Here is a 103,154-nt window from a genome sequence, read left to right as displayed (position 1 = left end):
GCCCAAAGTGCATCAATGTACACAGTTACCATTCAATAAAAAAAAAAAAAAAAAAAAAAAAAGGCAGGTAGAAAAAAAAAATAAAAAGAAAAATAAACTTGAAAATGTTTATTCATTTTGATACATTTCCTTGCTTCCTCGAACCTTAAAAATAAACTTATTATTATCATATAGTTCTATAAAATTTTATCATATACAATAGATGAATGTAGTAATCACCATAATCAAGATGCAGAACTATTTCTCTACTGCAGAGAAACTCCCTTATGCTACTTCTTCATAGTCACACCTTCCCTCCACTTTAATCCCTGGTACCACCCAACTGTTCTCCATCACTATAATTTTTACATTTTAAGAATGTTATATGATAAGAAACATACAATACACAATATTTTGAGATTTTCTTCATTTAAATTCTTTCAGTGACTGGGAAGGTACTAATTTTTGGCCTTGTTCTTTTCTGGATGTGTTTCCTAACATTGAGCTGTAATGGCCTATAGACAAGTGAACAAGTCTCTAAGTGTTTAAACATTGAGTTGAAATGGCTTATGCTGGTTCCTGCCAATGGGTCTGAGGCCCTCAGTAGAAGTGTCATCCTTTATCCATGTGGCAGAATGTCAAGATACTTGAAGATAGTCATCATGATCTCACACATCTATTCCAGCATAAACATTCACACTTTCCTTCAATTCTTCCTAAGATGAGCTGCTTCATCATCTTATTTGCTTTTTTTGTAAAATAGTCTCTGATTTCTTATGGTGCAAAATGTTGAACAAAATATGTCTAGTGATACAGTTGGAGTCTATACATTTTCCAATTATACATATCCATTGTAGGAAATAATGAAATATCTTTATCTTTCATTTAGTATGAGCATTTCCTTAGATCATTAAACCATATTTGTAAGTGTATTTTTTAAATTTTAAGCTGAATGCTTCACTTTAAAATTGTTTTTATTTTTTGAATGTGTTATATGAATATGGTATAAAATTCAAAGTGTTGAAGAGGTTTTAAAGTAAAAAATCATGATCCCCAGACTTTTAGTTGAATACAATATGCTATGATATATTTCAGAAAGCCCTTTTTTAGAAATATAATTCTTTATGATGGATGTTCTATTATATGGCTATATCATCTTTTTAACCATTCATCTTAACACTCTTTTGCTCTTATAATTTCATTATAAACTTCTTTACAACTTTATGAATATACAGGGTATCCATAAAGTTCATGTGCAATTTAAAATAGCCAAGTATTACTTTAAGATTATTTCTTAAATTCCTAGAAGGAAATTGCTGCATCAAATAGTACAGCAATTTGGCTTATACATAATAACTTTCCACAAAATTACTATTTTATAAAGTACCAGCAGTATTTAGGTGTTCATTTGTGGTAAATTTTTTCTAGCTTATTAAATGTCTAAAGATGTTTCACACATGCTGGTTTCCGTCCATCTCACACAATTAAATGTACTTGTTTTTTAATTTTTACTAAATATAATACCTTATGATTAACATTTATGCTATAGTTTGTTTTATCTCTTTACATGTCTGTTTTACTCATCAGATTTTAAACTCCTGCAGTCTAAGGAAAATACCTTATTCATTATTCTGGAGCCTAACATGAACATTTACAAGAGCAGATATTCCATATTTTTGTGACATCTAAGTGCGTGAATAAGTTAAAAAATCCCTACTAGTTTGTTGAACTCTATCCATAGACTCATAATTTTATCTATTCTAATTATCTAGAATTTAGCCCAGAGTCAACATCAAGCTGTTTTAAACTTTGGAAAACACCCTATCCTTGTCAACTTTAAATCAGGTGAAGATCTGGGTTCTATATCTTCATTCAAATCAATGAAATACAATGTTGACCCAATAGGGACTGTGGATCTATCCAAAAACCTTTAGACAGGCTGACTGACATCCACAAGTCAGTACCCTTTGGGTGCTAAATCATTCTTTGAAGGTACTATCATCCAGCCTCCCCCCACAACTTGTAAGTATACAATAAAAATTATCAGTAATACCTCATGCGCTCAGAGAAATACTATCGACTGCATTTTATTGGAAGACTAGCATAGTGACCTTGTTAGGAAGAAAATTAGACTGAAATAAACTATTGTCGGTAACCCCATACTGTATTGCATTGATTATAGATACTCTCAGAGCACACTTTAATAGTCCTTTTTAGATTCTTGCCAAGAATCCACCTGGTCTTGACTGGGAATTATAGGTATTGGAGAATCTCAGTTGAATTGATTTCCATCTTGTATCACTGGAAGGGACCCCTTTAGTTGTCCATGATCTTTTTCTGGATTTCTGAGGATGTGTGACTACTTGGGACTACTGAAAAGTCCTTTTTTCTCTTCTCTCTTTTAAGGCAACTTAAAAAAAAAAGAAAGAAAGAAATAAAAAAGTCCCTTTAGCTCTGAGTAGTTTGGATAGATTTGAGTAAAGTACTCACATATAGCTGTTACTTCTGCTACAGATCAAGGAGGTGAGGAGTGGGAAGCATTGATCAATCAACCAGAAGTGTTCTCTCTGAGCATATGAAACTCTTCAGGGGAACTTTGGATAGTGGTTTGGCTGCCACATGGTTTCATGGTTGTGGTAATACTTGATAACCCTACCAGGCTCTTTCAAACCTGGGCAATCTGTCAGAGCAGAGACTGACTTGTAATTCACTACCTGCACTCTGTTTCACATAGTCCCTCCAAGAAGTCCCTTCAACCTTCTCCACCCTCCCACTACCTGTTTCATTATCTTTTATTCACTCCAACCCAGGAAAACCTAATTGTGATAGTTAGTTTTACATGTAAACTTGTTTGGGTTAAGGGATATCCAGATAGCTGGTAAAACATTACTTCTGGGAACCTTGTGAGGGTATTTCTAGAAAAAATTAGCATTTGAATGAGTAGACTGAGTAAAAAGTTCTACTCTCACCACTATGCATGGGCACCATCCAAACCATCCTATTTGGGGGTTCACCTAAGTAGGACAAAAAAGGCAGAGGAGGGGTGAATTTGCTCTCTTCTTGAGCTGGGACACCCACCTTCTGTCTGTGGACACCTGAGTCTTAGGCCTTTGAACTAGGATGGAATTATACCACTGGCTTTCCTGACTCCAGCTTGAAACTAGCAGATCTTGGATCTCCATGATTGCATTAGCTAATTTCCATAATAAAATTACTATATCTATCTTTCTATCTGATCTATCTAAAAAAGATAAACTGAGGCACATAAAGTTTTAATGAGTTTATTTAAGTAGCAATTCATGAATTGGGCAACTCCAGACCAAAAGTGGTTTGAGAGCTCCACTGAAGGAACACAGGCAGAGGCTTTTATAGAAAGTACATGAAAGTAGAGCAAAAAAAAAAAAAAAAGAATTTTTTTTTTATTACAGTTATACAGTTGCCCGATTTGATCTATCCCTTTGGACAGTATTACAAGATTTTTGGCTGTTTCTGATTGGTTGAGCTTAAGTCCTGTTTTTTAAAAAATATCTTCGTTTGTAAGAGATAGCTCAGGTTAAGTTTCCCTTGTGTCTACAACTCAAGTAAGGTTAACTTATGAGGTCTAAATGGCTTTGTCTGTCCAGGGATTCTTCAGGTCCAGTCTCCATTTTAATTTGCTTTAACAATATGCATCTCCTACTGGTTTTGTTTCTTGGGAGAACTCTGGCTAATACATAAGTCTATTAGAGATATTACTGGATTCTCTTTAAACTCTGCATTAACTTTGCTGCTGTACAAAATTACCACAAACTTGTGGCTTAAAATAACAGAAATTTATTCTCTGACAGTTCTGAGGCCAGAAGTCTGAAATCAAGGTGGAAACAATGCTGTCTTTCCCTTGGAGGACCTAAGGGAGAATCCATTCTTGGCCTCCTCCAGCTTCTGGTGGCTGTCAGCATTCTTTGATTTTGCCCACATTACTCCAATTTCTGCCTCCTTGGTCACATTCCCTCTCCTCTTCTCTGGCTCGGCACCTATAGCCCAGTGAGTAGGGTGCCAGCCACATACACTTAGGCTGGTGGGTTCAAGCCCGGCCTGGGCCTGCTAAATAAAAATGACAACTACAACCAAAAAATAACCAGGCATTGTGGCAGGCACCTGTAGTCCCAGATACTTGGGAGGCTGAGGCAAGAGAATCACTTAAATTCAAGAGCTGGAGGTTCCTGTGAGCTGTGATACCACGGTACTCTACCCAGGGCGATAGTGAGCCTCTGTCCCCCCTCCCCCCAAATAAATGAAAAAATAAATAACTGTGCTTCATCCAAAAAAAAAAAAAAGAGAGAAGTGTATGTCAGTGAATTTATAACCCAGAAGATAATCCAGGATGATTTCCTCATCTCAAGATTCTTAATTACATTTAAAAAGTTTTTTTTTCTAAGATGATGTTCACAGGTTCCAGAGTTAGGACCTTATTTATCTTTTGAGGGACCACCATTCAACCTAGTACATCTTGTTTAAAATAGAATTTTCCTTTTTTTAAAGCTCTGCCTCTTGACCTTTGAGGAAATTCAAAGAGTTTTTTTTTTTTCCATTACTTTAGCTTTCAAGACTTGTGTCTCTGTTGTAAATATTTCTTTGGCAAGTGCCATCAATTCTTTCATTTTAATCACTTGTTTTGTAATTTCTCCTTCTTTGGGTCAAATGAATATGGCACCAATAGGAAGAGAAGTCACTAGTCAAAGAGCTAATAATTCAGGATTCAAGATTTCTGTTTTTCATCCTGCAGCCATTTTCCCACATTTAGCATTGTAGGGCTTATTCTATTTTCTGTATTCCTCAAAGATGGGGACCATCTTTCTCAGATCTCATTTGTACTCCCTCCATCCTCCAAAGCCTCTAAAATGTAAACCATGATATAATCTAAAAAATATAGGTACTTTCTTACAATTTCTTCTCCTATATGAGAACAGTATTGTATCCTGTCAACATTTTTACTATTCTTTTGAGTAATATTAATAAGTAACCACTGTGAACCTGGATCATTGTTTTTAATGTGTTATTTTCATTTTTTGGAATAATTCTATGAGAAGGATATGGTTTTTCCATTTTATAGATGGAGAAAAGGAGACTCAAAGTAATGTACCTACTAATGTTGCCAAAAGAAGACATTTCAATCCATAGAGAACTCAAACGTATTAGCAAGAAAAGAACAAGTGATCCCATCTCAGGGTGGGCAAAGGACTTGAAGAGAAACTTCTCTGAAGAAGACAGGCACACGGCCTATAGACACATGAAAAAATGCTCATCATCCTTAATCATAAGAGAAATGCAAATCAATACTACTTTGAGATATCATCTAACTCCAGTAAGATTAGCCCACATCACAAAATCCCAAAACCAGAGATTCTGGCATGGATGTGGAGAAAGGGAACACTTCTACACTGCTGGTGGGAAGGCAAACTAATACGTTCCTTTTGGAAAGATGTTTGGAGAACATTTAGGGATCTAAAAATAGATCTGGCATTTGATCCTACAATTCCTCTACTAGGTACATATCCAAAAGACCAAAAATGACATTATAACAAAGATATCTGTACCAGAATGTTTATTGCAGCCCAATTCATAATTGCTAAGTCATAGAAGAAGCCCAAGTGCCCATCAACACATGAATGGATCAATAAATTGTGGTATATGTACACCATGGAATATTATGCAGCCTTAAAGAAACATGGAGACTTTACCTCTTACATGTTTACATGGGTGGAGCTGGAACATATTCTTCTTAGCAAAGTATCTCAAGAATGGAAGAAAAAGTATCCAATGTACTCAGTCTTACTATGAAACAAATTTATAGCTTTCTTATGAAAGCTATAACCCAATTATAGTCCTCGAGGGGGAAGGGGGATGGGGAGGGGAGGGGAGGGGGGAGGATGGGTGGAGAGAGTAATTGGTGGGACCACACCTACGGTGCATCTTACAAGGGTACATGTGATCTTTAGGTGTAGAATATAAATGTCTTAATGCAATAACTAAGAAAATGCTGTGAAGGCTATGTTGACCAATTTGATGAAAATAGTTCAAATTGTATATAAAACCAGCACATTGTCCCCCATGATTGCATTAATGTACACAGCTATGATTTAATAATAATGGAAAAGAAGACATTTCAACAAATTTAGTTTCAAGATCTAATTGGCTTTTATTAATGATTCTGGAATCAGGCAGCATCTCATTTTATAAAATAGACTAGGTGCTCTGATAAGCTAAGCAGAGGAAGTGGTCTTTCTAGGCAGAAAAAGGATAATGAAGGCAGAAATGAGGAGCAAAAAGTGGACTGTCATTTTAAAGTTACTTTGCTTACAGGGTTAATAATGAGGGGACTTTCTTCTTGTATCAGCTAAAACTGGCTTGTTGGAAGATTTGGTTCATCTCTAAACTGATTTCTTGGAAGGTCAGATAAAACTCAGTTTGGGTTTGGACTTGAAATTTTAGCAGGAGTGTTTCAATTTTGGTTGGGTCTGATAGGGCCTAGCGCATGAGCCGAGTGTAAAATGGCCTCCTATACGTTTTAACAGTGTTAAAATAGTTAAAACTAGGTTTTTCTAACCCCACAGACATATGTTTTTTCTACTATGTCATCTCACTTTGCAAGTTTACTTTGTAGAAAATGAAGCAAATAGTAGGGAAATCTGTTTTCTCTGTCAGTTCTAACTTTACACAGAAGCTGCAAGTGGGTTTTTCCATTCCTTGATCATCTTCTGGTTCTGAGCTGATTTTTAAAAGGCCTATTCTTTGTCCTCTTTTAGCATTTTTTGCAAGTCTCTCCTCATTTGTTGGCTTCAGGTTTCTTGACACTATCCTTTTGGGCCCATATTACCTTCTTATAATTATCCTTGGTATGTGGTTGCTTTCTCCCAAGGTTTCTGTCACTTCCAATTAGCCAAGCAATTCCTCCTTGTTGGTCAGAATTAGGTTCCCCAGTTGCTCTGCTGGGACATTAAATCATGAGAAAGGCATGTCAAAAACGTGTCAGGTGTTTTGATTTTAGCCCAATAAAACTTTTAAAAGGTGTCCAGCTGTTTGAATTTTCATTTTTGATTGTTGCACTGCTATGGGTATTGACAAATAGTATACTGCAGGGCATTGTGGTATCAATAATGAATCCTTTATGAAGGATTGCATGTGTCAGTACATGTTTGGAACCAATTTAAAATCTCTTGCATAACACTCTGTAAAGCAGTTCCAAGCTTCCCATTGTCTATATGTACATGTGGTTATTGTAGCACATTTCCATTTTTCATCCTTACTCAAGTTCACTGCATTGTAAAACATTTTCTTTTTCTAATAAACTAATTTATTTTTGTGTATAATCCCAAAGCAGAAAATGGGAAGTGGGGTAGGGAATATGACCTCTCTGAGGTAGAACGTATGTCAGAAAAATCTATGAATTAAGAACATAGACAGATGGTTATGCATTTGGGTGGGAAAATATTATGGCCTTAAGTTTTGCTAACTTGTAAGTGAAATTTAGCATTTACTTCACTTTTGAGTATAAACAATAAACCACAGGATTATTAGAAGTACCGGAGACTTTTCACCTATGAAAATCATAAATATTTTCCTATAACGTCACTAGTTATAAATACAATTAGAGCTCATTACTTCAAAATTATAGATGTCATCAGATGCTCCCCTAAATTTTGTTATTTAATACATTAATTAAAAAGCACATGTATACATCTGTTAAATACTTTGATTACTGTATTTTAGTATAATTGGTTTTATTTATAATTCTATGTATTATATTTTATGCATTTAAAAAAAATTACTGAGAAAAAAGCTTTATAGGCTTCACCAGATTACCAAAGAGCTCTATGGCACAAAATTAGTGAAGAATGTTTAATGTAGGTGGACATGTTGGCTCACACCTGTGCTTTGGGAAGCTGAGGTGGGACAAGCACTTGAGAGGCCAGCAGTGCCAGACCAGCCTTCAGTGTGCTAGTGCATGCCTGTGATACTAGCTACTTGGAAAGCTGTGGCAGGACGATTGCTTGAGCTCAAGAGTTCAAGGCTACAGTGAACCATGATTGCACCACAGCACCCCAACCTGGCACCCCAATCCTGTCTGGAAAAGAAAAAAAAAGACATCTGTTATGGACTCTGGCATGGTGGTCAACAGCATATAGTCTGGTGTCACATTGATTGGGTTCAAATTCTCTCCCACTTAATGACTTTTGCTAAGTTTTGTGTAACTTTTATGCCTCAGAGTCTTCATGTGTAAAATGTATATAATGATACTTATCTATCTACAAGTCTTGCTATGAGGATGTAGTATCAATGAGTTTCACACAATGCCAGGCACACTGATACTTATTTTTACCTCCACATCCTATAAAAATGAGTTTCTCTATAAAAAGTTTCATTTGGATGCTAAAAATTGATTAGTTCTAAATGAATATTTATATAAATTACATGTGTGATATAAAGAAAAGTGATACAATGGAGACTTACGTACTATCTATCCATCCAGTTTGAGAAAAAAAATTACTTTAAAAAGTAGGAACACAAAATTTATTATCTAAACTGTGGCAATTTGGGGAGTGAAAGAGAATGCTAGTTATTTTCCTAGTTATCATATTAGGAAAATCAGCAAACTAGGACTTTGCCAAGCAAATCAGACTGTCTGGTCAAACCAACATATGTTGATTACCACATGCACAAGTTCCTGTGTGCCCTTTCCTTATTTCATTCTCTACCCTCTGTAGCTAGAGAAAATCACTATCTTGAATTTTGTGGTTGTCATTCTATTGCTTTTATGTATATATTTACTTATGTTTGTACCTTTAAGACAGTGGTTCTCAACCTTCCTAATACTGCGACCCTTTAATACAGTTCCTCATGTTGTGGCGACCCCCAACCATAAAATCATTTTTGTTCCTACTTCACAACTATAATTTTGCTGCTGTTATGAATTGTAATATAAGTATCTGATATTCAGGAGACCCCCAAAGGGGTCATGACCTACAGGTTGAGAACTGCTGCTTTCAAGTCTTCTTTTATTGGTTAATTTATATATGAGGAATTATACTGTATGAGGAATTATACTGTAATATTACTTTGTGAATTTTTTGCTCAACATTTTGTTAATGAGATTCATCCACATCCATGGATTTGTAATTCATCTTTTCTACTCCTGTATTCTATGGTATGAGTACACACAATGTATTTAACCATTCTACTGTTGGAGGACAGTGGAGGTTTTCCCCAGTTTTTACTGTTAAGAATTTTCTTGCTTATGTCTCCTGGTACATATTTTTCATGGGTCACAGAAGTTGTGTATCTTGTGTATCTTCAGGTATACTGGAGAACACCAAATTGTTTCTCCAAATTGATTATATCAATTTATACTCTAAGCAGAAATGTATAAATGTTATGGTGATATTGTTAGACCTTTTAAATTTTTCCTCATCTAGTGGGTATGAAATGATATTTTCTTATTGGGTATCTCTTTAGATTTTCTCCTCTATCAAGTACCTGTTTGGGGTAGGAGTGGGGTGGAATGCTTATCTATCTCCTTTTTTAATGAATTATAGTAGCTCTTTACACAATCTGAATTCTAACCTTTTTGCCAGTAATACACGTTGCAAAGATCTCCCAGTTGTGACTTGTCTTTCATTATCTTTATGGTGTCTTTTTTCCTTTTTAACTATTTATTACAACAAATGTTAAACATACACTAGCCCCCTATATTGGCTATTTTGCTTTCCAGGGTTTTAGTGACCTGTGCTTAACCCCAATACAAAAATATTAAATAATCATCCAAATATATAATTCATTTTAAATTGAACATAGTTCTGAGTAGTGTGATGAAATCTCCTGCCATTCTGATCCGTCTCTTTGTCCAGTATATCCCTGCCGTCTACACTATCTTCCTGTTAGTCACCTCGTAGCTTTTGTGGTTATCAGATTGAGTGTAGCAGCATGGCAGTGGAGTAATCCTTATTTTACTTATGGCTCTGAACTGCAAGAGTATGACAGTAACAATTTGGACATGCCAAAGGGAAGCTGTAAAGTGATTTAAGTGGAAACATAAAAATTTCCATATAAAAGTCAGCTCACATCACAAAGTCCCCAAACACCAGATGTTGGTGAAGATGTGAAAAAGAAGGGAATACTTCTACATTGCTGGTCGGACTACAAACTTACAGCCTTTTCAGAGAGAAGTATGGAGAAACCTCAAAGATCTAATATATATAAACATATACATTATATAGTGGAATATTATTCATCTCTATATAGTGGAATATTATTCAGCCATTAAAAAGATGGAGACTTCACATCTTTTATATTTACCTGGATGGAATTGAAATACATTCTTCTTAGTAAAGTACTGCAAGAACAGAAAAATAAATATCCAGCGTACTCCACACTAATATAAAATCAATACATAAACAATTACATGTCCATAAGAACAATAAAACACTATTATAGTCCAGTTCAGGGGAGGGGGAAGACGTGTGGCAGAGGAGGGAGGGCATGAGGTGGGATCTCACCTAATGTGCATATGGTGAGGGGCTCTTCTACAAATGGAGCTTTACCTTGGAAGTGAGAACAACGTAACCTAAAAATTGTACCCTCATATTAATTTGAATAAAGTTTAAAAAAAATAAAATTCTTGACTTATGGGGAAAAACTGTATACACAGGGAGGACATAAGCTTGTGTGCCATTTAAAACAGTACAACAGAGTAAATTGCACACAAACTTCATGGACAGCCTGTATAGGATTTGGTGCCATCCCTGATTTCAGGCACCCACCGAGTCTTGGAATGTATCACCTGCAGATATGGGAAAACTACTGTATGAAAAAGTATGCAAAAAAATAATTTTATCTGTTACCCATCTTCAACAATTATCAATGCATAACCAATCTTACTTCATTTCTACTACTACCAACTTTTCCCTATCTCTTATTATTTTGAAGAATTTTCAGACATATCATTAGCTCTCTAATATTTATGTCCCTAAAAGAAAAAAGCTTTTAAAAATTACTATAATCACGGAAAATAGTTTATAGTAATTCCCCTAGTATCATCAAATATTCAATTAGTATTCAAATTTCTAACTATCACAAATATTTGAATCCTGACTCCAATTAAAGTCCTGTGGTAGCCGACCTCCAAAATGGCACCCAATCAGTCCTGTCGCTTGGTATTCACATTATGGTGTAATATCCTACACGGTATGGGGATTGTTATCTGTGATGCTGGTCACACATCTGTGTGATGATGTCACTTTTGAGGTATTAACAGACATTAAAAACTTGGTGGCTTCTGCCTCTTTCTTTCTCTGGACCCCCTGCGTTAGGACAAGTCAGAGAGCTCAGTAGAGAAGCACATGGTGAGGATGTGGGGGATTCTGCCAAATAGTCAGTGAAGAGTTAAAGTATCTGGCCAGCAGCCACGTGAGCAGGCCTTCCAGGGAGGATCCTCTTGTACTAGTGAAGCCATCAGATGATCGCAGCCTTAGCTGATAGCAGGACTGCTACTTCACAAGAGACCCTGAAACACAGACACACTCAGCTTAGCTGCTCCTAGATTTCTGACCTCCAAAGAATGTTTGGTTCTTTAAATGTGTTTTGAAGTAGTTCGTTATGCAGTGAAAGAATAGTATAAACTTTAATACCCAGAAGCAGGAGGTGGACATAACAAAAACCTGAAATGTCAGAGTGGCTTTGGAAATGGTAGTGGGCACACAGTAGAAGGACTTGGAGAAGAATGTTAGTCAACATTTGAAGAACCCTGAAGAAATTATAGCTACAGGACAGATAACCTGTGATGTAGCAGGTGACATCTTAACAGATTAGAAAAGACCAACTGGAAACTAGAGGAAAAGAAATGCCTGTTACATAGCGGCAGAAAGTTAGTAATCTTGTCACTTCAGTTACATGCAAAGTAGAAAATATACTAATAAACTGAGTGACTGAGCAAACAGGATTTGCCAGGCAAATGTCACCTGGTTTCTTCCTTTTGCTCATAGTAAAATGTATAAAAAGAACAATAAACCAAAGGAAGAACTGTTATACTAAGAGAGCCAGAACTTGATAGGTTTGAAGATACCCAACCCCTTCCAATGACAAATGATGCTATAATTAGGAGATAGCTCTGAACAAAAAGCATTGCCAGGGAAACATGAAGTCGAGGGTGTAGCTGTCAAGTCCTTTCAGACTTCAGAAAGATCTCACGTGTGCCAAAAGGTATTTTTATTCAGACATAAAGGATGTGCTTACAGAAAATGTCTGAATCAAATCACAGGTTTTTAAAAAAGTTTAAGGGTGTTTGCATTAGCAAAAGCCTAAGGTAAAGAAGAATTTATATGGAAAAGATTTGTGGGTGCTGCTTTTATCTAATGAAGTGACTCAAATAAAATTCATAGAAGATCCACGAAGTTTTTAAGAGAATTATATTAGCACAACACAGTCAGCCTATATTAAAAGGGAGAGTAAGAAGTGAAAAAGGACTCCTCGACACTCAAGCTTCTACAGGCGGAGAACAGGCAAATAAAAACAAAGAATTAGTAAGTAGATCCAAGATTCTAGAAGGTAAAACTGAGAGAATTATTTCTAGGCCTTAAATCCCAACCTAGGACCTGCCAATCTGTGCCCAGGTGGATTTCAGAACTTTTGTGAACCTGTAAACCCTGTAAAATGCGTTGCCCCCTTTTAAATACATATGTCCACAACAATTACCTTATTTATTTTCCATTAGTTGTATGTGAGCAGATTACTTTGGGTGTAGGTTATAGGTCTTCAGATCAAAAAGAACTATACTTGAGGAGCTGCACTTGAAGAAGCACAACTAGAGTATGATCCACACCTAGATCTGATTTCAGTTTTGAGACTTTGAGCTAAAGTTGTACTACAATGAGTGTTTTGCTGAGATGGATGTATTTTACATACCAAGAAACGTGACTCGTTGGGGTCAAATGGTAGTAGGCAGCCTCCTAGTACTCATGTTCTTGTGTAGTCCTCTTCCACAATGTATCAGGGAATGTCTAATTTTATACAATAGAAGTAACAGTATATCACTTTGAGTGATAGTAGTTTGTCTGTATCAGATCACTGGATCTGGGGAAAGCCAGCTACTCTGTTGCCAGTGAGCCATCTTATAAATAGAGCCTCATCACTAGTTAAGCCTTCAGAAGACTGCAGCCTAACAGCTTAACTGCAAACTTATGAGACCCTTAGAATACCTAGCAAAGCAATCCCTAGATCCCTGACCCTAAGAAAATGTATTATAACTATTTTTTTTTTTTTTTGAGACAGAACCTCAAGCTATTCTCCTGGGTAGAGTGCTGTCGCATCACAGCTCACAGCAACCTCCAACTCCTGGGCTAAAGTGAGTCTCCTGACTCTGCCTCCCAAGTAGCTGGGACCACAGGCACCCGCCACAACACCCAGCTATTTTTTGGTTGCAGCCGTCATTGTTGTTTAGTGGGCCTGGGCTAGATTCGAGCCTGCCACCTTAGGTGTATGTGCGAGCCATGATAACTATTTTTTAAGTTAGGATAATTTGTTTTACAGCAATAGATAACAAATACAAGGGCACGCATTGTTTCATATATCAATTCCTCTCTCACTGAGGTTTTTTTTTTTTTTCCTTTCTTAGTGACAGAGTTTCACTTTGTCACACAGGCCAAAAGGCAGTGGCACAATCATATCTCACTGTAGCCTTGAGGTTCTAGGCTCAACTGATCTTCTCACCTTAGATTCCCAAGTAGCTGGGACTACAGGCATGAGCCACCATGCACAGCTACGTCAATTCCTTTTAATCTATGCTTCTACTATTTTCTCCTCCTTCTCTCTCTCCCTCTCTCCTGTAACATGTAATACTTGTTGAGGTTATTTTTCCCCAAGATTTAACATTCCTGACTGCACAGTCATGGTGTGATAGATGGATCTAAGATACTGATCAGGTTCAGTATTTTTTGCAAGACTTTAAAATTGGTAGTACTTAGTAGAAAAACAGTAGCTGTTCATGTACAATGAATAAATGTTTTTATTCAGAATTTCAAAATGGCAATTTTCTATCATTCTATCTTCATTTATCAGCTGGAATACACATATGAAGTTTCCCCTCATCTATTGTGTTTTGGTTACCTACAGTTCATATAGAAAAGGAAGAATAAATGCCTAATTATGTGGGGTTTTTTAGACTGATTTTCAAAATACTGTATTGATTCGACAACATCTTTCAGTGTTGGCCAACTAGATGCTTTCTGTTTTACTATCATTATGAATTTAGAGACACTTGACATGTCCAATCCATTGCATTTACTGTCCTTATTCATACTCAAAGTGTCTCATCTTTGGCCAGTGGGATGCTTTTCAGTTGTCTTCTGAGTCCTTTTGACATGATCCCAGTAATTGCTGAGGTGTTATCTTGCACAACAAAATATTATAGGCTCATCTTATATATATCCTGTACATGACTAAAGTCAACTCTATTTCAAGGGTTTATGATATTTTTAAATAGCAGTTTAAATTTTAATGTATTTGATTTTTCTGAATGGTATTAAGTAGTCCAATTTCACTTTTTTTTACAGAGACATTAAGCACCATTTATTACAATGGTGTTGCTTTCCTCGCTGGTCTATAATGCCACCTCTGCCTTAAATCAAGATCCCTTCAAGAATGCATCTATTTCTAACTTGTAATCAAGCATAAGTCCATTTTTACATTTCTAAGCCAATATTATATCATAATTATTATAGTTTTAACAGCTTTATTAAAAGGTAATTCACATAAAACTCACAATTGAATGGTTCTTCATATATTTACAGATATGTGAAATCATTACCAATTTTAGAACATTATTATCACCTCAAAAAGAAACCTTGTACCCTTAAAGTACCACTCTCCTAGGCCCCCATCCCCTCAAAACTTGACAGCCCTAAGCAACCACTAATGTATTATCTCAATAAGTTTCCTAATCTGGAAATTTCATGTAAATAGAATTGTATGATATGTGACCTTTTGTGACTGGTTTCTTTCCTTCAGGGCAATATTTTCAAGGTTCATCTCTGTTACAACATGTATCACTACTTCATTTCTTTTCATGGCCAATATAAATTCCATTGTATGAACATTCCTTTAAAAATATTTTTTCATCAATTGATAAATATTACAGTTAATTTTACCTTCTTGATATAAATAATATAAGAGACAGGGTCTTGTAATGTTGCCTGGGCTACAGTGCAGTGGTGTCATCACAGCTCACTACAAACTCAAATTCCGGAGGTCAAGCAAGCCTTTTGCCTCAGCCTCCTGAGTAGCTGGGATTACAGGGTGTGCCACCATGCCTGGCTAATTTTTCTATTTTTTTGTAGAGACAGGGTCTGGGTCTTGCTCAAGCTGGTCTCAAACTCCTGGCCCCAAACAGTCATCCCACCTCAGCCTCCCAGAATGCTAGGATTATAGGCATGAAGCACTATGCCTGGCCCAAAGAACTAATATGTTTCTATAATAATTCTTGATTATCTTAAGTCTGCTTCTGGAGCATTTTCAATTTTTCCAACTCTGCTTTTTCATATAGATTTTTGATGTTTTTCAAGTTCCTTGAAATACTTTTTTGGGATTTCAGTTGCAATTACATTCATTCTTTAGGGGAGAATTGTCATCGTAACCCTGGAGTCTTTTAATATTTGAATGTGGTATATCTTTCTTAAAATGAGATTCTTTAATGTCTTTCAATAAAGTTGTGATTTTTTTTCCATAAAAGTGTTCTTAGTTACAAGTAGGTAACTTAGAAGTTTATTTATATTTTTAAAATATAAATATATTCATATTTTTAAAAGAAATTAAAATGGTATCTAAACAATCATTTTCTAATTCATTTCTGCCTGAGAGAACTGTAACTCACTGTTTTATATTAATATTATATCCAGTATCCTTCTGAAGCTCTTATTTTAATAATTTATCTGTAGATTTGTTGTCTTCATTTGTAATTTTTATATATTTTGTTTTTCTTATTTTACTATGCTGGCGAGGATCTCCATCATAGTACTTGCTACTGATTCTAAGGGATTGCCTTCAAATACTTCACCTAAAATGATGTTTGTTGTAGGTTTTATTGTCTTAAGAAAGTTCTACATAATTCTAAATCAAATTTGCCCAGGGAGTATCCTTATTTGAATCTGATCCATACATAGAAGTATGTTTCTTATTTTCCAAATATATCATGTTTTCTAGACTTTTGTTGTTATTGATTTCTAGCTTAATTATCCTGTGATTAGAAAATGTGACCTAAATAGCAATTTTTTTGAAAAATTTAAAGACTTTTATGGCTCAGTATACTTATAGTATTTTTTATTTCTACTTTTAGTAATGATGGGCTAGATAATTTAGGCCAGTCTTTCTTCTGAAAGCAACTAGAAAAGCAGGACAAAATATGAAACAAACATCTGAAGACATTAGAGACAGTGAAAAATCCAGAAGAAAAAAACAGAGGTTTTTTTCCTTTTTTATCAGCATTTATGATTATCTTTTCCTCTGGTGTATGTGCTGACTCCTGGGATGACGGCTGAGAAGCTAAAGAGATCTTCCAACTCACGGAGTTAAAAAGACAAAAACTGGAGTTTAGGGCCTGCTTTGGTAAACTCCACAGGCTCTGAGCCAGGATATCAAAGATCTACGTCCTTAGAGATCTTTACCTTCTTCAATAAAGAAACAAGAGAAGCACCAGATAATGGCAGACACCATACTTATTAAACACAGAGTTTAAAATAACTATGATTGATATGTTTGAGAAAATAAAAGATCAGATTGAGATATGGGTAAAAAACTAGAAATAATAAAACAGAACCAAACAGAAATACTCGGACTGACAACAACCAAAAAGGTAAATAAATGCTTCAATGGAGTAAAAACTATTAAAAAGAAAATAGTGAATAGAAAGAGTAAGAACTATCCAGAATGAAACACAGAAAAAAATATGAATGGAAAACATAAAAAATAAAGTGAAATAGTCTAATATACATTTAAGTGGAGTACCTGAAAAAGAAGGGAAAGGAGAGAGAGCAAGCAGAAGCAGAATCTGATGAGATAAAGCTGAGAATTTTCTAAAAATCGTCTAAGGACATTATATCCAGATTCAAGAAACATTATAAATGTCAAAAAGAAAGTATAAACAAAACATGAAAAAAACAATACATAGGCACATTAAACTTGACAGTCTCTTAAAAGCAGCCAGAAAGAAAAAAAGATTAATTTTGAAGAAGCAAAAATCACATAACCTAGTCATATTTTTATTTCCTACCTAGTACTTACTAGTCTCTTATATGTGTTCATTTACATATTGCTTATTATTACTAAATTGTAAATTTCCTGATAGTAGGGACCCTGTCTACTTTATGATACCACTGTTTCCTCAGAGTATAGAACAATGACTAACTGGCACACAGTCAATACTCAATAAATATTTAATGAATGAATAAAGCTAATTTAGATTTTGATCAGATAGCTTATTTCATATAGTTTTGCTTTTTATTACTCTTTATGGTGGTGGTTGAAGATTTTCCTGATTCCAAAAGGCATCAAACAAATGGTATCAAGATCCTATTATGTTCCTTGAATATATGCATTGTACAATTTCTATAAAATCTAAAGAAGTTATTCCATCAATTACTCAGATATGTAATATAATCCTAGGTACAAGTATGGTAAGTAACATGGGAAAAAAGATTCAGAGGAAGTCTACTGAATTGTTAAAGGGTAGCAATATACAGTAGAACCTCCAGAGTTGACCATCTCCCTACACTGACCACTTAAGTTAACATAATTTTCATAGAATGGACATGCACTACATGTATGTATCAGTACAGTAGGCCTAATTCCTGATGTTGACCACCTCTGTATGTTTGACCATACACTTTGTTACAGTCCCTTGGGTGGACAACTTACAGAAGATTCCACCCTATATCAGAATAAAATTTTTTTCCAAACTAGAAAGATGACATAGGCAAATGTGAAAAAAGCATAATTTTGAATACAAAAACTGTCATATGTTATTTAAGTAAAATAAAGTACTTAAATTTATAAAACGCAGATATAGAAAGGTTGTAGAGTGTTAATGCCAGGAGTGGTGACTGATATTTTGGTTACCTTTTACTGTTACTTTTTTTCATGTCAAAGCAAATGTACTGTGTACAATTTTGCATCTTGCTCTGCCTGCGTTTGGGGTGCTATAATAAAACTACCATAAATAGATTTCTTAAATAACAGAAACTTTCTTTTCACAGTTCTGGAAGCTGAGAAGTTAGAGATGAGGGTGCCATTATAATTAAGATCTGGATTAGGCCCTCTTCCGGGTTTGTAGTTGGCTGCCTTCTTGCCTTGTCCACACATGGTAGAGAGCAGAGAAAGGGGGTAAACAAGCTCTGTGGTATCTCTTTTTTAAAGGTACTAATTCTCTTATAGTCCCAGCTATTTGGGAGGCTTAGGCAGGAAGATGACTTGAGCCCAAGAGTTTGAGGTTGCTGTGAGCTAGGCTGACACCAGGACACTACAGTCTGGGAGAACAGAGTAAGACTCAGTCTCAAAAAAGAAAAAAAAAAGGCACTAATCCCATCAAGAGGGGTCCACCCTGATGACTTAATCACCTGTTCCCAAAGGCTTTCCAAGCCATTGAGGATTAAGGTTCTAATATATGAATTTTGGGGGATATAGAAATGCAGTCCATAAAATGTTGCTTTAACTTGAAAAGTAACAGAATTGACCAATCTTATTGTTGTACATAAGAATGTTCCTAACTTTTCACCATTATAAGTATATAAGAATTGCTACAATTAACATTTTTGTCAATAAAGATTTTTTTTTTTTTGAGAATGGATCTCATCTGTCACCCAGGCTGGAATACAGTGGTTTCACCATAACTCAATATCTCAAAACTCCTAGGCTTGTGATCTTCCTATTTCAGCCTTCCAAGTAACTGGGACTACAGTTTCCCACTATCATGCCCAGCTAACTTTTTTTTTTATCTTTGGGAGAAATGGCATCTCATTATATTGTTTACGCTAATCTCCCAACTGCTGGCCTCAAATGATCCTTCCACTTTGGACTTCCAAAGTGCTGGGATTATAGGCATGAGCCACCATGCCTGATCCATAAAGCATTTTAAGAGTAATTTATTGGAATATTTTTATCTACCATATTCATTTAAGGGAAGGGTAGGGAAAGAAAAACAAAAGCAAGATCCCAGCTCTTGAGCCATTAATAATCTAATTAGGAAAACAAATATACATTAGGGAAAAATTACAAAGAAAGCAAATAATATTCATACTTATTAAGAAAAATAGCAGAAATTGAGGAGGAGTTTGAGGTTGCTATTAAGAGAAATAGCAGAAATTACTTATTAATTATTAAGAAGGAAAAATAGCTTATTAAGAAAAATAGCATAAATTTCTTGGAGGAAAAACTAATCAGAACACCTTGCAAAAATGACTTAATGGCTCAAAAAGTTCCAAGTCAGTGTGTTGATCGTCAGGAGGTAACTCTGTGCTGGTGTATTTTGAGAACAGCTGTCAGTCAGGACATTTCAACCCATGACAGCCCTATGGTGAGCGACTAAGACTTTTCCCAAAGAGTACATTCCTAACTTCCTTGCCCAAACTACCAAATTTCTTTTTAATCTCTATCACCTATACCTTTTGTTCCCTTTCATGATTTCTCTCCTTTCTTTGTATCTCTGTCAAAGATGCCTACCTATTTTAAGTAATAGAAACAGGCAAATTCCTCTACTTCAAGGTAGGTAACATTATTCTATAGGATAAAAAAGTCTGGGCAAAAGCTGCATTTTAATCATTAAAAACCATTACTTGAGTAACAGATTTTTCACACTGTAACAGAGATAACGGTGTGAAACATGAATATTAAAGGGTATTAACCAAGAGTTATTTATCAACTTGCCACACACCAATAAGGAACACAGAACCTATGCTCTATTAAAAATGATAAGCAGATAACAAAAACTGACTGTGATTTCTTTTCATGGTTTTACTGTGGCAGGAATGGATTCTATCCTGATATTAATTCCAGTTTTACTGTCACATAGAAGGAGATGCTTTGTGAACCTCAATGAGGCTGCCAGTTTTAGGACAGATATAAAAACTACAGTGTCAGAAATGAAAGAGTAAGACTTCATAAGATGTGTTGTCTCTGACAGGCTGATAGCCACTTTCCTTCTCCACCCTTTCTTCCTCAAGGATAGCAGCTACTTTCCAGGTACAGCACCAGACAACTCCAATCCTTCTCTACAGCACTAACCATTTCCTGATGCCCTGGGGCTAGTCTATTTACAACCTTGTCCCCTAGACAGCAGAAGTGGAACCCTCAGGGAAGTTGTGGATTCATCCCTAGCAGGATCTGTTACACAAACCTATTACCCAATCCCACCCCACCTCCAGCTGTTTCTGTCAATACGTAGGATTCATATATCTCATTTGTCATGTTATTAGACAAAATAAAATTTAAAGTAAAAGACAACATATACTCAAGTCATATACTCAGCTTCTGTCCCCTTTTCTGATAGAAAGTAACTGCCCTAGGCATGCTTCTTTGGTATTACTCAGAATCCTGATTACAGGTCTTTGGGCCATTTATAGCTTGGGCACCATTCCCTCCAGGTACTTTGATAAAGAGGGTGAAACTTAACATCCATAGCTACTCCTGCCGGCTCATTCTTGACTTCTTCCGAAGCTTTAGTTTCAACCTCCCCAAATCCCACTTCATTACAAAACTTGACACTGGGGCAAAAAACAAACAAACAAACAAACAAAAACCCTCATGGATGAAATAGCCACGACTTAGGTAAGAATCCTTAAATTGCGAGAGACATTTCTGGGTTGAATATGCTATGTATGTTCATTTCAAGCCTGCCTCCACTATCATGTCTCATTATAATCAAATTAAAAGTTAGAAAAAGTTGACTGGTACAGGTTCAGGAAAAAACACAAAATTAAGAGGTATGTGGTTTTCACTTCTTTCCACTTGACTTTTTTTTTTTTTTTTTTTTTACTAAAAGAAGACCGTCCATATTAAACAGGTAGAATTTTCTTCCTACTTTCTCTGTTCTTGGTAGATGTCCTTCGGACTTTGGCTGGTATCTGTGAATAGTGAAGAAACTTCCCACCACCAGATTCCACGGCCCAGAGGGAGGGTGAGGTGGAGAACGCATTAAGACCGGGAAGAGAAGCGACAGAGGGACAGACAGGTCTATGGAGCTGAGGAAAGACTCTCCAAGAAGGGCCGAGTAAGAAAAATGAAAGGGTAAAAGTAGAAAGGGCGCTGGCTAAGCTGAGACAATTACAATGTAGTCTCAGCACGGCCCAACTGTGGTCTTCCCCCTCACTAAATCCACTGGGTACGGGGTCGACTCTCGGCCCAGCCATCCATTTGTGTCTCCAGCATCTTCTGGATTGGGGACGCGCTGCAGTCGAAATCACCCGACCTACCTCAGGACCCTCGCAGGCGCGGCATCGCCGCTCCGCCCGCACAGCCACCTGGACTGCGCTGCGCCTGCGCCTCCCCGGCGCGCTCTCAAGGTCAGTACCGCCCCCAGCCCCTACCCCAGCACCCACGGAAGTTGCCTTAGAGGACGTCCTGCGTAGCCTCATCTCTGCGTGGCGTGAGGTCGAGGGCGTTCAGGAGAGGGGCGGGACTTCCTGTCCCGCGCGGGGAGAACTTCCGGCAGAGCCGGAAGCTCTTCTCCCTTTGCGGTTTCCAGAGGCTCCCGGCTGCGGGACGCTGAGGTGAGGTCTGAGACGGTTCCGCTGGCTCCAGCGTGTCTGATCTACGACCCAGCCTCGGCGCCATGGTGAGTCCTTCAGTGAGGGAAGAGTGACACAAGTGGGGAGAAAAGGGCCAGGAGATTGTTCCTTTGAAAAGAGCCGGTCGGGGGTTCTTCTCGAATGGGGCGGACTGGAGAGCGGGAGTGAGCAGCTTGGGCACGACCCACCACCTGCCCCGGAGTGCCTGAGCCCTTGCTTGAGGAAGCAGCCTCTGTCCTGCCCGGCCGCGAGACTAGCGGGGAGGAGGTGGGGACGAATCTGTCGGGGAGTGTGGAGTAGGGAACCTGCCTGTTCGTGGCCCATTCACTATATGGCCTCTGGCGCCAGGTGGTCCCCGTGTTGACCTTGCTCGCCCCCTTTCTCAGCCGTGGCGCAGCGGCCGAGAAATTCAGATTTTAGGAATGTTTTTAGCCTTTCCAAGTGGATGCTGCGGGTACTCTTCTTGGAGAGGATCAACACCTGTCACTTAAAGAGCAAAGTAAGCTTAGCTTTCAAACTCAGCCACTTAAGATTTGAAAGGGTGTCAAGTAAAAATTATCCGGATTTAGTAAGGACATACTTTATTCAAAAGAAAATTGCAAGGCTGTGGAGGAAGTAAGTGTTTCAGTAGGGAGAATGCCCTGACCATAAGCTCTGCAAGCATCTCAAAGGTTAGGTAAAAAAGATTTTTCTTTTATGGAGAAAGGTAATTAAGGCTAGAGAAAACCAGATGTGGCGAAGTAGGATGAAAGTGTGGTTTGATTAGACAGTAACCAGAGAATATTTTACCCTGAGACCAGCCTGTTATGAGAAAGAGCTGTTAAGGAGGGTTTGTATCTATGGAAGGTTTGTATGTGCTATTACAGGCTGAGGATAGAATGAAGTCCAGGTACCCGGGGGGAAGAAAGTCTTAAAGTTTGTTTAATAGCATTTTGTTCCTATTGCTCTGTGGGGACTAATAGTTTAGCAAGTCATTTACGAAGGAGAGAATGGGAATTTGGAGGGTCTAGGTCTGGCCTTGTCATAGATAAACAAAGGGTTGTGGTAGGATTTTATTCTAAACTAAGTGACATTATTCTAAATTCTATCGGAAGCAGTGATTATTTGTAGTAAGCCCAGAACATAAAAGAGCAAGCAGGAGAGTTCTTAACCTTTGCTGTTTTTCAAGATTACAGGACTCTGGTAAAGTTTAATATTGTCAGCTTCTTGACAATATAAACGATATCAAACTCACATCTGGAGGGGCTTCTGTCTTGGAACTTAGCTTCAGTTTGCAATACGTTTTCAGGGCCAGGTATTGCAGCCAACATTCAGTTATTGTGTATGATGGTTGCTTTTTTTAAATGACTTTTAGTAACATAACTGAATATAAAACAAAGACCTTCAAAATAATGTAGTTCCTGATGTACCCTATGAGATAGCCTATCTCTTTGAGAACTGTTGTTCTTCCCTTCAAACCTTGGTGAATTATACGGTTTGTATTCATGGAGAGAGTTTTGTTTAGTTTTATTTATATTACTGAGTGTAGAGAAAGATGAGGAACAGTAGAACAGGAAGGAACCAAAGCCCAATTACCCTTCTGCCTACCCCTACCAAGGACTCCTCGTTTTACAGAAGGAAGAATCTGAAGTCTGGAAATAGGCAATAATTTACCCAAATCGTAGTTTAGCACAGGCTGGACTAAAACTCATTTTCTGAATTTCTTAAATTTAAGCTCAGTTTCTGACTTCTTAGAATCTCTAAAATCACTATAGTCATAGAGAAGCTGAGTATGAACTTGTTCCCAGTATTGTAGAATACTAAAAGTAGAATCTAAATCTCTCTCCCCCTGCCAGCTCAAAAGTGATAGTTATATTTGAAATTCTTGTAATCTCATGCTGTTTCTCCAAGTATCACTTTAGAATGAACTATCAGGGGCCAGATAGTTGGCTTTCTGCATTCTGGCATTGCTTTTATTTCTGAGTTAATTACAGGACTAAATATTATCTTTGCCCATGAAGTTGGTAATGTCTATATATGCAAGTGTGGTCAATGCATGGAATATTCCAGAAAAGAAAAGATTTAACCATTAAATGAAGAGAACATGGGCCGAATTTATTTAAGATTTAGTTTAATTGAAATCAGAACTTCTGCATTGCTTGAGCCTAATGATACAATGGAAAAAACCTTACTTAGACTTGAACTCAGAAGACCCAGATTCTGTCCATTATTATAATAGTGATATGAATTCAGAAGAATCACTTAGTTTTGATATGAGTTCTAAATTCCTCCTAGATAGCAGAAGGAAGACTTAATGAGGGTTAAAGTACCGGTTTACTCTTACATTTATGGTCCTATGACTTCTCTCAGAACTTTTCAGAATAGGTACGTGTTTCTGATTCAGTTTAATCTGATTTCCACTAAGATTTTTTTCCTTGCCATTTTGGTTTCTTAAGTTAGATTTCTTTCATCATTCCTCTTTTCGTTTTTTTCATACATGTAGGTAATAATTGAAGTCTTTTGTCCATATGTTTGGCCATGTATTTCACTACTATCTTAAATGCTCCATAATGGAAAACATCTGTGTTTTCCAAAATGAAACATTTTGATTTTATTTTGGTTTTAATCAGTTAAAAACTCATTCTGCTCTCTCATTCTCTGATATATTATGTAGACCAAACCTTAGAAGACTGTACAGAAGCTTGTCATATTGTGAGCTAATAATAATAGGGTTGTGATACAGACTAAAAATACTGAGCTCACTCTTAATTTGTATGTTTCTAACTGAAATAAGCTATAGAAACTTTACTAATGTAATAAAACCACTTGTTTTATTGTACTTTCCTTTTTGAAAGTTAGAGACCAACTTAAATCAATTAGGAGTCTTTCAACTATCAAACTAATTTGGGGGACTTGGTAAAATAGAGCTCTTGGAATGGTAGATATCTATGTTTTGTTTCGTATGTGTAGCTTCCTGTAATTTACTGCTGGGATAGAGCTATGATCTGCTGAGGGGGAAAAAGATCATATGCCTCTGCCGTAGTCCATTGGAGTTAATGAAACGATTTATTGTGTTGGGAGGAGATGATGTGGTAAATGTAATATAGCACATAATATACTCAATGAGCACAGAAGAAAAGATGTTAATTCTAACTTGGGGGGTTGGTCATGTAGTGGGTTTTGAAAAATGGGTTAAGATACTAATTCTCAAATGTGAGTGTGCTTAGGAATCACCTATGATGCTTGATAAAAATGTTTATCAGGTCCCTCTTACTGGGCAGATGAAATTTCAGAATCTTATTTTTAATGAATTCTGCAGTTAAGTCTTTTTTTTTGTTCTTACCCTAGCTTTGGATGCAGTTAAATGGTAAACTAGTGGCCCTTAAACCAACATAAGAGGAAAATGCAGACATGGGAGACTTTGATGGAAGTACTGGAAATCCCTTCACTAGCTGAGTGAACATCAGACGTTTGCAGTTTGAAGGATGGATTCTAGTCAGGTTTTAACAGTTAACCACGTACTGGCAGATATTTGGGTTTCTTACAGTTTCTCTGACTTGCTTTTGACTTTTCTCCTTGACTACTTTTCTAAAGAGGAGTCATTGAAATAATATTGTAGAGTAGACTATTCTCTTAACTAGTAATTTGGTTGATTCAGGGCTCTCATTCTTAAGACTGGCTTATACCTTGGACTTTGAACTTTTAAAAAATTTAGTTCTTTTGTTTGTGCCGGAACAAATGCTTAAAGTGAATTAAGTTGATTTCGGAAAAATCAAAAGTTTTTCTAAAGTGTTCAGTTCTAAGAGAGAACTTATTATTTTCTTTCTTTTGTAATGTGGTTTTGGCTATGTTACTAAGTAAAAAATGAACACAGCTTGTGCCAAAGGAACTTTGCAAAAATAAATTTTTGTATATTGCCTTCCTATTCTTTCTATACCACCTGCCCTTGAGTTTTAGGGAAAAAAAATTAAAGTCCTAGTGAAAAGCATATTCTTGTGGTTTTGATTTAACTGATTGTGCCTTTTGTTTCACCACTGAACATTTAAAAAATTGTGCTATTATTTCAAAGGCAGTTGTTCAATCACTAATTTACTTATTTACCATCTAGGTACTCTTCTTGGCAACAGGGATATAACTGTTCATAAAACAGACAATTCCCTGCTGTTATGGAGCTTATGTTTTATTGGGAGAGGCTGATGATACTCTTATGGTGAAATAGATACGTAAAGCAGAGTAAGGGGAATAGAAAATGCCTATTTTAGATAGGGCATTCAGGAAAGCCTCAGTGAGGAGATGATGTTGGAACAAGTTTGAATTCACATATGTATTCAGCCTATGGGCCTGGTACCTGTGTGTATAAATTTAATTGCACTCTAAAACATAATTGTAGTACATTGTATCTAAAAGGCAAGCACAATGCTCATACTGTTTTTAGTTGTATAAGTCTTTTAGTAAACTTATTGTCACCTTTCTAAATGGTGAACAGAGAAATAATAGAAATGTGTTTTTTTAAACAAAATCTATAATAGTAGTTGATGTAAAATTTTATTTAATAGATTTTATTTTTGTGCCACATTAAAAACACTTTTTTTAAGAACTTTTTTTTGGAAGAGGTTGAGGTTCACAGCAAAATTAAGAGGAAGGTACGGAGATTGCACACATGCTCTCTGCCCTGAAATATACATTGCCTCCCCCATAATCAAGGTCCTTCGCCAGAGTGGTACGTTTCTCACAATTGTGAACTTAACCTGACACATCCTAATCACTCAAAGTCCATAGTTTACATTGGGATTCATCTTAGTGTTATACATTCCATGGGTTTGGACAAATGTATAATGACATTATCTATCAAAATAGTGCCATAGAAAGCATTTTTACTGTCCTGAAAGTCTTGTATGTTCTGCCTGTTCATCCCTTGTCATCCCCAACCTTTTATTACTTTCTTCAAGGTTTTGCCTTTTCTATAGTGTCACGGTTGGAATTAGACAGTCTGGGGCCCTTTTTAGATTGGCTTCTTTTGCTTAGGAATATGCATGTAAGAGTCTTCAATGTCTTTTCATGGCTTGATAGTTCATTTCTTCATGTGGCTGAATAATAATATTTCATTGTCCAAATGTACCAGTTTATACATTCTCCTATTGTGATTGCTTCCAAGTTTTGGTGATTATGAATGAAACTGCTGTAATCATCCATGTGCAGGTTTTGTATAGATAGTTTTCTACTCTGGGTAAATACCAGGAAGTACAATTGCTGGATCATACCCTACGACTGTATGTAATTGTATGAGTAATCACCTTCCAGGGTGGCTGTCCCATTTTGTTTTCCAACTAGCAATGAATGAGAGTTCTCTTGCTCCACATTCTTGACAGTCTTTGTTGTTAGAGTTCTGGAGTGTTGTCATTCTAATAGGTGTGTAATGGTATCTCATTGTTTTAATTTGTGTTTCTCTAATGACATGTGATGTAGAGCATCTTTTCACATGATTTCCCATCTGTATAATTTCGGTGAAGGTCTTTGGCCCATTTTTAAATCAGGTTTTTATATTGTTGAATTTTAAGAGTTCTTTGTGTATTTTGTATAACATTCCTTATCAGATGATTTCTTTTGTACATATTCTCCTAGTCTGGGTCATCTTCTCCTTTTCTTTATACTTTCATAGTAGATTTTAATTTTGATGAAATCCAGCTTATCAGCGATTTTGTAATCTTGCATTGGGTATTGTATCTAAAAAGTCATCACCTTATCCAAGGTCATCTAGGTTTTCTACTGTGTTATCTTCTTTTGTAATTTTGTATTTTACATTTAGGGATATGGTCTATCTGAGTTAATTTTTGTGAAGGGTGAAAGTCTGTATCTAGATTAAACTTTTTTGCATGTGAATGTCCAGGTACTTGTTCCAGCTCCATTTGTTGAAAAGACTTATCTTTTCTTCATCAAATTACTTGGTTATAGTAAAGTGGGCCTATTTCTGGCCTCTCTCTTCTGTTCCATTGATCTGTTTTCTCTTTTGCCAATAACACACTGTTTGATTAACTTTATAGTAGATATTGAAATTGGTAAATGTCAGTCTTCCAGCTTTGTTTTTCTCCTTTGATAGTGTGTTGGCAATTCTGGGTTTTTTGCTTTTCCAAATAAACTATAGAATTAGTTTTTGATAACCACAAAATGGCTTGCTGAGACTTTGATTGGGATTGGATGGATTTGTAGATCAAGTTGAGAAGAAGTGACAATCTTGACAATTTTGAATCTTCATGACATATCTTGTACCATTTATTTTGTCCTTTGATTTTTTCCATCAGAGTTTTATAGTTTTCCTCTGTAGGTCTTGTACATGTTTTGTTAGATTTATACTTAAGTATTTGGAGGATTTTGGATGCTAATGTAAAAGGTATTGTATTTTTAATTTCAAATTACACTTGTTCCTTGTTGCTGCTGTAGGAAGGTGATTGACTTGTACTTTTGTATATTAACCTCGTATCCTGCAGCCTTGCTATAATCTCTTATTAGTTCCAGGATGTGCCGCATGTTTTTACTGTCTTATTACAGCTCTTACAGAATATAACTTACCCCAAATATCCCGATTTTACATTCACATCTTTTATTTATATAAAACAAATGTAGTAGTTCTGTTATTAAAATAGTTTAAATACCTTTTGTATTTTGGCCGTAAATTATATATAAGGTATAAAAAAAATTAATATAAAAATAATTTCAACTTTTACTACTTTGGTACAGAGACTTAGCATCTTAAAATCTGTTTATAGTTTTTTAAGATAAAATCTTTGATGAAAGTATTATGAAAATCAGTACAGAGGTATTTATAAAAATGACTCTTTGAAATGTAAAAAAAAATTCTTGGTATTGAATTCTAATTCCACTTGAATTAGAACTTGACCTCTGTAGTTTGAGTTAAGATTGTATGATTCTAAATATGTGAATTTGTGAATGTCATTGATATACATTTAGTTGAATGTACATTGGGGCAGAAAGGGAGTAATATTCAATTTATAGGTATTCAAGAAAGGTTTCATATAGAAAAGTTGGTTGGACTAGATCTTGATGGGCAAGTGGAAGCATGTCAGGTGGATAAAAAATTGAATTTTAATAACATTCTATAATATTAACTATTTAGCAATTAATATTTGTCAGGTATTATTCTAAGCTCTACTAATATTCATTTAAATTCTTATGAAGTAGTTTAAATCCTGTTTTTTTTTTTAACCTCTCATTTTGCAGATGTAGAAATGATGGCATAGCAGGATTTTTGTCCAGAATCACACAGCTAGTGCTGATGAATTTGACTTTTAACCAGATTTCTTGGCTACTGTGCTGTTGTTCCACCGTGATCATAGTTTATGCTAGATAAATTTCAACTTAGGACAGGATAGGATTTTAAAAGCTAAATCCGGTGTTTAAGGATGGTAAATCTGAAGATTCCCTTATATTCCTTCTGCTACTGGTGCGGTAAATCTCAAGGTTTCTTTATATTCCTTCTACCTTAACTGCGTCCAGTTAAGGCACTCCTTAACACCAAAGCATTAGTTTATCTTAGGCTTGAAGATGGACTTCTACTGCTAACACTGATGAGGTAAAAAGCAGTTAGCGAAATTAGGGATGAGGAGTTGGGGTGAATGTCAGCTTTTTATCAGTGTAAATATTTAGGGTGTCCCACTTGTTTCAAGCTTATCTGAGTTAGTTTTTGAGCACTACAGTTCCCCACACCTGGGTCTAGTCTGCCCTCTTAGGAGCTAGGCTGCACAGCAGGAAGTGAGCAAGAGAAGCTTCCTCTCTGTTTACAGCCACTCCCCATCACTTGACTCATCACCTGAGCTCCACCTCTTTTCAGATCAGCAGTGGCATGAGATTCTCATAGGAGCGTGAATCTTACTGTAAACTGCATGTGCAAGGGCTCCAGCTTGCATGTTCATTATGAGAATCTAATCCCATACTCACCCCACTCCCAATCCGTGGAAAAATTGTCTTCCATGAAACCAGTCTTTCTGGTACCAAAAAGGTCAGAACTGCTGCTAAGGATTGGCTTTGCCTCTTCATTCCCCTTGGACTACCTGTTTCTTGCAACTAGAACTTTGTTTATGGTCAAGTTGCAAAGAAGAATGTAATCTTGTAGAGTGCCTTGCCTTCCCTCCCATATGTTTAGTAGACAGTTTTTTTGAAGGTTTTTTCTGATAAAAGAACTTTCAAAGGTCATTTTCTTATGGAACTTCTTCACAGCCATCGACTGTATATTCTTTGTTTATTTATCACAGTGATCCTTTAGAGGAAAAATAGGTGATAATGATAGGGTCCTCCTGGTAAGTTTTTATAAGTAGAGAGGTTTGGATTGTAAGGCACTGGAATTAGGCTTTTCCCCCACTCTGTTAAAAGTGGCTTATGAAGAAGGAATTTCAATGACTTGTGCCCCATTTTATAAAAATATGATTATGGACTACCAACAATTAATGCTGTGAACACTCCCCACTATAAGACTATAGCCTATTAAAATAAGGTTAATACTTTTATCTTTGATTAGTAATTAGAAGCCCTTTGAAATATTAATCTGAATTGCTATTTCTTTATATAACTATCTTATGCTCTTTACTTAGTGCTTAGCTGATTTTTGTTATTTTTTACCTGGTGATTGCCACTGTTTGCCCCATTGTGCTGATCCACTTAGAAAAAACAATATCATAGTTTCCTTTTTTTTTCCTAAAAGAAAAAGTTATACCAGAAGATTCTCTTCCACCAAAGCCAAAACTTCATTAACTTTGGATGTTTGTTAAGCATGCTTATCATTCAGAACATTTTGGCCATTTTTATAGTGGATATAAGTGATTAATTACAAAATAGTTCAAATTCTTATGGTTTGTGGGGATGTGAATTTAAGTAATAGTGTTCTGTTACTAGAACCATTTGTTTTCTGTATTCATTCTTGCTTAATAAAGAAACCATGATATTTTTCCACAAAAGTTTTAGCAAGAGGGAAGGGAGAGGAGTGGAGGGCAAAATTGGTGGGAGGAGGGAGGGTTTTGGACAGATCTCACCTAATGTGAACAATGCAAGGCTATGCTTCAGAAGTACTAAGAGGAAATTATAAATGTCTTACCACAAAAAATAAGTAAGGTGATGATTATATTAATCAGTTTGATTTAAGCATTCCACATTGCATAGCAAATCATCACATTGTACCCCATAAATGTATACACTTATGATTTAATGAAAAATTAAAGAAAATCCATATTACATTCACACTGTCCTAAAGCTGAAAAATTGTAAGTCAAACCATTGTAGGTTAGAGATCATTTGTGTATTTTCCCCAAGAATTTATCATTAAATATTATTTTTATACAGCTAGAAAAAGTTTACTTTTACAAGTAGTTAAACTCAGTAGAATTTTATTTCTATTTAAATTTATGCTTACTGACTTCCTCTTCTCTTATTAGATTAGTTAATATTAGAACAATGAAGTCTCATTGTATCTTTTTTACCAGGTTACTTGAGTAAGAAGTTTTGTATTGAATGTACCAGTCTTTTTTTATTACAATCTTTAAGACAAGAAAAAGAGAAAAGAGTCTGGATAACTGGAAATAGAAGCAATTGCCAATGAAATCTATTTTCTAGTTCAGGGGTCCTCAAACTATGGCCCGCAGGCCACATACAGCCCACCAAGGACATTTATCTGGCCTGCCGGGTGTTTTTGCTACCGCTGCCTGTCCTGCTTAGCAGCCAACTTGTCCCAGGGCCCACAGTCTGGCCCTCCAATGGTCTGAGGGACAGTGAAGTGGCCCCCTGTTTAAAAAGTTTGAGGACCCCTGTTAGGGACAGGTAATAAAGCTTTGGAAACATTCATTGTAGTATAGGTCATAACTTTCATTGAGATATATTGTTCTTTATTATTAAGCCTTGGTAATTTGATTTCATCTAACATTTATTTTTTTGAGAGAGTCTCATTCTGTCACCCTGGGTAGAATGTTGTGGTGTCATCATAGTTCATAGCAATGTCACACTCTTGGACTCAAGTGATCTGCCTGCCTCAGCCTCCTGAGTTGTTGCTAGGACTACATGTACTTGCCAGGATGCCCGGCTGGTTTTGCTTTTGTTTCTGTGTTCACCCTCTCCCTTTTGGTAGGGACCATCTCTTGCTCAATCTGGTCTTGACCTCTTGAACTGAAGTAGTCCACCTGCCTTGGCCTCTGAGAATGCTAGGATTACAGGCATGAGCTTCTGTGCCCTTATTCTTGATTCTTACAGAGAGCTTCCCAATCAATGAAGTGTTTAAAGTCATCATAGTTCTTTCTCTTGATAGCCACTAAAAAGAAAATTTTCAAATTATTAAAAAAATGAGTCCTTTAAAAGGAGAATTGGCCAACTATCTGCGATAGATTTAAATATATAATATATATTGATACAGAATTACTGTCATTCACAAGTCTTTCCTCACAGAAATTCCTACAAATCACTAATTGAGGTGAGTGGTCCTTTATCTTATTTCGTGTGGATCTCTGATCCTGCAAGTCTGGTAAATATTAACTCATTTAATCCTTCTGAGAAAGGATTGTTACTTGTTGATATTAGCAGTAGCTACACATCGCAGGCTTTGATGGTGGTTTAGAAATGTTAAATCTGTGAATGCCAATGTGGACTTAGACATAAGATCTGCTTGAGATTTTGGAGATCATTTGCCAACTTTTGTCATTTTGTAAGTAAGGAATGAATCCCAAAGAGATATCTAATTGTTATGTAGCTAGTGACAGAACTACTTTGATCTTAGTGTGTTTAATTATTTACTGCATTAAAACATTCTTAATGAATGCATTTACCTAACAGTTAACACTAAGGGTATACATTAAATTTTCTTGGCATTTATATATGGCTTAAAATTTAAAATTAAGCTGAAATTTTTATTTTGTTTGTTTAATAAAGTTTTATTAGTGTACTTACCAAAGTAGTAACTTTTCGTTAGCTTAAAAGAATTTCTAACAAAAAGCTATTGCATTAATTGAGAAGATTATCTTGTAAGAACAGATATATTATACTTTCTACATATCTTAAGTATATTATTTTTTGCTCTTAAAGCAAGTAATCTTTCATATGCTAAAGTTTAGCACATGACACACTATAGGAATCTGAATGTGGTGATGAACAGTGGGCAAATTTATGTTTTATTCTTTTTTTTTTTTTTTTTTGGTCAAAAGCTAAATATTTTTCAACCTATGTTGAAAACCTGCCATGCTAGGCACTGTCCTGGAAGTGGAAGTGGGGCTGAAGAAATGAGATGAATACAAGCATAGTGGGGTAGAGACCCTTAGATTAGTGGTCACAGTTGAGGGTGTTAAAGGTTTTTTTGGAGTTATATATGTGGTTTTTAATAGAAGCTGGAAAGTCAAACATTTTATAGAGGAAGTAGATGGTGAAGCCTAGAAATTGGTCTGAACAAGATGATTTGAATGTCTCATATATCTTTTATTTCATTGGTTTTGACTGGTAGCTTCTTTGAGAATAGACCTGTAGGTGGTGCTGATGGCTCAAGGAGTAGGGCGCTGGCCCCATATACCAGGGGTGGTGGGTTCAAACCCAGCCCCGGTCAAAACTGCAAAATAAAAAAAAAAAAAAGAATAGACCTGTAGGGATATTTTCTACATTGATCAGAAAACACTCTTATGGTTAATAAAGAGTGGCAGAATTTAGAATGTCTTCTTCTATTGAAGCTTTTATTTGTTGCTTATTACTATAATGAAACATGTATGCATGTGCTAGTTAGAGATGATGTGGCTTGTTAACATCTATAAAAATATTATTTGTCACATTTTAGTACTTGGTATTGCTTAATATGAGGTAATTGTATTATTTATTCAACCTCCTGTGGCTGTGGAAAAGTTATTTAAAATAAACAACTGTTCATTTTAACAATATGTTAAAATGGCTTATGAATTATATTTAATTAAAATCCCCTCTGTTCTTGTGAAAGGGTATCTGTATCCTTGCTTTCTGTTTATTGTTGGTCTTACATTGGCCTCATCAATGTATATTGAGGAATGTCTTCTTTCTAAAATTAAATCACATTCCAATAAATGACTTTATATCATCATCTTTGCCAGAAAGTCTGGAGCTACTGTATTTTGATTACAGTTAAATCAGATTCATGCATTCTACTCTTGTAATTCTAATCCTTAAGAAATTTAGAATATGTGTAGGCATTTTATTGGAGATTTATTCCTTTTGACCTTAGTTTAAGTAGTTTAAAATAAATTTCTTATTTTTTCTGAATTAGAAAATAGCAAAAAGTTTAAGCTTGTATTTTTTACTTAAAAAATTACAAACATTTTGTGCTGTGCAACTTTGGTGCTGACAAACCAGATTCATTCGTTCAAACAATTTGAAAACCCATTGTTTTGAGTCCAAATTAAAGTTGTTGATATGTTTTAGGCATAATTATAATTTATAGGATTAAGTTGAGCTATATGAAATTGTCATTTTTTTAGGTCAAGGAAGTTAAATATCAGCAATTTTATATGATTGAACTAATAAATCTGTATTAGATATCACTAGAAATCTTACTTAACTACTTTCCTACTAAATCCTTCTATTATTTTCATTTCATATTTAACATAGAAGTAAGCCCCTTTTTCTTTCAGTTTAGTTTTTTTTCTATGTCTGTAAGGGCTGCAGCTATATTATAACACCATATAGAAGCCAGTGTAGCCCATATCATCAACCCCGACTTAGTAGAGATGGTCTGTAGGATGAAATTCTCTTTGTTTATGATTGTTTTATGATACTTTTACCAGCTTTGGCAGTATATGGACAATTCTCAATGCTATTTAAGAACCTATTGAAAAAAAAACCTATTGAAATAACCATCTTTCAAAATCCAGTTCTGTCAGTCATCCACGTCTATAGTTTCAACTATAATTTCATCAGCCCTTTCTTCTCAAGTTTCTAAACCTCCTCTCAATCACATTGCCAGAGTGGTAATCGTGGTTTTTCTCTCATGACTGTTTTTTCCACCTTTGAAGGTCCTGATCTTATTGTGATTACTTTTCAAGGACTCCTCAAAAATTTTATCCACTTTGGTGCTCTCTTTAGCTCTTTTGATTAACCACATAATTATTGTAGGTTTTTCTATTCTTGTAACCTTTCTAAGATCTTCTGTCTAGATAGGTCGTTTCTCTGATGTTGTACCTAAGTGGCAAAATCATGCAGACCTGCAGTTGCGTGGCAATCATTCATTCAGTTCCTATGTTCATTTTTGGTTAGAATTCTCATAACTTTCAGCTGCCCCTTCTCCCTCCCTTTTCTTTTACCACTTAATTCCTCATACCATTCTATCTAGTTTTTAGGCGATGCTATGAGAACGCTGAAATAACCTATGATGAGTTTTCCAAAATAAATATACTTACTAGAAAAGGACATCCAGAATCTTAATCTAGTTTTTCCATTACCCCAGCCAAGTTCATGTAATCTTTGAAGACCTCAATTTCCAAATTTAAAACATGTCTATACCTATTTGTGCTTCCATTCAATAGGATGGATGGAATGATGTCTCATAAAGTTGATACCATTTCTTTTTCTTTTTTTTGTTTGTTTTGCCAGATCAATACCTGGATAATGACTTTGTTCTTACAATTCAGTGATTAAATTCCATACTTAACTATTCAGCACCTCCCTAGCATCAGTTCCTTCCCTTTTGCCTTAAGGACGTACATTTCACCTTTATAAATGTATATTTACATATACATATTCTAGTTGATCCAAGGAATAATTATGCCCATTATTTCCATTTTATCTTTATATAATCACCTGAGTGATTGCCTTACTTATGAAGACTTAACCTTGCAGAGATAATTCTAATCTAAAGCCTAATTCCTTTCTTTTCTACAAAATCCTTCTTAATTCTTTTTAATTTTGCTCCTGTTCTTGAAGCTGTTTAAGTTCAAGCTTTTATGGTATTGCTTGGACTGTTTCAATGGATTTCTAATTTAGTTCTTCCCAATTGCTTTCACCCCTCCACTTTTTTCTCCATCATATTGGCAAAATTATTTTTCTAAAATATATTATTTGATATGGTTATTTCTAGGCTTAAAGTCCTGAAGTTATTTCTAAGTATCTGCAGAAAAGTCCATTATGTGTCACCCAAAGCAAAGTCTCACCATGTGGAACTTGTCATTATTTCTGGATCATACCATTTGCTCTCTTTGTATAATCACATAATCTGGCTACACATCTCCTCCTTTCCTGTTCTGAACAGTGGGACACTTTTTAAACCTTGTCTCATGTCACCTCTGTGAACCAGTCTCTCCCAGACTTTTGTAGACTTAATTATTCTCTTATTTCAAATGTTTCCATAACACCAACCTCTACCATACCACTATCTATCACATCTTATTTGTAAGTGGCAGTAAGGAATGGTTAACACTCTTGAGAGTTTGATAAAATCAGCATGTGATGGAAAAATGAGTTAAGTCCTCTCACCTTGAACTTAGATCTGAATTTGTTCCAGTACCTGTGGAAGACTAGTTGATAGTTAAATCAATGGTATGTACATATCAAAAGATAGAGTAATTTTTAAATAGGTTTTATCTAAAGAAAGTGTATCAGTTGTGAAAAAGTTTTATCAGTTGAAAGGCTATAACAACAATTTAGCTGGAATTGAATGTATTTACAATTTTGTCTCACCTTGATCCTTCAAGTTGAAGGTGCAGTCACAGGTCTGTCCTTGGGAGGCCTGTCTGAGGCTTGTTGGCTCATTTCCTTGCGTTTCTTTCAGTCTGTAACTTCCCTGTCAGTGGTTTCAGTTTTCTACCATTCACTGAAACTAAAACATCTTGAAATAACCTTTGAGATGTTCCTCAGTTGTATTCTACAGGTGTTATACTTCATGTTTAGTCACATGCAAGGTTTGATTGTCTTTCTTTGGAAATACTTTTCATCTTTTTTTCTCCTACTTCCAACCATTTCTCTTACTCTTAGGTTTTTCTTGTTAATTGTTCTCCATATTGCTATATCTAATTTTCATTGTATATTACTGACATTATTGCATCCCTTTACCCTTGCCTGTTCTGAAATCTTCCAAGGTGATCTTTTTATTAAACATTTCAGCTCAATATTTTCTCTTGATATTAAAGACTCTTAATGATGTAACATTGGGTTTTCATCCTATTTATCACAGTTCCTTTCCATTCACTATGTCTACTTTGGTTGAGCCAGACTTTTGCTGTTGTGTATGCTCTCTAGATTCACTTAACCTGGAATTAACTTCCTTTACTCTTCCATTTATGTGAGTTCAGTTTCCATCTTATGTTTCATCTACCCTATGAAACTTTCATATTCCTTTTTAAAAATTCCTATAATCCTTATTGATAGTACTATCTAATTTTGTGCTCAAATACTATCTTGCTGTATATATTTATTGTTACTATGTTAATCTCAGATTTTAAGCTCTGGTAAGATTCTTTTACAGTAATGCCATTCATTCATTCAACAAATATCAAGCGCCCTACTATGTGCCCTGAACTATTATAAATGACATTGTTTTAAGTGATTGGAGTTTAATAGTGAAACATAAAAATCCTTGGACCAAGTTCCTGATAATAACCATCAACAGCATACTTGGATGCATAGCAGATAGACAGATGGTTCTTTCTAATTGAATTTTCACTTGCTTTTTCTATTTATAGGTATAATTTCTGTGGTGGTACAACTCGGATTTAAAGTGATTTTTAACATTGTTTGACCTAGATCCCAAATGATTTGTCACATTATATGTATTGATACCCAGTTCTGGTTACCAAGGTAAGAGAGGCAGCAGCCCTATTTCCTTACCGCTTACTTCAGGTCCTCCTCTCACCTTGAGCAGGTGTTTGAGTGCTTCTGGGCTGTTCTTTATCCAGAGCATTTTTCCTTAACTACTGATCTGATCATATTGCTTTTCTTGAGTTTCCTATTGCCTTCAGGTTAAGGGATGCAGGTATCACTGATGATTCACTAAACTTGAGGCTACCATGTCATGTTAAAATCTTCCCAAAATACTCTTTCACAGCATTTTGTTCTCAATAATTTCTCTTTCCTTTTGCTCTGTTCTCATACACAGAGAACCCTTTCCTGTCCTCTTATCATTTTGTATGGTTATGGCCTATTTACTCTCCTGGTAGAATGGTGCTCATTGATGGCAATAGACTCCCTATTGCTAGTGGTCTAATACCCCACACGTGTAGTTTTTATTCAACAAGTGTTCGTTGAATGCACCAAATAGATTTTAGTGGAAAAAGCATTAAATTGGAAATTGTATAGTTTCTGGATGAGTCTATAAGTGTGTAGTTCTGTGATCTTGGTTGTTTGGACCCTGCTTTCCTCATTTGTAAATTGTTCAGAGATGGTTTGTATACATGTTTAAAATGTGAATTCTAGCATTTATGTGAACCGGGTTGAAATGACAAAGTTCACGTATTCTTTTGGAATATAAATTGAGTATCCTTAAGAAGTCTGTTTCAACATATTTAGCTGTCACTAAAACATGTGAATAGCTGAGAAACAAAAAGTAAGGTGGTTCCTGGGTAATACTACATATCATTTTTTCTTTTCAGCCTTCTAACTTATTCAAGGACATACAATTGAAACCATTTGGGCGGGGAGTCTAATTCCCAAGCAGACATTGCTGGTAGCCCTTCGAATGGTAAACACTATGCTTTGTTTCAGTTTGTCAACAGGAGAACTAGTTTAATGAAACCTAAAATGTCAACTCCACTGAGTTTGAATTTTTAAATTGTAGCATGCTTGTATTTAAGTTTTGAGTATTGACAAGGAAGATAAGGTATTGTTATTTGGTATATTTTATTTCCTGGAGGATAATTTTCTTTGGTAAGAATTTTTGTAACTTGTCAAACTGTTATGACACAAATTGAAATGATCATTCTCTTAGGGCAATGTTTTTCAACCTTTTTTCTCACAGCACACTTGAACCTATAGTTTAACTTCTGTGGCACATTTAAATTATGTTGATCCAAAAAAAAAAAGTGAAAAAAATAATGTGCTTTGAACTTCTTTCAAAAATCATTTAATTAATGATTTTTAATAATTTTCATGGCACACCTAAGACCCTCTCACTGTACACTAGTTGAAAATCTCTGTTCTAGAGAGTAAAGGCAAGTATCTTTTTCTTACTCTTCATGACCTCAGGTTAATAGATGTGGATAGGTTGAAACCTAAGTGACCATAATGTTTGGCCCTTCTTGGGTGCTTATGAGCTATTTCCTAAATGATTTTTCCCAGTTCCAGTTATCAAGATAATCAGGGCCTACAGGCATTGAATCCAGTCAGAAATTGTCTCCTTGGTCAAGTTATTGTTTTGTAGCTTTAATAAAACCATTAAGGGTACTTGAGTTAATGACCCATATGGTTGTGTGTTTGAGACTTCAGTAATGATGGACTTGTGGTGTCACTTCATCTCTGCCTAGTTGAATAGTTTACTATTGTGAAATTTAAGTTTATGGTTAAATTTACTTAAGCATTCTCCTTTAGTTAAAAATAATAAAAAATATTTAGGAAATTTGATTTTTAAACATTCAGAAATTCTGCTTTTATATAAACTTATACATAGATGCTAAGTTAGGCAAAGAAGACAAGTTATTAGAATGGTTTTATTTTGAATTTTAAATGGTTGTGGTTCTTAGTTAATGAATTGGATATTTTATTATTTAATATGTAAATCCCTGGCATGTAATTCTCAATTGCATAGAAATATCTTAAAAGTTGACCTAAATTCAGGGCTAATAATCATGAAATTGATAATATGTATAATTTTCTAAAATCCTTGCTATTTTGAAAGTATATTACAGGGAATCTTTTTAAAAAATATGTGAAAAGGAATAAGTGTGGTGAACTATTTTCCATATAATTTTAAAATCATCTTTCCTGAAGATTATATAAATTCCACAGAGCCACCTACCAACTGATGTGTCTAGGATAGATCTGGGAACTTCAGTTAGAAAGTTAGAAGGATACGGCCAAGTGTAGTAATTCCAAGACTCTTGGAGGCCTGGGTGGGAGAATCCCATGAGGCCAATAGTTTGAGCTGCTCAGTTTGAGCAACGTAGTGAGACCTTGTCTCTCCAAAGTAATTTTTTAAAGTTAAAAGAATATTATAATAAATATATTCATTTAACATTAGTATATAATTGAATTTGAATTATTTTCAGCCTCATTTGAAAAGATGGAAATGGCATAGTAAATTGAAGAAACAGAGTGAGGTTACATTTTAAAGTCAAACGCTAACTACAACACTGAGAATGTGCCGCTATACTATGGGGTTCTTAGGGTTTCTTAGCGTTAGTACCTTTAATTCCTCTGCTTTCATATTTCCTCAGTCTCTTGAGTTTCTTAACGATATCTCTAAAATGCATTTCTTTTCCAGGTAACAAAGATACTACTGTAACTTAAGGTTTTATTGTTTCTGGTCTGGATTATTGCGGAAAACCTAGTTGATATCCCTAAATCTAATCAGTCCAGCTCAAAAATCAGTTGTCTTTTCATCTTTAGTAGTGAGTTCATCAGCAGTATCTCATTATGTTAAGTGATTTGGAGAAAGGGGGAAAGGGTTGGTCACGGTGTTGTCATTTTCCATCATATATATCTTTCAAATTAGTCTTTCTAGAATACCATTTAATAGCTATGGCTATTAGATATGACTTAAGATATGATTTCTGCTATTAAAGAGCAAAAATCATGTACAGACTGTAATAAATTACTATATAACATACATGAGAGAATGTACTAAATGGCCTTGAAGTTTTTGTGACACCGTCACTTTTTTCAAGGCTAGGTTGAAGCTTACTTTTTCCCCCACAACTTACCCTGACTAAAAATTGATCCTTTTAAGTCTGTAATCTCAAGGACGGTAACCTTCTGACACACTTGCTAATGTATTTCTTGGCCTTATTCGGACTGAAAGCGTTCTTTGTAATGGCATTCACTCTATGCAGATGTAGACCTTCCATCAGAAACTACATAGAAAATAGGATAGTAAATTCCAGTTATAAGAAATGGGAAAGAAAAAGGTTAAAATGTAACCTGTGATGTTAGGTAAATATAAAAATGATTTGAACTTTAACCTCGTTGATAAGAGTTTAAGGCATTAAATATCCACAAATAAAACCATTGTTGAGGCAGGTTTGGTAGACATTTTTAAAAACAGTCCTGTTTAAAGAACTGTCTGTAAACAGTTTTTCTTTGGCAGTTGATTTTTTTACTTATTCATTTATAAGAAATCTCTATATAATACCCAGTAAGCAAATTAGACATTTGTGATATGATTTACAAATACTGTTTCCTAATTAGTCTTCTGAGGTTCTTTAAATTGTTGTTTCATTGAGAAATTCGACCTTTTCAACTTTTGGAGTCTTCTTTTATCACTTAGGAGATGTGTAATGTCCCTTTTGAAATATTTCTCTATTAACATTGTGAGAAAGATTTTGTCCTTTGGTAGTAGTGATAAGTATGATGGTAACAATAAATAGTACTAAAGTGCATTTAGTATTTACTCTGTAGTGGGCGCAGTATCCAACCATGGCTTGGAGGGTTGAGTTATTAACTCCATTTTTTTTTTTCTTGCACTGTTACCTAGGCAAGTGCAGTAGCCTTGTCATAGCTCACTGTGACCTCAAATTCCTAGGCCCAAGCAATCCTTCCTGCCTCAGCCTCCAAGGTAGCTGAAACTACAGGTTCATGCCACCACACCTGGCTAGTTTTTTTTTGTTGTTGTTTTTAATTTTCTGTAGACACAGAGTATCACTGTTGCTCAGGCTGGTGTCAAACTCCCTGATGTCAAGCTAGACTCCTACCCCAGCCTGTTAGAGTGCTAGGATCACAGGCAGGAGCCACTGCACCTTAACTCCATTTTTAGAAGAAGCAGAGGTACAGAATATTGAAGTAACTTTTCCAAAATCCCACAGCTAGTAATTGATAGAAACCAGTGTCTAACCCAGGCAGTCTGGTTTCAAAGTCTGGGCTCTTAAACTAATATACCACACTGTTTTTGAATTTTTACATTTTATATGTAATTTTTTTGTATATTAAGTTTGGGGTAAGAGTTCTACTTTTGGATTGCTTGGTTAGAGGAGGAACCAAGAAAGGGAAATGTAAAGGATGGATCATCAAGGTAGAAGGAAGGCAGAGACTATGGTTTATCCTAGGGGATGCTGCTGAGATTTAAAATGAAGAAAAAAATTTACCAAGATGGAGTGATCTTGATGGGTATGTGTTTCAGTGGAACTGCTTGAAGTAGAAGTTGAGTTGGCCCTATGTGGGGATGTAAAAAAATGGAAACAGTGAGAACAACTCTCTTGAAAAGTGGTTGGAATATGAGGGTGGGAAAGGTTGTAGAATAAAAGGAAAAATTGTTGTTTTTTGGAAGAATGAAAGACTTGCAGGTGTTACAATGCGGATAGGAAGGATTTTAACAGAGTAGAGTTTAAAGAAGATATAGGAAGGAGGCTTTTCAATGGCTGAAAGTCAAGGAGAATGGGCTATGAAGCACAGATAAAAGGATCTGCTTTATATAGGACATGCTCTGTTATTTCCAGGGATGTGGGGATGCAGGTGCAGGTGCCTTGGTGAGTTTGTTGGTGGCAAGTGAGAGATCCCATTTGATTGTATCTGTGTTCTCTGTAAAGTAGAAGAAAATGCCCTCTACTGAGTGGAGAGTTAGAAGTTTGAAGGGGCTTGAGGTGTGAAGAGAGGGAACCAAGTGTCAGTTAGCCATCATGGTGAATATGGGAGGAATTAATGAAGCAAACTAAGAAGATTGTTGGACATAATTGAATACCCATTTTTGGAAGTTCGTGGTGACAGCATGAGTTCAGTTTTAGAGATGGAGTCTTGCTCTTTCACCCAGGCTGGAATGCAGTGGTATAATCATAGCTCAACACAGCCTCTAACTCTTGAGCTCAAGTAATTCTCCAGTTTCACCCTCCTGGGTAGCTAGGACTACAGGAGCAAGCTACCACTTCTGGCTAATTTAAAAAATATATTTTTTAGATACAGAGTCTTACCATGTTACCAAGGCTGCTCTTGAATTCCTGGCCTCAAACAGTCCTCCTAGCCTTGACCTCCCAGAGTGCTGGGATTACAGGTGTGAGCCACTACACTTGGCTTCATAACATTTCTTGAGAATAGATTTCTAATACATATGCTAATTCATTGAACTTTAGTTCTTATGGATGTGAGATTCTTGGGTAACTTGTAGACGGAGGATTATAAGATTAAACTATATATTTTAAATTTAAACTAAAGTACATAGTCTTGAATACCAAAATGCCAGAATAATACAGTGGTCCTTCTATCCAAAGTAGATTGTCCAGGACCAATTCCTCCCATCTTTTAGTATACCAAATTGAGGGATGCTCAAATCCCTTATATAACATGGTGTAAGGTCAACCTGTTGGTTTATGCCTATAATCCCAGTGACTCAGGAGGCCAAGATGGGAGGATTATTTGAGGCCAGGAGTTTGAGACCAGCTCAGACAACATAGCAAGACCTCATCTCTAAAAAATTTTTTTAAAAAATTAGCCAGATGTTATGGCAGCACACATATAGTCCCAGCTACTTGGTAGGCAGAGATGTTTGAGGTTACAGTGAGCTATAATCATTTCACTGAACTCTAGTCTAGGTGATTAGAGTGAGACCCTGTCTCTTAAAAAAAAAAATTAGGCTCGGCGCCTATAGCTCAACCGGCTAAGGCGCCAGCCACGTACACCTAAGGTGGCGGGTTCGAATCCCCAGCCCGGACCCGCCAAACAACAATGACGGCTGCAACCAAAAAATAGCCAGGCGTTGTGGCGGGCGCCTGTGGTCCCAGCTACTTGGGAGGCGGAGGCAGGAGACTCGCTTGAGCCCAGGAGTTGGAGGTTGCTGTGAGCTGTAATGCCATGGCACTCTACCCAGGGGGACAGCTTGAGGCTCTGTCTCAAAAAAAAAAAAAAAAAAAAATTAAATAAAATAATTGACTGGTGTAGTATTTGTATATAACTTAACATATATGTGTATAATTCAAATCATCTGTAGATTACTTTTAATACCCAATAAAATTAAATGCTATGTGAATAGGTTTTTTATTATTACATTGTTGTTTTTTTACTGCCCCCTCCCAATATTTTTGATCTGTGGTTGATAGACTCCACAGATGTGGAGCCCACAGATAGGGAGGGCTGATGTAATGTATTTTAATGATCTCATTTTTTTAAACTGTACTTTTCAAAATGTACAGGAAATTTTCCAGCAGTGTTCCCAAATCAAGATTCATTCATTGTTAAACTTGTTTGTTTGTTTTTTTACACAGGGTGTGATAGGTATACAGCTGGTCGTTACCATGGTGATGGCCAGTGTCATGCAGAAGATTATACCTCACTATTCTCTTGCTCGATGGCTACTCTGTAATGGCAGGTAAGGCAAGGTTAGGCTGATGGTGACTGGCACTTTCAATCTCCATTAGTTTACCAGGCTGTGACTTCCTAGAACGTAAGAGCTAATTTATATTTCCAAAAGAATGACAAAGGAAAGTTACAACAAAAATCTAGCTTCCTTATTTCTAACTTGAAATATTAGTAGTTTATTTGGTTAGCACAGAGATAATAGGGTCACAGATAAGAATTCAGTTTCCCACCTACTCCTACCTTTCTTTGCTTTGTTCTGTCTGTGGCCACTGAGAATACCACCTAACTTTTCTAGTTACCTTTTAAAAAAGGACCATAGGGAGTGAGAAATTATACTTCAAGTGCTTAAATATTTTCATCATTATTGGAAAAAATGACTCACAGTGTTTTCTATTGTTGATGATTCAGTTTACAGTTTATTATGAGAATAAAGTGTTCTTTGTTTTAGTACAAAGAATTTTAAACTTTAGCAAGGAGGGGATGAAGTTATATTGTGGGATTTTAGTTTTGTCGAGTGCATTATAAGCTCAACTATCCATACTTCTTCCACAAAGGAGCTAAATTGTCTTGCTGAAGTATGTTCCAAAAACAAAATCAGAATGAGTGTAGGTGATACAGTGAGACAAAGCAGGAAAATTCTGCACACAGAAATACATGCCAAAATCCTGTGTAATTGTGAAAGGTGGATGATAAATTTGGTACTATGTCTATTTGCTTCAATTACTCGTTTCTGTTAAACAGCCAAATTCTGTTATTTCTTTGTATGTACACTTTCTTTTGTTTAGACCTTTTGAAGTTAGAAAGCAGTGAATAGCTCTCCTAGTAATGATTTCATGTTCTGCAAGACAAATTAGCCTTTAATTCAGGGCCATTCCATCCTCAGAGCTTAAATTTCTTTCATAGGATTTATTTTCTATTTTCAATGATTTATATTTTCCTCTGTGTTTTCTACTTTTTTCCACACTGGTGTTTAATTATGGAAAAATATTCAGACTGCTTTAATATTTTGCGGATGTGTGCATGCATGTGTTTATAATGAATGTTTCAGAGAACAGCTGTTTACTAATGTGTATTTTATTAACAAAATAAATAATGACTAAAATTTTGGTAAAGTTGAAAGCCTCTATCAGATTAATTTGTATGTGAAAATTGATCGGCTGTAACTAGTTTTTTACTAAGTAGGGTAATATGTTCGTGCAATCTTGTTTACTTATTCTGCTTAGGAAAACCATTTTCCATGGATCAAGAAAAGGTAAAACATCAGTAGGCCACATTATTATTAATTCAAAGTAAATGGGATCTGAGTGAGTAAAGTAAATTAAGATAGCTTCTTCTCTTCTGAGAATTGTATGTTTCTGGACTTGATATGCTTACGATTCAAAGATAACTTCCAGATCTCTTTTGGCTGTTAAAGACTTGAGAGTATTGCCTCATTTTAGTCTTATTATATGCATTTTCATGTTCTTACATAGTTTGCTTTTCATTTGTTTCTATGAAACTCGTAATCACCTGTAAAAACTAAAACTTCACAGATCAAAAACTTGAGTAGCTTTTTTATTGACATTGGAAAGAATTTATGTTTAAAATCTTCACTTTTAGATAAGAATGTGTCATTCAGTATAAAAACACAATTTGAAGGGGAGGTCAGCTTTTAAAAATAAACATGAAATTTATTTTCTTTGTGATCTTAATTTGCTTTGGTAAACAGATTAATTTTTGTGTTACATAACATTATCTTTAATGCCAACTGAGGTTCTAAGTGATGGTTACTTTTCTGCTGTAGTTTCCTTGTATCCTAGTTTTGTTTTGTGTTTTTAAAATCATCCACCTTTTTTAGGTGTTCTTAAGTTTTGAGGCCATGAGTGTTAAAACCGAGTGTTGTTGCCTAACTTGAGTTGAATAAGATAATTGATTTTACCCTGTTGATATAATTACTGCTTTACCAATCTTTTGAAATGTGGTACTGTTCTAATACTGAAAAAAAAATGTAAACTTCATCAAAATTTTCCATGTAGAAATATTACTGATCAGAAATGACAGTTTGCATTTTAAGTCATATGACCCCTTTGTGTTGAAGAGAGAATTTTTTTCTTTTTTGGAGTCTCACTTTGTTCCCCATGGTAGAGTGCTGTGGCATCACAGCAACCTCCAGCTCTTGGACTTCCGCGATTCTCTTGCCTCAGCCTTTGAGTAGCTGGGACTACAGGCAGCCGCCACAACGCCTGGCTATTTTTTGTTGCAGTTTGGTCAGGGCCAGGTTTGAACCTGCCACCCTCCATAGATGGGGCCCGCGCTCTACTCACTGAGCCACAGGCACTGCCCATTGAAGAGAGAAATCTTTAGCCCCATTTCTCATTGCCCTCAGTCCTTAGAAATGGGAGAGTTTAAAGTGACATCTGATTCTAGTGCAGTAGACCCTGCATATTTGTGGATTCAACTAATTGTGGATTGAAGACATTTGGGAAAAAATAAAGCATAATACAAGTTGAGTTGTTTTAAAAAGGAAAAAAATAAAAAAGACTTTATATAGCATTTGCATTGTATTAGGTGTAATAAATAATCTAGAGGCGATTTAAAGTATATGGGGATGTGGGGAGGTATACATAGATGATGTGCAAATACTGTGCCACTTTATAATATAAAGGACTTGAGCATGTTTGGATTTTGTTATCTTGGAGGTGGGGAGTGGGGAATTGGACAGTCCTGGAACCAGTCCCCTGTGATACCCGGCCACTGTATGTTGACACAATGAGGAAGCCATTTTTTTTTGAAGGAGTCAATACCTTGAAGTAATAAGCATTTATACCTGAATGAATAAGCAGTTTTTACTTAACAGCCTGTTGATTTTTTAATATAAAAAATATTAATTTTCTAACTTACACATATATTGCTGTTAGTATGTTTAAAAAATAACTATGCTTTTTAAATGTCTTAAAACTGTATGTAGTTTTTAACCTGGTTTAATTCTGTAAATATTATTTTTATAATCATATAAAGGTTTATACTGATGAAATTTTTAAAATCTTTCATTTGTATTTGTACACTCCAGGTAGGAGGGGAAGATGCATTGGGGTTTATTGTAACCTCTGAAATCTCACTGTATGAAATTAATAAAAAAGTTTTTCACCTTTCTTAAGACAGGAATCAGAGTAAAATGGGGGCTCAGAAAGAAATTAGGCAGCTTTCCAACCTAGAGCTTCACAAAAATGATGATTTAAGGTTAAGGGTTTAGTTATCTTCTAGGTGGTGACTTGGTGGTTCTGGCTTCTTCCATCTTGCAGCTCCGCTGTTTCTTCTGCTTCCTTGGAGTCCTCTATTAGATGGCGGTTAGATTCACGTCTGGCAAGTGAAGAGACAATGGGCTATTGATTTTTCAGGAGATTAGAGATGAAAACTAGAAGTAGATTCATTGTTTTTGCCCACATTACATAGACGAAGCCCCTGTGACTAGTTCTGGCCTAGGTACAGTGAAGGCTGGGAAATGTCCCTACGAAATAAAAACTAGTTCGACGAGTGCCAAGTTGTTTTCTGCCATAAATGATACCATCTCCATTTTTACAAATGAGAAAACAAGTTTAAATGATTTACTTAATTTTGCATACTGAGAAATGAAACAGATCCATACATATTACCTTGGAAGTCGGATTTGCAGTCAAGTATTTATTTGATTTGTGGTTGCTCATCAACTCCAGATCTTATCCTGGAGCTCTCATTTTTGAACAGTGTTTTAAATTTGGTGAGGGAGACAAATTTTCTATAATCACTGTGATGACTTTTGTTGGCGGTTTACGGAGTAATTTATTTGAGATTACTTCTCAAATTTTCTTCTTTCTACTTTTTTTCTACTAGTACTTTGCCTTTTTAGAGTATGTCCTTCAGGTTATAGGTAGTTCTATAGAACTATAGGTAGTTCTCTTTACTTAACATAATTTAGGGCCACTTAATCAGTTTTTATTCTGAATTAAAGGGCACATTAGCATTGACTTTTTTTCTTAAAGAGACAGATTCTTGCTTCATCACCCAGGCTAGGCCACCTCTGACTCAGCCTTCTGAGTAGCTACACCATACCGGCTAATTTTTTAATTTTTATTTTTTTTGTAGCAACTAAGTGGCCCAGGCTGGTACCAAACTCCTGGCCTCAAGTGATCCTTTTGCCTCTCAAAATGCTAGGATTACAGGCATGAGCCACTGTACCTGGCTCCAGCATTAGTTTTGATTACCAAAACCATGCTAAGTATGAAGTGCATGAAACACCATCTATTGTTCAACTGATACCTCTTGCCTTGATGTTTGAGATTAAATTTATTCTGTCACTAAATTAATTCATGTCACTAAGTTATTTCATTCTTCCAGTTTTTTATAGAATTTCTATTTAACCAGTGAGATATATTATTTATTTAGAAAAACTCAACTATGAAGAGCCAATGCCCTCAGACCCCCAAAAGGAAGAAGAATTCTGAGAGTTGCTTTCTCCGTACCCACAGTACCCACAGTGTGAACTGCCCTCTTTATTATAGGAATACCTGTTTTAACAGTTGCTTATATCAGTTAAAGATGTTCTTTATATTGTCGTCTGCATACCTTTGATTTGTAGCCAAAGTATTCACTTACTATTGTAATTAAAGTTCCTTTTTGTTTTGAAGTTTGCTTGGCCCCCCTTTTCATGGAGAGGTAAGTGATAGGTTATATTCTTTGTACATTTGAATAGTGGGTTTTGCATGAGGAGTAGAATATTGCTCTTTCTCCATAATAGCTTCCTTGCTGAACCTGCTTTCTGTTTTCCTAATTGTTCAGCTCAAACCTCATGCATTTTTCTCTACCCCTTGATCCTCCTAAGCTCTCACTTTGGTGTGCTACCTCCCTTATGTCCCTCATCAAGAATATAGTATGATCAGATTTACTCTGATTTTGTCTTATCTCATATAAGGAAAGGGTGTTACAACACCTTCATATTCACTTGCTCTAATTCTTTTTGCCTGTTCCTTGTTGCATGTTGCCTGGCCCAGCAGTCTGTAAGTTCCCTTCGGTGAGAGGTACCTACTATTCAAATGCTCAGTAAGTGCGAACTATGACCTAAGGGAAAGGTTTAAACCTTTAGCTCCTGCCCTTACCCAGTGCCTGAGTCCTTGCTCTCCTTGCCTTAGTGGTCTCTTTCAGTTACACAGTGTTCTTGGTAGTCTATTAAAATTTCCCACAGAAAAAGGAGGATATTTTTGTATAACAAATGGTATTTTAGCTATGTGTGCTAAAAAGATTACCTCGGTTTTATGTGGTATTTGTTTTCTGTTGAGTTGTTCCTCTACCTCTCACTGATCAAGATTATGGAGTCTAAGTTAGAATGGAGGCTAAAACTGTCTTTGGTGACTGTTTAGTCAGTTTGGGCTGCTTATTCTTATGTTCTGGAGACTAGAAGTTTGAGGTCAAGGTGTCAGTGTGGTTCTAGTGAGGGCCACCTTACGGGTTGCAGACTGCCCATTTCTTGTATGTTTACTTGGCAGAAAGAGAGTTGTTGAAAGGGCAGTAATCCTGTTCTCAAGGGCTGTACCTTAGACCTGATAACTTTCCCAAAGTCTCACTTTCGAATACCATACTAGAGATTAGATTTCAACAAGAATTTTGAAAGGGACCTAAATGTTTACTCTTTTTTAACAGTGACTTATGTTGTGTACCCTGAGATAGAGTTTGTACGATTAGTTGTGTGTTAAAGTCTTTTTAGCTTGCTCTATTAAAACTGTGCTTTTCTATGTTTGTTCATGTTCAAGTATTTCCATTTTAAATTTCTGAAAGTTTTATATCTTAAAATTTCGAAAGTGCTCTGCTATAAATAATATTACTCCTTAAATTAAAAAAATAAAGTACAGGTCAATGCATTCTATATTTTCTGCTACATATTTTTTCAGTACTGTTGAACTGCTTTAGTAAGAGCTATAGTGGTCTGATAATCTTTTATGTAAGTGATTTATACAAAAATGATCATTGGAAAAGTATTTAGAGAAGTGAAATATTGGATTGTCTTTATTATCTGAGATGTTGCAATAATCTGAATATAAATGAAAAAAAACACTGAATAGCCAAAGTAAAATTCATAAAGTACACTGAAATTAGTATCTTTAGCTTAAGTGCAAGAGGCTCAGTTTTTTAGTGAGATCCTATTAACTGCTCTATTTTTAAAATACATTTTAATTTAATTTAAAAATTTTGAGTTTTATTATACTTTAAAGCAGTACATGCCTACAATGTGGGAAAGATGGTAAATGATAAAAAGTAAAAATTAAGTGATGGACTATATTCCCATCATCCAGAGATAAACAGTGTATCAGTTTGGTTGCATTTCCTTTTGATCGTTTATATTTGTTTCCTGCTTGTGATATATTGTATGTGTAATTTTATATTGTGTTTCTTTTGCTTAACATAATAGTGTTTAGCATTTTTCTCTAATTGTATTTTTGTTACTATTACTAACTGCTGCATAGATTCTCAATGTAATAAATACACTTGCATATCTGTCTTCCAAACCCAGATGGAAAGGCATAGCACAGCAGTTGCAAACATAGACATATCAACTATGTGCAAAGGGAAAAACTAAAAATTGAGGCCAGATTACACGTATAGTAAGTGGGAACCATACACTTTGGAATCAAACTGGGTATGAAGTGCTGACTGTTACAGAAGATTGTGCTTCTAGGTTTTGCTTTTAATCCTTAATCACAGACCTTAGATGGCTACTACGTGTTTGTATGCTGTACTTCTCAGACAACTTTTTCCTTTTCTTTTCTTTTTACTTTATTTTTATTTATTTAATTTTTTTCGCGATAGAGTTTCACTTTCTTGTTCTGGGTGGAGTGCCATGGCATCATCCTAGCTTACAGCAACACCTAACTCTTGTGTTCAAATGATCCTCTTACCTTAGTTTTTCTATTTTTTTAGTAGCGACAAGGTCTCATTTTTACTTGGGCTGGTCTCAAACTCCTGAGCTCAGGCAATCCACCCGCCTGGGCCTCCCAGAGTGCTGGGATTACAGGCGTAAGCCACCACACCTGGCCTTCAGATAACTTTTCAACCTGAATCCTTTCTTCACACCTTAAGTGGTCTTGCCTCAAGCTCACTATAAGCTCCTGAACCCAGAGTCCATCACTACCATCTTCACACTAACAAACCCAAGTTACATGTGCAAACCCTCTTCTGTGGTTTTTTACATTTTGTCCTGTGGAGGAAGTATCCTTTGACTGCCCAGTTTCCGCTGTTGTGCTTTGCACCCTCTCCTCCGCCCTCACCTTTCGCTGTGAACATCCCCTCTCTTCTGTCTCATCAGTTGCACCATTTCTTTTGGATCACTCCTTTGGCACAACACTTTTTTTTTTAAAGATCTCTTATTAAGAAGAGTGATGAAAATAAATAAAAGTCATTCCTTGCGTCCTACTCAGTGTAAAAAACAAAGTCCTTCCTTACTGATTTCTTAGTTTTTGCCTTCTTTTTATGGCCAGATGTATTACATGAGTTGTCTCTGTAGATGCTACTTTTGCATTTCATCATTAACTATTTAGGCTTATCACATGTTTTACTTTCTTTTTAGGTGATTTTATTAATTCCTATGGATTTAAGTACCACAAATTATGTAATTACCTCAAATTATTTCTGAACTCTAGGTTCTAATGTGCAGTTGTTCTCTTGACCCTTAAAACTCAACATGTTTAAGGTCTTCGTTTCTTCCTGTTCTCTTCATGTCACAGAGTACACCCTGTCTTCCTCATGTCAGGAGTATGGATAGCATCCTTTATTGCTTGTTCTTTTCACTCCTCACCTCTAGTCCCCCAGCAAGACCTGTTGATTGGCTTCCCTGCTGTTCTTGCCTCCCTCTAATTCACAGAGCAGCAAAAGGGATCTTTAAATATGTATTGAATCACTTCTCACCTCTGAATTGAGACCATTGTTGGGGCATAAAATCTAAACTCAATACCATGACCTATGAGGATTTGCATGATTTGCTATCTTATCTCATGACTTTCCCTCTTGTGTTGCTCCTTAAATCTACTGCCACAGTGGCTGTTTCAGTAACTGGAATAATCTTTAATAACTGATAACTCTTTAATAACTCTTTAAATAACTCTTTAATAACTGATGAATGAATGAATGAGGAAATAACAAACAAGAGACCCTAAAAGCATCCAGCATGCTTAAATTCTACCTTCGAACAATAATTGCTACTTAGGAAGTAATCAACCACCAACCAGCCTAAAGTTATCCAGTAAGAACTATAATAAGTCTAATCCATTTTAGAAAAATGAGTTTATAAAATAAGATGAAATAAGCTTAAATATATTTTAAGCACATACTCCTTAGAAAATGTAAGGATCTTAAATAAAACATTTTATTATTATAGGACTTTAAATATAACCTAAGTTTTCCTGTACTAAAACTTTTTTCTGTCTGGGCACGATGGCTCACGCCTGTAATCCTAGCACTCTGGGAGGCAGACACAGCCGGATTGCCTGAGCTCTCTGGTTCAAGATCAGTCTGAGCCAGAGTGAGACCTTGCCTCTAAAAGTAGGCAGGCGTTGTGGCAGGTGCCTGTAGTCCCAACTACTGGGGAGGCAGAGGTAAGAGATTCGCTTGAGCCTAACAGTTTGAGGTTGTTGTGAGCTGTGATACCATGGCACTCTGCTGAGGGTGACAAAGTGAGACTCTGTCTCCAAAAAATAAAAAATAAAAATAAAATATTTTTCTCTAATTTTGTATTATTTCTCAAAGCTAAATAACTAATTTTAGTCTTTATAAATAAGTTATTGCTTAAGTGTTCTTTCAGGTGTTTTGCATCCTCATTATTTGTGTATTCTGTATTTGTGATTTGCCTACTGAATAAATTTATTTATAACCCCCACATCCAAACATGTGGTACTTGTGTGATCATTCATAAACAGAGTAATGAGAAATTTGAATGGCCCTGTGCCCATATTTCTAATTGAAGACTAGCAAGGCAACACTTTGCCTCCTTGTTTCAGTGACCATATTATAAACAAGTCTCCTTTTTATGATTTATTTAGGGCCATATTTTTGCACATATTCCTTAGAAAATCCCTTTGTGTTTGTGATTTTATTGTTTAAAATAGCCCCCTAAGCATCATTCTGAAGGTATTGTCTAGTATTCCTAAGTGTAGGAAGGTTTTGATGGATCATATGGGAGAAAGGTGCAGGAATGATTCACAGTATTCAGTAAGATTCCATATGATGATAGGTATTGGGTAAGCTTTGCTCTGGCATGACTTATCATGCTGTTGGCTGTGCACTCAGTATTAATGAAGCAATAATATGTATTAATCTTTAATAAGGTATCTTTAAACAGAAAGACATAAAAGAGATTATATATTAATCAGGTGATGAAAATGTTATGACCTTAGGCTCACAGGAACCTAACCCTGTATTTCCCCTAGGAGCAATGGTTCAGTGTTCGCGGCAACTTTATAGAACATAACTACCGCGAATAACAAGAATTGACTGTAAGTTAAAATTCTGGACTTCAATCAAAATGTTAGGAAGTGCCTCCTCCTCTCTTAATTTAGAGAATTTTGTGTTGGGATAAAACAGTATGTTTTATTTTAAAACTATTAAACTAAGACAAGAACTGTATTCACTTTCACTGTGGTTTAGTCATGCTTTTTGAGTACTTACTGTATGCCAGTAACTGTATTAGTTTTGAAATATACAAAAACAAGAGCTTCAGGGAGAGTAGTGCAAATCATAAGATTTTTACCCCAAAAATATTTTATTTCAGTTAGGGTGGCATTCCATTTTAATCCAACTGATCTGACACTCACTGGGTATACTGTACTGCCACTAATTACCTGGAGTTTCAGGGCAAGGTCCTCTACAAGACTGCTCTCACTTCAGAGCAGCTTCACGTTCTTGGGGTACCCAGGCCACCTGTGTTTTCATTGACTATCTGCAAATTTTGATATTCCATAATTCTCTCAGGTTCAATAATTTGCTAGAATGACACACAGAACTCAGGAAACTGCTCCAAAGGCAATCCTGGGTTATAAACAAGGTAGGTTTCTTCTTAAGTTGAACATATATTTAAGTTGAAACAAGTATATCTACGTACTTGTAGCAGATTCCAAACATCTTATTATTTTAGTCATAGGTATTTCAGTGTGTATAGTTAAATACATGAGCTTTTAAAAAACTACCATGATCTTAACATGTCTAAAATTATCTGATGGTAATTTCTTAATATCATCAAATGTCCTTAATGGCACTCAAATTGCCAATTCTGTAGTGTTTTAAAAAACAAACCAAGTTGGGTGCTATGGCTTGCGCCTGCAATCCCAGCACTTTGGGAGGCTGAGGTGGGAGGCCAGAAGTTTGAGACCACTCTGGGCAACATAGTAAGACCTCTTTTCTAAAAAAAAAAAAAAAAAAAATTTAAGTTAACTGAGCATGGTGGTATACACTTATACCCCAGCTACTTGAGAAGCTGAGACAGGAGAATTTAAATAGGCATGTATCTTACTAAGATTTCCATGATGGAATAATAAAGGTGGGTTCAGAATGAATTTGATGAGGAATGTGTCCAGAAGGCTGGATGGCCAATCAGAGAGTTGTGCAACAGAGCTATAGATGATGAGATGCTGAACTCAGACCTTTGCAGTAGAGCAGGTAGAGTAGAGGAACAGAATGGATGACAGCAGGTGGAGAGGGACACTTTGAAAGTAAGATCTGCAAATCACATTAAGTGACTGATAAATTGTGGGACTACTTAGCCAGACATGAAGTTTAGAATGAGCCAGTTGATGCCTGGGAGTGAATAAGTGATTTGTTTGGAGCTTGTGTATTCCTTAGCCTCAGATTACAGTAATTTTGACTATGTAATGCAGGTGACACACCTAGTTGCTGTTGGAGCCCTAACAGAAGAAGGTTAGATAATAGCCACAAGTAAAAGATTTTGTGATCTGGTGATTTTCTCCAATTCTTAGACTAAAGGAAGGAAAGAAAGGAAAGACTGCTTGTAAATGGGAGAGCATTCAAACAACTCTGTTTATATAATTAATATTTAAAGAGAGAGTTGTTGTGGAACTATCAATTCCACAAAATGAAGGATTGATGGAGAATTAATTTGCTTCCCCATGCTTGACTGCAGAGTTCATTTCTTTTAACAATAAGCATATATGATCTTAGTATCTATTAATACATCAACAGTTGTAAGAAATATACATGCAAACAGCATTATAGGGCCTGGCATTTAGTAAATGCTTGGTGAGTATTTGCAGGATTTTAATCTAAACCTTTTTAAGGCACAAGTGGTAGTATCTGTTTTGGATTACAGTTTTCATCTATTTCCCTACGATGGCCTCACAAATAGGAAACTCAATAAATACTTGTAGGGTAAATTAATAGTTCTGGTGATTTTAAGTGCTTTATTTGAAAGGATTCCTTTTTTTCCTTAGTTTGAGGTGGTATCAACATCCTACAGAAGAAGAATTAAGAATTCTTGCAGGGAAGCAGCAAAAAGGAAAAAGCAGAAAAGATAGGTAAGTTACATTATCAGACTTGTAAAGTGTTAATTATTTAACCCGATATATGTAACTATATTTTTATGCTTTGATTTAAGGAACATTTACTGATTATGTTTTAAGCATTTCATAAATTTGAGCTCAAAGCCCATAATATTGTAATAGTGATTATTTTACTCAAGAATGGTTAACTGTATTCTTTTTGTGTTTAAATTATGAAACAGAATAGCCATCATATTAAAGAAAGTTTAGTCTGGGTTGAATGGGGTGAGAACTCTAACCCATGTCTTTATCCTGCAACTCATTTAAAAATATCAGTTGATTTGGACTTTTTCCAAGTTTTGCTACTCTTTGTATTGTGGGCAGATTGACCTGCTTTTGGTTCATTTTCTTTATTTTTAAAATAAAAGGAGTAAACAAGATAACTTTGTAAGTCTCATCTAGCTTTTGAATCCAAGTTTATGAGAAGAACTGCCTGAATGGAACATAGTAGCCTTATCTGTGAAATGAAAAGAATGAACATAGTTATTTTTAAGGGTCCTTCCGGCTTTAAGATTTTATATTTCTTTTTAAATTGAATTCTCAGGGAGAGTGCATGCAAATTAGCCTCTCTTAAGTGGGCCTCAATTTTCTCATCTCAAGATCTAGGAGAATTTCTTTGGTCCAGCCGACTCTGAAGCCATGATTTTGGTATATTTTAAAATGTTACTGATAACAAATTGTCACCAGATTTCTAATGTATATTATAAAAATTATGTTAATCTGTTCTAATACTCTTATAGGTCCAAAAAAAGTCTTTAAACATTAGTAATTATTTCATATGAAATTGGAAATTTGAAAATGCTGTCTTTTCTGATCTTACTACCTCTTTTTCACTTACTACACATCTATCTTGAAGCTCATTGGAATATTAATAATTGTTAACCTTCCTTCTTTTTATTCCAATAATTAGGTTATTTTATAAAATATTTCTGCTTAACAGAGTTTCTAAAATACTTTTATACTATACAGTTATATTTAATCTACGTAACAATCCTGAATATTAGCTAATAATTTACACTTCAAAATGTGAGGCTGAAGATCAGAGATGTTATGTGAGTTATTTATGTTCATGTATTAAGGCCAAGGATTTTAATCCAGCTTAGCTTTTTTAGTGTCTGTGGTTTTTTTAAAGAGATAGTCTTACTTTGTCACCCTCGGTAGAGTGCTGTGGTGTCACAACTCACAGCAATCTCCAGCTCTTGGGCTTAGGTGATTCTCTTGCCTCAGCCTCCTGAGTAGCTGGGACTACAGGCACCCACCACAATGCCCGGCTATCTTTTTGTTGCAGTTTGTCCGGAGCCGGGTTTGAACCCTCAGTATACAGGGCCAGCACCTTACACACTGAGCCACAGGTGCCGCCCAATTTCTGTGTTCTTTTTAACTATTCCATATGTACCCATGCATGCCATATCCAAAATTTGTAAAATTTAGTTATATAGTATAGTATTCATTTGTAAATACTCTAATTCTTATGTTTTATGTTCATTAATTTTATTTCATAATAATTTTTATATGTTGAACATGTTTTATATTTGCAAAAAGGTACACTAATGATGCTGTCTTACTCCTAGTTACAAGAATTATTGTTTAATTTATCGATATAAAATAGTTTTTTACTGAGCTTTTCTCAGTTTATATTTGGAATAAATCCAAAATTATTTTCCAGATTTGAAATTAATAATTAATGCTATTAAAAGTCAGTTTATTACATTGTTTATGTTTGTCTTTAAAAAATAAATTTGGAAATGATACAAGTGTATCTGTGGGATTCTATTGTTTTCCTTCATGTGATATTTTAGTAAGAGGTGTTCTAAATCTTTCATATTTCTGAATCTTTTATGCATATCAGTCTTATATTTCACTCTGACTTGCATATAGTTACAGGTTTGTCTATATGTGTGAATGTATATGATTGTATATATGTACACATATAATTTCAGAGGAGTATACTTTGTCTTCATTTGTGTTTACTCTTGCGCCTAAAGAAAGAGATAGGTTCTCTGAATCTACAGAAGGGAGAGTAGGAGAAATGGGTGTGAAATAATTTTGTTGCTTTCCCTAATTTAAATAATTCTTTACCTGGTAATCTGTATATTCAGATGATAATTTACATCTACATTTTGTAGCCCCCTTTGGAAAACTATCTTTGAGTACATTACCTCCTTTTTGATGAAAATACTAGAAATTCTGCTTTACTTTTTCACTGTGAAATTTAAAATCTCATTTGTAATTAGTTTGAAACAAGCATTTGGATTAACAGTGTAGGTAACTTTCTTGTGTGTCACTTGTCTGATTTTTATAGGAAATATAATGGTCACATTGAAAGTAAGCCATTAACCATTCCAAAGGATATTGACCTTCATCTAGAAACAAAGTCAGTTACAGAAGTGGATACTTTAGGTAAGGGAAATCTTGATAAAATATTCTGGAAATCACAGTTTTATTTTATTTTAGTGAAAGAATTTTCATCTTGCCTGTCTTGGCTAGATTTGTTTTATATGTCTTTCTAATCATTAAATCTACTATATAGAATATGGAATCTTTCTAAGAATTTACAGCTCAAAATGACTTCATTTGAATTAAACTTCTTTTTCTCTTCACCTAACTCGTATTATTTTGCTCATTTAGAAGAGGCTGACTCGTACAAATTTGTTACACACTTTCTGTTAATTAAGTTGAGATCACAGTTTTTTTATAATCTGGAATTCTAGACTTTGTTTTGCTATCTATGCCACCCTCCTCCTTTTCTAATGAGACTTGCAAAAGTACATTTGAATACAGTTGAACCTTGAGCAATGTGGGGGTTAGGGTTACTGACTCCTGCACCACTGAAAATCTAAGTAGCTTTTGACTCCCCCAGAACTTAACTACCAATAGCATACTGTTGACTGAAGCCTTATAGATAACATAAACAGTCAGTTAACACATATTTTGTATTTTATATGTATTATGTACTGTATTCTTACAATAAGCTAGAAAAAAGTATTAAAATTGTAAGGAAGAGAAGATGTATTTACTATTCATTACACAGAAGTGGATCATCATATTTTCATCTTCATCATCTTTACTTTGAGTAGGCTGAGGAAGAGGAGAAGGTTGATCTTGCTGTCTCTGGCAGAGGCAGAAGAAAATTCCCATATAAGTGGACCTGGGCAGTTCCAACCCATGCTGTTGAAGGGTCATTTGAATGTGTATTAAATTAACTACGTTTATGATAATTGAGTCTTATTCTCATTTAGTAGAAAAGAAAGTAGTTTTAGAATATTGAACTGGATTAGGAATCAGAAAACTTCACTAGTTAGGACTTACCTTTACTCATTGCCTATCTCCAGTTAAGTTGTTTAGCTTTCCTCCTGTATCTTAATTTCTACAGTGACTTTAATTTTGAAATGAAATTTATATGACATTATTTGAATCCTAGAAAGGAAAGTCATCCAACTTGATAATGACACTATTAAAACACTGATTTTTAAAACTTGGTATGCATCAAAATCCCTTGAGGAACTCTTTAAAAATAAAGATTCCCAGCTGGATGCAGGTGGTTTATGCATGTAATCCCAGAAGTTTGAGAGGCCAAGGCAGGAGGATCTTTTGAGGCCAGGAGTTTGAGACCAGCCTGGGCAACATAGGGAGACCCTTTCTCTACAGAAAATATCAGCCAGGTGTGGTGGCAAGCACCTATAGTCCCAGCAACTCAGAAAGCTGAAGCAGGAGGATTGCTTCAGCCTAGGAGTTTGAAAATGCAGTGAGCTATGATAACTCCACTGTGTTCCGGCCTGAGTGACACTGTCAGTTAGTCAATCTGTATATACATTTCCTATTCCATCCTTGGAGATTCTATGAATCTAGAATAGGTTCTGGGGTTTGGTACTTTTAAAAGTGTTCCAAGTGATTTTAATTCTCAGTCGGTTTCGAGAACCACTAGTTAATGTGATAAATGAGGAAATAATAGGTGTTTTTAAAAAATAAGTTTGTTAATGTCATATAAACTATCATCATGTGATTTGCCTCTTTTTAGGTTAAATCACAGCATCCTAAAAAAAGCTTACTTGATTTATATATCATCTCAGAATTATTTTGTCATATAAAGTAGCTTCAAGAAATTTGAAAGTCGATTATTACATGTATGTGCAATCTTTTTGTGCTTGATTACATCTCCAAAAAAAGACTATGGTTTATATGTGTGCTAATTTGATGAAGTGTTCACAGAGAAGTATATACAAGAATATATACACATTCTTCCTTATTTTTAGTTTTAGACATTTTTACTAGTACTTAATGCATATGGAATAACACCTATCTAATAATATATTACATTTATTGAGTATCAAATATTATGTTACTTATATTAGAAATTAACTCATCCTCACAATTCTGAGGTGTGTAACTGTGACCCTTTTTTATTTCCTCATTAGAAAGAAGAGTTAAAGAGACATGGACAAGATTGCACATTGAAAGTCTTAGATTCAGTCAGAGAGAACAAGGCTATTTTAATGAACTTAAAATATTAAAATTAGGGTAGTGTAGCTTCAGCATATAGTTTATTGAGTATTTGGTTTCACTTCTACAATTTTGAGAATGAGTTGCAAATGGCACTAGTTTAACAACTGGTCATATACTATCAAGAGCATTTCCAGTTAACCAGGATAGCAGGGAAATGTTTTGTTTATGAAGATACATAAGCCCTGAATGCATATTGTATATATATGTTTAGGTTAAAGTAGAAGGATTTCTGTCTGCATATCTTTTGACTTCAGTATTCTGTTAACAGGCACATATATAATTACATTATTGAGTATAAAAAGAATGTAACACTTAAATATATAACCAAGAATATAAATAATTTGAACTTTTGTTGAGTGAGTGTGTATATTATTGGTATCCCAATAACTATCTTGAAAGTCTATCTTAGTTCATCTTAGCAGTTTATTGTAAGAATGTCTTTAAGGAATGTAAGAACTTTTGAATGTCACTTGGCTATTTGTTGTGAATTCTGACAAAGAAGCTGTTAGTGTGGACAGCATTTGAGATTTACAACATTTACTTCATTTATTGTTAGTAATACTTAAAAACCTTTAGATGAATGAATTTTTGTCTGTGTTTTCTATCTATTTCCCTGTCCTCCTGTCAGTATTTAAAAGGCTCAGTGTGGGTAATTTTGTTTTTCTTTGCAGAAGTGGTATGACTGAGGGTAGGCACACTGCAGCCATTTTGGAATAAATCTTTTAGGCTGTTTAGAAGCTAATACATTCACAACAGAATACCTAGTAAAATAACTTGAAGCAAATTAAGAGTGCTAAAATAGCTCAGAGAACATCTTGGTTAGTTTGGTTTGATATTTTTAATAGGTCTTTAGGTAATATTTTACTTTTAAAATACTTTTTTTATAGGGTGGTACCTGTGACTCAAAGGAGTAGGGCACTGGCCCCATGTACTGGAGGTGGTGGGTTCAAACCCAGCCCTGGCCAAAAAAAAAAAAAACAAAAAAAAAACACTTTTTTATAAAGATAATTATATCAGGTATAATTGTATTAAATTTTACAACTGAAAGTTTTCCATGTAGATCATTTTATTTTGTGTTAATAAGAACATATGAATTGATGTTTATGGACATGATAAACATGATTTATTTATTTATCCAGTGTTTTTAAGACCCCTTTTAAAAAATGTTGGTATTTTGTGCTACACCTTCGTAGAAGTAAAGCAGATTATTTATATGTTACAGGAAGTTTAAAAGACCTGAGATACAAAGGATAATGGAATTATATTTACTTTCAAAGAATGTTAATTTCTATTTATTTATTTATTTGTTTGTTTTGAGACATAGTCTCACTGTGTTGCCCTTAGTAGAGGGCTGTGGCATCACAGCTCACAGCAACCTCACAGCAACCTCAACCTCCTGGGCTTAAGCTATTCTCTTACCTCAGACTCCCACAGAGCTGGGGCTACAGGTACTAGGCGCCTGCCACAACGCACAGCTATTTTTGTTGTTGTTGTTGTAGTGTTTAATTGGCCCAGTCCAGGTTCAAACCTGCCATCCTAGGTATATGTGGTTGGCGCTGTAACTGCTGTGCTACGGGCGCTGAGCCCAAAGAATGTTAATTTTAATATAAACTCGTAGGATGGGATAATTTGTTGAGGAGGTACAGTTTTATGGAAAATCAGACATTTTATCAGCTTTTCTTTACAAAACAAGAGGGAATAAAAGGTATTATTTACTTAGTTATTATTTTAATCAGCAGTAACTCACAAAATTACTAACCCACCACTATTGTAGTTCATAACTTTGGCATAAAGCTTAACTCTTATTTCACAGAAATGAACAAATGAACCAAGTAAATTGGTTATATTTTAAACTAAGTTTTAATCTGAAGTTAAGGTATCATAGTGAGGTCCTTATAAAAAAAATCGTGTGATTTCCATTAAAAATAGCTAATTAAGAAAATACCAACACATCTACAATCATATTTTAATAAAAATTAAATAAGTTTTGGTTATGTTTTCAGGTTTTTTATTTATGAGGTATTAAAATTTAATTTTGGATGCTAACATTCTCAGTCTATTTCCTGTATTTTTAGACTGTTATATTTGCAAACCTTTCGTTGCAAATAAACACAAGTAGAATATGTCTAGCCTACTTGAAGTTAATTGTAAATAAATCTCCATAAGTTATTTAAGAAAATTTAAGTGAAACTTTTCTTTAATCTCTATTTTACAGCATTGCATTACTTTCCAGAATACCAGTGGCTGGTGGATTTCACAGTGGCTGCTACAGTTGTGTATCTAGTAACTGAAGTCTACTACAATTTTATGAAGCCCACACAGGAAATGAATATCAGCTTAGTCTGGTGTCTGCTTGTTTTGTCTTTTGCAATGTATCCTTCAAAACATCATTAATATTAATTTAATTTGCTGTTAACACCATTAGATCTAATCTTTGATTTGAAAAAGATTTTAGATCAACTTTTCTTTGTTAAATTCCTTTTTATGTAATTGAAAAAACTGTCAAAGTACTAGAGGTAAATAGTTTAAAAAGTTGAATGTAAGGAAAGATGCCAGTTTCTTGGCTTTTCTTTCTTATCAAAGTCTAATGTCACAGGCAGCCACTTTCATCTCTTTTAGGCATTTCTTTTGGGATTTCCTTCCATGTCTAAATATTAAGTGATAATGGCACTACTTAATTTTAGATATTGATACCTTTCTTCTTTTCCCTTTCCCTTTCTGCATTCCCCAACAAGAGAGATAACATTTTATTAAATTTGTAGTCAGTTTTACTATGTTATGCCTATGAAAAATTATTGATAGCCAGGCATTACAGTGTATTACTTTCCTTGAACTATCTTTTATTTTTACTATGTGGAAACTGAACTCTTCTACAAATTATAGAACCTTACTAGTTCACATACATCATTTTTGTTGTTTTCCCATGGAAATACTCTCCTCCAGCATTAAGTTTTCCAAAGTTCCTACATAGCTGTTATCCGGGAACTTTCTTCATTATCTTCCTAATAACTCCCTCTGCCTCTTTTTAGATCCGGTGATCTCCTCATCCTTGGTGTAATTTCCTTTTGGCAGGTGCATTCTCCTATAGTGAGTGTCTTTTAAAAGGATGATAAGTTGTTTTTTGAAGTCTTGCATGTCTGAGGTTATTTTTACTCCCCCCACCTCCATTTGATTGATAGTTTGGTTCAGTAGAAAATTCCAGAAATTTTCCTTAACTTTTGAAGGCTGTTGGGAAATCGGATATGCTTTTGCTTTTCTTGTATAACTACTCTCCTCCACCCACATGTGCACCCTTCTAGAGCCTTTTCTTTTTATTTTTTTGTTTCTGAAGTTTATCATTAATTGTGTTAAATTCAAGATTTACCCCTGGAGTCTGGAAACTCATATTTTTATTGTTGGGAGATTTTTTTCTTTTTTTCTTTTTAAATCTAAGTCTGTTCAGAAGTATCAGGTAGTATGTGAATTTCATCCTCATGGAGAGAGTTCTCTGCAGCTCTCAGATAAGCCCCAGTTTGGATCGCTTGACTTTCCCACCTCTGCCCTTGGGATCATCGTTAGCATCTTCATAGGCACTCACTTTGTTTCTCTCTTGGATTGGAGCTCTTTCTCTTATATTCCATGTCTGTCTCCTGCTTGGTTTATTTTCTCATTTTAGTAGAGCATATCCTCCAGTATTATCTTTAACGTTGCATGGAAGTACAGTTTTTATAACCTTGCATTTCTAAAAATATTTTAATTTTGCCCTAGAAATTAATTGGTCCTTTAGCTGAGAATGGAATTCCAGGTTGAAAATTATTCCCTCTGATAGTTTTGAAGGTATGTCCTTCAAGTTCCATTCTTACTCTCAAAATTTTACTTACCATTTCATTTCTGGGTATTTATGTCTTATTATTTTCTCTGTGAAATCTTTTACCATTTAAAAAAAAATTATTTTATTTATTTATTTTAATTTTTTTTTTTCTTCTCAGTTGCAGTTGTCATTGTTATTTAGCTGTCCCGGGCTGGGTTCAAACCCGCCAGCCTGAGTGCATGTGTCTGGTGCTGTAACCACTGTGCTACAGGCACCAAGCCTATTTATTTATTTTTTTATTGTTGGGGATTCATTGAGAGTACAAGAAACCAGGTTACCTGATTTATTATGTTATGTCCCGCCCCCAAAAGGAGTGTCACACACCCAGCCATCTTTCTTTAGATAGCTACCTAATATGTTGAAATTGTATGATGATCATGTGCTTTATCAAGAACCTGTTCTTATCTCCGATACTGGGATTTTACCACTCTGAAAACTCATGTTCATTCGTTACAGAAAATTTTCTTCAATTAGTTTTTTTGTCGTTTCTTATCTATTTTCTTTCTTTCTGGAATACTTATTATTCAATATTAAATATCCTAGATTAAGACTGTCATCTTTCTCTCACATATATGTTCGTGTTTATATTTTTATAGTATTTGGTTTTCTGAGAAAGTTTTTTAACCTTCTCAATCCTTTTATTGATATTGTTTTTAATCTATCATAATTTTTAATTTTAAGGATCTTCCTTCTTTTCCCTGTCCCCTTCATGAAATCATGCTTGTTACATTATCTTCTTATGTATATTTCAAGATATTAATGATGTATTTTGTTAATGATTTCCTTCTGCTAAATATCTTTTTACTTTGTGTTGTTCTGTTTTGTTTGGTTTCGTTGCTGTCGTTTCATGTTAAGGCTTTTCTCGGAGAGCTATAGTGATCTACGTTTACTTATCCACATTTAAGTGTGACATACAAAAAACTGAGCACATAATGAGGCAAATTGTTGAATAAGGTGGCTAGGCCAGAAATTGTATTTTTTTACCCTCTCCAAAGCGTAGATCTTCAAACTTCTTTCACGTGGGGGTAGATTGAACTGGTGACTTTTAAAAGTACTTCATAGTAGTTCTTGCTTTTGATGCCTCCTATTATCCTCAATACACATTTAGTAACTGGCACTTTCCCAGTATGGAGAGTTATGTGCCATCTAACCAGTTCCTGTCCTTTCTGGGAGTTCTGCAATAAATCAGATTGCTTCTTTGCTTTTGGATTTATTCTGTTCAGTCAGTTACCATTTATCTCTCTGCTTTCCAGCTTCCAAAATTTTATTGCTTTTTTTTTTCTTTTCCTCTTTTGCTTCAAAAACTATATTTATATATGTTTCTAAAACCAGATTCCTTGGGGTTTAAAACAAGACCAAAAGTAACTGATGTGCTGCCTTTAAAAAAAAAAAAAAAGGAGATGAGGGTCTTACTGTCTTGTTCAGGGTGGACCTGAGCTCCTGGGCTCAAATCATCCTCTTCCTGCAGCCTCCCAAGTAGCTGGGATTACTGGTGTACCTGGCATATTCTGTCATCTTTTGTAGGAACTTGTTAGTGACATGTTCAGTTTCCTTGAATGATCATTCATTTTCTTACTTTTTTCATTTATTTTATACTATTTTGATTGTTTTCCTCCTTATTTTGTCCCTTAACCCTTCTATTGAATTTTTTAATATCAGTTTGTTTTCATTTTTAAGACATTTTTGAATATTACATTTTCAAACATTCTTGCATCATGGACATGTATTATCTTATTTCTAAAGATATTAGAAATAAATAAGCATATTAGTTCTCAGTTGTTCCTTGCATTATTTTGAGTGTATGCTTATATATAAGAAGGCCTTTAAAAATTAGAAATTTTGTTTAAATTTTGACTGAAGCTTAGCTTGTTGATTGGTAGGCCTTTTTTGTGGGTGACTGGGGACCTGACACTTAGACATTATTGGTAGGTTATTGGTCTGTCAGTTTCTTCAGAGAGGAATTGTCCATTCTCTCAATGTGGAGTAAGTTACAGCCAGTGTTACAGCAGTTGATCTAGGAAGGGGGCTGAGAGTCTCAGCATTCAGGGTACTGACATTTACTTAATCCCCTCCTGTTTTTAATTCTTCATTGTCATCCTAACTTTTGCATGATACTCTCAAACCATTCTTATCATCTCTAGATAGTAATCATTACAGATTCTGCCAGAGTTGGTGAAAGGCCAGCACCTAATCTATATGATTAGGCAAGACAGAAAATCTAGAAAGTCTTAATTATTGCTAGTACAGACTTTCAGTCTTCCTGTTCTCATTCATTCTGCACTCTTGCATTTGGAGATAACTAATGTGTCTAGTTTCTGACTTTTCCAAGGCTTCTGATAAATGAATTTGCTTTCTTTTTGTTGGGTTTCTCCCCTTGCAGACCCAGCACAGCAGGGAAAGCTAACGCCTAAATCATTTACTGCTTTTTCGTCCACTTAAACTTTGTTACAGAATTTTGATGATATTTTTCTGCTGTTGTTTCTTTTCCTGTTCTTTGTTCTTGAAGGTTTTTAATTTCTTTCTTCTGTGGTTTATTTAGTAAGGAGGTACATGTTTTACATCTTTTTATTTAACCAGAGCTTGCAGAATCATCTCATGGAGCTGTAAGTGAATACTATTTTAAATAGATGATATGATTTGACATTTCATCAACACTGTGCTCTCTCTCTGGTTGGCTCTTTTGAATTGATTAAATATAATTTAGACCAGAAGGGTCAGAATAAAGCCTTAAGAGTCAACATCTTTAAAAGCATATAGATGTGTCCTGGGTAGAAATACTGATCCTCTTTATCAGTTGAGAAACATCCCCAGATACGCAGTGTTGCACTAATTCTAAGAATAGCTTTAAGTTCAAGTATTTAAAATATTACCATTTAATTCTGTAGTATGAAATATATGTGAAAATACCTTACAATCAGAATAAAGACCCATCCTTAGTCATTCAGTCATATAAAATACACTAAAAGTATTTTAACTTGATAATTAGCACTAGCTGACTATGTGATGTGGTAGTTTTTTTCATACTTTAATGAGTTCTCTTATTTTCCAAAATAATATTTATTATAAAATATTTTTTCTTCACTTTATTGTTTAAACATATGTGGGAATTCCTATTCTTATTATGAAGTTTTATTTGATTCAGCTCTTAATGCCTTCCTACCAGAGATATTAGTAATAAAAGAACATATTTATTAATAGGTGCTCATACTGTTTATGTAAGTAAATTTTATCTTTACTTAGTAATGCCTAATAATGTGAGCCAAGGTTTCACACAGTCTTCAGCACTGAACTAGCTCTGCTTAGTTTTAAGTAGTGCAAGGTCTTGTGAAAAGTACCAAACAATAGCATTCTCATGGGAATCTCATAGCTGGTTGTCTTCCCCATTCCAGAAAGGATAGAAAGTGCTAAAGAGTTTATAATCCAACCTATTTCCTGCCAACTTTGACCCTCCGTAAGGGGGGTAGGGAAGAAGAAGGAAGTAGACTTGTGTGTATGTTCGGGGGTGTGTGTGTGTGTGTGTTGTTCAAACATGTAGCATGTGAGAATATGATGTTCTGCCTTCAACAGCATGTAGGAGACCAGAATTAGATGCCAAATATCCAGATTAACACCAAGGAGGAGTCTTGTTTATGCCCTATCTTTTAGTTGTAATCTATATTTTTCTTTTTCTACCCTATGGATGAAGTCTTAGTAGGTGAGACCTCTTTCTGACTTCTCTTCATTTTCTTGTTGTCTTAACTTACTAGTTAAGCACATTTCTCCATTGATTACGTAGAAAGATAGCTCAGCTTAATTCCAGAGTTAGATATACTTCGCTTAATTCAGAAATTCTCCTGTGAAATGTTCTTTGTTAAAGTGGTTCTCAGATAAGACATCTATAACTTATATAATCACTTCCTTAAAAAGTGAGGAAGAAAATTGTTTTATTTCTATTGTCGTTTTGTTTTCTTTCCCCATCTTATGTGGGCCAGCAATTATAATTTCTGCAGAGTCTTGAAAGTTGTAAAAGCACAAGAACCTCCTTTTAAAATGAGTGACACTAAAACCTTGAACCCTGAAACCTAGAACTGAGTCATCTCTCGTCATCAGCTCTGTTTTCTGCTTCAACTGAGTTGTTCATTGATCTCAGCAATCACATCTGCTTCCATTCTCACTTCTGAACCCAAACTAATTCTTGGCTCTACTCTGCTTCCCTCTTTGTAATTCTGACCACCTTCTTAGACCAACTTTGTGTGTTCTGGCTCCCTTTATTGCAAGCTACATAATATGGAGAAGACAAAGGGTAGAGAAAGCCTTGCAGTGAAGATAGAACAGTTCTAGTAATTGTCTTTACTGTATGATGGTCCATAAAGTCTTAGAGTTAGAAATGTCTACAGATTTTATGAGTGTGAAGCATATCATGTTAATTTCTGAGTAAATGAAAAGTTAAAAGTTAAAAATAAAATGTATAGTTTTTTTCAAGGAAACTTAGGAATAAGCTATAGCATAGTAATACTGAGTCAGTTACGTGAATTTGAGCAAGAAAGCTATTCTACAAAGAATGATAAAGCTTCTCCTCTTATATTTGGTTAAAAGGCTAGATCATTAGTCACATTTCCACAGTGCTTGTGTTTTATAATGTGACTGGTTTAAGGTACGAAACCTTATTATGTATGTTCTTATGACTATGTTTTAAAATTTTAATTTGCCTTGCTTGCCAGATATTCACATTTTATACAAAGCTAAAAATTATGAATAGCTTAAATTAAAATAAATTGTAAGGTTTTCTGGTTTAATATTCAGTTCTCTATGTAGACTTACAAATGAAAGGTCTACAAATTAAGTACCACATTTGTTTGCTGTGGAAAGTAGACAAGTATAGCAGACTAGTGCAAGTTAGTCCCCACTTCTAAATTCCTTAGAATACTCCGTTACTGTATTTTTTTTAGTTTATAAAAATGTTGTGCTTTACCATTAACAAAGAAAATGGAACATTAAGCCTTGAAGTAAACTGTGTAAGATACAAAGTTCATTGAGAGGGAAAAGACTGAAAGTTAGTGAATCTGAGCCAGTGAACTTGTTTTATATTGAAACCTTGAATATAGCCTGTTATGTCAAATGTTGTTCCTTTTGTAAGAGTTTAGAGACTTTTTGCATTAATGCCGCCAAATTACTCTGATTTCAGGTCAGAAACCTTAAGTTAAATAGTGAACTTAGGTACTAAGAATTTATCCTTTTTTGGAGACAGAGTCTCACTCTGTCACCTCAAGCTCACTGTAACTTTGAATTCCTAGGCTTAGGTGACCCTCCTGCCTTTTCCTCTTGAATTACCAGGACTATAGGCATCCACCACCATGCCCAACTAATTTTTAATTTTTTTTATTTTTTGTATAGATGGGGTCTCCCTTTGTTGCCCAGGCTGGAGTGCAGTGGTATGATCATAGGTCATTGTAACTCTTAACTCCTGGGCTCCAGCTCCACCTCCTGACTTCTTTCTTAGCATCTGGGGCTACAGGTATGAACTACCCCGCCTGGCTAACTTTGTAGAGACAGGGTCTTGCTGTGTTGCTGGAGTTGGTCTTGAACTCCTGGCCTCAAATGGTCCTCTCTCCTTAGCTTCCCATAGTGCTGGGAGGATTATAGATATGAGTTACCATGCCCAACCTTGGAGAATTTTTCTTTGCAGCTTTATTATACTATAGTTTGATATAACATAAGGATAGCACTATGTGGCAAGTAAATTATAGTAGTTAAGTGGTATAATAAGTTTACAAGAGGAAGAAAATGGTCCGGACAGGAGAGGATTTAGTAAGTGTATAAAGGATGGGGAATGTTAGTTGAGTCTTTGATTTCATGCGGAGAAGAGAAAAGGACAGGTCAGGTAATAGATTAAGATCCAAGACAATGTAGTGATTGCATTCAGGGGATGGTAAATACAGTATTCTGATTAAGTGGAGTTTGGGGGACTACTAAATAAAGGCTTAAACATGTGGGTATAACTAGGTGATAGCACACATACAGACTAAGGTTTTGTTCTAATATGGGACTCAATAATGGTTTTAAGATTTATCTGGTGTGTAATATGAATTTAGGAGGTAGGGACTATAGCATTTAGGCATTTGTGAAGTGAGATTATAAAGTACTAATGATAAGAGCAAGATCATACCTGGATCAGGTTGCATCTAATTTTGTTTCCTTTTCCTCTCATGTTGACATATTTTGTAATTTATTATTTTAGAGTAAAAAAATTTGGTGGTAGATGTTATTTTGGGGAAATTTCATTCTGACTATTTGGTATCACTTTTGGCCAAAGATGTTATTTTGCTTTGCAGTGTAATGAAGGAGTTGTAAACTGTCTTTATAGATTCTGGCATCCAGTCTGTAAAAATGAAGCAGTGATTTTCAGACCTGGACTTCAGGCTTTCAAGTTGTGAGAGAGATCTTAGCTATGTATATATTGAAAGGAGTTTTAGAGTTTTTATATTTTGTTTTTAAAATTCTCTCACTTTTTCTTGTCCTCTTCCTTATGTAAGATCTTCCTTACAATACCAAGAAAGTCATGGACCAGATGTTTGTTATAGTATCACTAAATCCAAAACACCAAAATTCAAAATGCTCCAAAATCTGAAACTTTGAGCACAACCGTAACACAAGTAGAAAGTTTCATACCTGACCTCATGTGACAGGTCACATCCAAAACATACTCAAAATTTGGTTGCATGTGGATGGTGCCTGTGGCTCAAAGGATTAGGGCGCTGGCCCCATATGCCAGAGGTGGCAGGTTCAAACCTAGCCCTGGCCAAAAACTGCAAAAAAACTAAAGCATGTACAAAATTAGTTTTTAAAATGTGTAAAATTACCTTTAGGCTATTATATAAGGTATGGATGAAATATAAATGAATTTCCTGTTTAAATTTGGGTCTTATCACCAAGATATCTCAATATGCAAATATTATGAAATCTGGAAGCATCTGAAATTCAAAACACTTCTGATCCATCCCAAGCATTTTGGTTAACAGATATTCAACCTGTGCTAGTAAAATAAAGCACTAGCTTTGGGGCTTTTTGTTTGTAAAGGAGATAAATGAGTAAAAATATGGGATTCAGAATGTCCTTGAGTAAAAAGTTTGGGCATCTGTATTCTAGAATCTCAATACTATTCTTAAGCAGTATTTCTTAAATTCTATCTTAAATGTTGAAGTTTAGATAAAAGTGTAAGACTTAGAAAGTTTTTCCTAACTTGTTCGAGAAAACTTGGTACTCGGAGATAGATTCTGTACTTTTTAAAAGAAAACCCACAATTTGCATGGGAAAATGTTTTAGTAGTCCTCTTTATGTAAAGTCAGATCTTTGTTTTCTGTTGTTTGCTTTCATCTTTTTCACACTTAATTAACCTGGGTTTCAACTGTATTACTAAGTGAATAATATCACTTATTAATCATACATATTATAAGGTTATGTTTTTAAAATTGCATAATTTTGAAACCATTTGTGTGCTAGACTCTTCTGTGTATAATACTTTGTTTAATCCTCTGAGGAGAAGTTAGAAAATTTAAGCAGGGAAGTCTTATTTTTGTTGTATTTTCTTTATTAAGCTACCTAAAAGTAAATAATAATGTAAAATCAAATTACAGTGTGATTATTACTTTGGTTAATTTTAAACTATTCCAAGAGCTTAAGATTATGCAGGATGTTTTAGATGAATGATTTTTAACCTTTTGTTCTGCCTGACATACATAGCTCCTTTCATAAGCATTTTCCCTGGGAACACTGTATTTCTACTGCGTTTAGTGGGTAAGTGCGTTAGCAGTAGAGCAGGTCCTGTCTATGTCTTCTCCAGTTGGAAAATGTTGATTACTGCGAGGGTCTGGGTCTTCGTCTCTCAATGTGGATAGTTTTTCCAATTTTTTTGTTCCAGAAAGTCTTTTTACTAAAAATAGACTACCAGTGTTTGTCTTTGAGGTAAGAACATAAATGCAAAAACTCTGAAATGAATGATACTTTCATAGAAAAGGAGAAAAGAATAGTGGTAGCCAATATGCAAAGATTGAGCTGTAGACAAGCCAAAAAAGTGATATTTTTTTCTTAAACTGATATGGCACCTAAATATGTTTTTGTGAAATCTCTAAATTATTTTAATTGAAATTGATATCCTATGAATATGATAATCACAGTTAAGACTGATATTATAAAATGTACCAAATTCTGCAGTGTTACAGTGTACTCTAATTGTTTTTTAACGGATTTAGTAGCTGCTAACCAAACTAAGAAGAAGATTGGCAAATATGTTTAGGGAAAACTTAGACAACTATGTTAGGTGATTTTTAGAAAGAATTTTGAAGGAATAACATGGAGACATTGCCAGATATTACATTGCAGAATAAAAGCTGAAATGTAATTATTAAGCTTTACATTCTTAGTATACTTTGCTGAGTTGTTGGTTTTGTAGGTTTATAGGATTTGAAGATTTATAGCTTGTGTTTTAAAAAATAATTTAGCTTCCACTCCGCAAGTACTAAATTCCATGGAAAAACTGACGTCTGTTATTATGTGGATCACTTTCTATATGTTAGCAGTGTCAGATTTCTGCATCGTTGTATAGCCAGAGTACTGCAAAGATAAATTGAACAATATAACCTTACATTTGGGTGCCAAATATTTCAGGGATATTAAATGTAAACTAGCGGCATTTACTTGTTCAGTAGTTTATTATTTCTTACATCAAAGCTGTGATTTGTTCAAATACTTGGCCATTATATGTAACCTGAGTTAGTGGTGAATATAAAAAGACAGTTGGAATGAAAGTTATAAACCTGGTAAATAAATGTCTTGAGAATGTGTAAGCTGAAGCTCTGTATCAGTGGTTCTCAACCCTTCCAATGCCACAATATATTTTCATTGTTACAAAGGGGTCGCGACCCACAGGTTGAGAACCACTGCTGTATATGTTTTTGTGGTTCTGTGTATCCTAAAGCACGTATTTGTTATAGCAAGTATGTAAACCCAAAGAAGTCTTCTTTATTTATTTTTATTTTATTTATTTATTTATTTGAGACAGAGTCTCATTTTGTCACGCTTGGTAGAGTGCAGCAGTGTCACAGCTCACAGCAACCTCCAACTCTTGGGCTTAAGCGATTCTCTTGTCTCAGCCTCCCAAGGAGCTGAGACTACAGGCTCCCGCCACAACACCTGGCTATTTTTTGTTGGCACTTGCCACTGCTGTTTTAACTGGCCAGGGCCGGGTTTGAATCCACCACCCTCAGTATATGGGGTCGGTGCCCTACCCACTGAGCCAGAGGTGCCACCCAAAGTCTTTTTAATTAGGAAGTTTAGGGGTTGTCATCTAGCTTTTCATTATTTGATTTTGTCTTGTCTTAGAAGTAAATAATTACTTAATTTGTAATGTATGGCATTATAAATAAAACCTTGATAATAATGTATAAAGAAATGTATTAAAATGTTGAAATCAGTTGTTAGTATAGCAATTTTTACATAGTACTGAGTGACATGTAGATTGCATTCTAAAACGCTTGAAAATAAAATCTTAGAGAAATCATACTATAATAGAAATGGCATCCCCCTCCTCCCAAGTTTAGCCCATGAAAGTTCATTTGCTCTGTAATGTAGCATACAGGATAGATCTGTTTTCAAAGAACGTTGCTCAATAAGTAATCAGGAAAACAAAGTTGAGAAAGTATCTCTTGTATTATGATATTTGGGGAAAAACAGATTTATGTAAAAAGGAAACTGGGGTGGAATTAACGAAAAACAAGGAATGGCAAGAAAAGGGACTGAAGGGCAAGGTGCTTGACTTCGGGAGGCGAATAAAGGTGTTTCCCCTGAGGCCTTGTTCTGAGGTCCTGGTTGCCCCAGGAATAGGTGGGGTAAATAGGTGAGCTATTCTTGTACTTGGTATTGCTTTGACGTCTTAAAGGGAAACTGTCTGCTGAATCAGCCTTAGGAAAACAAATCTTAGCCTTTATCAAACCCAGGACCATCTCTTATCTGTGAGTAGTAAATAATTTGCATTAACATGTCACCAATAAAAACAGATTTTAGACTAGAACTTTTCTAAAAAAGTATTGATTGTTTAGGACTTGCATATACCATCCCAGGGAAAGTGTTATTGATATTCTTCAAAACTTGTACTTACTATTAAAGTGCAGAATTTCTGCTTACCTAAACTAACATGTGAAACATTATTTCTGTGGCAAAATTCCTTTACTAATTGTTTGAGCACCTCCATGTATTATGGCACTGTTCTTGGTACTCTGACTACAGAGGTGAACAAAAGAAAAAAGAATTCCTTGATCTCATGGAGTTTACATTCTAGTTGAGATTTATTGATTTATGTTATATTTCCTTCATTCCTGTCAAGTTGGCCTAGTAGAGGTAGGTGCCTATGTCTAGAGGAGCTAGGACTGTTTATATCCAGTGCCCTAAGTACCCTGAGAGTAGAGAAGTAGTAATGACTATGTTAACCATTTTTAAACAGAGCAGCAAAGGACAGCTTCCTTTTAAGGAGCAGGTACAATCCTTGCCTGACCATTCCTGAATAAAGATTTTTTGGATTCTACAAATATTTGAAGTCTTTGCCTCTGTTTTGAGACTATTTCCAGTTAGTACTGCTAACTTCCCACATCAGCCCAGATGTTGCATACAGTTTGGTAGATGCAATATAGTCCATTGTTAAGTGTGTAGACTCTGGATTCAGGCTGCCTTGATTTAAGCATGTACCAACTGCCTCCAGTTGAGCTTTGTGACTAAGGTTTTTATTTAACTTCTCTGCCACACTTGATTTTTTTTTAAGGAAACTGAGTTGCTCAGCCAGGCTGGAATGCAGTGTTAAAATCCACTGAAGTTCACTGCAACCTTGAACACCTGAGCTTAAGAGTCGCTCTTCCCTCAGCCTCCTGAGTAGCTTGGGACTATGATCATGTACCACCACGCCTGGTTAATTTTTTTTGGTAGAGACAAGCTCTCACTGTGTTACACAAGTTGGTGTCAAACTCTCAGCCTCAAAGAATCCTTCCACCTTATGTTCCCAAAGTGCTGGGATAACAGGTGTGAGCCACTGTGACTGGTTCTACTTTTTAAGGTTTTAAAAAAATCTGTAAAGTAATGATAATAATGTAGTTACTGTTTGGATTACATCACTTAGTTAGTAATGCCTCCTGGCACAGGGCAAATACTAAATGATAATTGTTACCATTTTCCATGCTTGACATAATTATGTAAAAGTTGCTTTTCTAGATTTGTTTATAAAGTGCCGTATTTTTTTTTTACTTTCAAGAACAATTTATTATAGTAGAGATCTAAGTTCTAGCTCTGGACCATGTGCTGATAAATCAACTTGTGTGTTTCTTGGAGGGATGTGGAAAAATACTTTTCAGTATTTTTTAATAGGTGAACAGGTTGAAACTTTAGCTGATCTTGACTACTCAGTTGGAACTTGTTTTCTCTAGAGATTTTTGTTTAATTCAAAGGTAGTCTCAGATTTCACAGATCAACAGTAGCTATTAGTAATTCTCAACTTTTATAATTGTTAGATAATTACAGGTGATTTCTGTGATGTGTGTTATCTGTTTAATTATAAATGTAAGCTGTTTGACAAACATGCGCAGTAAAGAGGCATTCCTAAAATAACCTCTGCTCTGGCTTTCATGTCCCCTAGAATCTATTGCATAACATTCCTGCACATGTAATAAGATCCTAGTAAAATTTGAGTGAGATAACCTAGAAATAAATTCCTTAATTACAACTTAATGTTCAGTTATACATTTCCTTAATTAAAAATGTTATAGACTCCACTTCAGATTTTTATTAGTTTTTCCCTTCCTCTTACAGATAAGCAGGTTGTAGAATCAAAATAAATGTTAACTAAATTTTATTGGAGTCCAGGTCCTATAAAAATGGTTGTGTATAGCATCCACAAAGTTATTTGTGGTTTTTCCTGAACTTTTCCTTCTGCAGCAAAGTTCTATTTTCATTAACTACACACTATTTTAAAGTAGAAGATGGTGGTGAAAGGTCAGTTTGTGTCACCTTTGGATTTTTTTTCTTCGTTAAAGCTATGGCAGTCTTGATTGTAACAGAAAATTATCTGGAGTTTGGACTTGAAACAGGTAATAGTTTCATAACAACTTTAAAAATCAGTTTAAAAATTACCAGTTTTATCTGGTGTTAATATTTTTGACCTCAGTATTTAAGTAAGTTTTATGTCTGACAAATTGTTAAAATTAAGTTTGAAGTATATACTCTGCAATGTTCTAAATAATTAACCTTTATTATTTCTATGATCTTTCTTTTCTGCTTTTGTTTTAGCTAAGTTTTTTATTAACCTCTTTCCAAAAATACTATCTCCTCATTTTTTCCTTACAGTTAAATAAGTTTCTGTAATGCTAAAGTTTACTCACATAGTTAAAGAATTAATGCAAATTTTATGCACACTCATGGAATGTACAGATATCAAAGGGATGTTTTCAAAGACTGTTTCTGCTAATAACCAAATTTCATTGCATTATGGCATACTAATGAACACATGAAAGAGCCAAGCTAGTCACTTCAAAATTTAAGATGCTCTGTTTTCTAGCATTTTATTTCCAAGGAAAGATTCTGTATTTTTCCCCAGTGAGAAGAGTAATCTCCTTTTTTTCCTACAGGGTTTACAAATTTCTCAGACAGTGCCATGCTGTTTCTTGAAAAGCAAGGTTTAGAATCTCAGTAAGTTTTTGGAAAATTAAGCATTATTTAAATTTTGAATTTTCCATTTTTAATAAAGCAGTATTTACTATAAATGGCTGTTTTAAATCAGTTCTTTTAAAGTTGGATTGTCACTTATAGAAACATCAGTGCTCATAGTTTTACAGCTATGTAAAGTTAGTATCTTTTATAGAATCCTTAAATAGTTTTTCTTTTGTTTAAAACTATACATATATCCAAATCATTTATCAATTCTGCATTAAATGTGTAGGTTGGGTGGTTGTGACTGACCAAAGTGATACCTAGTTTAGTTTACAGTTCACCAGGGTCTGTTATAGGGACTAGCATGATAGCAGTCCTTTGTAGACATGTGTTTCAGTTTCCGTTTCAGTTGTTATTGTGATCTGTAAGATAATTGATTAGAAGAAAGGAAACTCATAGAAAGTTAATTTTGAAAATTTATCTGCTTTTTTAAAACTTTTATTTTTAGGGGTCCTGTTTCAAAACTTACTTTCAAATTTTTCCTGGCTATTTTCTGTTCATTCATTGGGGCTTTTTTGACATTTCCTGGATTACGGCTGGCTCAAATGCATCTGGATGCCCTGAATTTGGCAACAGAAAAAATTACACAGTAAGCGGAAAATGTACATAAGCACATGCAGATAAATATATGTTTTCCATCTTAATGAAGGTATATTATTGTAATGTAATCATAAATTATTGTATTGAAAATTAATAATCAAATAACCATTTGATGTCACACTATTTCCTCTTTCAACTGTCAGCAAGTTTCTTTTATTTGCCTCTAAATTTTAAGTCTTGCATTAAAAATATATATCATTATTAAATTTGTGTTATACCTATAAAAATCGAAATACCAAAATCTGTTAGTTCTTTTTACTACCCACACTTACGATATTGCAATCCCGACATTTTGTACTTGGGATCTAAAGAAATCTCCCTTTAAAAATTAGATTATTTTACTTATAAATACCTAAATTTTATATATATTTATTTAAATAATTTAATGTCTTAGATATTTTAAAACATTTTCTAGCTAAAAGTTATACATATATGAGATGTTTATTTTCCTTAAGTTATTGATCTCCTTCTTAGGCTCTTGTTAGAATAATAAATTATTTTATGGTGGGATTGCCAATAGGGTACAAAGTTACATATTTTAACTACTAGATTCTATTTTAGTTCTGAAATGAAGAAATCACATTGAATCTCTCTGTATAGTTCAAAACCCATTTACTGTATTCTTTGTGGTTGTCAGAGATTTTCTGTTGATGTAGACGTCTTGGCAGAAAGGCAGGCTCATATCTACCTCAACTCATATTCAGATCAAAGTTCCTGTCTCATCGTTTTGTTTTGCAGTGGAAGCCCAACTTGAGACTGTTCCATTTTGATATGCGTATTTATAGTCATTAAGTTCTCTGGGTGATTGTATTTTCTAACGTTTCTGTTCTTTAAAACCCTATTTTTAATGATGCCAAGTCTCTCTAGTCTTTCACATTCTGTCTCTCTTACCGATGTCATTTTCCTTTAATTTAATCTTGACAGTTTTTATTTTCACCTCACCCTCATTTTGCTACTGAGCTTTGCGTGTGTGTTTACTTACTCTCACCTCCCACTACATACCCCTTCGTCCCGCTTTTTTTTCTCCCTCTTTTTACTCAGCATGCTTTTGGCTACATCCTGCCATTCTCCCACCCGTCTCTCTAATGGCTCCTTTTACGACAAAACCCAGTTCTCCCCCTCCTGTCTACACACACACACACACACACACACACACTTCAGTCCACTAACCCCAGTGTTATGATTTAAATAAGCTGAAAAGGGTGGGTGGAGGGGAGGCCTTCACAAGCTCCTGGAACCGCTGTGGTCTGCTTCTTGATACTAGAGTGTTCCCTAGCAACACTGCAGACCTAATACTGCTGCTTTCTTCCCCCACATCTGATGGTTTACACGGGCTGTGGGATGAAAGAATCACTTTATAAAAACATTTAGAACATTTAGTGTTGGTTGGGGGGTACACATTTTAGTGTCCTTTTCAGTAAAAATGTGGCTTTCTGTTCAGAATTTTTCCCTTGGGTATTTGAGATTTTATTTTCAGTTTACTATAGCCCCTTGTGTTGTAGCTCTCTGCCTTGATACGAGGGTATGGGGCAAGCTGTTCTGTAGGAAAGAAACAGGACTGGCACTAAGCAGTCTCCTGACCCCCGTGGTCAAGCCCTAGGACCTATTTTAATGTTAGTGGTTAGAACTAAAGTTCTACCTTTCCCTGCCAGGAGTTCATGGCTTCCTGACTAAACCTGTTTCCTCACACAAATCACTGTCACTTGCCTATGTAATGGTATTTTAAAATGTATATCTCTGTGTGTGTTTTTAATCCTCCAGTCTAGCCCTTAAGTGTGATTGATAAGGAAAGCAGTAAATGGTAATAAAATAGTCTGAAGAATTTGCATTGTTTCTAAAGTAAGAATAATTTTTACCAGCCATTTGTCTCTGTAGATTACAAACTTGAACAATTACAATGAAGTTATTGCTCAGACCCCGAGACCTTTTGCTGTGTTAGATATATTGCCTTGTTAAGAGTAATGTAAACTTTCTTGATATGTATAGAATGAGGAAATTAATTTCAGGTATGCTCCTAATAGTTGAAAAAGAAATAAAAATGTGCAATCACCTGTTGGGTTTAACGGTGTAATTTAAACATGATACATGATCGTTACATTTTGAAAGAGTCCTTGTTTTGTAAGTTGTTGAGTGGGTTCCATCTACCACATGCCTTCTGGTATTCTGGAATTTGCTAATTGCTATCACTTATTTATAGGTAATGAGCAAGTGCTTTGTTTCAGTTGACTCTTATATACTGAAAATCCATTAGATTCATTGATTCTCTGAAGTTAGAGAATCATTAAAATACCTGTTTATTGACTTATATAGTGTAGGATTATTGAAGAATACTAGAATAGATGTGAACAAATTTGGATTTTAGTCTTATATCTGCTCCTAGCCTATTATATTGTCATGAGCAAGTCACTTAACTTTCCTGTATCTAAATGTTCTCATCTAAAAAATTAAGATAATGATACAATTTCTCATAGGCTCAAGTTGGTGCTAAATGATGATGATACTTAGAGAATGATGGTCATGACAGTAGTATATAATATGGAATACTGCAAATAGTTCCTGCCTTAATTTTAGTAAGACTCAGGTTTCTGTAGTTTATTAGCACAAGTTATTTCTGGATTTTTATGTTTATTTCTTACATACTTTCAGAACACTACTTCATATCAACTTCTTGGCACCTTTATTTATGGTTCTGCTCTGGGTAAAACCCATCACCAAAGACTACATTATGAACCCACCATTGGGTAAAGAAAATGTCCCTTTGTAAGTATTAGAGGGCTAAGTTTTGTTTCATTACATAATCAAAACTGTTGTCCTAAATGTTACTTATAAAGTTTATAAATGATAAACTAAGACACTGTATTTTTTAAACATCAATAGAAATGCTAAAAGATGTGTTATAAAATTGAAGCTATAGGCTATCATTTGACCTTTTTGTGATCTTGGTTAATGAATATTAATGATTACTACCTTGCACTGATATTATCTTGTACATTTTTAAGTTTTTTCTCTTAATGTCCAGTTGTTATCTGACATTTTTCTGTCGTCACTATGCCTTTAAATACCTTCTATAGTTCTTTTTTTTTTTGAATTGTGAAGGAAAAAAGGATGGTAGAAATAAACCCATGTACTCAGCCCCTGTATTTAACATTGTTAACATTGTCCATGTTTGCTTCGTTCATTTTTTGGTGGTGTTTTTGATGAAATATTTTTCAGTTAAATTAGAGACATAATAATTTTACCTGAGTACTTTAGTTTCTACATAATAACAATATTATCATCACATTTAAAAAAATTAAAAATCCCTTAACATTATTATCTAATACTGATTCATATTTCTCTATTAGGCAACTATATTTTAACAGCAGAAGATGGTAAGGAAACAGAGATAGCTTATTAAAAGGAATTAATAACTGTATTTAATATGTTAACTCATTAGCCTTGTGGAACAATATTAAGGTTATAGAAAGATTCAGACAAAGCTGGTTCAAACTCCAGCTCTGCCACTTTCTAACACTGTCAGTTAAGGTAGATGTTTAACTTCCCTGAGCCTCTGTTTCCCCATCTGGAAAATGAAGATAATAGTATCTAATTCGCAAGGTTATCCTGATGAGTTAAATGAAAAACACGTGTAATGCGACCAGCCGGAAACAAGCCCTTAATAAATGTTCTTCTCACTGCTTTGCCTCCTCAAAATTAAAGTAGAAAACCTTGACTGGTCATTGATTCCACAATGCACATTTTATATTATGTACTTCTCTAGATCCTGGTTACAAATTTCGTTTGTTTGGCAGTATAAAATCAGTGACGACTATGACATTTTTTTTATAGTTAATTCTGTTAAACTAGGGAACTAGTCAAGTGAAGAAGTAATGTTTTTTCCCCACATGACTGTATTTAAAAGTAATTATAAGGATCCTGGGGTTCTAAATAAAATCTCAGAGAAATTTCTAATTCATTTCTTTGATGCTAAAAGTATTCCTAATCCCTCCTTGAAATTTTGTCATAGAAAGTGGATTTCAGGTTTCTGTGATTATGTTCTCTGATTTTATATTTATTGGTAAAATTGGGAAAATGAGGAGACTGGCTTTTATGATACACCCATCATCTGCTAGGTATTATGCTAGGTATTGAAACTTTGCACATTTTATACATCATTCTTACAATACTTGTCTATTGAGGTTGTTCTCATCCATTTTAGAGATGAAATAACAGACTCAGTTTAAATAATTTGACTAAGGTTATTCAGCCAAATCTGTTATACATCAGCATTTGGTGGTTATGCACTTCCACTTTTAGCCTAACTGAACTTCGTATGGATTTATTTCCTAAGTACTGAAATACCTAAGTACTGAAATAAATCGTATGGATTTATTTCCTAAGTACTGAAAACTTAATGGAAATGGGGACAGGGGACTTTCTCCTTGGTGTATATTAAATTATAGGAAAAAGTTTATATGAAGACATGAGGTCCCCCCTTCCTATAGTTTTCTTCCTCCTTGTCCCATCCCCATTTCTGACCTGTTTCATAAACAGTTCACACAAAATTAATCTGAACCCCTCTCCATTTTTCTTCTTTAATTATGAGTCAGTGATTGATTAGACAGATGATTTTTAATTTGTGTTTAAAATCAAAAGTTCATGTGTTAGATTGTTAAAGAACAGTGTCCATCAACCAAAGATAGTGGGATGAAGGAAAAGTGACAGGTTCTTATGTCACATGGACAGATTGGAAAGGTTTTTAGTTTTAGTTAGAAACAAAAATGGTTATAATGCGGTTTCAACCTGGAAATGTATTGAAATCATCCATGTGTTTTGATATAGCATCAAAAAAATTCATAAACAGAGTTCATTTATGCTCATGACCCCCTAAAAAGAAAAACCAAAAAAGTCTATTTAGGAAAGCAAGAATGGTGTTGGGAATTTCCTCTGCCAGTTCTCTACCTCTATAGTTTACTCCACTCAGGATCCTTCTCTATACACTGCATCGATCTCCTTATCGGACACATATGAAGATGCTGTTTAATGACTATTATTCTAAATCCTAACCTCATAACAAATAATTTTCTGACTGACTGCCTTATTCTGTTCCCTTCAATCCCATTACTTACTATTCTCAGAGACTGTGAGTAGCGGTCTTCAGGCTGCTATCAGTCATTTTTAGTTGTTGCAAAACTCCAGGGAACAAACACAGTACTGGTTACCTGAGCCCTGGGAAGATGGAAGGCCATGAGCAGCCTGTGTCCTGTGTCCTGTGTCCTGTCACTCTCACCTGACTGGCTTCTCAGTCTTACTGTTCATTATAATGGAAACGTGTTGACAGAATTTTATGCCTTTATCCTTCCCAGCCAGTACTGCTTTTCCTTTAGAATTTTATGTCCATATGCAACTCATGACCTTGTAAAAGGAAGCGAAAGAGAACAGACATAGGAAACCTTTGGTCCTGTTCCCATCTCCAACTTTCATAAACAGTTCAAACAGATTTGGAACCTTTCATGTCTTCTCCAGCTTTTCTGTTTCTTGTGTTATTCTTCAGCATTGTGTCCCCAGTTTTTATAACAGTTTAGTTCTCTCCTAGTGCTCGCTACTGGACCACGGTTGGATTGATGATAGAACCTGTTTGAGGGAGAAGTATTAAGAGGTTATTTTTTTACAAAAAATCTTTTTCCACATATTCTTTTTTTTTTTTTTTTTTTTGCAGTTTTTGGCCAGGGCTGGGTTTGAACCCACCACCTCCAGCATGTGGGGCCAGCCACCTACTCCTTTGAGCCACAAGGGCCACCCTTTCCACATATTCTTTACATTCGTCTGTTCTACCCTCATGTTTTTAAGAATTTCAGGGAGCCCCTGCCCTGCGAAGTTCTAGGTCCTATGTAGCAAACGAATCTGCATTTCAGTCGTCATATTGGTGTCTGGCATGTGCTAAAGATGAGACTAAATGCCAGGGGTGGGGTAGGTATTACTTTCAAATTATGAAGTAGTCTTTTATCAGAGTAGAAGACATGGTCTTTTATGAATATTAAGCCCCCCAAAGATTTCAGAAATTATTTCTCTTTTCTTTCTAAACACTTAAGGAGCCCTCACCACTGGTCTAATCTCCGAAAAGATGTCCTGCGGGTACATTATTTCACCTGGAATCCTCCCTCACCTTGGTCTTGAAGAGTTGCTTAGAACTGAGCCAGCTTTAGCACATAGCAGGTTAAGAGAGTTGCAGAGGAATCTTGGGCATCAGATTTCTTCATAACATATCTGAATTTTTAATTTTCCAGTAGTCCTGGTTAGAACTCAGCAGAGTGAAAGATCACATCCAAATATGTATATAATCAGACAAAGCTATAGCCAGTGATAGGTCATTAACTTGATCTGTTACACAGGCACTCCTTGTGCTTTTGTTCTTTCTTTCCCCTAGTCTCTAGTTTAAGAACACCCAATCTCTATTTTCATGTCACAGCCAGTTTTTCTTCCATAGAGGAGAGTAAGTAGAGAAAAGGATCCCAAGTACTGCCCTGCTCTTTCCTCTATTTATCTGTTGAGATACATTTATCTACCTTGTTCTGTTATGCAAGTGGAAAGTATTAGATAAGTCTGTGGCAGAGTAGAGTTCTTTCATGTCTCCAACTGTACCCAAGGATAGATTTCTTGTATTTTATATGGTGAATGTTACCATGTACCTAACATGCTAGCATATTGTGGTCTTTGAGAGCACCCTGTTAACTTTTTGATCTGTAGAATGACAGAAGCTACATTTGATACTCTACGACTCTGGCTAATAATCCTGCTGTGTGCTTTACGGTTGGCCATGATGCGTAGTCACCTGCAAGCTTATTTAAACTTAGCCCAGAAATGTGTGGATCAGATGAAGAAAGAAGCAGGACGAATAAGTACAGTTGAGCTACAGAAAATGGTAAGTTTTAGATCACAGTTAAAAGGAAATATAGAACAATGTATATTACTAAAAAGAAAATTGGTTTCCCTTCATAGATAATGTTTTAATACATAATATTCTTACTGTTCTAAAGCTGGCAGGTGGCATAGAGATCTTGATCTGATTTTAGCACCAAGTAAAGAATGGGTTTCGATCCCTTGTCCTGCCTTAAATTCTTCAGGTGTCATACAGTTGAGTGGTACAGAGCTATGATGTGCCTTCCATTGCTAAATGGGACTCCTTTAATTGATTTGACAGACATATTTTGTCCACACTTTATGGCTTAAAGGTTGGGAAATATTAGTGGCTAAATTTACTGCATGAAATTTAAGTGTGTAACTTAACAAGGATTCTGGAAAAGGAAAGGGATAGAAATCTATCCATTATTATAGTAGACCTATAATATGATCGTGTCTTTTTTAGAGATTCGGTATTGAGTCACCTGTTTTTGATTCACTTTTATACTTAGGGGCATTTATCAAGATTTAAGCACTTTATTTCATCTTTCATATGTTTTTATATTCCCCGTATTGAATATAAAGAGTGTTCATGTAGAGTGGGGATTTAATACTTATGATGAGTTTATGCTTATGTATTACTCCACTACTGTTGAGTTTGATGTTTTAGGTAGATCTTACAGATTTAAGCATTTTGTTTTACTGTTGAAATATAAATGAATATATACTACTTGAATTTTAGTGACTAATGTCTATGTATATAGAACTAATATATACATTAATTTCTATGTATAAAGAAATAATTTTACAGAATATATTTTAATATTCTCAAATTCTAATAACATTTTCAGAGTGGGCCTTTCTGAAGTCAGTTTTTGAAAAGGGGACACTTAGAATGAAGTGCAAACTTATTAGCACTGAGATTCCTCTTTATGAAGGGATTGCTTATCTCTGAAGCATTCCACTTTGACAATTATATGAAAGTGAATTCACTCACAAGCTGTCAACTGTATTAGATACTTAAGAATGTTGTTGGTTGCAGGTGGCTCGAGTCTTTTATTACCTGTGTGTCATTGCCCTGCAGTATGTGGCACCGCTGGTAATGCTGCTTCACACAACTCTGCTTTTGAAAACATTAGGTAGGCATGCACTGACAACCGGGAAACATCTTTTACTTTTTACCTATAATTAATACTTTCTATTACCAACAGAGAAATAATGCTTCTTAAAATTGTTTCTCTTTTTAGAAGTTTTAAGAACCATGGGAAGTTTTAGCTATAGAAGTTGATTGATAATCTTGACTTTGAAAAATTTACTATGGTTTTATAACTTTGTGCTTTATTAATGAGACTTGTTTACTAAAGATTAATTTCCAAATTTACCAAGTGATTTGAATGAATACTGTTGATCTTATTTACCTTTGGGTCATAAGAGGATGATTTAAGGTGTTGCTAGTGCCTAATGTTTAAATTATCACAAGGTAGTTGTAAATGTGCATAAATTAAAGAATCATCTAGTGAGTTGTATTTAGGTAACTTATATTGTGAGGGTAAATATTTGTCAGTGGAAGGACAAAGTTCTCCTACAGGTCTCTTCACTAAGCTATCAAGTCTCTGTGTGGCATTATTCAGGAACTGTCTATTATTGCATTGATCATTTTCCTTTGCTTAGGACAGGCAATCTGCTAACATGGGGCTTAAGAAGCCCAAAGGAACTAAAAGTATTGTTTAGGTGGGCTTAGTAGATATCATAGGGTTGATAACAGATGTAAATGCCCTTTAGAAATCTATGAAACATAAAGGGGTAGGTAGCTCAATTGTAAATTATATGACTCATATCCTGTCCGATGTAGGAAAGTATGTGATAGAAAAAATTTCTGGAAGTTATTAATAGTTTCTTACATTGAAATAATAGATAGTTTCTGAGAATGAAATTTATTCTGATATTCTAGAGGTAGAAAAGAATTCCTAGAAATTATTGAATTGTTCCCTGTCACTCCAGTAGAGGTAGTTGATTCATGTCTTGTACAAGGAAAAAATTGTTTTTATTATTTTACCAGATTTTTGTGGAGTTAATTAAAAGTATATCAGACTTTTTGCTTTTTATGTATACCTTTACTGATGAGGCCAGATAGTCTAGTCAAGTTAATTTTCAGAATATAGAAAGATGATTATTGTACTTTATTTTGAACATAAAATGATTGTGTCACTAAACTTCTTGTTAATTTCAAATATAGGTTAAAAAAAATTTTTTTAATATAAAGCTTTGGAATTACTTTTCAAGTTTTCTTTGTATGTTGACTTTTCTAGGTAATCATTCCTGGGGGATTTATCCAGAACCTCTCTCTACTTTGCCAGTGGATAATAGCCTACTCCCCAGTTCTGTTCACTCTGAATTACCATCTGCTGATGGGAAGATGAAGGTAACTGTTACACAAATAACAGTGGCACTAAGCAGCTTAAAAAATATTTTTACTCCTCTCCTTTTTCGAGGACTTCTGTCTTTTTTGACCTGGTGGATAGCTGCTTGCCTCTTTTCTACAAGCCTTTTTGGACTTTTTTATCACCAGTATCTGACTGTGGCATGAATCTCAGTTAACTAAAAGGATATACAAGTCTCACTTTAAATTCAAATATTTGTGCCCTTGAAGGGCTGATGAAAACCAGAAGAAAGCAAATACAAAGGAAAAAAAAAAACATATCAAAATCTCTTATTTTAAATGCTTCCTCTGTATTCTCAGGGTGAATTAATGTTATAATATTTAAAATCACAAAATAGATTGTTCACTGTTACACTGTGGCATTGGAATTTTAACTGTTTATATTTACTGATGTGCGAGGACTATCTACAGGGTAATACTTATGATTACCTTGGTTTACAGAAACCTCCAGCAGTCTTTGCAACATCTCATATGACTCCAGTTATTGATTAATTGTGCTTAATGGTATTAAGGTACTGTTTATAGTCATAGTGGTTACCTGTAGAACAGTCTTCAACCTGAGCCATGCTTTAGTGGAGGGAAAAGAGCTAACCTCACTTCTGTTGGTAATGTATCAGTTACTCTTCAAACAACACCAACAACAGTAAAATCCAACAGAAAAGAAGAGATTGCTACTGTATATTACAGTAAAGAAAGCTACATTAGTTACTTTAAATTTAATGGAGATGCACATGCTTAAGTACTGCTGCTAGAGTAGCAAGAATATTGTTTTGAGATGTATACTACCCAACTCAAGAGTTCTTTTTGAAGGATTGGCCATGTAAACATTTGCAACGTTGCTGCGGGGTTTGGCCTGCCATATTTTATTTTATTCTATGATCCTGAATGGTTCCTTTTAATAGTCTAAAACTATTTATCAATATTGATTAGACTTTAAAAAAATTACTTTGTAATCCTGCTGACTACCTGTATGTATTGTATATATATTATATATTAAATATATAATATATTGAGATTATTAAAGATGAAAGTATTGAATTCTTATAGTATTTTACATTGCTGAATGTATGTTAAAGTGATTTGAATGAGATGTAGTTGTATCTAGAAATTTTATTTCTTTTTGGAATGAGATTAAAGTACCTTTTGAAAGTTGAGCAGAACAAGCAGTTTATTTATGTTGCCTGAGTGTGAGAGTGCTCAAAGTTTTATGGATGCTCCCGAATTAAAATTCTTTTTCTGTCGCTTTCAAAAAATTGGAATCTTTCCCTCTCTAGCCAAGTCTATAGGTATTATCTATTCCCCTGTTAAATGAAACTTGTTTTAAATTTGTAGTTTGTAGAATTAACAATATTATTTGTTTTATATTATTATATATTATATATATTATTTGTTTATTATTGGCTGAAGTTGAACAAATTTAAATGAAACATTCAAATGAAATGGAAAAAAAGAGTAAAGTTCCTTTTGATGCTTTTTACATCTAAAGAGCAAAATGAGTTAATATTACAAAGTAAATGACTATACAAGATAAGCAGGGTTTTTCTTTCTTTGTTTTTTTTTTTTAAACAAATAATTTCTTTCCATATAATTCTCTTAGGAGGCTATCTATATCTATCTCTCTCTATGTATACACACACACACACACATATAGGTATAGATATATATAATGTGTGTGTGTATAATATATATATAATACATATATATATATTTCAGTGCTGATCCCACTATTGAAAGCAAGTTTGAAATCCTTTTGGAATTACTGTCAAGACTTAAGCTTCACATTTAAACTTTACTACACCAAATTCCTGTCATTTGGTGTAGATTTAAATATTTTTTAAACAGCTGATTTTATTTTTTGTTTATTTATTTATTTTTTGAGGCAGCATCTCACTCTGTCACCCTGAGTAGAGTTCAGTGGCATCATAGCTCACAGCAACCTCAAACACCTGGGTTCAAGCGATCCTTTTGCCTCTCCCTGCCAAGTAGCTGGGACTACAGACACTGGCCACAGCACCAGCTAGTTTGGGGTTTTTCCCCCCCCTCTAGTAGAGAATGGGTCTTGCTCTAGCTTGGGTGATCCATCTACCTCAGCTTAAATAGCTGATTTTTAAAAGATTGAGTAATAAGGGCCTATGCCGGAGAAAACCCTGGTTGAAATGAATATCTAGCCTGATGATACTTCACGTGTATTTCCAGAAAAAACATTTTAAATAAATTTTGTGATATATCAGCATCACCAAAAGTATCTTATAGCAAGTAGATACCAAATGAGTTTGACTTTAATTTTGTGTGAAAGTTGTCACATTAGACTCAAAAAGAATCTCAACCTGCATTTATAACAATTCTTACCAAAGAGTAACATTTAAAAAATTAAAGTTATTTTGCGTTTCCAAGATTGCACAGTGGAATAAGTATAGGGAAATAAGTTCAGTTATTTTATTTATTTGTTGCCCAGGGTGGAGTGCAGTAGCATGATCACAGCTCACTGCAGCTCAAACTCCTGACATTCACTGATTTTAATTAAATATATTTGCCACGTTAAGTAGGAACACTTACAATTTTGTTTAAGTGATTTGTAGAATTTTATCTGACAATGTATTGGCCCCTGTCCACCCTCCAACTGCCCACCCATTGCACTATAAAAATCAGAGCTGTCTTCTCCCTCCTACCCCTGTTGGTTTGTCTAAAATCAGAAGCAAGTAATTTTGTCTTAATATCTGTATACATTTTGATTATCTTTGGTATTTCCCCCAGAATTCTAATTACTGTATATAAAATGACCAAAGCATACAAATAGAATGGGCTCATTATCTTATTGTTTCTGATGTAAATATCATTGCTAAAATAGTGACATTTCTTCTTGAATTATGATTCAGAAGAGATAATTCATCCATTAATGGAATTGACAGGTCCAGGAAGCAATAAATAGAATTCATTATGAAATCTATAATTGGAACTTCACTGGATAGATTTTATTCTTTCAAATGAAAGATTAAATTCTCAGTATTGCAAAGCGTAAGGTCTCAACATTCTCTGAATTCATACATATTTTCTGAGCCATCACATAATTGAAAATAGTCTATCAAGGTATATGGCTCCATTCAGCAAAATAAAACTTATTTTTGAGTGCAGATCATCTGGTGTCTTCATAGAGCTTTAGGTGGCTTAAAGAATCAGAATTAAACACATTTACGATCCTAGAGTCTGAACCCAGTGTCTCCAATAGTTGTATAGTCTTGTCTTTTAACTTTGACCCTTCTCATACCTGGCTTTATAGCTTAACTTGGTTATATGCCTTGTAAACTCTGACATAGACACTAAGGATGGTCAGAAAGCTAGTATCAATTTTTCCTTTCTTGGGAGTGGTAAACATTTTCACTTAATTGTTTTTACTTCCTAGGAGAAAAGAAAACCAAGCAAGGTATATAGCCTTTTAGTATGTTTCTTTCTATTATCATTGCCCCCCTCCCCTTTTTAACTACAAACTATTTACAGTGGCTAGGTTTATTTTTAATGGGTATTTTTCTCATTTGAGGGGGGGACGACAGGGTCTTGCTCTTGTCATCTGGGCTAGAGTGCAGTGGCATTATCATAGCTCACTGCAGCCTCAATCTCTTAGGCTCAAGCAATCCTCCCACCTCAGCCTCAGTTCCAACCAGTAGTTGGGACTTACAGGTGCATGCCACCATACTCAGCTAATTTTTCAATTTTTTGTGGAGACAAGGTCTCACTCCTGGCTCAGGCTGGTGGTCTTCAACTCCTGACCTCAAGTGATCCATCCACCTTGGCCCCCCAGAGTACTAGGATTACAGACATGACTACATGTGATTACTTCTCCCTTTACTACTATTTGCCAAAAGGCAGTTCATTTTCTTAAGTAACAGCATAATTTTGTGAAAAGAATGCTAATCTAAGTATCAGGAAACATGTCTTCTCATTCTATTTCTGTCTGTAATTAGCTATTTTCTGCATTTGGCTAGGCATTCAATCCATCCTAAAGTAGAACTAAATTACTGCCATCACTGTTGACTCAGTTTTAGTATCTTTAAAAATTAAGAGTTTACATTAAAAGTATGGCTGTTTATTTCTAAATCTGATAAATGATTTCTCTCTGTATTACCATGAGAAATATGTATAGCTATTTTTGACTTCAGGAATAGTTACGGATCATGTTGAAGGGTATTTATTTATTATTTGAAGATGACATCACTAAGAATTCTTTCTCTGAAATATTTTGGTTTGGACTCAATTATTTGTTCAATAAATTTTTATTGAGTGCTTATAATATGCCAAGGACTGTTCTATCTGCCCTAGATACAGCAGTGAGCAAAGCAGCAAAGTTCCTTTCCTTCAAAACTTAGTATCTAGTGGAGGAATGCAGACAGGAAACAAAAATGAGGAGTCTGATGTAGGATATGTTAGTGTTGATCAAATGAGTTGAGGCAGGAAAAGGATTCAAGAAAAGGGGAGTATGAAATTGGAAGGTAGAAATAAAGTTAAAATTTTAAATAGAGTATCTAATGGAAGCCTCACTGAGAAGGTGATTTCTGAGTGATGATTTAAAGAAAACAAGGATTTTTTTTTTCTTTTTTCTTTTCTTTTTTTTTTTTGAGGCAGTCTTACTTTGTCATCCTTGGTAGAGTGCCGTGGGATCATAGCTCACAGTAACCCGAACTCTTGGTTACAAGTGATCTTCTTGCCTCACCCTCTCAAGTAGCTGAGACTACAGGCACCTGCCACAACACCTAGCTATTTTTAGAGGGTCTCTAATTTCTGAGCTCAAAGGATCCACCCGCCTAGGCCTCCCTGAGTGCTGGGATTACAAGCACAGGGCCTGATAATGAGGACCATCATGGTAGCTTTTTCTTACATCCCTATGGTTTGTTGGTAGGTGAAACATCCTGATTGCTGAGACTTTAGCCTTGAGGTCACTGAGGAAATTTTGTTGTACTAAAAAATTTATTTTTCTGTTCAATTGCTACGTTGTACAAGAGAAGATACAGCCACTGAATCAAATGTTGACTGTTTGCTATTAAACAGTAAAGCGTGTGATTGATAATATAATCTTTTGAATCTACTTTTTATAATTTCTCTTTCAAGTGCTTTTAACTTACTTTGGATATGTTTACATTTTATTTCATTAGAACTTTTAAAAACTCAGAATTTCAGAAAATTTGTAGGATCATACCCTAGAGCAATACGTGTCCGTTTGGCAGACAAATTTTACCCATAGACCTTTAGTCAGATAATCTGTTACACAAAGGTAATTACACTAAGGATAATATGACTAAAGACAAATTTGTATTAATATGTCTTATCACAATTTAAAAATATGTAAAATTTTAAATGTATAACATAGTTTGATTATATTATATATCCATTGTGAAAGTATAAATAAAGATGTGTTTTCTTTAAATAGTGATATATAAAAAAATCAAAAAAGTAAAAAAATAAAGTAGTGGTATACAAAAATTAGTTCTAACATGTTTGGAATACATTTTTCATCTTGTAATTCTACAGTGAAACAGTTTCTACCTATGAGTATAAATTTCTGAAAGACTAACAGAAAGAAGTGGATGGCAATGATAAGACAAAGGAATTACTATAACTGTGTGTGTGTATATTTACTGCTTCCTTCATTTCTGTTTTTATCAATTCCTTAAAGGATGAAATGTAAGTTTTTTCACATATTTAAACTTCTGTCATCATAATGGGTAGTCTTGTACCTATTTTGGATAAGTAGCAGATATTTAAAGTTAATATGGACAAGTAAATTATAGCAATAAACCAAAAAAATTATTTAAGCTTCTTTTTTTTGTTGTTTTGTTTTGTTTTGGAGACAGTTTTGTTTTGGGGCACTTTGTTGCCCCCAGTAGAGTGCAATGGTGTCATAGCTCACAGAAACCTCATACTCCTGGGTTCAAGTGATTCTCTTGCTTCAGTCTCCGAGTAGGTGGGATTACAGGTGCCTGCCACAACACCTAGCTATTTTTAGAGACAGGGGTCTTGCTCTAGCTCAGGCTGGTCTTGAGCTCATGCAGTCCGCCCACCTCGACCTCCCAGAGTGCTGGGATTACAGTAAACATTTTTAATCATTATAATTATTAATAAAATTTAAAAAGAGGAACACTAGTGCAGCAAGAGTGATTTTTTTTTTGAGCATTTTCCTTTTTCCCCTCCTCTGTGTTCTTTAAGTTCTGAAATTACTCAAATCCTTTCTTTATATACTCACATGTTCAGTGTGGGAACTCTGCTAGGTACTGAGTATATTTGTCCCAATTATGTATTTTAGAACTGGGGAAATAACCACAGAATGGGTTCACGGACCCACAGACCTGAGCTACACTTCCATTGATCACCTGACCGCCATAGGTCCCTGCCACATGTGGTCATTTTGAGCCCCCTGGAACTCAGAACCAGTGTCAATAGTTTATCGGTCAACCAGTCAATCAGAACCAGTGTCCAGTAGTCCCCAAAAGGTCTGATTATTTTCTTTTCCTCAATACACAGTTACTCCACAAAAAAGACTAAAGATCCCTAGAGGGAGAAAGATTAAAAGTATAAACTGTTGATTGCATTTCTAGGTCTTTCCTCAAGGGTACCTGGCCTCCCCTGCGTTCCAGGGGATCTTGGTCTATGAATTGGCTAAAGTTTGGGATTTGATTGGGGGGTGGGGGTGTGAGTGACTTTATGTTTCAAAGTAAATAATCAGAGATTACTCATGGATGCTATACATGATTTTGAAGTTTTTATTCCTTAAAATATTTTTTCTTTTAGGAGTTAAACTTCATGAATTTTTTTTTTTATTGTTTGGGATTCATCGAGGGTACAAAGAATTTAGGTTACACTGATTGTATTTATTAAGTAAAGTCCCTCTTATAATTGTGTCCCACCCCCAAGAGGTGTGCCACATACCAGGATGCCCCCATCTCCCCCCCCCCACTTACATTAGATAATCTGCTACCTTCATATTAGAATTGAGTATATTGACTTAAAATACTGAAGTCATTAAGTAACACTTTAAAACAGTTCATTGTCATAGATGTACGAATTCCTAAGTAAGACTTAACAGCCTAAATGGAACTAAAGGTGACCATGGTTTAACTGCATGTTCAGATACTGGCATTGTTACACATTGCAGGTTTGTAGTAACCCCGAGTTGAGCAAGTCTGTTGGAGCCAGTTTTCTAACAGCACATGCTCATTTTATTTCTCTCACATTTTGGTAACTTTGAACAACAATTGAAATTTTTTTATTATTATACGTGTGGTGATTTGCGTGACAACTGATCTTTGATGCTACTATTGTAATTGGGGGTAGCATGAACCGTGTCAATGTAAGAGGGTGAACTTAATTGATAAATGGGTGTGCTCTGACTTTCACTGACCTACCATTCTTCCATCTCTGTCCCTCTCTTCTGGCCTCCCTATTCCCTAAGACACAACAGGATTGAAATTAGGCCAATTCTAACCCCACAGTGGTTGATCAGTGGTCAAGTGAAAGGTAGAGTCATGATCTCTCACTTTAAATTGAAAGCTAGAAATGATGAAGTTTATGAGGAAGGCATGTCGGAAGCCAAAATAGGCTAGAAGCTATCTCTCGTAGCTAAGTGGTGAATGCAAAGGAAAAGTTCTCGAAGGAAACAAAGAGTGCCACTACATTGAATACCTGAATGGTAAGAAAGTGAAACAGCCTTACTGCTGATATGGAGAAAGTTTTAGTGGTCTGGATAAAAAATCAAACCTGCCTTAACATTGCCTTAAACCAAAGCATAATCCTGAGCAAGGCTCTCACTCTCTTCAATTCTCTGAAGACTGAGAGAGATGAGAAAACTTCAGGAGAAAAATTTGAAGCTAACAGAGGTCAGTTCATGAGAATTTTAAAAAGAAGCTATCTCTATAAGGTAAAAAGTACAAGGTGAAACAGTAAGTGCTGATAGAGAAACTGTAGCAAATTGTCCAGAAGATCTAGCTAAGATCACTGAGTCTCAGGATAGACGAAGCAGCCTTCTATTGAGAGAAGTGCCATCTAACTCTCACAGCCAGAAAGGAGAAATCAATGCCTGGCTTATCAGACAGGCTGGCTTTCTTCTTAGGGGCTAATGCAACTTTTAAGTTGGAGCCAGTGCTTATTTACCATTCCAAAAGTCCTAGGGCCCTTAAGAATGATGCTCAATCTACTCTGCCTGTGCTCTACCAGTGGAACAGCACAGCCTCAATGACAGCACATCTGTTTCCAGCATGGCTTACTGAATATTTTGAGCCCACTGCTGAGACTTACTGCTCAGAAAAAGTTCTGGTGGGCATGTACAAGATTAACGTTGTTTTCATACCTGCTAACACAACATCGCAGCAAGACCTTCTATCAGCAAAAAGATAACTTGCTAAAGGCACAGATGGTCATTAGCATTGTTTAGCATAAAGTGTTTTTAGTATATTTCTCATTTTTAATAGAAACATAGAAATGGGCCTCTCCCCTCCTACCTTAGATATGGAAGCACAGTGTGCCCATGCCAGGATGTACCACACTTGGGTCCCCAGCCTTGTGCCCACCTTCCCACTCAGCCTACTGGGTGGCCTCCGGCAGCACCTGCTCCAAATGATTCCAATTCTGTGGTGACAGCTGCTGCCAAGATAACAAGTCCATCTCCGGCCCCTTACTGTCATTAGGAAGTCTTTCTTAGGCCTAATGCCCCACAGACGCCCCCCCACACACACACACTTTCAGGCCTGAGTAATATGATTGGGTTTAGGAGGCATTAACAACCCAGCCTTCTGAGTGGCCTCCCCTGGGCACTTCCTGGAGCAAGCCAGAGACTTCGGGGACCCTTGGAATGCCCCACCCATTCTGCCATGGCTCTGGTCACCTTTGGATTTAATTTATTACTCTTCCTGCCCTTGTTCCACCCAGGTGCCTCTTCTGTTCCAAGGGCTGGGTTGGAGTGACAGTATCTGTCTTCATCCAACCTACCCACATTAGAGGCTGCCAAGAGAAAATGCCAGCGTCTGGAGGTGCCCAGCAGTGGAATGGGCTCCTCCAAGGGGTCGTAAGGCCCATATCTGGAAGTACGCAAATCTCCAGTGGACAGCCATCTCTGAGATATTTTGAAGACTCTTCTGTGCCCATAAGAGATTGGACTAGATGAACTCCAGGCTTCGTCAGTTCTACCTGAACAGAGAAGACTCCATTGTAACCTCCAACACATGCACAAAATGCTTGTACTCACTGTTTTAGCTGATTGTGGGAGGGAAATGTACCAAATAGATCAGCAGGCAAATGGAGATTCCTGTGATCTTAGGAGAGCTTATAACTATAGATGTATATGATGATAAATAATTTTTAGTTTTATCCCCAAAAGCTAACATTTCCACCTGGTTTTTGAGCAAGTATTGCTCATAGAATATTATTTAGTATGTTTGTGTTGCAATGATGATGTTAATAGTATGTTCAGAAGATTACTAGATACGAATGTAAATAAATGTTTTTCTTAGCTAAGTATTTGGTAGTTGCATATTTCATGCTGTGTTAAGTTTATTAAGAAATTAAATTATTTAAGAGACTTAAAAATCATTCATTATAGTCCACACCATTCTAATTCTAATACAGGAGTTATTTTAAGCCAGGTTGAATAAGATCAAGTCATGATAAGTATGTAAACCAACTAATAAGTAAGAATGTACTTTTTTTAGCTGTTCATAAAAATGATTAAAACATTTGACAAATCTTGATGGTGTTTTCTTCCCAAGGCTGTTGTCATTGATTGCCATCTGTGACTCTTTATCTGTTGATGCAAAACAAAGCAAACCGACTCTAAAACTTAGTAGCTTGAAACAGCTGCTTCATTGGTCCTGATTGTGAGGACTGCAGTTGTGCAGGGTGCAGGTTCTTGGGCTCCACATCACATAGACTGGAGTTACTTGGTGGTGTTGGGCTGGGCTGGGCTGGGCTGGGCGGTCTAGTATGATTTCACTTACTACATGCCTGGTGCTTTGATCCAGTTTCCCCTCCCAATACATGTCTCAAGACCTATTCAGGTGGGCCCTCCTGCAGGTGGGCCTGGATTTGGCACAGTGCTCTATTAGTCCAGTCAAATACCAGCTGAGATGAAAAAAAGGGGAAGAATACTTTCTTTCTCAAGGAAGAAATGTCAAAGAATTTGGCAACTGTCTTTAGTCACCTGCACTTAAATGTTTCTTCATAAGAAATACCCATATTTGTATGGCAATACAGAAACTTACTGACCAAGAGGCATTTGTGTATTTAAAAATGGCTACATATTAAACAGTATGTATAATCATTTCCATCATCAAGGTTTTGGGTAGCGTTTTCTGTATTCCCAAATATCTGAAAGTACTGGTCAGTGGTCCTTTCCGCAAAGGAGGGGCCAAGCACAGAAGTCAGTTTTATTGTCTGAGTACTTATAATACCTTAAATAAGGCATCACTGCACTCTTTAAGGATCCACTTACTGCAGATTGTGACAGTGTTTATTTCTGACTGGTTTCCCTTGCATCATGCAGCTTGACAGCTGACCACATTTAACTACTTTATTTAAAAAAGAAAAAATCAAAAGGGTTCTATCCCACATGGTTTGTATAAACTGCAATAACTGTTATACCAAAAAAGAAAAGTACATTTAAAATTGGTTCATCTCAGCAAAGATGTACAGAATATTGGTTGAACAGTATAAACTCTCTAATGGTAAAGTAGGTTTCAAAATTAAGAATGTTTCTCCCCAAAGTGATGGTTTTAAACCCTGGGATTGGCTCAGCGCCTGTGGCACAGTGGTTACAGCACCAGCCACCGGCACCAATGGTGGTGGGTTTGAACCTGGCCCAGGCCTGCTAAAACAACAATGACAGCTGCAACAAAAAACAGCCAGGTGTTTTGGTGGGCACCTGTAGTCCGTAGTCCCAGCTATTTGGAAGGCTGAGGCAAAGAATTGATTAAGCCCAAGAGTTTGAGGTAGCTGTGACGCCATGGCACTCTGTTGATGGTGACATAGCGAGACTGTCTCAAAAAACATACAAAAAAGCCCTGGGATGAATGCCTATGTTGTGTGTTTTATTATTACCACCAGTAAGCTGTAGTGAAATGGTTATCATACTATTACCATTCACAAGTTTAAAAGTAAATATTGACCCGAGAAGTATCTTTGGATGTTCTTTGACTCCTAAACAGTAAAGCCAAGTGTGGACTTAAACACAAAATAAATGTTAGCATTCAATAATTGGTATCTCCTGTAGGTTGTAAATGCGAGGCTCGCCATGCCCCTGGTTTAAACAAGTTAATTAAAATTACAGTACCAATCTTCAAAGGAAAAGCGAAGTTCAGTGTTTGAGTTTTGTTGTTGTTTAGTGTCTATGTATAGTGCTCTTACACTAAAAACAACACACCAAAGATGTATAATTAGGGAATTAAGCTGAAAGTTGACTTTAAATAAACACAGGTTCTCTATTACCCAGTTTTTAATTTTGATGTTTTTAATTTTTATCTTTATTGTCAGATATGTGTAACATGGTTGAAAAGACAGGATTATATAGAATTCAGTAAAGTCTCAGAGAACATTCTTAAGGAATTCTTACTATGTAGTATGATTTTAATGTATGAACATTCTTGAAGAACTTTTACAGTGTAGTGTGATTAATAGAAGTGGACATTAGAGGTGGTGGAAATCTAGTCAGTTCCTTACTGTACCTCTCATCTTATTGCTCTAAATGTATTTGTATAAAAGCTTCACACATCTTTTAACAATATGATGAGTCTTCTGGATTGAATGTCTGGCTGTAGCAAGGTAATGATCCCACTGCAACCACTAGAATTAGTCATGTCAAATTAAAAAAAAAAAAAAGAAAGAAAAGCGTGGGAGACCTGTAGAAGCAACAAGGACTATTTAGAGTATGCCGGGGCCTATCACTGCTCTGGGTCGGGAGAGACAGAGTGGCTCCCGAGGGCAGTCTCCTGAACAGTCTGAACGCCTTTTGTATCTTTCAGTCTTTTCTTTCCTTCCCCCGGGAGAATGTGGGAACTGGGACTTTTTTCCCAGTTTGTCCTCACTGACCTGTTGGGAAGGACAAGTGAGTGCCTCAACTTTTCCTACCAACTTTGATGCATCTGGCTTCCCGTTCGCCTGAGCTGCAGGAGCCTCTTAACTGCCTTTGGTATTTCTCCCAGTGCTCATGTATTGTTGAGTTGGGGGAAGAGGATCTTCTATTCTGCCATCTTGCTAGTGGCAGTACCGATTTTGGAATTACATCTTTTATATTAAGAGAAAATAACTGCTAGTTCAATTCTTTGCCCTTTAGATATAACATTGAAATAGACTTTTATTAAAGAAAAACTAAGGGAATTTATTTTCAACTGGACTGCACAAAAATATATATAATGAGGGAGTTCTGCAGGATGACCGACACAATCCCTGGTGAAAACATGGGAGTCCAGGAGAAATACCTGCAACATCCAAAGTGTTTTGAAAAGGGAGACATAATATGTAAGCAAATAAATATGGTCTGAAGAAAAGAATCAAATGCTCTAAGTTACTTCAAAATTCAACTGATGTAAAGTTCACAGTAACAATGGAAAGGGAAAGGGTGAAGAAGTTAAAGGAATGTTTTTAGCAGTGTCATGAGAGCAGTGAATAATTTATATCTGTGTTAAAATAATGTACATTATAATCTCTCAAATGATCAGTAAAGAATCATTGACAATAGAAGAAGAAAATAGAATAATAATAATTTACAAGATGGAAAAAACCATAAATAAGAGTGTGAAATCAAGCGTCGTGGTAATGTACACAACTATCTCATCAGTAGTTGGGTTAAGTGTAAGTGGGCTAAATGCCTCAAGTGTTTTTACATTGCTTAATGAAAAGAAAACTGTATGGCTGCTGCTTTTAAGAGGTAAATCTAAAAAGGCACAGAAAGCTGTGTGAAGTGAAGTGAAAACAATAAAGGATGAAACTAAAAACTAATTTAGTTACACTATGAGGACAAAGTGTGTTAAGCATTACTAAAGAGAAATATTTCATCACCATAAAAGACGTCACTGAGAAGAAACATGATACTTTCAAAGCAAAGATGCTAAGAACACCAGCAACAAACAACTGAAAATTCAAAGTTCCAGTTATAATAGTGTCAGGAAACAAGTTAGAAGTTTGTTTTTACCAAAATGTACAAGACCTTGTACACTAAAATCTAAAAACCATTGTTTTTTTTTTAGATAGATGTAGATGTAAGTGAAGATAAATATTGATGGATTAAAAGATTGTTATATAAATTCAACACAAACCAAACTTTTTAATTAAAATGTGCTAGTGATTCTAAATTTATATGGAAATATCAAGTACCTACAATGTCCAAAGTATTTTGAGAAGGAAGGAAGAAAAGAGGACTTAAAGATTTATTATGAAACTACCTTGTGGTGCTGACATAAAGATAGACAAAGGGATCCATGGAAGAGAATATAGAACTTGGAGATATTGATAGTGCTCGGTAGCTCACGCCTCGAATCCCAATGCTCGGGAGGTGAGGAGGGGAGGATCCCTTGAGCTCAGGAGTTAGAGACTAGCCTGAAAAAGGGTGAGACCCTTTCTCTACTAAAAATAGAAAAATTAGCTGGGCGTTGTGGCAGGTGTCTGTAGTCCCAGCTATTCAAGAGGCTAAGGCAGGAAGATCACTTGACCCAAGAGTTTGAAGTTGCTGTGAGGTAGGCTGTCACCATGGCACTTTAGCCTGGGCAACAGTAAGACTGTCTCAAAAAAATAATAAAACCTTAGGTGTAAACCCACAATTAGATACTCATTTGATTTCACATTACATAAAAAAAATGAAAAGCCAAATATAAAAGCTAGAACCATAAACATTTTCAGAGGCAAGCATAAGAGAATAGTTGGGCAATTTTAGTGGTAGACATAGGTCTTAGGACACATAGTAACCATAAAGATTTTTTAAATGGTCAAACAGATTGTATAGAAATTTAAAAAATTCTCATCAGGAAAACCTAAGAAAATAGACATGGTACAGCTTGATATAAAATATCTGCAAAGCATAAGACAAAGGACTAGTGTTAAGATACATAAAGAACTACCAAGAAAAGAAAAGGTTAAAGGATGGGCAGGGAACAGGCACTTTACAGCTGACCAAAAAAGAAAAAAAAAAACCGTGAAAAAGTGCTCAGCCTGCAGTTTGATTATGGGAGTCCTTGGTGTACGTTTCTTTGTTTCTTGCTCAGGTTTGTGGAGGTTCTTGGACCACTGGGTCTTTACGTGAAGCCAGGTCAGAGGCTGGCTGGTTTTACCTCCTGAGGAAAGTAGAAATGTGACAGCCGTGCACTGTTGGGTTGGTTGTACAGCAGTCTCCTTGACAAATCGTTATGTAAGAGAATGTGTTGAAAGAAAAAGGCATTAGGATGGTCAAACAAAATGTTGAGAAGAGCACTACATGTGTAAAACATATGAGACTTACGTAATCAGACCTGTGGAATAAACTTGATAATAATTTTCCTTGACTATTGATTCTGTCTTATGGTCTTGGCAGAAGTTGTGAATTTCAGTTTTAACATTTCTTCCGTTTTAAAGGGGAGAACCCTTTCCTGGTCTCTCCATTTGAGAATTAGAAGGGCCTTGTTTATACTTACTCAGCTGTAATTGTTGCTGACTTATAAAGGAATAAAATGTGTTTTGGTCTGTTTGAATTTGTTCCACAACTCATTGTTGCCATGTTCATTTTTTTTCCAGTGTTTTGTTCTCTTTCCTGTGTTTCCTTTGGATAGTTTTCATAGCTATTCCAATTTGCTAACTTTTTCCTTTTTTGCAGCATAAAGTCCAGCGTTTAACTCATCCAGTGAATTTTTCTTTTCTTTTCTTTTTTCTTTTTTTTCCCTTTGGTAGAGACAGAGTCTCACTTTATGGCCCTTGGTAGAGTGCCGTGGTGTCACACAGCTCACAGCAACCTCCAGCTCCTGGGCTTAGGCAATTCTCTTCCCTCAGCCTCCTGAGTAGCTGGGACTACAGGCACCCACCACAATGCCCAGCTATTTTTTTTGTTGCAATTTGGCCGGGGCCAGGTTTGAACCTGCCACCCTTGGTATATGGGGCCAGCGCCCCACCCACTGAGCCACAGGTGCCACCCAATCCAGTGAATTTTTCATCTTCCAACATTGTTTTAAAAATATTCGAAGTTGCATTTGAATCTTTATTTTTTCCATGTCTCTGCTTTTCTCTGCTTTGTTCAACATGCAGAATATCATTGTAATAAATAGCAGATCCGATGTTGTCTACTGAGTTTAATCTTCCATGTCATTTTAGAGCTAGTGACTTTCGACTAACTTTTCTTTTCATTGTGGGTCATTGGTTCTTGTTTGCATTCCTGAAAATCTTTGACCAGATTCCAAATGTCTTATTGGATATTTTTGTTTTTCTTTAAATACTAAATGCTACATATTTGGTCAATAATGGACAGAATATATGACAGTGGTTTCATAAGATTATAATGAATCTGAAAAATTTGTGTGACCCTGTGGTAATCATAACTGGCATAACACCATTATGCTACTGCTTTATGTATTTACTATATTATTTATTGTTATTTTAGAGTATAGTCCTTCTACTTAAAAAAAAGTTAAGTGTAAAAGAGCCTTAGGAGATTTTCCAGAAGAAGGCATTATTATCATAGGAGATAGCATCTTGTTGCCCTGAAGACCTTCCAATGGGATAAGATGTAGAGGTGATATTGACCTCCTAGGCTTAGCCTAATGTGTGTGTTTGTGTCTTAGTTTTCAACAGAAATTTTGAAAAAAATAAAAAATGTAAAAATAAAAAAGTTTATAGAATAAGGGTATAAAGAAAGAAAATTTTAAAAATGAAATAAAGCATTTCATTAAAAAATATTTTTGTACACCTGTGCAATATGTTTGTGTTTTAAGGTAAGTTATTAAAAGAGCTCAAAACTTAAAAAAGTAAAAAGATTATAAAGTAAAGTTATAGTACGCTAAGGTTAATTTATTATTGAAGAAAAATTTTTTGTAAATGTAGTGTAGCCTAAGTGTACAGTGTTGATAAAGTTCACAGTAGCAGACAGTAATGTCCCAGGATTTCATGTTCACTCACCACTCACTGAGTTCACCCAAAAAACTTTCAGTCCTATAGCTCTATTCGTGGTAAGTACCCTATACAGGTGTGCCCTTTTTCGTCTTATACTGTATTTTACATACTTTTCTATGTTTACATGTGTTTATAGAAATACCACTGTGTATAGTTGCTTATAGTATTCAGCACAATAACAAGTTGTAAAGGTCTATCAGCAATAGGCTATCCCATCTAGCTGAAGTGTGAGCCAGACCATCCCATCTTGCTGAGGTGTGAGCCAGGCCATCCCATCTAGCTGAGGTGTGAGCCAGGCCATCCCATCTAGCTGAGGTGTGAGCCAGGCCATC

General features: G+C 35.3%; 1 protein-coding gene across 5 annotated transcripts; it reads left to right on the top strand.

Moving 5' to 3' along the window:
* Positions 1-21,669: 21,669 nt before the first annotated feature.
* On the top strand, positions 21,670-87,876 carry TMEM161B (transmembrane protein 161B). 5 transcript variants are annotated; one of them, XM_023510924.1, is made up of 12 exons: positions 21,670-21,826; positions 44,087-44,190; positions 55,622-55,705; positions 58,032-58,129; positions 62,448-62,604; positions 76,073-76,186; positions 76,724-76,784; positions 77,254-77,394; positions 80,052-80,165; positions 84,132-84,306; positions 85,327-85,423; positions 86,594-87,876. In XM_023510924.1, exons 6-12 carry the CDS (start codon positions 76,135-76,137, stop codon positions 86,869-86,871), a joined length of 918 nt encoding a protein of 305 aa, XP_023366692.1. In that variant the 5' UTR covers positions 21,670-21,826; positions 44,087-44,190; positions 55,622-55,705; positions 58,032-58,129; positions 62,448-62,604; positions 76,073-76,134; the 3' UTR covers positions 86,872-87,876. The 5 variants fall into 5 exon arrangements, with proteins under 5 accessions (XP_023366692.1, XP_012658270.1, XP_023366693.1 ...); XM_012802816.1 differs by having other exon boundaries at positions 76,035-76,186; XM_023510923.1 differs by lacking the exon at positions 21,670-21,826 and adding an exon at positions 53,609-53,674 and having other exon boundaries at positions 44,140-44,190; positions 76,035-76,186.
* Positions 87,877-103,154: the final 15,278 nt, after the last annotated feature.

This window comes from Otolemur garnettii, unplaced genomic scaffold, assembly GCF_000181295.1.
Source record: "Otolemur garnettii isolate 467f Iridium unplaced genomic scaffold, OtoGar3 scaffold00017, whole genome shotgun sequence".
NCBI lineage: Eukaryota > Metazoa > Chordata > Mammalia > Primates > Galagidae > Otolemur > Otolemur garnettii.
This window is presented reverse-complemented; position numbering and strand designations above follow the sequence as displayed.

What these genes read in the sequence shown, in the direction of transcription:
- TMEM161B (XM_012802816.1), top strand. An exon ending in AAGCAAGGTTTAGAATCTCA is followed by an intron (nt 76,785 to 77,253) that starts GTAAGTTTTTGG and finishes TTTTATTTTTAG; the next exon opens with GGGTCCTGTTTCAAAACTTA. An exon ending in CAGTTGAGCTACAGAAAATG is followed by an intron (nt 84,307 to 85,326) that starts GTAAGTTTTAGA and finishes TGTTGGTTGCAG; the next exon opens with GTGGCTCGAGTCTTTTATTA.